This window comes from Schistocerca gregaria, chromosome X, assembly GCF_023897955.1.
Source record: "Schistocerca gregaria isolate iqSchGreg1 chromosome X, iqSchGreg1.2, whole genome shotgun sequence".
Classification (NCBI taxonomy): Eukaryota; Metazoa; Arthropoda; class Insecta; order Orthoptera; family Acrididae; genus Schistocerca; species Schistocerca gregaria.
Window position 1 is genome coordinate 629,885,703 of NC_064931.1, and position 110,209 is coordinate 629,995,911.

The following is a 110,209-nucleotide window of genomic DNA, read 5'->3' on the forward strand; positions in this document are numbered from 1 at the left end:
CGAACCAGGAAGCTCAGATACTGCGTCAGCGCCGCCGCAAAACCACAGCAGAGCTCCCCCACTGAGAGCAATACTTCCGTCGGTGATTCTGCGTCACGTGGCGCTACCCAGGTTCCTGAGGTTCCTGTCCCCCCCCCCCCCCCCCCTCCTGCGGCGCATTTCTTGCGTGCGTCCGCGCTCCTCGCCTCCATCAGCGAGATTGTATCGAGCATACCGCGGCAGATCCCGCTGCAGTCACGTCACCCGTCATGGCTGCCACCACATAAGTTCACAATAGCTGAGTCATTGCTCAGAATCGCAGTCAGTCTGGAATGCTAGAAGTATCCGCATACAGGCAGGAGAATTCCTGCATTTCATTACCGAGTAGATCGTGGACGCGTGTTTACTGAGACCCTTCTCATGCTGGTGTCGGACCTAGTTATACATCGGTAAAGAGTGTGCATGGAAACCGAAAGGTCGCAGGATCGGGTCCCGGTCGATCCACGGAAATTTTCAGTCTGCCTTTGATCTAGCGTTCAATTCTCAACTATGTGAGGAATCATTAGCGACGACGCGAGGTTGGGGTTCCGCGTATAACTGTAGGTTCTGTTTCTCCGGTTAGATAACTGGGGTGGATTAGGGACACGTAACGAAAAGTTTGGAGTAGGTGTTAAAATCCTTGGAGAAGAAATAAAAACTTTGAGGTTCGCCGATGACATTGTAATTTTGTCAGAGACAGCAAAGGACTTGGAAGAGCAGTTGAATGGAATGGACAGTGTCTTGAAAGGAGGGTATAAGATTAACATCAACAAAAGCAAAGCCAGGACAATGGAATGTAGTCGAATTAAGTCGGGTGATGCTGAGGGAGTTAGATTAGGAAATGAGACACTTAAAGTAGTAAAGGAGTTTTGCTATTTGGGGAGCAAAATAACTGATGATGGTCGAAGTAGAGAGGATATAAAATGTAGACTGTCAATGGCAAGGAAAGCGTTTCTGAAGAAGAGAAATTTGTTAACATCGAGTATCGATTTAAGTGACAGGAAGTCGTTTCTGAAAGTATTTGTATGAAGTGTAGACGTCTATGGAAGTGAAGCATGGACAATAAATAGTTTAGACAAGAAGAGAATAGAAGTTTTCGAAATGTGGTGCTAAAGAAGAATGCAGCAGATTACATGGGTTGATCACATAACTAATGAAGAGGTATTGAATAGAGTTGGGGAGAAGAGGAGTTTATGGCACAACTTGACTAGAAGAAGGGATTTGTTGGTAGGACATGTTCTGAGGCATCAAGGGATCACCAATTTAGTACTGGAGGGCAACGTGGAGGCTAAAAATCGTAGAGGGAGACCAAGAGATGAATACACTAAGCAGTTTCAGAAGGATGTAGGCTGCAGTAGATACTGGGAGATGAAGAAGCTTGCACAGGATAGAGTAGCATGGAGAGCTGCATCAAACCAGTCTCAGGACTGAAGACCACAACAACAACAACAACAAGTCACGGAAGTGACCTCCAATTGAAAGACTTTCACCCGTCCTTTAAGAAACACGGAATTATTGTTACCTCAAGCTGATTGTAAACGAGGGTGTCGTGAACTACGTTTGCTACTCACAGACTGACCGTCGACAGCGGGGAGGCAGTTTTCGTCTGCACTGCACTCATTCACCACTGAACACACCAACCAGCCCAGTGAGTAGTCGATGTCATTTCAGTGGCAGTTAGCGCCTCTATTGGCAAGGTCACATTCGTTGCCACCTAGATAGCACCTAGGGGACTGCTGGATGCACCACATTTTGAGGTGATTCTTTCCCTACGTTGCAACGTTCTTGTTGCCGACAACTTTAATACCAGGCATGAAGCCTGGAATTTATGTGACACCAACACCAGAGGGATGCGACTAGGTCTACACTGCTGAGCAGCATAATACAGCTGCCACCGGTCTGTATGGTGCCAGAATTCAATACCAGGACAGGTTAAATGGACCGTAGGTCAACATAACGCATCGATTACACTCTACCTCGTGTTCGTAAAGTAAAATCTTCTGATAAACAGTTGACAAGGTTGAACCAAGGGTAATGACGTGACTTTAAAAAGATTATATAACGTGACCTGACTAGGATGAATACGAATAACAGTGATTGAGAGCTGAACTCTGAAGCAAACTACCACAATGCGCTTAGACTGGACAACAACTGCTGCTGAAGTGGGTGCACAGTAAAGTAAGAGAAATTCGCTCTAAAGATTCCTTGTGCCGGTGCTACAAAATACTCACCATACACATGTAGAAAAGTCGAGACGCAGTGCCCTGCGCACCTCAGCAATGGGTCGAAGAGTGGACCTCCGTCTGCTTCTCTCGTTCGCATCCACCTTTGCGTCCACACTCCAAAAAAATGGTTCAAATGGCTCTGAGCACTATGGGACTCTACTGCTGTGGTCACCAGTCCCCTAGAGCTTAGAACTACTTAAACCTAACTAACATAAAGACATCACACACATCCATGCCCGAGGCAGGATTTGAACCTGCGACCGTAGCGGCGACCGTAGCGCCTAGAAATGCTCGGCCACTCCAGCCGGTCTCCACATTCCAAGTCCAAAACCAGATCTTCTCCTCGGTTCACGACCGAAATTCAACTGCACTCCTCTGCAGTTCTCTGCTCCTCACACTATACACAAATCTGCAAAAAGCTCCACATGGAGTTTGCGCCAAAAAGCTAAAGGCACCAGTTGAGAACTCGGAAAGCACTCCCACGCCAATTGTGCATCACTTCGTGTACTGTACAGCCTCCTCCCATAAGATGGGAAAAAACTGTTCCTCCAGTCCTAGCACATCTTGAGGCATTGAACAGTCATCCCCTGTGACGATTTCTGATGTCACGGATCACGTTCTAATCAACACACTTATTTTGCACCCGCAGGAAAATGCGCAGTCCTATGAGTCTAAATGACTTAAAACAAAACAACACAACATTCTCAGCCAACCCGTGTCTGGCTCGAGCAGAGTTTCCGCAAAATGTTTTTGCCAGCCTAGCTGATTGTATGTATTGTATGTTAACCGGGGACCTAGAAACGACAGAGAGGCTCCGTCCCCGCCGCAGCCGCAGTGGTCCACAACCCCACGACGACTACCGCAGTCTCCACTTCAGCCCTCCGCCGCCCCACACCGAACCCAGGGTTATTGTGCGGTTCGGCCCCGGTGATCCCCGGGGAACGTCTCACACCAGACGAGTGTAACCCGTATGTTTGTGTGGTAGAGTAATGGTGGTGTACGCGTACGTGGAGAACTTGTTTGCGCAGCAATCGCCAACATAGTGTAACTGAGGCGGAATAAAGGGAACCATCCCGCATTCGCCTAGGCAGATGGAAAACCGCCTAAAAACCATCCACAGACTGGCCGGTTCACCGGACCTCGACACAAATCCGCCGGGCGGATTCGTGACAGGGACCAGGCGCTTCTTCCCACCCGGAAAGCAGTACGTCAGACCGCACGGCCAACCGGGCGGGCTGAGCCTAGCTGATACCTATCTTACAAGAAGCTTCCCGGGAAACAGTATAAGGGCCCGACCGAAATGGCGGAATGCACTTTGCCTCAGCCGGGAACAATTGCTGCTACCTCCTTCCACAGCAACTCGGTGAAAGAAATTGTATAAACTGCTTTTTCCTCTGCCTTCAGGGACAATACACCATGGCCCTGCGTCGGGTTCTCTGCTCCGTATGGCCAGTGACCACCCATGGCTCAGGCTGAGTCCTCTGCAGCGCCTTTGACTGTTCTAGAGCACCAGCCCGGGTCCCCTTCTCTTTCTCTATAGCAGTAGCCTCCCGCGTTCCCTGAACTGGCACCATTAAATCTCACCTGCGACAGCCGTGGGTATCCAGCCAAAATAAGCGCTCGTCTCCTCCACATAAAATAATTTCATGCTTCTAGTTAGTATTGTATTCCCTCTCTGATAGACTCATTGACCATAGAGCATGTAATTATCAGTTCGACTGAGTAAATAAAGTGGAAAAACGGTGGCTCGAAAGGAGCTGCTGTCTTTCAATCTTCCTCCCATTCTTTTTCCCCCAACATTTCCCGACGAATCCAAGTCTCTGCCAGAGACTAAATGACAAACTGTGACGAGAGTCCTAAGCGCCTTCAGGCAGGCAGCCAGTAGACACCCCTCCGATTCTGCATGCATACTAGCAGGTTCAAGAGTAGCACCATAGGCTGCCTGCACGTGCCAGAGACTCTTGTCACAGTTTCACTCTGTACAACAAAGGTGGGCGGGTGGTACCGAGGATGTTGCCAAACTGGGAGTTCTTAAATCGACTCTTTGCCATTTCATTCACAGATATGTCAATGTCGCACCCCTACATGATCACACCACAGGAGGCCGCGAAACTGGAGGGCTGAAAAGACATAAGCACCATTACGTCAAAATTTCGTGGAATTGTTTTGAACAGTCTACATATACATACATACTCCGCAATCCACCATACGGTGCATGGCGGAGGGTACCTCGTACCACAACTAGCGTCTTCTCTCCGTGTTCCACTCCCAAACAGAACGAAGGAAAAATGACTGTGCCGGCCGCGGTGGTCTCGCGGTTCTAGGCGCGCAGTCCGGAACCGTGAAACTGCTACGGTCGCAGGTTCGAATCCTGCCTCGGGCATGGATGTGTGTGATGTCCTTAGGTTAGTTAGGTTTAAGTTGTTCTAAGTTCTAGGGGACTGATGACAACAGCAGTTGAGTCCCATAGTGCTCAGAGTCATTTTGAAAAATGACTGCCTATATGCCTCTGTACGAGCCCTAATCTCTCTTATCTTATGTTTGTGGTCTTTCTGCGAAATGTAACTTGGATGACAGTAAAATTGTACAGCAGTCAGCCTCAAATGCTTGTTCTCTAAATTTCCTCAGTAGCGATTCACGAAAAGAACGCCTCCTTTCCTCTAGAGACTCCCACCCGAGTTCCTGAAGCAGTCCTTAGTAGTTCCACTCTGCACAGCCGAAAAAAAGCTGTAGTCACACTGCAGTTCAATGAGGTGCGATCACTTTCAATGGGATTGCTGGCCCAAGATGTCCTTAAAGATTGGTTGGTTGATTTTGGGGGAGGGGACCAAACCACGAGGTTATCAGTCCCTTCGGATTAGGGATGGATGGGGAAGAAAGTCAGCTGTGCTATTTCGAAGGAACTATCCCAGAATTTGGCTGAAGCGATTTAGGGAATTCACGGAAAACATAAATCAGGGTGGCAGGACGCGAGTTTGAACCGGCGTCCTCACAAATGCGGGTCCAGTGTGCTAACCACTGCGCCACCTTGCTCGGTCTGTGCTTAGAGGAGGTTTGAATTGTCCAGGGGTCAGAAGTATCAAAGGTTTCCAAGAATGTCATTTTGTTGCTCATAACACTGTGTACTATTGTTTTCGACAGGGAAATGTGTGGGAATGAACGTGTCAAGGAAAGGACTGGTTCCATTGGTGCCACTCCATAAGGACGTTTGGAGTCGATTCTGAGCGGTGGAGTGTCTGAAATATTTTCCTCGGCCACCCATAAGGAAACCGCACGATTTCAGTGATGGGTGTCGCGGTTCTGATCTCAGTTGCAGACGCGGCAAAAGAAGCAGTGAAATTTGGGTAAGAAGGGGTGTGGCGACCGCGCCATATGTCAACCTCACGGTGGTTTTGGGAGGAATTGTGGTGCAACGTAGTGCCACCGTGACGTCATTAACCCACCTTACGCGAACTTCTGAGCTCGGATCATTTTTTCACGTGTCGACACCTTGCTATGTGAAGGGTTTCCAAGCCCGCTGGTGACGTCACAGCGCGTCACGCTTTTGCACCGTTGCAGACAACATATGACATACATTCCTGGAAATGGAAAAAAGAACACATTGACACCGGTGTGTCAGACCCACCATACTTGCTCCGGACACTGCGAGAGGGCTGTACAAGCAATGATCACACGCACGGCACAGCGGACACACCAAGAACCGCGGTGTTGGCCGTCGGATGGCGCTAGCTGCGCAGCATTTGTGCACCGCCGCCGTCAGTGTCAGCCAGTTTGCCGTGGCATACGGAGCTCCATCGCAGTCTTTAACACTAGTAGCATGCCGCGACAGCGTGGACGTGAACCGTATGTGCAGTTGACGGACTTTGAGCGAGGGCATATAGTGGGCATGCGGGAGGTCGGGTGGACGTACCGCCGAATTGCTCAACACGTGGGGCGTGAGGTCTCCACAGTACATCGATGTTGTCGCCAGTGGTCGGCGGAAGGTGCACGTTCCCGTCGACCTGGGACCGGACCGCAGCGACGCACGGATGCACGCCAAGACCGTAGGATCCTACGCAGTGCCGTAGGGGACCGCACCGCCACTTCCCAGCAAATTAGGGACACTGTTGCTCCTGGGGTATCGGCGAGGACCATTCGCAACCGTCTCCATGAAGCTGGGCTACAGTCCCGCATACCGTTAGGCCGTCTTCCGCTCACGCCCCAACATCGTGCAGCCCGCCTCCAGTGGTGTCGCGACAGGCGTGAATGGAGGGACGAATGGAGACGTGTCGTCTTCAGCGATGAGAGTCGCTTCTACCTTGGTGCCAATGATGGTCGTATGCGTGTTTGGCGCCGTGCAGGTGAGCGCCACAATCAGGACTGCATACGACCGAGGCACACAGGGCCAACACCCGGCATCATGGTGTGGGGAGCGATCTCCTACACTGGCCGTACACCTCTGGTGATCGTCGAGGGGACACTGAATAGTGCACGGTACATCCAAACCGTCATCGAACCCATCGTTGTACCATTCCTGGACCGGCAAGGGAACTTGCTGTTCCAACAGGACAATGCACGTCCGCATGTATCCCGTGTCACCCAACGTGCTCTAGAAGGTGTAAGTCAACTACCTTGGCCAGCAAGATCTCCGGATCTGTCCCCCATTGAGCATGTTTGGGACTGGATGAAGCGTCGTCTCACGCGGTCTGCACGTCCAGCACGAACGCTGGTCCAACTGAGGCGCCAGGTGGAAATGGCATGGCAAGCCGTTCCACAGGACTACATCGAGCATCTCTACGATCGTCTCCATGGGAGAATAGCAGCCTGCATTGCTGCGAAAGGTGGATATACACTGTACTAGTGCCGACATTGTGCATGCACTGTTGCCTGTGTCTATGTGCCTGTGGTTCTGTCAGTGTGATCATGTGATGTATCTGACCCCAGGAATGTGTCAATAAAGTTTCCCCTTCCTGGGACAATGAATTCACGGTGTTCTTATTTCAGTTTCCAGGAGTGTAGTTTTGAGCACATCACTTTTATGCAGGAAAATTGTACAGTTTACACTTCAAACATATGTATTGCAATTGAAGTATTTCATGGAGGCATGTTTGGCATGAATACAGCATGCTTACAACAATAATCAGGCCAGATAGTTTGTCAGCGTATTTAAATAAAAGTATAGATTTACCTACATTAGGGCCTATTAGCACTTGTGCATACTACATGAACGTTTTTGAATAAAATATGCTTTTTTATTTTCAAAGAGCTCAAGTCAGTTCATATTCTATTATGTTAAGCAACACAGAAAAACTGTTAGATGCACTCATTGCTATGTTGAGGTTGTTATATGCAAGACTTAGCCCTTCATTTTGAGTGCTCATCTTGTCTTGTTCATGAATTAGTCTTCCCTATTCAGACAGTTAACTGTCATGATATTAAATTGCAAAAAGGTTAAAGTAGGCAGCTGGCATTGACAGATGAAGTGTTTGGAAAGGGTTCGTATTATTGCCTCATATGTGAGACAGAAAAAAAGGATTCCCCAAGAAAGGAAATTTTGTATTTCCTATAGATGAATATCTTAACAGGGACTGGCATAGTAGCTTCAGTAAGAAGTATTATTTCAGTATATGTCTCCAGCAAGCGATATTGTGCTCGTATCACGCAGAGCAAATGTTTTATGGAAGCAGTTTTTTCGTTTTACAGTTCGATAAAATAGTTTATCATAGAGGAACTGGTAAGAAGGATGTATCCCATGCACTTGAAATATATTTCTTACATTGGAATATTAACAGCGCTACATTTCATATGACTGCTAAGGTGGAAACACAGGCGATCTAACATTATAGCCCCTTTCGAGTGCAAAACGTTGTAGCTTTAGGAGTGCGTGTGTTTCTATTCTCTCTTACCAATACCTTCTAGGTACCTATCATAGACTCTAGAACAATAGCTTGGTTGATTTACATAAGAATGCTTCGAACTCCATTTGTCTGGAGCTCCATCGTGCATAAAAATCATTCGTTTCTTGTTCTTCTTAACCATCAGCTATTACATCACGACACTTTGAAATCTGCTACTATACATCGATAATTAGTGCTAAGCTCCTCGACATGGATTCATCTCGAGAAATCGCATGCACTTGGATGGGTTAGGCCTCGGAAAGCTCCATTCACTCATGAGATGTGGAGTGTAGCAGTCTTCTTCTGGTAGATTGCAGATTGATTTGGTAACGGTGTTGCAGGGTGGGTCAGTCAATGACAGTGTGAGGTGGGTCTTTCACTCTCTAACTTTACCGTAAGGCAGCGAGAACGGTCTGTGACTCCCATACGCCGAGAGATCGATCGTAAATTAAGCACTATGCTCGAGGTGTTTGAAGTATGTGGAGCGCTGTCTGGTAAGCTTTGATGATTTATGTGTTCGAGAATTAACGCTGAATGGACGTACTACATAGTCATCTATCCACGTTCACAGTGATACTCTCAAAGGTCTCGTTCCGCTACGGTACTGAAATTGGGGAAACATGCTGTCATATCATTGGCCAATGTTGAAGTCACCGTCAAATTGTTAAAATTGGTCGCTCTATCAACTGTGATGTTTATTATTACAGTACATCGGCGATGTCTTTTCTATCTCTTCCGTGCATTGGCGCACTGTTGATTACCACATAATAATTGACTGACAGTGCTTGTTTGAGTTGGGGAATGAGTTTTGTGGATGAGTGGCACCTTCTGGGGGTTGCTAGCATTGAAATAGTGACCGCGTACATGAGTGCAAAATGAGGAATCAGTCGAAAGGGAATGCACAGACATCATCTGTTCTGTCACTGAGACAGATGAGTTTAAATGTAGAGGTCGTCTTTCACTTTCGGACATCACTTTGGAAACTCTCCACAATGCAGCCAAACTATTCTAGTTTCCTTATGCTGTAACTGTCTTTTATTTAAAATAATCTATCGTGTATCGCGTGTTATGGTAGCTGCAGTAACAAAATTATTTACACCGTGTGTTGTCTTGTTTTATGTGAGAGGCCGTGGGTCAGAGCGTCTTAATGTCAGTTTACTACGTCAGACAGACCTCTAAGTCATAGCAGAAAAACAAAATGTATGGCATTGCACAAAGCGTGTTAGAAAACAATGTTTCAAACAATGACACAGGGTCAGAGGGAGCATCTCTTGTGAGTTACAGCATAGTCTGTGGCATTGCACAAAGCGCGTTAGAAAACAATGTTTCAAACAACGACACAGGGTATAGGGAGCGTCTCTTGCGAGTTACAGTATAGTCTGTTGGATGCGGCCATCCTCCTGTAGAGTGGGTGATGAAACCTTACACTGCCGTCTGGAATGAATCAAAATCTGCATATTTAATAGGAACGGCCTGCATCGACAACAGCAGCAGTTTGACAGGTGAATTCGATGACAGACAGGATGTCCCGTTAGGAATGCTATTCTGGGAAGCATCACAACAACTCTCTCTCTCTGCGGCTGACCCATTTTGCATCTATGTGTCATCTTGTAAGCAATGGCGCCTAGGTGAGTTCTGTATTAGATGAAGTTAGTGGAGCTTTTATAATTCGTAATTTTTCTCTGTTGGATGGGGCAAAATAACGATGATAGCATGTTTGGGAGATAGATGTGAATGGACGCGGATCTGCATGGGATTGTAGTATCTGTATCTAGTTTGGAGGCGCACCACAATGCCCGCATTTCCATTGAACGGTCTAAACACGCTCCTGTTGCACTAACTCAGGTCGTTCTGTTTCTACATGGGTTGCAAAGTTGGCGCATATGTCTTTCTCTGACTTCTGCCCAGTTTCGACTTAAATTGGAACGATCACATGCGCGAAGCTGTAGAAATGGGAGCAGTTGCAAGATGCGTAGGGGGTTAACTAAAACCAGGTTGGAATTTTACTGTAGCAGACATGTTCGAGAAAGGTGTCTCGTTTCGAGATATGAGAGTGCCATAAATATGATTCACTTGTGGGTGTGATCCAACGCAGGTATGTGGTTGAATGGAAACACTTGATTCCAAATTATGGACATCATTTCTAGCAGATAGTGTATCACTAGAGATCTGAAAAGCTAGTGTACATTTTCTTACGACATTAATCAGCACATCATATACTGCTGTTTGTGTTCCTTCTCAATCAGTTATCGTAGAACCTATGATATGGTATTGAGTCTGAATATGTTACAAGTACTATAGAAATATCTAGCTGGGGAGGTGTGAGGGAGTCGCAAACACCGCTTACACACCACTTCCCTTAGCCGAATCACTGTCAACAAATGGTTCAAATGGCTCTGAGCACTATGGGACTGAACTTCTGAGGTCATTAGTCCCCTAGAACTTAGAACTACTTAAACCTAACTAATCTAAGGACATCACACACATCTATGCCCGAGGCAGAATTCGAACCTGCGACCGTAGCGGTCGCGCGGTTCCAGCCTGTAGCGCCTAGAACCACTAGGCCACTCCGGCCAGCCATTGTCAACATTCAGCGATTTTATGGCGGGGTTGCATCGTGGGCTACATGTAACTGGAGTGCTGGTCTGATAATATACACTCCAGCGATCACTGTCTCGGTATTTGTCTAGATATAAAAACCACCTCATTCAGAGGTAATGTCGTACATCAATTTGTAAAGTCAGTATAGCCTTTAACATGGATACTTGTGTGCACCTGTAGAACTATGACCGCTTGTGACAGTAACATACAGTAGTTGTTACGATCGAGTTTTTTTAACATGTGGCCGATTTTGTCTCTCTTTCTAGGACACGGTGGTAGCACTCACAAGAAAAATTTCCACCCATGGTTGTTTTTCTCTCAGTATAATTTCGTATCGCCAGCAATCAGTTATTGTCGAAGTATTGTACGTAGTAGTAGGGGGAGCGTGATATGCTCGAGTCATTCACATCATTTGTGCTGGGATATTGCAGCCTCTAAGGAAAGTTTGTGTGTGTTCAAAGCAGGAATGGTAACATGTGATGGACGGGGTACCACTTTAGGTCCTTGAGGAAGACTGCATTCGACGTTATTCTGCGCTAATTTCGTAGATAGGTTCCGTTAGGGCAAGAATTTCCGTGCATCAAGCTGAGACATCAAGAAAGCGAGCGTCAACTATTTCTGAGACTCCATACAATGCAGTTAAGCATGGTTAGACGAGTCTCTCATGTCACGCTAGGAACAATAAGCCCTGTGCAACTCTGTCATCAATGTCATAGACACATGCTGCCCAGAGGTGTCTCGGGTATGCGACTGGCGTGAGCGTGCCTTAGAGTTCTGTGATGTGAGTTTAACACTGACTGTATACCCGAAAACAGAAACAACTTTCACCTAGGTCTGGCGGGGGTTTGCGGCTGTGTCAGCCCCTGCCACTTGAGCCCTTGCGCTCCCGCTCGGTCGTGTCAGCAACGGTGCCTAGATGAACACATATTTCAAGAGGAAATTCTCAGGTACCAAGTATGAATGGGATGTCGCCGCCTCGTGCTTGAGGGTATCTGTGTGTGGTTTGACAGCTGGCGGCTGTGTCACTTCATAGGGCTGCAGGCCTCCTGTGTGATCTACTGGACAGGGGGTGACAGATGGTGTCTGTGTATGTTGTTTGCATTTCTGTTGCACTATTATGCAAGCAGATCTGTAGGCTGCGCTATGCATTATTTGGACATTTTGCGAGTACTCAGCGTGTCTACACATCAGTGTACTGCATTATTTAGGAGGAAAAAATGGCTCTGAGCACTATGGGACTCAACTGCTGTGGTCATTAGTCCCCTAGAACTTAGAACTACTTAAACCTAACTAACCTAAGGACATCACACACATCCATGCCCGAGGCAGGATTCGAACCTGCGACCGTAGCAGTCACACGGTTCCGGACTGCGCGCCTAGAACCGCGAGACCACCACGGCCGGCATTTAGGAGGAGTCTGCATGTCTGTACTGAAGTTGTTTTGGTAAATTAGGAGTTGTTTGTGTGTCTGTAGAGCGTTATTTAGGAGTAGTCTACAGGTCTGTAGGCTGTGTGGCGTGATCCCAAGGATATGTTTTGTATTAGTGTGATAAATATACTCCATCCCTAAGTAAATTATCCAAAATGTATAAAGTACTCTCCTCCGTTACTCTCTCCAGCAGCCAAGTGCAGGCTGAGTCACTTTCGTGCCATTTTCCCCCTCCAGACCACCATCTTGGTTTACATCACAGGAGGGATGACAGCACCGTCTGGTGGCAGTATTGTGTACTAGGCCACTTGGAGTCTAGATCTCGTGGTGGAGACACTGCCTGCAAAATAAAAGCTTATGTTCAGCACAGGGAGAATCGTTCTCCCACCATTTCCCCCCACCATCTTGGATTACGTCACGGAACAGACGACAGCGATCTCTGGTGGTGGTACTGTGTACTAGTTCATTTGGAGTGCAGACCTCATGGCAAACACAATGGATGGTTGTGCTGCCTCTAATTGTTTAAATAAAGACTGGTGCATGATTTCAGCAGCTGATGATGTTCCCCAGGGAAGCGTCCTGGGACCTCTACTGTTCCTGATCTATATAAATGACCTGGGTGACAATCTGAGCAGTTCTCTTAGGTTGTTCGCAGATGATGCTGTAATTTACCGTCTAGTAAGGTCATCCGAAGACCAGTATCAGCTGCAAAGCGATTTAGAAAAGATTGCTGTATGGTGTGTCAGGTGGCAGTTGACGCTAAATAACGAAAAGTGTGAGATGATCCACATGAGTTCGAAAAGAAATCCGTTGGAATTCGATTACTCGATAAATAGTACAATTCTCAAGGCTGTCAATTCAACTAAGTACCTGGGTGTTAAAATTACGAACAACTTCAGTTGGAAGGACCACATAGATAATATTGTCGGGAAGGCGAGCCAAAGGTTGCGTTTCATTGGCAGGACACTTAGAAGATGCAACAAGTCCACTAAAGAGACAGCTTACACTACACTCGTTCGTCCTCTGTTAGAATATTGCTGCGCGGTGTGGGATCCTTACCAGGTGGGATTGACGGAGGACATCGAGAGGGTGCAAAGAAGGGCAGCTCGTTTTGTATTATCGCATTATAGGGGAGAGAGTGTGGCAGATATGATACACGAGTTGGGATGGAAGTCATTACAGCATAGACGTTTTTCGTCGCGGCGAGAGCTTTTTACGAAATTTCAGTCACCAACTTTCTCTTCCGAATGCGAAAATATTTTGTTGAGCCCAACCTACATAGGTAGGAATGATCATCAAAATAAAATAAGAGAAATCAGAGCTCGAACAGAAAGGTTTAGGTGTTCGTTTTTCCCGCTCGCTGTTCGGGAGTGGAATAGTAGAGAGAGAGTATGATTGTGGTTCGATGAACCCTCTGCCAAGCACTTAAATGTGAATTGCAGAGTAGTCATGTAGATGTAGATGTAGATGATTAGCAAGCATTTTTGCAGAGTCTTTTAGAGGGATTATTATTTTGCCAATTTACGAGTTGTCTGGCTCTCTGGACTTAATGTATTGCATTATTTACAAGTGGTTTTCATGTCTGTAGGCTGTGCAATGCATTATTTTGACAGTTTACAGCTATCAGGCGTGTGTGTAGACCATTATACGTGAGTTATTTAGGAGTAGTTTGCAGGGCTGTATGCTGCGTGGCATGTCAGAGCGTGTGTTCTGTATCACTGTGATAAATATACTCCATCCCTAAATAAATTGTTCCAAAATAAATAAAATACACTCCTTCCTCTCTCCACCAGCCCAGAGCAGGCTGAGTCCCTTTGCCTCCAATCCCTAGGAAGAGGTGGTCGTCGGGTGACTTAGGTTATTGGAGGTAGCCCAAGTGATCTATCTTCCCACGATTTTCTTAGGTTAGTAGAGATAGCCCAATAGACCTGTCTTTACCACCAAAACTCAAGCTTAGCGCCAGTTCCTAGGAAGAGTTGGCGGTCGGGTGACTTATGTTAGTGGCGTAGCCCAAGTGACGTATCTTCCTGCGATTTTTCTTAGGTTGGTAGAGATAACTGTGGTGTGATGCATTATCCTGTTGGAATTTAAACCTTCCGCCATTTTTCTAGGAGGAGCGAGTTATGTTAGTGGAGGTAGCCCAATTGACCTATCTTCCCGCGATTTTTCTTAGGATAGTAGAGATAACTGTGGTGTGATGCATTATCCTGTTGGAAATTGAACTTCTCGCCATTTTTCTCGGGAAGGGAGGGGAGGGAACGGGTGTTAGGTTAGTGGAGGTTGCCCAATTGACCTATCTTGCCGCCAAAATCCGCCATCTTGGATGACGATCTTGGATACATCTGGCCAGAGATGCTGAGTGATATGGCGCATTGTCATTCATAAAAAGATCGTTGTTTGCTGCAAATTGTATTTGTCCCTCATCATGTCTGGTTGTTCTGGTTTCTTCCTTCACTGTATCCCATATAGTCTTTATTTTGTTATCTGATATGACTATCTTTTCCTTGTAATATATTTGCTTTGATGTCTGTATTACAGTCTTTAATATTTTGCAAGCCGGCCGCGGTGTTCTCGCGGTTCTAGGCACGCAGTCCGGAACCGTGCGACTGCTACGGTCGCAGGTTCGAATTCTGCCTCGGGCATGGATGTGTGTGATGTCCTTAGGTTAGTTAGGTTTAATTAGTTCTAAGTTCTAGGGGACTAATGACCACAGCAGTTGAGTACTATAGTGCTCAGAGCCATTTGAACCATTTGAATATTTTGCAGTATTTCTTGTGATGTGCTATAGCATTAACATCAGAACAGTTTCGGATTGACAGATACAGTGTTCTTTTTGTTTTACAAGATACCCCTATTCCTTGAGTAATCCATGGCTTCTTTGTAGACTTTGGTCTAACCTTGGTAAATTTTTGGGGAAAGCAGTGTTCGAATAAGGTAAGCACGTTATTAGCAAAAGTGTTACATTTTTCATTCATGCCATGGGCACTGTAAACATCAGTCCAGTGAAGTCTCTGAGGAGTGTCCTAAACTAATCAATTTGTGGCTTATTGATTACCCTTTCGAGCTCAGATTTAACATACACTCCTGGAAATGGAAAAAAGAACACATTGACACCGGTGTGTCAGACCCACCATACTTGCTCCGGACACTGCGAGAGGGCTGTACAAGCAATGATCACACGCACGGCACAGCGGACACACCAGGAACCGCGGTGTTGGCCGCGACAGCGTGGACGTGAACCGTATGTGCAGTTGACGGACTTTGAGCGAGGGCGTATAGTGGGCATGCGGGAGGCCGGGTGGACGTACCGCCCAATTGCTCAACACGTGGGGCGTGAGGTCTCCACAGTACATCGATGTTGTCGCCAGTGGTCGGCGGAAGGTGCACGTGCCCGTCGACCTGGGACCGGACCGCAGCGACGCACGGATGCACGCCAAGACCGTAGGATCCTACGCAGTGCCGTAGGGGACCGCACCGCCACTTCCCAGCAAATTAGGGACACTGTTGCTCCTGGGGTATCGGCGAGGACCATTCGCAACCGTCTCCATGAAGCTGGGCTACGGTCCCGTACACCGTTAGGCCGTCTTCCGCTCACGCCCCAACATCGTGCAGCCCGCCTCCTGTGGTGTCGCAACAGGCGTGAATGGAGGGACGAATGGAGACGTGTCGTCTTCAGCGATGAGAGTCGCTTCTGCCTTGGTGCCAATGATGGTCGTATGCGTGTTTGGCGCCGTGCAGGTGAGCACCACAATCAGGACTGCATACGACCGAGGCACACAGGGCCAACACCCGGCATCATGGTGTGGGGAGCGATCTCCTACACTGGCCGTACACCTCTGGTGCTCGTCGAGGGGACACTGAATAGTGCACGGTACATCCAAACCGTCATCGAACCCATCGTTCTACCATTCCTAGACCGGCAAGGGAACTTGCTGTTCCAACAGGACAATGCACGTCCGCATGTATCTCGTGCCACCCAACGTGCTCTAGAAGGTGTAAGTCAACTACCCTGGCCAGCAAGATCTCCGGATCTGTCCCCCATTGAGCATGTTTGGGACTGGATGAAGCGTCGTCTCACGCGGTCTGCACGTCCAGCACGAACGCTGGTCCAACTGAGGCGCCAGGTGGAAATGGCATGGCAAGCCGTTCCACAGGACTACATCGAGCATCTCTACGATCGTCTCCATGGGAGAATAGCAGCCTGCATTGCTGCGAAAGGTGGATATACACTGTACTAGTGCTGACATTGTGCATGCTCTGTTGCCTGTGTCTGTGTGCCTGTGGTTCTGTCAGTGTGATCATGTGATATATCTGACCCCAGGAATGTGTCAATAAAGTTTCCCCTTCCTGGGACAATGAATTCACGGTGTTCTTATTTCTCAATTTCCAGGAGCGTATTTTATATCCTGTTCAGTATTAACATTTAACAGAAGGAACTGCATGTCATGGTCTGAGAGGCCATTGATTATTGGTTTTGTAATATAATTTTGTTCATTGGACTTTTCTATAAAGATATTATCGATGGCTGTTTGTGAGCAATTGGCTACCCTAGTGGGGAACATTACAGTGGGATTAAGTTGAATGATTTTATTATTAACTCAAATAAGTTCTTATTGGGAGAATCTTTAAGGAACTCTTCATTAAAATCGCCAGCAACCACTATTTCTTTGTTTTTGTTTGTTAAATGGACCAGTAGTGCTTCAAGGTGGTTCACGAACAGATTAAAGTTACCTAAAGGTGCTCGATATACACTTAATATTATGAAGGATTTTTTGTGAAATTCTACTTCTGTTGCACATGCTTCCATATGCTGTTCTAGGCACAATTTATGAATGTCTATGTTCTTAAACTCATTACACTTCCTGATGAATGTGGCAACTCCTCCTTTCTCCATTTCTGGTCTACAAAAGTGAGATACTAACCTACAACTGCTTGAGGCTCACCAGCTCCTAACTGAAGAAACAGGTCAAATCTAATTTTCCACATTCACCACGAAGCTGGCAGACAAAGTTCTAGGCCTGTTCCTCCTGTTGCCTGCTGCTACTTCCCACCCCTCTTTACCCTTCTCCCTGCTTAACCTGTCAAGATCTCACTGGCTTTGTCTAACTCAGCCTGAAGGGCGGCAATTTTCTCCTACTGTTGTAGTATCTTCCTATCTCTACTACAAATCCTACAAAACCACTGATGAGTCTCACTTACTTCCCCTATTCCCATGCCACTACAGTCACCCACATGGAAAAAACAACAGCACCCATCACACCAAAGCCCCGACGTAACAGTTCTACGGCAAGTCAAGCACTTTTCACTCATGATAAACGTAATAGTTTATTAAGAATAAGTCAGTTAAATTACAGATAAACACGAAAATATCTTTCCACAAATTTGGCCTATACGCAACTGTGTGTAAACAAAAACAACAGTGCAAAGTTTCTGAAACAAGAACTTAAACTTTACGCTACTTTCCGTAAATGCTACTTAAATAATGAAGAGGTACGCTAAGTTAAATTGCTGGAGAGAGCAAGGAACAACTAAACAAAATTCTATAGATTTGCTGTAGCAAAACGTAATCAGAAATATGACGGTACGATATTTTCATGCTTTTCATGAAGACAGAGAACTACCAGTCTCTAAACTTACTTGCATCTGTGTTAAAGGATAACAGAGAGTGGACGGGGTGATTGATTGAGATGGAGCTGTGACGAGGTACGATTTAATGGTTGACTGATGATGCATTCTAGAGAGGGAGAAGTTGCTGCAGGTCAATTTACCCTCTGTTCTGACAGGATGCATCAGTCAAATGGCATAGACTGTGTTCTACTCGTATACAACCAAGTGTTCTGTATGTCGTTTAAAGCACTGTCTACTTGCGATCGTTAATGGTAAACCTGTCGGTGATCAGAGGACTTCCATCTCATGTGTGATGAAACGTGACGCGAACTTTGATTTATGCGATGTGCTCCATCCCCCCTGTCGCATCTTGAGTGTAAAATCGAGACTTCAGCGTGATAACTAAGTTAGCGATAGGTGCTTGTGAGGCAGTGCAGTCCCAGTGTACACATTTGCCTGACAGGTGTGCTGTTTACAGAGTTAGTGGCCGAATGACTTGTACTTTTCACATGTCGGACACTATTGCTATGCGTTTATCTGTTTTCTTGTAAGAGGTATTCGCCGTTACTAATAATCATTCTATATAGGCGTGATGCAGGCATAGTATGATTTCCGAACCGTGATCGGATGTGAACACTGGGCGCTATACGTCTCCGGAGAGCTATATTGTACTCGTATCACACAGAGCCAATGTTTTAAGGAAGTAGTTTTTTTCGTTTTATGGTTCGATAACATACTTTGTCGTAGAGAAACCGGGAAGAAGGATGTATATCCCGTGCTTGAAATATATTTCTTACATTAGAATATTAACAGCGCTACATTCGATATGACTGCTAAGGTGGAAACGCGAGCGATCTAACATTATGGCCCGTTTTAAGTGCAGAACGTTGAAGCCTTAGGAGTGCGTGTGTTTATATTTTCTCTTACCAGTATCTTCCAGGTACTGATCCTAGACTCCAGAACAATACTTTTGAGCTGATAACTTGGTTGGTTTACGTAAAAATGCGCCTAGCTCCATCCGTCTGGAACTCCATCGGGCATAAAAATCATCCGTTTCCTGTTCATCTTAACCGTCTGCTATAACATCACATTTTGGAATCCGTTACCATGTATCGATAAGGAGTGCTAACCTCCTCGATATGGGCGCATATCGAGAAATCTTATGCACTTGGATGGATGACGACACGGCAAGCTCCATTCATTCACGAGACTTGGAGTGTAGGAGCCTACTTCTGGTCGGTTGCAGATTAAATCGATGACGGTGCTGCAGGGCGGGTTGGTCAATGATAGTGTGAGGAGTGTCTTTCACTCTCTAATTTTACCATAAGACAGCGAGAATGCTCTGTGACAGAGCAGAGAGATAAAGCACTATGCTCGATGTGTTAGAAATATGTAGAGCGCTGTCTGATATACCTTGATGGTGTCTGTGTTCGAGAATTAGCAATGAATGGACGAACTGCACAGTCGTTCCCCATGATATTCGAAAAGTGGAGAAGGGATGGTTTAGCTATGATACTGAAATTGGGAAATATGCTGTCACATCATGGGTTGGTGTTGAAATTACTGTAAAATTGCTGAAACTGTTCACACTATCAACTGTGATCCTTAGTATTAGAGTACATCGGTGGTGTTTTTTCCATCCCACCCGTCCACTGGCACGCTGTTGGTTACGACATAATAATTGACTAACAGCACTTGTTTGAGTTGGAGAAGGAGTTTTGTGGGAGGGTGACACCTTCTGGGAATGGCTAGTACCGAAACAGTGATCGCGTTCATATCTGTGATATGAGGAATCAGTCGTATTGGAATGTAGAGCCATTAGCTATTCGGCCAGTGTGACAGATGAGTTCAAATGTAGTTTGGAAACCCACGCAAACGCTGTAAAACTCTTTCAATTTCCTTATCTTGTAAATGGCTTTTAGTTAACATCATCCAGTTTGTGCGGTGTGTTATGGTAACAGCAGTAACAATATGGTTTGCACCTTGCAACGTCTATAGGTGGCCCAATTGACCTATCTTCCCTCCAAAATCCAAACTTCCCGCCAGTGGGGCTTGTCAGGGGGTGTGTAGCACTTTCCAGCCACCTTGGGTAACGGTACTCGCTGACGTCAGAACAGTCATCTGGTAACGATTTTTGCAGTGTCTGCGAGGGTGAGTAGCTGGCAATTAGGTCTATGCTGGGCCGCAGGTAGAGAGCGGGTTCACATGCGTGCGGCCCCAAGGATGACTTTGTGCATATTTACGTAGACAGACATGTGATGTTAGTATAACACACACCCCTGCGCTGGCTCGTAGTGGCTGGCCCTGATAGGTGTGGTTTGAGGATTTAGTAGATGTTTTGTTGTTTGTTGTATTATTTTTTGAACAGATGTGCAGTGCATGATTTCGAAAGTTGACAATTAGCAAACGTGTTTGGGGAGTGCTTTAGATGGAGTCAACGCATGTTCGCCCTTGGATCGTCTGCACTCTGCAAATGGATCTTCGAACACGTGAGGTTGTGTCAGCAACGGCGCCTAGGTGATCATGTATTTAGAGAGGAATTTTTCAGGTGTCGAGTATGAAAGGGATGCTGCCGCCTCATGCTTGAGGGACCCAAATGGGCACCTGTGAATTGTCCTTCTGCCTTCTGCTTGGCAGCTGACGGCCACATCACTTCACGGGGGCTGCCACTAGCATCCTGTGTGGTCCAGTGGACAGGGGGCAGCTGGCGACATCTGTGTGTATCTGTTGCATTATTTAACGAGCGGGTCTGTAGGCTGTGCTATGCATTATTTGGAGAGTTTTCTAGTTGATTTCGTGTCTGCACATCAGTGTACTGCATTATTTAGGAGCAGTTTGCATATCTGTACTGAAATTATTTCGGTAACTTAGGAGTTGTTTGCGTGTCTGCAGAGCATTATTTAGAAGCTTACAGGTCTGTGGGCTGTGTGGCGTGACCCCAAGCAAATCAGAGCGCGTGTTTTGTATCAGTGTGATAAATATACTGCCTCAAATCCATCCCAAAATAAATAAATAAAGTACACTCCTTCCTCTCTCCAGAAGCCCAGCGCAGGCTGAGTCATTTTCCCCTCCAGACAGTCATCTTGGGTTATGTCACAGAATGGATGACAGCACCCTCTGGTGATAGTAGTGTGTACTAGGTCCATACATCGTGGCGACTAGACTGTGTCGTGTCCTGACACAGGTGGGAGAGGGGGAAAAAAGGGGTTACTGGTCGCTCTGCGCTCCCGAGCGGTATGGAGCAGAAGGACAATTCACAGTGAAGGCATTTGATTGTTTCCTTCTATCTGAGCCAACACTGGAACAGGCATTTACTAGAAATGAAGGTGGTGAGACTCGGTAGGGAACTCGTTGTGGAGACTCTTGGACAAACAGAGTTTCGAAATAGTTGTTTATTCCAGACAGGACTAACTAGTACACTGGAGGCTAGTTCTAGGGCTAGAAAAAGCATGAATAACACTGTCACAACAGAAGCCAGTGCAGAAGTCCCAGGAGTGGATGCTAACCACACTAGCAAACACTAGCAGCATCTTAAGGCAACAACTTAGTTGCAAAACAAAACATACTGAATGTTGAACTGTTCACTGAGGAACTCCAAGTGAGAGAGCAGACTTACACGGAGCTGGACCGAGGCTGGAGTCGACAGACGCGGATTCGGCGCGCAGATCGTCTGACTGAGAACTCCGCCAAAATGCGGAATTTAGGGGTTTTAAAGAGTCGCGTGGGGGCACTGTTTTTCCCACTTAAAGCCACCCAGCCAATCCCGTAGGTCTCTTGCAGGTGCCTGTCAATAACGGTTTAGTTAGGTCCGCTCTACTGCTCCTAAGGCGGGGATGTTAATGCAGTTGCGCTAACTAAGTCCGTATTTGGTATCAACATTGTTCAACTGAAAGCTAAACGTAACTGCTCTGCTAAATAAGGCTTGCAACATTATTGTTATATGTCATTTAGCCCCGCCGCTCGGGCTCCCCGGTGTAGCGACTGCTAGCTCAACAGTTTTTGGCGGTTTCGCTCTCTTTCTAACCCTTGTGAGCCTATTGGCGTTGCTGTTCTGGGGGTTGATTCCACAAATTCTGCAATCGAAGGCGACAACACGTAGTGAGATGAACAATAGAATGACGTTCTTGACAAGGTTTGTCTATGCTGAGAGCCCCCCCCCCCCCCTGGACGATTCAATTCTACTTTGAATACCTCGTGAGGCTGGAGCGCTAGTGAATATTCTCTGACTCTTTTGGAGTGTAGTGCGACCGCAATCTTTGTTCTGGTACACAGGGTGGATTCACATGGGATCTTTCAAAATTGTTCCACGAAATTTGAAAAATGGTTCAAATGGCTCTGAGCACTATAGGACTCAACTGCTGTGGTCATTAGTCCCCTAGAATTTAGAACTACTTAAACCTAACTAACCTAAGGACATCACACACATCCATGCCCTAGGCAGGATTCGAACCTGCGACCGTAGCAGTCGCACGGTTCCGGACTGCGCGCCTAGAACCGCGAGACCACCGAGGCCGGCACGAAATTTGAGCGTGATCCGAAGCAGTAAAGGGTGTTTAAGCTATTTTAACCCTCCTGTTTCCTTCCCCTTGTGGCGTGATCAAAGAGAGGGTTGCAACATTGACACATGTGAATAAAACGGCAAACGGTATCTCTAAAACTCCCACTTCGGTAACACCCTTGATGCCGCACGTTCACCATTGCTGAGCACTTTAAACATGTACCAAGATTGAGATTTCGCTACCCTTTTCAGTTGAATGTTGCACTGCTGCTGCTTTTTTAGTAGCTGCCTGCAGGCATTCAGAATCTAATGTATCGAAGGGGTTACCTTTCCTCTGGTGCTAGAGCAGAAGCGGAGCGCCACTCAGTCGAATTGGTGTCGAAATCTCTGTACTGGTACACTTTTAAAGTGCTCAATAAAGGTGGGCTGGTGGCACCTACTGTGCTGCCGAACTAGAGGGCTTTGGAGTGACCCTGCGCTGTTTTATTCGCGCATGTGTTAATGTTACACTCCCCGCCCCCGTGATCACGCTACAAGAGGGTACGAAACAGGAGGGCTGAATGAGTATAAACATCTTTTTCTGCTTCGAATCACGTCCAAATTTCGTCTAATGATTTTGGACGGTCCGGGTTGGTTCCATCCTGAATATCAGAGCAAAAATTGCGATCGCGCTACGCTCCAGAAGGGCAGATCACGTTTAATGGGACTACATTCCCACGATATCGTTAGAGAAGGGTTGAACCGTCCCGGGGGTGTCAGCAGTGACGAACGTTGCCCAGAACATCATCCTGTTGTTCATCACACAGCGCATTGTCGTATTTGACCACGAAATGTGTGGGAAGGAACGCTCCAAGGGTAGGGGTGGTTTCATTGACGCCCTTTAAACCCTCTCAGGCTTTTCCGTATCGATTCGGAGCAATTGTGTGTCTGAAACGTTTTCCTCGGCCACCCATTAGAAAACCGCATGATTTCAACGCTGGGCGGCGCCGTTCTGACCTTCGCTACAAAGGCGTCTAAAGAAGGGATGAAATGTGGGTAAGAGGGAGTGTGACGACCTTCCCATCGTCTGATACGTCCGCGGTGGCGTTGGGCAGAATTGTGGTGCAATTTGGTACCAATGTGACATCATTAACCCACCTAACACCTCACATAAACTTCTAAGCTCTGACCTTTTTTTCACACTTTTGTCACTGAGCAGGGCGCTATGTTTTGCTCCATTACAGAGAAAAGCTTTGAGCCAAATTTCAAACTTACGCTTCGCAGTGAGAGACGTTTACGGGGCCTCAATAAAGTGACCCTTTAATTGCGTTGCGCAGTGTAAATAGCACAGTAGACTGAATTTAATAAAAATGAACGCATTTATCTTTCAGACTACCCATGTTACAAGTAAAACATATTTCAATTAAACTACTAAAGAAAAATGCTAGTTTTAACTTAAAATTTGCTCATATAGTAGAATGAGTTGTCCAGAAGGAATGTTTTCACTTTAGGTTTAAAATTTACTTTGCTAAATTTTACGTATTTTATGCTGGTCCCCATATGAGTGAAAATTTTTGTAACTACGAATTGTACACTGGCCAAAGGCACTGACAGCTCTAGTGATGTTTAATGCAGGTTATTTTTGTTTGCTCTGGACATTACGATATTTTTGTGATAGTGATGGATTACTTATGGGAAATTTCTTTAGCGAATATGTGTGTCTGCTCGGTGTAGATGGCAAACTGCTGAATCTTACCTTCCGGACTGAGTGGTTTGTTAAGGCGTTCACTACATGTCGAGTCACTCTAACGTAAAAAAGCGGCACTTGTCAGCTTAGTAGTGGTACAGAGAGCTCAGAAGGTCACGCGCTTGCATCAAGTATTTCCGCAAACTGGCTTGTAACGATGTCGCAAGCGTGAGCTTGGGGTTCTACACTCCAGCCGTTTCACAAGACTTTGCAACCAACTTTTCCGCTCTAGCGCACTCGCTTTACGCTTTAGTAACCCGTATTCAGACGAATACCAGCGAAAGCAGCTCCAACTCGGCGAGCTCCACTAGGTTTCTCTGTTGAGAACCCATTGCACGAACAGTCCGATCAATGTAGTCCCCACAGATTCTCGATTGAATTTTAATCCGGTGTGTTCGGTGGTCAGGGGTGTACACTAAAATCATCCTGGGTGCTCTTCGAACAACGCGCATCGCATACACTGTAAGCTGTGAGAGTGTTACATTGTCCTGCTGATAGATGCCATCGTGCTGAGGGAAAACGCACTGCACACAGCGATGAACATGGACCTCAAGCATAGATACCTACTTGTGTTGATCCATTGTGCCGTCCAAAATGACGAGTTCACCCAGAGTGAACCACGAAAACATTCCCCAGACCATAACGCTCACTCCTCCGGTCTGGGCCGGCCGCAGTGGCCGAGCGGTTCTAGGCGCTTCAGTCTGAAACAGCGCGACCGCTACAGTCGCAGGTTCGAATTCTGCCTCGGGCATGGATGTGTGTGATGTCCTTAGGTTAGTTAGGTTTAAGTAGTTCTAAGTTCTAGGGGACTGATGACCTCAGATGTTAAGTCCCGTAGTGTTCGCTCGGTCTGGACCCTTTCGACGATTGTTGCAGAGTGTTTGGCACAAAACGTGATTCATCTGAAAAGGCCATCTGCCACCAATCAGTGCATGTCCGGTTGCAAATTCCAGCCTTCGTCGAAGATGAGCAGCAGTGCGTGAACTAGACTCCTGCTCTGGGGCCCCACACGCAGCAGCAGTCATTGAGGTGCTATTGGTCGCCCCTTGGTTCATCTGGGCGGTCGGTTGATCGATTGTTGAACGTCAATTCGCCCGTACACATCTCCCAATCGTCTATGGCCCGTGGTACGCCACAGTTGCCTCGGCGCCGGTTTTGGATAGCGCCATTGTACCATGCGCGGTATGCTTTAACCATGGCTGCAAGCGAATGGCTTACAAACTTAGCAATTTCTGAAGTTCTTCCACCCTTGGCCTGAGATCCAATAATCATGCGCTTTTGGATGTCAGATAAATCGTTCCGTCTCCACATTATGACTACGACTGCATGTTTTTCCGCCTCCCCCAAATCCCCCGAAACGTTTCATATACCCTCCACTGCTACTGCTGCCATCTGCTGTCGGTGAGTGGTCATTGCACTTTGACGTAGAACATAGCCGGTAGACACATTAACGTGGCTGTACAATGTATTTCCCAGCAACATGAAATAACTGGAAGGAAATACAGAAGAGAGCAGACACTTTAGCTACCTTTTCAGAGAAAAAAATGTACCATTCGAATTTAACTTGGTTGGCTGACCTTAGAATTTTATTGCTTCGATTTAACTTAAATGGCCGAAGACGCGTCTCTGTTTCATAGTAAACGAAAGTTTCTCTTATCTTTATTTGGCCTTAAAATTAACAAATGTATCCTTTGAAGCCATTAGTCATCCGTTAGACTATTCTGTGTGTAAATAAAGTATAATCTTCTGTGATACATATCCATTTTGTTCTTGTGGATGTTTTCTTATGTCGTTCACTCCCCTCCCGAGAGGTCGTTTTAGGCATTTCATGTATTTTGTATCCATATTCAATCTATTCGCCTGGCTACATGTCCTTCTCATCTCAGCTGCATTTTCACGCGTCATAATTACGCATTACTGTCCTGCCTGTGCCCCAATCCATTCTTACTGTCTCTATTGGCCATTTGCGCCTTACAAATTCGTATGTCTTATATTGGCGCTTTGCAGGAGGCCCAAGGGAAAACTGCAGAGTTGTCATTTTAAAATATCAAGCCATGAGTATTGAAAACGGACGTTAAAGATAGTTGCGATGTTATGCTCCGGCAAAGTGACGTAGTCAACCAGTGACTTTCAGGGTCTGTATGACGTGCAAGTCATTGCGTGCAAGATAAGTGACGCTGCAACTTTTAGTATCTGTGGTGAGAGCGGATATAAGTTCGGTACATCGCTGATCTGCGACAGAGTTTTGTTTTGGGGGGAAGTGTGTTGCATGTGCGTGATAGCGCGGCGGTGCTCTTAATGTAAAGGTTATGGAGTATGAAAATATTTAGTGTATTATTCAAGCAGATAACTGCCACTATGGAGAAATTATCTGGTGAAAGTTTAGTAGACTACATTATTAATAGTAATAAAGTAACAATTTTTAGCAAGACAACATGCCCTTTCTGCAAGGAGGTGGGTACTACATTAATTAAACATTGTTTTTTTCCATGTGGAATGTATGAGATTGTATGACCTGTAATTATTCTGTAAAATATAGAGAGACCATTCGTTGAAAACAAGTAACTATGCATCCTTTTACCCAGAAATTAAGAGCTGTAGGGCCTACTGACAGTGAAATGTTTTTATTAACGTTGTAAGTGGATTGCGTCCTACATAGTTGCTGTCAGTTTATTTGTTACATTACGTTAAGAATATAAGAAATTTAACTACCATGCACTAGGTTGTTCCAACTACGGCACACGAGTAATAGAAAATGAGGGGTAAAAAAAAAAAAAAACCTGTTGCCTTTTCTAGACAATTTGCCGTAAATATTGATGTAGTTCAGAGGTAGTTTTTTTTCCGCCCTCGCATCTGTGTGTGGCAGCTTTACAAGTTTTTATTTTAGTCTAGCAATATTTATAATGCAGTGTATGGATACCAAATTCTAGCGACGAGAAAGTACAAGATATGATTGAGGATATTCATGTAGAGATTACCTTCGGTGTAGAGTCGGCAGTGTATCGTGCATGATCACAAGTGTACAACAGACTGATAATGCAATAAACCTAAGGAAAAAAGTACTTTTTCAAGATTTCTGAAGAGATAGAAATGCCCTTGTTTCACGAACAATAATTAGAATTTTGCGATTTAGGCCATGGACATGTGGAGGAAATTCAAATGAATTGTTGATCAAGCTTAGAACAATGTGTAGTCTACACAATAATTTAAGATGCTAGAAATCCTGCTTGGTGTACAAACAGTGTAATAAAACATTTTTATGACACAGTGTGTGCTGCAGACAAATCAAAGTATAAAACATCTTGACAGAGGTTAAATGGAATGTCTTGGTCCACAAGAAAGACAATGCACAATACTGTTGCACTCCCTTTTAAAAAACCCTCCAAGATGTTCTGGTGAGGTATTGGCACAAACTTTCGTGTCAAAATGCTTGTAGCAGAAACAGTGCTTGAAAGTAGTAGTGGGGAAAACGGTACTTGGAATGCAAAAAAATCTGTCTTTGGATATTTTTTCATGTAGACAATGCCATTATCCAGTTGCTGTACCATTGCATATAGCAGTCAGTAGTAATAGCGTTAAAAAAAACATATGGAATTTCAAAAACTTAAGCAGCACCCATCCCATAGCACATTTGGAGGGTTTAGCATGTTCTATTCAGAATTTGTAATGAAATTAACTCCATTCATAACCACTGTTTACTGCAGATTGCTCGAACCAATTTTTTGTTTCCAGCAGTTGGAGAAGATAGGCCATCCATAAAAAGATGTGGTGGGGGCACAGTATTGATCCACCAATTGCTACTTCTATATCAATCACCTGCATTTGTCACACAGTATAAGTCTAGAAATAATTATGAGTTCTCATACTTCCCCAGCGATGACTTCAAAAATTGAAAATGTTTAGTGCAGTACAAATTAGTGCTCAGTCCCTCCAGTGGATCTATTTAAAGCAAAAATATTGAATGATGTAAAAGAACACCCAGTATACTCATTTGTAGTAGTAAAGCAATGACTACCGGACTGGCAACTGAGTGCTATCACACTAGCAACAAAACTGATATTTTATTATAGCGTCTGCCGTGCAGGATTAGCCGAGTGGTCTAGGGCGCTGCAGTCATGGACTGTGCGGAAGGTCCCAGCTGAGGTTAGAGTCCTCCCTCAGGCATGGGTGTGTGTGTTTGTCCTTAGGATACTTTAGGTTAAGTAGTGTGTAAGCTTAGTGACTGATGACCCTAGCAGTTAAGTCCCATAAGATTTCACACACTTTTGAACATTTTTTTTATATAGTGTCCATTTTACTGTTTTATTATTGTAGATTACTGCAGTTCTAACACAGACCATCCAGAAGTAGCTACTTATTGGTAGAGTATTGGTAATACAGCCACAGAGAACCCATGCCCCTTGGACACAATTATCTAGCCGAACAGTACAAACATGACACAAACATTGCTTGCTAGAAATGAAACATGGTATTTTTAAGTCGTGGTAGAGATCAAAGTGTAGCTACGTTTGTAGTTTTAACTTAAGTTCGTTTATTAAGGCTAGGAGTGTGTGTGTGTGTGTGTGTGTGTGTGTGTGTGTGTGTGTGTGTGTGTGTGTGTGTGTGTTTTAGAACTGATAGAAAGTTACACCCTACTCATGACAAACTGCAAAGTTTTAGTTTTACGAAATTGGAGGAGTTGTAGTCTGGTACGAAATGACAATCTCCAGATGAATGTGTACAAAATCAGTTATTCAGTTGCTAAAAAATCACCCTTGTTTATGATGTAGAATGTTGCAAAACCATGTTGCCACTTTTATGTTATAAAAGATAATATTGGGAAGCTGGTTGAGACAGCTTAGTGGGAAGTTGTGCATCATTTAGGTCTGTCAGAGCCTAGCAAATGATCTAGCAAAAACTCATATCTCAAAACATGCAAAGTCAGTAACGTGTTCCATTGCCTCATCTTTCATGAATAAACTACATGTCAATAGAATCGTCCGATCCCACTCTTCAGCTTTGACCCGTGACGTATGGGTGTTGTCTTGTGTGACATCATAATGGCGCTGTTTGTGAGTGTGGCATGTTTGTAGACGTCTTAATGTTGTGGTTGGTTGTGCTCTCTGGTGGTATGTTCAGGGTTTTCGTTTGTGTGGTGTAATGGGCTCAGTTTGCTTCTGCTCATTATCCAGAATTGTTCAAGTGTCGGCAGTGTTTGTAGTGTAATTTGTTTCAGTGAGTTAATGATTTTGTGTGAAGGTTAATTTAGTGTTGTTCACTGTGCATCATGTGGTAATTTTAGTAAAATTAATCGGTTGTTGTTTTTGTTCAGGAATGGATATGACTGATAAAATTAACAGTGCGCAGGTCAAGGGAAGTGTTCGATCCCAATGTGTGGCTATGTATGTTGATATTGGTATGTGGAGATGTTTTTGAGCTATATAAGCCAAGGAAAGTGTTTGATCCTAATTTTTGGGATCAGGAGCTGGTGTTGAGCTATATAGGTCAAGGGAACTGTCCGATTCCAGATGATATTGTTTTTCGTGGTGTTTGGGAGTTTTGTGAAGTCGGTTTTTTTTCCGTTGTTTTGTGCGTGGGTGTCTGTTTGTTTATATTTAGTTTGCCCCCCCCCCCCCCCGCCCAAAAACACCCCATTTCCCACACTTGTCCCATTAGTGTCTTTAGGCTTTTTGTGGAAAATGTGTGTGTTTGTTTTTTGATGTATTTTCGTCCTCATAATGTGTATGTACCGACTTTATATGCGCTGTATTGTAATCGTGGTTTATGGTCATTTCTGCCAGGTTTATGGTTGTTTCTGCCATATTTGTGACGCCATAGGTCAAAGCAGATGGGTGGGATCGGACGCTTCTGTACTTCCAAACTGAGAACAGTAAACTGCCAAAATATTGTATACAGTAATTTTCCTTCAACCATGCACTGTACAGTATACATATGTATGCTAAGAATACCCTAAGAGTCCACAGAACACCCTACAAGGCGGATTGAATAATTTTGAAAAGCTGATTATTAGATACCACCCAGAATCTATCAGAAATGTGTTGGGACATGCAGACTTTCACTAGCACTGAAAACTCCTTGAAAGGTGAATGTAGCATTTTATTGAACAATTATCCACATGTACAGATATACCCCAAGTAAGTTTTATAGGGCCATTGTTGATCATGTTGTGTATTAATGACTCGAGAAGGGATCATCATCGTCGTCGTCCAGTTGAAATATACTACTGGATTAAGGCTGCTACTTGACATTTCCACCCATTAGAGTCTTTTGTGATACACGTTCAATTTGCTGTTGCATGCTTTCTAATGTCCTCTAACCAACTTCCATTAATCATCTTCCTGGTCTTTCTGTATGAATCCAATGAATAACTTTTTTGGTCCATCTATTGTCCATTGCCTGTCTACATCTCACACACATCTCCATTTTATTTTCATTATGGTCATAATTATGTCCTCCAGTCTGTTTCCTGATCTATTAATTTTGTTTTCCTATCTCTCCTTTGATTATTGAGCAATCGTCCATTTTTGAGTTGCTTGCACAGCCCAAACTGGCAGTAAACACTCTAATAACCTAAGGTTCTAATTTCAAACACATTAGAGACATTCATGTACCATAAATTTAGTTTACCAAAATCTATACAGTCCATTTTTACTCTTCTGTTTATTTGTTTTGGTGTCCATCCAATTATTGTCTTAGAGTATCCTGAAAAGAAAAGCTCGACTGCTTCTATGTCCTTTGTTCTTAATTCAAACAAAACTATTATCATCCATTTTTAAGGTAACATTCAAACTTACGTGACAAGTTTACTCATTAGGGATTCATGTTCATCCATAGTAGTGGCAATACTCTACAATGTCATCGCCCATTTGTAGATGGTCAGATATGTTTCGTTCAGTGTTTTCCCAGTTTAAGAGCCTGAAAACTTTCTGTGAGGTCACTGAAAACAAATTTGGTGGTACAAGCTTCACTAGCCTGACCATTATTCCAATTCTGAATTTCCCACTAGCCTGATGATGTCTGACAGAAGCTGTAGCAGTAATGTATACATTTTTTTTTTTTAGTGTGCTAATATTTTTGAATCAGTACTTTGCTTGTCAAGCACTGCATGTACTGTTGTGTTGAAACTGAATCAAAAACTTCCTCAGTATCTGTGAATCCTAGTCAGTGGTAATTCATATCCCCTTTGCTTCATTCTGAATCCACTTCATAAGCCAGCTTCAACTTTCTGTACTTAACATCTTTTTTTCTGTATATCGGGGAAGGCACAGAGCATGAATTGATGCAGTTGGTCCGTAGGAATGTTCGCGCAATTTACAACAGTCATAATTCCTTTGATTTCTACCACAGGTCGTATGGAATCCCAACTGAGCATCCTCCATGGCATAATACTACCCCAGCCATCCTATGTTCATGACTTAGTGCAGGTTTCGAGCAGCTATTTTCTTGCATGACAATATATCTTGACATGACTGTTCACAGTGTGATAAGAAATGTGATTCCTCTGGACAGGTGACATATTTCCATTGCTTCACAATCTGACCTCGATGATCCAGTGTCCACTGCACCACACCAATCGGAACTGTCTGCTTTGTTCAATCAACATGTAATTACAAAGAGTTTGTCTGTTACAGAGCCCCATGTTCAAAAATGTGTGCTGAACGATGTGCTCAGAAACTTTAATGCGTGTACAACCATTGTACTATTTCATCAGATCTGCCACAGATTGCCTCTTAGCTTTCTTTACAGAACAAGGGAGCTTCTGGCCACTTTCTCTGCCAAGGCACAGATGTCCAACATCTGGTTCCTACTCCTAGTGTAACTGTCCGTCAACCATCTTCCCTAGATAAAATAGTAGCATATGAACAGCTGAGCAACTTTTCCTTTCTGAGATGCTTATTCCTAGGCACCAGCCCATAACAATCTGCCATTTGTCAAAGTCACTTATATCAGCAGATATCCCCATTTGCAAACTGTATCATTGCTAGAATGATTCCCTTTTCATCTCTATTCTGCTAACAAACTTTTCTTACTACATCATTTGGCTGCAATGCCACCAGAAGCCATTCAGTCCCACAGAGGACAATGTTCATAATGTTTTCGATCACCATTGTGTGTCAGCAGCAAGTTTTAGACAATAGTTCATAATTTATATATGAAACAAATACAATTGCTGGTTTATTGCAGAGGTAATTTGGGCTTCCATCCCAAAGGGGTTCCTGGAGGTCACCTTTGCTGCTGGTATTTCTCTTGGACAGTGCTGTGTGCTATATTTTTAACACTCATACTATGAGCAATTTTTATAGTAAAGCAGTTGTGACTTCACTAGTAAATCTTCTCGTCATGGGCTTCTTCTGTTGATGAGACTGGCAATACTGTTTTTAACAATGACATTGCAAGGTGAAGATGTTATAGATGTAATCAAAGTTCATGATGTAATGGTACTGCAATTAACAAATTATCTTTTATGACAGGTGAAATCGTTGATGGAATCCTTAAGTGAACCTTACTTTGCATTTGAACTGGATCAAACCCAAGGTGAGTTTCAAGAATGGATATTTTCTTACCTTATTTTCATTGCTTTTGTTGTTAAAATTACTGGATGTTGTGTTGGATTGTGTAGTTGTTAATATTAAAAATTGTTTGCACTGTTTTGGAAAGGATTTATTTACATGCAGCCTTTCAACTGAATAATAATAATACTTTATGCTGTGTGCATTTAATTGTTGTTTTCTGCATTGATCTGAAGTTAGTGCACAATGCTATTATTATTACACTTTTTAATATCAACATTGTTTCTAGCTTCAAAATTCATCAGGTACCTGTTTCTTGTAAACAACTTGATGATGTACCTGTTACTGTAACACTTTCTAAGAACTGCAACACGAGACAGGGATTAATTTTTCACTGTGACTTAACAATGCAGTCTGATAAAGCACTGTGTGAGCACTTTGAGAGGCAAGGGATCCACTGTGTACAACACGTCAAGGCCCCACTGACAACAAGGTAGACACCAGTGCAGTCAGCCTTTTTTTTTTTTTTTTTTTTTTTTTTTTTTTTTTTTTTTTTTTTTTTTTTTTTTTTTTTAATGATGAATTGCTACCAGGAAAGATAAAAAAATTACGAGGCGCATTTTTTAAGTAAGTATCGTTTTGAAATTAAAATAAGACGTGCTAAGATATCTCGATTTTATTTTTACATGAAAGCCTGTACCTTAATCTACGCACTGATGCCATTACAGTCTGATTCTTCCTTGTTTACGTTGTGTACTGAGTGTTTAAGATGCCTCCGATAATCGTTAATCCCGCCGACTGTGAAGTACGGGCTGTTATAAGATTTCTTAGTGCTAAAGGCCTAAAAGCGATAGATATTCATTGTGAGATCTGTGCAGTTTACGGAGAAAACATTATGAATGATGGCATGATAAGAAAGTGGGTGAGAACATTTAAAGATACGCGCACAAATGTGCATGATGAACAACGGAGTGGGTGACCTTCTGTCATTAATGAACATTAATGAAAGTTTGGTGCAGGAAGTGGACAATAAAGTGAGAGAGAACACTCTTTACGATTTCCTCCTTGCGGGATGACTATCCTAATGTTTCTTGTAGTGTTTTGTATGGCATTGTGGCCGAGCACTTGAATTACCGAAAATTGTGCCCACATTGGGATCTGAAAATGTTAAGATGTGCACAAAACCAAACGTTTAGACAGTGCATTGACTTTCCTTGAGCAATACCACAATTACAGTGATGATTTATTAAGCCAAACTGTTATGGGCAATGAAACATGGGTGGTCTATGTCACACCAGAATCAAAGTAACAGTCCATGGGAGTTGAGCAAGGGCATTGTTTTGCTGGAAGACAATGCTCGTCCGCATGTGGCGAATCAGCCCAAAGATCTCATAACATCTTTTCAATGGGAAACTCTAGATCATCCTCCATACAGTCCCAATTTTGCGCCCAGTGACTACTTTCTGTTCCTGCGCTTGAAGAAGGAGGGTATTCAAAAACTGGTACAATGTTATGACAAGTGCCTCAGTATTGACAAAAATTATGTAGAAAAGGTACAGGCTTCCATGTAAAAATAAAATTATTGAGATATCTTAGCATGTCTTCCCCCCCCCCCCCCCCCAAAAAAAAAAAAAAAGGTACTTACTTAAAAAACACGCCTCGTATGTTGCCACTGCAATATGGTGCTAATTTCTCCACTCTCAATGAGGCACTTTGAATGCCAGTGCTTCTGGCACATCTCTTCTTGCTGTACATACACCCTAATTTATGGAGACTGTGGCCAGGCACTTTATTAAACTTCGCTATGTGCACCACACCTGTCTGTGTCACCATCCCTGATCGTCGAAATGTGCTAACCTACTCGATGAATACAAAATCCAGGAGCTTACGGTCATAGATTTCCTCTTATTTGGAAGTCTCAGTGATATCTATGTCTCACTAATGTGGACAGGTCATTAGCAGTACATCTTGTACTACTTCCTCACTATCAACACCCAGTAGTTCGACAAATAAACTTGACCCGGTGGCATATAGGCCCTCCTCTCTAGCAGTTGCTGTTACACTGCCTTTGGCAACCACTTCCTCATGTTTACTGGTGACAAGGCTACTGCTCAGGAACCCTCTTCCTGGAAATCCACAAGAGAGACCTGACACCAGCCAGTGGTTCAAGGATCCATGGGCAGTGAGTCTCAGGGCTGCGGCTCTTCTTCCATTCTTACACCCACAGCAGACAAGCTCTCACAATAATTTTGGCCACTAAAAGAAGTGGAAAGAGGAGAAGGCTACTCTGGTGACCCCAGAGTTGCCAGATCATACTACACCATCAGACTCCGAACCCTTGTTTTTTGTTGGTTTTCGTCCTCAACATGATGATCCATTAGAAATGCGGTGGATACTACTGTCACCTGCCAGAGCTGCACCTACTAATTTCCTCTTGTTCTATGGTCTGTTTTTCTGCCCGAGAAACACAATTCACTGATGAATGTGTCCCAACTCTTCTACATTGCTGTATGTTCTGTCAGAACTGAACTGGCCCTGAGAGAGCATCTGGAAGAGTCTGTACAATGGCTTGCACAGATATTGTCAGTGAGCGGATTACTCCATAACTCGTTCGAAGCAGAGACAGTGTGAGTGCAAACAACCCCATTGATTACCATTTGTCTGCTTGTGTGTGTGTGTGTGTGTGTGTGTGTGTGTGTGTGTGTGTGTGTGATGACTCCTTACCCTCTCCCTTAAAACCCACATCCTTTTGTCTTTCCCTCTCCTTTCCTCTTTCCTGAAGAAGCAACCTTTGGTTGCGAAAGTTGAAATACTGTGTGTTTTTTCCATTGTGCCTATCTACCGGCGCTTTCCCGCGTGGTAAGTCTTGGAATCCTTGTTTATATATAATCACCGAGAGGAACGGCACAACATTCGTCAGGAACCACCTGAAGATGGCAGTGTGGTACGTCTGCCGAAATATTGTGGAGAAATTATGATGCTACCCAGTTGGATACCCGAGAACTGTTCAAATTTGAAATACGCTAGGAAAACTTCAGATCGCATATGATCTGGATTATTTGTCAATAATATTGGCAGATGGTTTGTGGGCAGTTGAACTGGTTCTTTGTTTTCTCTGTGAAAGTGGTTTTAATTCTCAGGTATAACATTTTAAACTATTTTTGGGGCAGGAACTGTGTGATTGGGGTTGGGGTGTCTCCCACCGCATGCTGGATCTGGGAGCCCTTGACATTACCTCATTTGCCAGCTGCCCTGGTCATCTTCTTTTACTCTGTTTTCATTACTTTCTAATGCACTGACCTCTTTTTTTTTTCTGCAGCATACTATTTTCTGTTCTAAGGGTGGCACTCCAATTAATATTTGGGGGGGGGGGGGGTTAAGTAATCACTGCTACTGTTTGGTTTTTTTTTCCTTTTTCCTCTCTCTCTCTTCTTCTTTTTTTTTACAGGAATTTTGAACTTATACGTGACATCTGTTAATTCTCAAGTCAACTATTGACAGTCATATAGTAGTGTTCGTAAAGTATGTATGAAAGCCTAGTGGGCTTCTTGAATGTGATGAATTAGTCACGTTAAAATTTTTGCCCTGCTTGATCTGTCATTCTCTCCATATGTGACACAAGTGTTCTGAGCCACCTATGCGGCCTTTGATTTTCCCTTAGATTGGAAAACAAGAATGCTTTATGGGAACCATCATGCTGCTCCACATGACATACTGTATTCTTTGGTCCACAAATAGCACAAGCTTTCATTAAAGCTGCTGAATTGAAGGCATATTTATGAGCATGACACTCCAAATGCAATTCAGTTGGGGAGGGGTCTCTTAAAATTGCAAGGAGACAGATTGTCTGGTCTGTACTTGACTACGAAAAGGAATTCCTAATACTACCAATCACCATGACTACCTGGAAGAAGCCCTCCGCCAGTTATGACTCCTCCACCTATAATCTCTACCAGAGCGATCCCATTCCAGAAGTCCAGCACCAACTCCAGTCCTTGTGCCTTCACTGAAAGAATATCAGCCCTCATTGACCAACATCTCCATCTAATTGCCTGTAATCTCGTCTCCCACATCAGACACCACCCAGTTCCTTCAGGCTCTACACCATCTCCAGCCCTTTACCTTCTGGATCCCTGCTTGTCACTGTTGACGCCCCCTCCCTATACAGCAGCATCCCTCATGCCCATGGTCTTGCTGCTGTTGAACATTACCTTTCCCAATGTCCTTCAGACACCACACCCACTGCTTCATTCCTCATACACCTTACAAACTTTATCCTAGCCCACAACTACTTCTCATTTGAAGGGAAGGTATATAAACAAATCTGCAGTACTGCCATCGGCACCTACATGTCACCCTTATATGCCACCGAGCGAGGTGGCGCAGTGGTTAAACACTAGACTCGCATTCGGGAGGACGACGGTTCAATCTCATGTCCGGCCATCCTAATTTAGGCTTTCCGTGATTTCCCTAAATCGCTTCAGGCAAATGCCAGGATGGTTCTTTTGAAAGGGCATGGCCGACTCCCTTCCCCATCCTTCCCTAATCCGATAAGACCGATGACCTCGCTGTCTGGTCTCCTTCCCCAAAGCAACCCAGCCCAACAACCCTTCTATGCCAACCTTTTTATGTGCCATCTAGAGAAGACCTTCCTAGCCTCCCAAAACACCAAACCCTGTCATCGTTTCCTCACAATCTTAACACCCTCTCTTCCATCCGCTTCACGTGATCCTCCTCAATCCAGTGTGCCACTCTTCTAGAGGTTGACCACCTCCTTTCTGATGGCTCCATCCACACTTCATGAGGGACATCTCACCTGAGATACTTCTCACCCCTCCTAAAGTGGTGCTCCATTGCCCACCCAATCTCCAAAACATCCTAGACCACTCCAGATCCCAACCTCTTGCCACCAGGATCATATCCCTGTGGAAGATCCAGGTGCAAAAACTGCCCAATCCACGCACCCAGCACTTCCTGTTCCAGTCCTGTCACAAGTTTATCCTACCACATCAGGGGCCAGAGCACTTGTGAAAGCAGCCATGTCATTTACCAGCTGTGCTGCAGTCATTGCACAGCTTTTTATATTGGTATGACTACCAACCAACTGTCCTTCAGGAGGAATGGCCATCGCCAAACTGTGGCCAAGAGCAAAGTAAACCACCCTGTGGCACAACATGCAGCTGAATGTAACACACTTGATTTCAATAGATGTGTCACTACCTGAGCCATCTGGATCCTTCCCACCACCACCACCACCACCACCACCAACTTTTTTGAACTGCGCAGAAGGGAGTTATCCTTACAACATATTCTTCGCTCCCGTAGTTATCCCACCCTCAACCTATGGCAACGTACTGTACCCGCACCATCCACCCAAGTTTCCAACTTCTCTGTCCTATCATCTCCTCCCCATTCTCCTCTTCCACCATGTTTAGTTGCAGCTCTCTGCCAGAGCATCTGCCTGTTTCTCCCCGCTTCTCTCCATTTTTGCTCCTTTGTTCCCCATCACCCTGCCTCACAACCTCCCGACACTGCATCTGTTGGCAGTCTAGTCCCTGCACACTCCACCGGATGGGTTTCATCCTCTCCCCATCCCAAACCCCCTCTCCCTTCCCCACCCGTTTGCTCCCTTCAACACCAACCAACCAACCAACCCACCCTTCACTACCCTGTTCAGATTTCTGCTTGAATACCATGGATAATTGCATTCCAGGCAGAGTTGCTGGAGCTGTCAGCCATGTGTGTGTCCTTGTGTGTGTGAATAGTGTGTGTCTCTGTTTTACTGATGAAGGCTGTGGTTGAAAGCTTTAGATAAGTGTCTTTTAGTTGTGCCTCTCTGCAACTTGACGTGTCTTCTTTATGGTATGTAGCAATCTGTCTTTTCCTCCATCGTTGATATTCCTACTTAGTTTCTAGTGTTTGATTTAATGCTACCAATAGACAGACTTGATTAGAAAGTACTAATCCTAGGTTTTGGAATGTGTATGTTACTTGTTCAGTGAGGAAAAGAGGACTGTTTAGGGATGGGAGGGCACAGGGGCAGGCCACTCAGACCCTAGGTGGAAATGGAACCACCTGTTGTGAGGACAAGGGGAGACAATCTGTATTGTAGAGAAGGCTATTGATGATGCTTTTCTGGAGGGGAGAAAACTACAGTACATGTAGTGGGTGCAAACCTTGGAGCTTTACATAATAAGGTTTGTAGTATACAGCAGCATATGAAGTTGCAGTCACATGTGCTGAGCTCAACTGGAGTGGTAGTAGCAAGCCACTGCGGCACATCAGTTGTGCTCCAGATTTGGAGTGAATAAGCTGTGCTACAGAAGTAAATGTTATGTGAATAGTTTACATATCTTTCATGATTTTTATTTTTCCCAGAGTTATTAATATATTTTATCCTCTGTTATATTTAAAAATTGTGTGTATAATGTCAGATTGTTCTTAGAATGTTTCAGAACAGAAAGAACTGAGGAAGAACCAGTGGCTTTGTGGGCATGGATATGTGAATTTGTTGCTATTTTGTATATTAAAGTTGTGTGGCTTTTTTTCATTAACTTTGTGTCAATTTTTATATGCATGGACAATTCTGAATCTGCTTCTGATCCCTCCGTTAGGATTAGTTACTATCTGACACTGAAATGATCAATGCTCTTGGGTATACAATGACATAGGCAAAAAGCAAGTTGTCTGAGAGCTTTGTTGTAATATGTGATGAATTGTAGGCTGTGAAGCACTTGTCTGTCTCAACATTATGAGTGCTCCGTCACAACTTTCCCTTTTACAAAAGTTCAGGCTTAATCTCACAGATATTGATTTTCCAAGCAAAAGTCAGGAAAACTACATGAAATTCTCACAGACTTGATGAGATTCTACTTCAAATAAGTTTTTAATTTGTTACACAAGGGAAGGTAATGTAGTGTGTTGTGTTGTATAATCTGTTGATCATTTGCAGCTGCTAATGTGCCCTTTCTGACCTTAGGCACCTTCAGTATTGCTGAGGGGTTCTTGGGCTGCTATGCCCATTTCCCATTGCTTAATTGCATGTCCACCCTGAATGTCAGAATTGGTGTCAAGACTATGATGGCATTGTTCTTAGTTAAAGATGGGTTTATTAATTAAATTCCATCTTCTTATAAATATAGCTCTATTTTAATACTTGTTCATCAGTTTCATGTTTTTACTGCTTATAGTAAAAACTTGCATTTTAACACTTCAGAGACCAAGCCCGAGCATAGCTCGGGCCACAACTTTGTGGTAAAAAACTGTCAAAGTATAAATAGGGCCACAATTTTCTCGACACACAAGCCACCTATCACTCGAAAACAGTTCTCGTTTCATATGAGAACAATGTGTGGACATCTTGCTAGCTGTCCCTTGACTGGTTCTTCAAATCTTAATTTGTTGAATTATTTCAAAAGAAACATTAGCATCTCTTAACAGCTGCTGTCGCAAATGACTAAGCCAATATGATTACATTGAAGTAATTTTGTGTGTGTTTTCATTATATTTCACAGTTTGCCGTAATTCTGCTACAAATACATCATGTTTGCTGTGTGAACAAGAAATTTTGTAAGCTCAAGAGAAAGAAATTGCTAAATAACTCGCCTCAGACTTTTTTCTTGGGAGGAATGTTGTACTTACCCTCATCATTATTTTAAAATCTATAATCTGTCAAGGAACTAAAGTAGATATGAAAAATAAATTGTAAAGCGTGTATGTGTTACTCTTAAGAGGCATCAATTACATGAGTATGTGGTGTGTGTTCTTTCGTTCATGTCTGGAAGAACAGACAGCATCTTTGGTCCTGCAGCCTTATATGATTATGATCCAAAGGAAATAAAGACATTAGGTGCTAGTGTGCAATGAAATACATCAATGAGGAAAGTTGAAAACTTCTGCAAGACCGGGACTCGAATCCAGATTTTTCTGCTTCTTGCAAACGGTTGCCCTTGATTGCCTCGGTCATTCAGACATTGTCCCTGACCAAATCAAATTTCTGACTTACCCATACACCACTGACACGGTGCCCCTGTCCATTATTCTCATTATTCGCAGCGATGTGCTGATTCCTGTAAGAGTTAAGAGCTTGCTTGTGCATCTGCACTGAAGGGATTGTTGGGCTGTTTATATATATATATATATATATATATATATATATATATATATATATATATATATATATATATATAATCCAGGTTTGAGTCCCAGTCCAGCACAAGTTTCAACTTTTCTCATTGATGTATTTCAATGCCCACTAGCAAGCAATGTCATTATTTTTTTTGGATCATAATCATAGTAATCGATGTATCGTCAGAAGTAATACATACTAAAAAAAGGATCAAGCTTCAGGATTTATTTTTCATATGTACGTCAGAGAAAATTGGTACCTCGAACAACTGTTATGGATTTGCAGATTCTTATTTATGCGCAATATTTGATAAACATATTCAGAAATGCAATAAATTCTCTTGAGGATGAAAATTAATCGTCTCTAGCAGTGATCATTAATGAATAAAATGCATTTCATGTTGAGAGAGTAATTGAAGAGAGCTGTAGCATATTTAGAAATAGTGTCAAAATCATTGAAACTCTTATGTGGTTCTTAATTTTGAACCTGACAGGCCAGAATAGTTACTAAACGTAACTATTAATGAAATTTAGTGATAACATTTTAATCTAGGTACAAGGTAGCAGTCTTACAATTTATTTTGCCTGACAACGATGACATTTTTAACAACAACGACAACAAAAGAAATAGATGACTCGAAGTAAAAAATCCCATCGATGGCATTGTCATGGAGATGGAGTTTTTTCTGTGCACAAATGTTTCCTATTGGAAAAACTACATAAACATGCGCCTAAAGGGATTTAGGGAAACAATGAGAAAGCTCAGTCTTGATTATAGGTCAGAGCTTAGAACTTTACTCCTCAAGTACTAGTGCAGTGTCAACTGCTGAACCACTTCACTCGGTTTTTGCCAGAAGTAAGTCAAGAACCAATTTCCTTAAGATAGATTCCACAGCTGTTATGATCTGGGTAAGATAATTATGGTTTCGACAGGACTGAGAACATTATGTCAAAAAATTAAATTTTTTCGTCTCGTAATGTAGTTTTGACCTTGAGATCCTTTTTAAGTGATACATGTACATCAAAACCCATTCTGCACACAGAGTTTTTAAAATTGCCATACATATACACTGATGAACAATTTGATATGCCAAGAAGGTGTCAAATACATCAGCTACCATACTTACACTAAATAGAACAAAGAATGTAACTTAACTTGTATTGAAGCACACCAAGTCATTTCTTTCATTTCTTGCTGTTCATCAATATGTTTTGATTCATACTTTGTTCTGTTTAATATGATTAATTGTAGCTGATCCAGTTGACAGCTTCTTGGTTTATAAACTTATTTGTCGATTTATACATTTGGTGAATTTCAAGGCTGTTTGTGTACAGAAAAGCTTTGAGGTGTGTGTATTTCACTTGAAAATGGCTTCTGATGTTGAAAATCACCAGTTGTGATGCCTCAGTTACTTTTAATTTTTGATTTTGCTTACTCATCTGTAGAGGCATCCATCCAGAATATTTTGGCTGAGAAAACACAACAGAGAATAGTTCCAAATTAGGTTGCCAGAGGAATGCATTTTGGAGTGTGCAGTGATGTTCTGGCAGTGCATGTGAAAATTGCAAGAATGACTGGTAGTAATTGGATGTGGATTAAGTGACTTCTCTGCTGACCCATAGTTTGAACATTTAATTATGTATGAGAGCAAGGATTGTGGGCACAAATGGTATGCAATTTCTTTGTAGTAAGTGAACCAGCCACTTAAAAGAAAGGCAGCGGCATAAATGAATCCACTAGAAATGTGAGCCAGTATGAAACTTTGTTCCACAATAACAATGTTCCTACTGGCAACATACTGAAACATAAATACTACATGTGGAATTTTAGAAAGCAATTCTGCTAATTTTTTTATACCTCACATTTGGCTCTATCTTGCCTCTTATTGCTTCCAAAAGACAGAGATACCTCTTGTAGAGGCATAATTTTAAGTTGCCACATCTGGTGACATATTCCTAGTAGGTAGCTGACAGTGCTTGATTAACAACAAATGGCTGTAAATTTCTTGTATGTGTTCTTAAGTTAGAAATCTTAAAATCATTGAACACATTTTTCACAAAAAAGTCTCACTTTATCTATTACATGTATTTTTCTGCAGATGGACCAGCCCTTCAGAATATTTTGGCTGAGAAAACTCAGCAGAGAACAGTCCCAAATGTGTTTATAAGAGGAATGCATGTTGGAGGGTGCAGTGATGTTCTGACTGCATACAGAACTGGAGCTTTGAGGGATATGCTTGATGGCACCTATGAAAAATGCGAGTATGACTTAGTGGTAATTGGAGGTGGATCAGGTGGCATCGCTGCAGCCAAGGTTTGTCAAAACTCATTTATCTTAATGCATTTTATCAGTACATTTATTTAAGACGTTTTATACAACATTAAACAATTGAAAAATTTTTTGTGTTGAGATCTTTGTGTTATAGCAAGAAAATCTTACGAATGTGTAATAAATTTTTTCGCCAGCTCTAATATCTTGCACACTCTCGGTGTCAGTGTGCTTGTGCATGTGCACGCACCACACGTCCTCAAGGGTTGGGGTAAAAGTCATTGCTGAACAGCATGCATACATCAAAATAGCCATTCTCCAAGGGGGAAATATGAGAGGATTTTTCACAGTGAATCGATAGAAGCACTTAGGTATAATGCCCTCCAATGCTGTGCAGTAGCACCATGGGTAGGAACGTTTCAGCAAGTATCTGTGGCAATGGTGATCAGCAGTACTCGGGTTGACCTGTGAGGATGCGGACTGACATGGAATATGCAGTCATTGAACAGCTCCTGGAAAAAGGCATATGATGAATGCTACTGGAGTTAGAGGGGTGTGGGGGGGGGGGGGTAAAATGCATTGAGAAACACATCATCCACAGGGTAGTGCAGGCAAAGCTGCAACTGCACAAAATCGCATCTCGGTGGGCAGTGCGTGAACTGATGGACATTCAGTGGTGGATGCAATATGCTCTGACCACCTAGTATGCCGGTAATAGGATAGCAGCCACTTCTTGTCATAAAGTTTCCATATGTAAATTTTGGATCAAGGTGTACGAACCAGGACTCAAATGACATCTACATCTACATCCATACTCCGCAAGCCACCTGACGGGGTGTGGCGAAGGGTACCCTGAGTACCTCTATCGGTTCTCCCTTCTATTCCAGTCTCATATTGTACGTGGAAAGGAGGATTGTCGGTATGCTTCTGTGTGGGCTCTAATGGTTCAAATGGCTCTGAGCACTATGGGACTCAACTGCTGTGGTCATCAGTCCCCTAGAACTTAGAACTACTTAAACCTAACTAACCTAAGGACATCACACACGGCCATGCCCGAGGCAGGATTCGAACCTGCGACCGTAGCAGTCTCACGGTTCCGGACTGCGCGCCTAGAACCGCGAGACCACCGCGGCCGGCGTGGGCTCTAATCTCTCTGATTTTATCCTCATGGTCTCTTCGCGAGATATACGTAGGAGGGAGCAATATACTGCTTGACTCTTCGGTGAAGGTATGTTCTCGAAACTTTAACAAAAGCCTGTACCGAGCTACTGAGCGTCTCTCCTGCAGAGTCTTCCACTGCAGTTTATTTATCATCTCCGTAACGCTTTCGCGATTACTAAATGATCCTGTAACGAAGCGCGCTGCTCTCCGTTGGATCTTCTCTCTCTCTTCTATCAACCCTATCTGGTGTGGATCCCACACTGCTGAGCAGTATTCAAGCAGTGGGCGCACAAGCGTACTGTAACCTACTTCCTTTGTTTTCGGATTGCATTTCCTTAGGATTCTTCCAATGAATCTCAGTCTGGCATCTGCTTTACCGACGATCAACTTTATATGATCATTCCATTTTAAATCACTCCTAATGCGTACTCCCAGATAATTTATGGAATTAACTGCTTCCAGTTGCTGACCTGCTATTTTGTAGCTAAATGATAAGGGACTTATCTTTCTATGTATTCGCATCACATTACACTTGTCTACATTGAGATTCAATTGCCATTCCGTGCACCATGCGTCAATTCGCTGCAGATCCTCCTGCATTTCAGTACAATTTTCCATTGTTGCAACCTCTCGATACACCACAGCATCATCTGCAAAAAGCCTCAGTGAACTTCCGATGTCATCCACCAGGTCATTTATGTATATTGTGAATAGCAACGGTCCTATGACACTCCCCTGCGGCACACCTGAAATCACTCTTACTTCGGAAGACTTCTCTCCAATGAGACTGACATGCTGCATTCTGTTATCTAGGAACTCCTCAATCCAATCACACAATTTATCTGATAGTCCGTATGCTCTTACTTTGTTCATTAAACGACTGTGGGGAACTGTGTCAAACGCCTTGCGGAAGTCAAGAAACACGGCATCTACCTGTGAACTCTTGTCTAAGGCCCTCTGAGTCTCGTGGACGAATAGCGCGAGCTGGGTTTAACACGACCGTCTTTTTCAAAACCCATGCTGATTCCTACAGAGTAGGTTTCTAGTCTCCAGAAAATGCATTATACTCGAACATTCCGTGGAAAGGCCAGATGCTGGATGACTAAGGCGGCACAAATTCTGTCATAATACTACCCTGTGAAATTGATGGTGATCATTGTGTCTGATGTCAGGGGTGTTATTGTATGCCAATTCATTCTACATGGCAGAACAGTAAGTGCAGACTGCTTCAGGGACTATCTGATGTGACAGTATGACTTGGCATTCAGGAGGAATATCCGGATAGTGGACAGTGCACTCCTATTGCACGACAACAAAAAAAACCACATAAGGCAGAGTGTGTATGGTGGCAACTGTGATGCTGGGGATGAGAAGAATTGGAGCACCAGCCATACTAGTCTAACCTTTCGATCAATGACTTTGATCTCATACGAAAGTTAGAGCAGCCAATAAGCACTAAGCAGTTTGGAGCAGCCAATAAGTACTAAGCAGTTTGTGACCCTATCACTCTTTTAAATACGTAGCATGTAGTTTTGTTTTTATGGTATGCTATCTCATAATTTCCTCCTAAATAACCACACATAATTTATTTATGTAAATAAATTCCTTTTATTTCCACAAGTAGAAGATTCAGTGACATTAGATGAAAGCAAACTTAAACATTAATGGCTTTTGTGTTGTCATCTTTGTCACATTACAGACATTCTCATTCATTAAGTGTTCCTTCCATAACTGCACTGTAATCTAAATGTAGTACGTTCACAGTTCCCCCTCCCCCCTCTGCCTCCACTAGTCAGAGAGTGTTAAATGGTGGTGGAGCTTGTGTGCAGCCAGGTGACAGAGCTCCACAAGCATGCAAGTGCAGAATTCTTGGGAGTCCCTAATTAAAAAAATGTATAGTTGCAACATTTCTCTTGACAACATGTCGTGTGCTACCCAGTAGTTTAGTTTAGTAACATGGTGTTGAGGATGCTGCATGCACAAACAGATCCACAGATGACAAAACCAGTAATTCACATTTTAAATTGTATGTAATCTTGCTTGACAGTAAACCATTTTTAATAACACAATTTACTATAATGTCTGGAGCAGTAAGATCTGTGATTTAATTTGAAAGGAGCACAGGTATTTCAAATATTTAATAAGTGTCAAGAGTGCCAGTGCTGAATTCTACAAGCCTATATAATTTCCACTAATGTATTGTAGAATTTAAAAATGGTTGTGTGGACCCAAATGATATCTTTTTAATTTACGATTATCAAAACTGTAATAAAAAAGTATTGTTACAGTGGCCACTAAAGATGGTTTAAAATGAAACAAAATGTGTCTGGTCACTATAAGACTTTTATTACAGTTGCTAAAGACAGCAATTAACCTATACAGCTTGTACAATAACTCATTTATTGAAACTGGCCCCAATTGTTTTATGCCACGTTATGCAAAACACAGCTTGTTCTTTATCTTAAGGAGATACTGAAGTAATTAATGTCATGTGATTGGGCTAAAGACATATTAGCAACACAACTCTGTACTTTGTCCTGAATAAGGAGACATAGTCAGGAAAGAAAGTAGTGTAAGTTGTACTAAAAGAAAGTGTGATATTACCATTTTAGCCACACTAATATATGTAAAAATATGAAACACATTGGATATCCAAAGTAATTTTAAATGGTTCTGGGTATCGAAACAAAATTTATAATCAATGATACTGCACAAAGGGGCAGTGCTGATAATACTTACTTTTGTGACTGCTTGAAATACAATCAAATAAAATAAGACTGATTCTTTCAAGCAATATTTGCTGTCATTCATGCATGAATTGTATGTGTAGATTTTGTAGGAATCCCTTAGCAGTGCAAAAAAAGAAATTTAATATCTCACTGTTTTTATATTTTTGTTCTCAGTTGGGTTAAGCTTATGTGAACTAGGGGTTTGTTTTGTTGAGTGATAGGTTATTTATTGTATATAGATGTGAGCAGTCACAAGTGTTCAGTTCATAACAAATTATTAAAAAATTATCTATCATTCAAAATCGAAAGTTTCTCAAAATATGAAGTCCTTACAAAAAGCCTGGGTATCAAATGAAAGTATCTCACACAGGAGAAATCTGTCTGTTTCTTACACAGATGGTACTGGATAAGCTTCAGAACTATTTCATCTTTCAAGGAGACCACATGTGAATCAGATTTTTTGAAATGTTATTACTTATGGAGTTCATAACTCAAATATCAGTCTTCCAGAAAAGTTTCATATGAGTCACAGAAATTATTCAGAAAATTATCTTTGTTTCCTGAGTGCATTTAACTTACTAAATACAGAACAGATTTTTTGATGGGCCACATGGCTCTGGTAGAATGTTAGCCTGGCATGTGAGTGGCCCTGCTTCAATTCTCAACCAATGGAAAGTTTTAAACAAAAGTACATGTTCTATGAGCATTTTCATGAAGTATAAAATACGTGAAGATGACAAAAATTAATAATTGTTTTTTTATTTATAAAATCTTTATTCATATTCTTTTATAAATGATCATTAATTAAGGTTTTATATTTGCAATGGAAATTGGAATATTGTGAACCGTATGTAATTAGAAAGAAGAATACATGCATTTCTTATAAAACATGACAATTAGGTGTATGGCAATTAGCATATATTTGAAGAATCTTTTATTTAAGTCATGTAGGTACTCGAACTTAACTGAAGGAGGGGATACCGAAACAAGTCTCAAACTGGTGATCCAACGATTATCGGTCTCGTGTGCTCAGATTTTTTTTTATTTCTTTTAATATTTTTTAATTTTTTTAAATTTTTTTTTTTATTGCATTGAAGTACATTGGGGGATTGGTGTTTGGGTTCTGAACTTCACTTTCCATAAATACAGTAGGACCTTGATAATCAAGGACGCAGATCTGTCAATGCCGGATTCTGAATTTTGCTGGATCATCAAGGCCATTTTTAAAAACCTGGTTTAAGAAAAATAGTTTTAACATACAAAAACAAGTAACTATTATTTATGGAACACAACGGGAGAGATTACAATGCAGAAATTGTTACTTCTCTGTAAAAGCAGAATTAAATTAAGTCTAATACTGGAGTGCACTATTAAATCAGTATAGTGCTCATAGTTTTATTTAAGTTCAGTGTAAGTAAATGATTTATGTAGCCCAGTTACAAAATAAAATATTGATCATCGATTTGAAAAGATCGATGAGAAGCTTATTAATAAAAGCTATTACCAAGAATTTGGTGCAGCGTAATTGGAATCAGTGTCTCTAGGAGTAGCACACACATGACATTGTCAAGGGCATGAAATACATCGGGTTGGTAGCTAAGACTGATGATTTACCTGAAATTTTGTTTTGAGCCCTCTGGAACATTACAGAATGCTAACTTGTTTCTTAGATTGAGCTATTTTCTGACTAAGATTATTTTTTGTGATGTGCAGATTCATAACTACAGAAGCATTGTATTGTTGGTCACTCTCGGCGAATTACACAAAAGCGCTTTAGGCTTCTGAAGCCTCAGCCAAAGAGAAGGGAACAGTGGGTGTTGGTACTTCGTCACTCCAGTTTCTGGTGCCATTTGTGGGTTGAAAACACTTTGTAATACCTCATCATCAGTCAGCTCTTCTTTGATAGCTAAATCTTCCAATTTTGATTCACTTGCCAACTTCTGCCTAAACTGCACACAGTTCATTAGTGGATGCTAAATTCAGCCCTCATACAATTTCGGAGCGATTTCTTTTCAATTTGTCATTTACATCATTTTCCATCTCAGCTGTTTCAACCAATTATGCCATAGTTTTCACCTGGCCTAACAATGCAACTTCTTATCTTGGTATAAATGTAATTGCTCGGTGAGGCAGAAACTTTTTACAGACCAGGCACCGCTCCGAATAGTTTCAATTTTTGTTGAAGGTGTCTGACTGTACTACCAACAGCACTGAGCTAAAATTACAGGAAAATTTAAGATGTGTGCCAGACTATCGGGTATGCCACATTATCAAATGCTGAATTATTGCAGTCTTACTGCATACAAAATTACAAAAATTCAATTGTTGTGTGGTCTGCTTGCTAGTATTAAACTTCACAGAGGGGGTATGGTGGTCGTGGCGGCGGCAGTTGGAAATGTAATTTGTGTGTGTGTGTGTGTGTGTGTGTGTGTGCCTATAATGATGTCAGCTCAACACGTACATCATGAATGGAAACTTGGGTTAACACGTAACACTAGGTGCTTTCTTCAAATCGAGGCAGGTTTTTAGTTTTTTAATATATTAACCAATGATTGCTGACGCACTGCAATGTTGAAGGTTCTTGAATGGAAAGCCATTATGTGTAATTTATCTGGTAGGTGATGGGTATAGAATATTATAAATTGTAAACGTATTATTGGTAGTGTGTTTTACAATCTTCATCTCTTAGGTAAAATTAGTTGTATGGAATGAAATAACTGAATCCACTTACGTTTAGAAACAAATAAAATCGGAAAGTTTGAAAAGTTGTCTCGTTACTGGTTGTGATTTGATGTTAATGTAATCAAGCTGTGCAGATGACTGTCCAGTGGCTACCATAAGAATGGTTGTTGAAATAATAAAATACAGTACATCCATAGGTAAGTGAAAATAGGCAACACTCGTTCATTTCTAAATCCCACAAAACTTTAGAGCATTGTGATGCAGTGGTAAGACACAGTGGGTTTCCTAAATCACTTTAGGCAAATGCAGGGATGGTCCCTTTTACAATCTCCAATTATCCCAAGATTGCTCAACCCTAATTCTCCATCCTTCAAAGAAAACTGAAACATGTATAGTTTAACCATTTGTGAGTTAAGTATATTAACTGCATATATTTTACTAATAAAAGTGGTAATACACTTAAATTCAGAGTAATTTCATCAACAAACTGTTGTTGTCACAAAAATTTTACTGCTAGACAGCCTGTGATTCCACCTGTTTAGCTGCAAAATAAAATGACAGTTTTCTTCACACAAATACTATCTGTCCTATCTGTATCGCAAAAAAACACCTCTACACCCCTGCAGTATCTTCAAAGAGAATGTGAACCTTGTTTTTTAAAGGTTACATAGTGAAGACAGACAGAATGTGTAGGGAGACATGGATGAGAGAGTAATGAGATGACGACTCAGTGAAATGTTTGTATGAAAGTTGATATTTGCTTAAAATATTTGTTCATAGTAAGAGCTCCTCTGACTCTTGATTGTGAATGACCTATTCTTTGGCTCGATACATTCCCACTGATTGAAATTTTATATCTGTGATAACTGATTTCATTGCTCCATATTATGTACCACAATTTTAGAATGTTGTCTGTCAACAGGAGGCTGCAGCGCTTGGACGGAAAGTAGCAGTATGCGATTTTGTCAAACCTTCACCCATGGGAACAACATGGGGTCTTGGAGGTACATGTGTTAATGTGGGTTGTATCCCCAAAAAACTTATGCATAGAGCAGCCCTTCTTGGACATGATATAAAAGACGGCCAAGCATTTGGTTGGAGTGTGTCTACAGACAGTGAGTTGGTCATTTTATACCATTTTTCTTCATTTGAAATCCATGTTGCATGGAGCATTCTGGAGGTGGCCGTTATCCTGTAGTGGATATCAAGTGGGTGGTGGTGGTGGTGGTTTTTATTTTTTATTTTTATTCAATTGTAGTAAGGAAAGTGAGATCTGAACTGTTTTCTATTAATTGCTACATAACTAGTGTCATGTTGTTGATTCTCGCTGTAATAAAGGAGAGTTTAATGATGATAGATAGAGGAAGCAGTGGTAGAGGTGTGAAGCAGACATTTTTTTGTGCCAATGGGGAAAGGGGAGGTGTCAGCATCACAAAAAATGTGTATTAGATCATAAAGAAAATGTTTGATAAGGTGCATAAAGTATTGAGTTAAGCATTGCTTCACATTTCAGTGTGCTGATAATTTCACAGTGCAACACCTGTTGAAACTGAAGCATTTAGTTCACAAAATCAACTGATACATTTTCACAGATTACACTTTTTAGCCCAAAACCACATACAATCTTTCTCAGTGTGTTCCTTCAGCTCACCAGTGGTCAGATCCATGCTTGAGTATATGTTAATTCTATGCAGGAACAATTGTACTCTCTGTTAGTAGCCATACTTATTCTGAAAAAATTTTCCTCTCCAGCAACCTTGTCATTTGTGATAAACATGCGTGAGTGCTTAGTCACTTCAGCACACAGCCAGCTTTGCCACTGAAATTATCCAAGCATCATGTTTCACAAGCATATTTCCTGTGCATTCTAAGACACCTCCAGAACTTCTGGTTAATTGCAGAAGGTGTAAAAGTTTTGTCACAGAAATGTATTTTGGCCCCTAGTGTATCAACAAAGTTCTGTGCTGCTTCCCATAGAAACTCGCCATAAAAATTGTTCTGTCACTACATACACAATCTGCTTATCAGTAAACAGCATTGTCTGAGAAGCTCCTGTTTAATTACTTCTGCCTTATTTGTCACATGTCAAAGAAACAAGATTTCATCTTGGTACATTGTCAGCTCATATGGAAACTTGTTCCGCAGACACTGTAATCAGAGAAGTGCCAGTAAGAGCTGGCTCATCCTCATACCACAGTGTGAGCGTGTGGCTAGCTAGTTGTGTGCTAGTAATCCCTTTTAGAGAGAAAGTAAAGGACTAAAGCTACTGATGGTAACCGGCTCTCACCAAGTCAAATTTTATTACCCACTGTAGTAATGTGGATGTTTATGCATCTTGTTGGCTCACACCAATTTTTTTTTTAATTTACAAAGAATCCTTTATGGATGGAAAAACTGCAATGAAAGTAAGCATCCAAATACATGTACCTTGCATATAATTTTCTATAGAAGATTAGAGTAAGCAAATAATGCTTTCAAATGAAATTCCCACTATATTTAATTTGTGTTTCATGTTTAAATTATTTACGTATTATACACAAGAAACTAGTTCATTCGTGATATTACTATTCCATTTAAAAGAAGTTACACTATCTGGTACTGAGTACTAATAATTCAAAGACTTGCCTATGGATTTAACTGTGTAAGCTTATCAATGTGGAATTAATGTCCTTCATTCTGGTAAAAAGTTCCTCAAACAGTTAAAGTGACCCTAACATAAACATGAAGTCAATGAAATTTGGACCAAGGAAAATTGTTATTTGAACCTGTAATAATGTTGTTACACTTATCGTGCAACTGCTTGTTTCTGTATAGGTCTTAGTTCTAACTGCAGTTGTTTCCATGCCAACGGCAAAGGGAAGTGAATATATATTTAACATCACATCTATTTTGTGAAAGCCCTGGAAATGGAATCTTGAAATATGACTAGATTGTTTTAATGTTTCTGTACCTTTCAAAACATTGATCTGCTCATATTATTAAAGATGACGACTGGGAGCAAATAATGCTCTGGACATAAGCACATTTTGCTGTTTAGAATATACACTAAGAATAACATCTTAGTAGCAAGTTAAAATAATGTGCTGAAGGGCATTCACAAAAATTTAAGACTTCCAAATCTGATTTCGATTTGATATACAGTTTCAACATGTCTCATAAACGTTAAGAAAATAAGTTTTTATTTAAAACAGGTCTACTCCACAAAAGGAGATCACTGTTGTTTGAAATTGAAATATTAACTGTGACACCAGATTCAAAATATCAAGTGTTCCATAGTATCATTGGTACAGGCCATTCATGTCCGTCGCTAAATCTTACTCTTTAAAATTCAGAGATACCTTTCAGATCATTCCTGGGCTAGGACAGTTTATTTAACAGAAATATGGTAAATCTTTATAGCAGCTTTGCAGGCATTTCTGAAAGGCTTTTTCCGGAAACATTTCAGTCCATATCTACAAATAAATTCTCTTTTCAGGAGCAACTGTACTCATTGCTTCTCCCACACTGACACTCATTTCATATAAATTCTCTTGGTGGAGAATGTAGTGTGTTGCTGAGATCTCTTGTGGAATATCTCTTGCAAAAAAAAGATAAAAAAAAAGAGAAAAATCTTACCTATTCACAGTAGTCACTCTGTCCCTAGAAAAGAGGGCCTTTCATTGTACACCCCACATTTTCCATACTATTACACACAAAGAATATTTGCCCCTGTTTACAAAACTCTTTCCATTTGCATTTCTTTTGATAAGCTCGGGTACCTTTCGTTGTGTATGGCTCGCATACAGCACCCCGCACGTAACACATTGTGTGTGTGTGTTGCAGGGTAGGTTGTGCTGAGAAATAATTGTTAACGTAAAAATTTCATATGTTGCGCTGTTTTTGAATTCGATTAGCGTTGAAGGTAGCGAATCAGGCTGTTGCATATGCATATTAAAGTGGCTTGCCAGGTACAGCTAGTGTCAGTTGGTCTCACAGTGTAGATGTCAGTGCACGAGAAAGCTCAGCCTTCAGCTCAGATTTGCTCCTTACTACTATCTGTTGTCCAATTTTTGAATCACTCTCTTGTTTGTTTTTTAGGAAACCAATGAAAGAACAAGTTTGGTAACATCATTTCTGGTGGGCCACTTGAATTTTTGTATGTAATGGTGTGATAGCTTAACTTCAGTGCTAATTAACTCTGAAATGGTGCAAAGTATAGAATTTTTTTCCTAACAATTATTTCTCAGCACAACCTACCCTGTAACACCCTTACAAGCTTTTACTGTTTGTGACCACCCTCTATTCATTACAACACTTACTTGTAACCGTTTCAAATACTAGGGTGCTTCTCACTTGAATAAACAAATAAGAACAAATCTTTGCAGTTATGTGGTAGCCCCATAGCAGCATTTGAGGCTCTTAAAATTCCTCTGAAATAAGTAGGGTTTGTGTCCCCACAACACCATTTTTTATGTTTTATTGTTTGTTGACGTGTTGCAAGCATAACATGAAATAGCAAAGGTATGCTGAACATAAAACACTTTGCTACTGACAGATTTATGACACACAGTCATTTACTGCCAAGATGTTTGAGCATATGCTATTAATGAGAGCATGTTGCTTTCAGTGCACATGAAGGGGCAGCCAGGTACAGTGTTCAGCTCACTGTACCCAGAAGTGGCACAAGCGGTGGCATACTACAGGCGTAAATGGCTGGCTTTAAGGGTGTCAACATCTCAGCAAAACAGTCTGTATTAGGTGACAACTGTGTGAAACATCGCTTTTTGAACACAGCCCACCTAAAGAATGACAAATTTCTGTGGATGCTGTTACAGAGGCCCTCTCTTATGATTACAGACTGTATAGGCTTGCCTCTGCTAAAGTGAAATGAATGGTATCAGATGGGACAGAGATACTTAATTTATGGTCATCTCAGTACAGATCAGTATGTGCAGATCCTGAAAATATTATGGTGCCAAGTGTGAGGATCCTCCATGCCAGTGGAGTAATCCAGTTCCAGAAGAACTACTCACTGGTTCATACAAGTTGAATCATTCGGCAGTGATTTTCATGTCAGGCTGCCATCGACCCGATTGGCTGGCATTTTAGAGTACCGGACTTCACTCCAATTGAAAATTTGTTGGCACAAATGAAGCATCACGAGAACTTAAGAGTGGCCACATGCACACCTGACCAACTGTGGGACCTATTGTTGGATACATGGGAGTCTTGTGGATGATATGATTTATTTCCAGAGGCGGGCCACCTCTGTGCCTCATTGGATGAGGTAGATAATTGATGCCAATGGTGGGTGGACCTCATTACCGATGTGAAACTTCCCTTGTCTCACATTACTCCACTTCGTATTACACATTTGATATAATTGTACATTTCTTAACTGGAAATCCACATTAAGTCATTGCCTTTTATATTTTATTCATTGATTTTCTGCTGCTTGACACTTAATAATTGTGTAAAATTTACAAAGTGCAAGCAAGTAATTTGGAATCAAAATAGAAATTATGTCCTAATATAAAAAGTCAGAGAAAACACTTAATATCAACTACTATAAAAACAGGTAAACCCTAAAATAATAATATTCTCTTCCTTTCTGCATCTGAAACATTTTCTGCGTTTGTTATGTAAAAGAAGTGCCAGTAGGGCATACAAAAGCTCTTTCATGTTAACATTCTTCTGTAGTTCAAGGATAGCATTCCAATCACTGTTCCCATTTCTCTCTGTTAATCTTCAGAATATGCATTCAGTGTATCCTCCTTCAGACTGCACATTTGAAGCATTGGCCTCAACTGAACATGTACCAGACTGTGAATGACTGAAAGATTGTTTTCTGTGTTTGCCTTGTTCCATTTCTTTGAATTGTTGTTGATAGCATTTTCCATTGTTGTTGCTTTCAAGTAGGCTGTAATAAATGGAGAGGCTACTATTTGACCTGGGTTATTTGGCGACCAAATCCTATTTCTTGGGGATAGTGCATTTTAGAGTCCCATGTGTTCCACGCAAGAGACTGCATTTTATGCGTGAAGTGGTGTGATACACATGATGTGGACACAGTTTTCTCTTGTTACATCTAAGACACAGGTTGATAATATGCCCATCAGCTATTAGCACAACAGTATCACCACCAGATGGCTTCACAAACTCCATAGAAATTTTAAACTACTTAAAAGTAAACCTACCCAACAGATACACTGTGATTTTGATCACTTTTGAATATGTTTTAGTTGTAAGGTACCTCTTATTTGCAGGTAAGAGCGCATTTTACTTTATTTCCAGTTTTGTTATTCCACATAAGTCAAGTGAGTGTATCAGTGCGCACAGAGTAAGGAGCCTCCGCCACACACTGACTGGCTAGCAGAGGCAATTGGCAATCTGGCGCTTTCAGAGCCAGTGGATGAGGTGCTGATGCAGAACCTGCTCATGATATCAGCAAAGAGATTTATAGGGAAAGTACATTTATTCTGGCACAAATCAAGTAGTTATTAATGAATATTTGTTAACAAAACTTGTCTTTTACTACTTAGATAGTGAAGTGTCAAATAGAGAAACAATTAATATTTCTTAAGTATTTGCTTCCACTGTTTAAATATATCGGCAGTTCAGTGGTATTTAATTTTAGAGGGCAATGACATTCCACCTACTGAATATCTGTACTCCATGCATTTCTAGTGGTCAACAATCGGACCAGGGAAAAAGCAATAAATCATATGCTTCGGGGAAGTCTTCAATATTCCAGGCAACATGTGATAAAAATGAAAGCCAACATTCAATATGAGATCAAAAGTATTTGGGCACCTGTTAGTGGAGATTACTATGGAGTGTGTCCACCTTTTACCTTTATGATGGCATCAACTCTGCTAGAGACACTTTCAGTAAGAGTGGCAGCTGACTTTTCCTCCAGAGAAACAAGAAAAAGTAGTGAATTTGATTCATTGGGTTCATATCATAGCTCTGGGCATGCTAGATCATTTCAGAAAAGTTATTGTCCCCAAAACATTGCTTCGCTAAGGCAGGGTGCATTGTCATGCTGATGCAGCCATTGCCCTGAGCTGTTCCTCTGCTGTGCGTGGTACACAATGTTGTAAAACATATTCATAGCTTTCTGCATTTAGAATTTGCTCAAGAACAGTAAGGGGACCATACCCTAACCTGGGAAAACATGCCATAGCATAACACTTTCTCCTTCATACTACACTGTTGGTAACACACATGATAGCAGGTAACATTCTCTAAGCACTCACCAAACCAAAACCCTTCCATCAGATTTCCACAGAATATAGCACAATCCATCACCCCAAATCACTCATTTTCAGTTGTACACTATCCAATGGTATTGCTTAGCATTGATATAGAAATGTGTGGCCTTTGAGGAGCTGATCAACCATTGTACCCCATTCTTTTTAACTCATTACTCAGTCATTGTGCTATCTGGCCTGGTGGTAGCTCTTTGGAATTAAAGAGTGATTCCTTTTGCTGATTTCATGCAATTTTTACAACCACTTTCCACAACTATAAACGATCAAAGTCTGTCAGTAAATGAAGTCTGCTGGTCTTGGTTTAGATTTGGTTGTTTAATCACATTTTCACTTCACAATCACATCATGAACAGTCAACATGGGCAGCTTTAGAATGTTTCAAATGTCCTTGATGGATTCATTACTCAGATGACATCCAGTGACTAGTTAATGTTCGTACTCTTTAAGCTGTCCTGACCTCACCCATTCTGCTGTTGTGGCTTCTCTACCGATGACAAAATACTTCTTACCTCTTTATAGTGGAGGGTCCACCTCTTGTGACATGTAGTGGTCAATTCCGTGTTACGTAGAGGTGTCAAGTTACTTTTGATCTAATAGTGTACAGGTATGCACAGAAGTATGCTGGCATCTATTGTAATTTCTCAGGTGCAGGAATTACTATTGGGAATGGTTGCTATTTAAATAGCTGGAATGGCTGCCATTTTAATAGCCACCTCCCCCCCCCCCCCCCCTCTCTCTCCCTCTCCCTCCCTCTCTCTCTCTCTCTCTCACACACACACACACACACACACACACACACACACACACACACACACTCTTTTAAAGTTACTCGCTCTCATCAGTCCATACATGTAGGCTAATCTCAGGAACTGTTATAGGGATTTTGATCCAGTTTTGACTAATACATACTCTGAAAAAGATGCTATTTTCACCTAGTGAATTGTTGCTTTAGTGGTAGAGCAGGTGGCTGGGAACCAAAAAGTTATGGAAGTTATGGGATCAAATCCCACGTATATCACTTTTTTTCACTTTGCCGTTTAACTTAGCATTCATCTTTCAGTGATGTGGGGATAAAATACAATGATAATTTCAAGCTGCCAATTTCCAGTCCCTCAGATTAGCAGTCACAATTCACACACTTAATTTACTGCAAATTCTTCATACAACAGGCACTGTTTTACGGAACTTGGAAGTATCTGTTATGTGAGACTTACAATTTGAAATAAGGAAATATGTTTAAACAATAGTTTCCTTTGCATCATCAGACAAAAATGTAGTGTTCTATTTTTTTATACTTTGAGTAAAATGTTTTCCAATAAACTACTTCAGCAACTTTGCTTCATTTATATACAGTACATTCTTTCAGCAGTGCAGATGATGACTCAGCTTTCTGCCTCCATTGAACTGAACCTGGAGGTGGACATAATTCTTTGCATGGAAGGGTGAAGAAGTCTGCCATTAAGACTTCATAATAAAGGATTAAGACAATGAGTCTCAACAATGCATCAAAGTGTGTACTAAGCATCACAAAAGGAGTGCTGTAACATGAGATAAACATGTACACCTTGCATGGGTTTTCTTATTTTTTCTTTTATTGGTGCCATCTTGGCCAGCCTCCTAATACATATTGAATCACTCACACCCACATAAGCCCACGATTCACATTCAGTATATACATTGGTTGTAAGCATATTACTTACATTATGATATGCTCCCATCATTGTCCTGAGATGTCATTCCAAATGCAAATTCAATATGGAACTCATAACATTTATACTTTCAAACAACTTTCCTGCCATGTGCTGCTTACATCGTGTAAGTTATATGAAAGTGATGATGATATTCACTGAAATTTATTCGTAACTCTGCACAATGGCATGCAGACAAAATATGCTATACCACACAACTCGTCTGGCCGTACATACTTAGACCTACCCATACAAAGCCAGGCCAGGTCACTATTATGGCTATATTTAGCCATTTGAACCAGTATGAAATCCCAACATGTAGGGAGCCACTTAATCTGTATATGACAATCATTGCAAACTAAAATAAGTAATGTTTCTAGTTAAAATAAGTAACTGACCCATGTGCCAGTAACTTTTGAAATATCACTTGCATCCCAAGCAGGAACGATTCAATTTTGTCTCCAGTATGAATTTTGTAGCACTGTGCTGAGCAAACCCATAGTACCTCATTAGTGAATTATCATTTACATGTGCAACTGTTAGGAACTCGATATTTACAGGTTGATCATTGCTTCAGTAAAGTTGTAGACACCAACAGAACCCCTGCTCCCATGAGCTCACAACTCTGCTGTGAGCATGTGATTGTGGAATGCTTGACTCTTGTCTTTAGCTGTACCGTTTCCCTTTTCATGTTACAAATTTAATCTCTTGATGTTGTGTATATTGCCCCTGCCAGAAATGGCTGGGTACAGACGTGGTGAATCTGGGAACTCTGAGCAGAGAACAGATAAACATTACCAGTGCACTGGAACCACAGAATCTGGGTACTCTTCAGCAACCATTATTAGCAATTGTGGTGGAACACTGTGTGTCACAGGGAGTGGGCATCTTGGCTTAATTATCCAGTTCACAAGTAAGATATAAATATCTTTAAAAAAATCTCAACCTTTATGTGGGCTGGTTGCTGGGGACTGAATGGCCCCATCAGTCTCTAAGAAATTCTGACAGATATGACCCTAAATCGTTGCCCTCCCTAGAAACATCTTGGGAGGAATGTAGGGCTTCAAAATGGCAGGATCCATATTCGCCACATTACTTAGTGGGCAGCAGAACTGATGGATACTCCTTTCTGGAAACAAAGCCTCTGTTTTTTGTTGAGCACCTCGAGAATAAGTTTGGAGAAGTGACAGCGCTGTCCAAAATGCGTAATGGGATGGCTTTGATTCAGGCGGCATCCCCAAACCAATCCCAGGCATTGCATGCCTGTGACAAGCTGGGTGATATTCCTGATTCGTTCACTCCCCATAAAAGCCTCAATGTGGTCCAGGGAATTATTTTTCATCGCAACCTCCTGCTGCAGTCAGATAAGCTTCGTGCCAATTTAGAATGGTTTCATCCAGCACGTTTACAGGGGACACAAAGACAATAGGGTTGCTACCAGTGCCTTCATCTTGGCCTTTGAGAGTGATTCATTACCTGATAAGGTCAAAGTGATGGTGTACGGATGTGACATCAAACCCTATGTCCCTCCCCCAATGAGGTGCTTTTTAAGTGCTGCAAATTGGGGCACATGTCGTCCCGGTGCAATTCCAGCACCACATGTAGAGACTGCAGACGCTCACTGCATCTGAATACTCCATGTGTGCCTCCTCCCACCTGTGTGAACTGTGAAAAGCATCACTCCCCTGCTTGCTGGACTGCCCCATACTTCAAAAGGAGCGGAAAATTATGGAGTACAAGACGTTGGAAAGGCTGCTTACCGCGAGGCTAAACTCAAATATGAAAGACTAAACACTGTTCCCATGCTATCTTCTTATGCTGCCGCCACAACAGCGTCACCATCAATGATGCCATTATGCTCGTCATCAAAGGTTACTTCAGTGGGGCCCCCAGGGCTGCCCATCTTCCTCCTCCCTCCAGTTAGCTGGGGGCATGTCTTTTTGTGTTGCTCCCAAAGCTTCTACTTTAGGAGCATTGCCCCCCACCCCCGCTCCCAAAAAAAAAAGTATCTGGGACATCGGTCCCTCCCCGCCAGGCAGAGAAGCAGCAGCCTCCTCTAGCTCCTCTGAAGCAGAAGGGGTCCCTTGGGACTCTAACTTTCCATGGTCTCCCCACCCTCCTCTCCCCCACTGGTCCATCAGACACCAGCAAGTGGCTGAAAGAGCCACCGGCTGCTGGTCGAAGGGCTTCAAGGTCTTCCTCTGTCACTCCTCCCAGCAAGCCCCTAAGGAGCGGCAAGAGGGAAAAACTTCAAAGTAGTAGTCCTATAAGAAAATAAAGCATCCAGTGTCCTCTGCAGCAGCACTCCCCCATGGCTCTGCATCCAAGGATGAGGTGGAGATTCTGGTGTCCCCTGTGGACCTAGATCTCACTGACACCTCGGATGCAATGTTACTAGATGCCAACACTTAACAAGTGGTGACAGGTGATGCTGAGGCCTAATTTGCCTCCTTGGTCATTCCATGCCTCCCAAGTGGACTGCGGCATATTTTTTTTCCATCTGGCTGAGTTATGTCAACTTTTAAGCAGTTAATCAGTACACTTGCTTCCTGTATTGTCCTTCAGGTGACCTGGTTTCCTGCAATGTGGAACCCCGCCCTTAATCACTATCGGGGGTACTACAAAAACCATCCTGACTGTGACAGGCTGTCAGGTTGAGTATGCATCTTCATCCTTACCCCGACCTTTGCCTCGTAAATACAGGTGGCCCCACACATTTCAGTGTGGCACTTGACGCATATTCGGCCATTGATCTCTGTTTGCAGTCCTGGCCTTCTCCCATCTATCCACTGCAGAGTATATGAGGACTTGTGTGGTAGTGACCACTTTCCACTCTTCCTGTCCCTACCCAGTGTCCCTCATCTCGACACTTGCCCAGGTGGGTTCTTCCCAAGGCTGACTGGGACACCGTCAGATCCACTACCAACATTGAGTATCTGCTGAATGCCACCATCGATGAAGTGGTCCATCTCGTCACTAATACCATTGTTGCCACAGCTGAATCGGCAATCCCTTCTTCCTCCAGTTTGCCCTGGCGGAAGTCAGTGCCTTGGTGGTCGCCGGAAATCACTGCAGCAATTGGAGACCGTAGGTGGGCCCTCCTACGTCATAAGCACCACCCCTCCCTGGAGAACCTTATTGCCTTCAAACAGCTCAGTGCCCAGGTTTGCCTTCTAATCAAATGAAGGAAATAGGAGTTTTGGGAACACTAAGTCTCCACCATTGGAACACAAACTACTTCTCCCAGGTTTGGACCAAGCTCCACTGACTTTATAGCTGTCAGAACTCGGCAGGTGTACCTGGAATTTCCAAAAATAAAGCTGTATCTACCGATCCAGACGTAATTCCAGAGCATCTTGCTGAACGTTATGCTTGCATCTCTGCGTCGGAAAATTACCATCCCACCTTTCGTCTCCTGAAACAGAGGGTGGAGTGACAAACACCTCGCTTTTACTCCATGCCACCCTGAGCCTTATAATGCTCCCTACAGTAAGTGGGAATTTCTCAGTGCCTGTGACAACTGTCCTGACACATCCCGACCCAGATCGCATCCTTTCGCAAATGCTGCAACATCAGTCAACGGATTCCCAATGCTGCCCCCTTGCTGTCTTCAACTGTATTTGGAGTTAGGGCGAATTCCCATCACAATGGTGAGAAAGTATCATCGTTCCAGTGCTAAAGCCCAGGAAGAACCCACTAGATGTTGACAGCTATTGTCCCATCAGCCTTACCAATGTTCTGTGCCAGCTGCTTGAACGTATGGTGAGCCGGAGGTTGTGTTGGCACCTTGAGTCTCGGGACATTCTGGCTCTGTCCCACAGCGGTTTTTGACAAGGACGCTTTACTATCGACAACTGGGTGTACCTGGAATCTGCCATTCAATCAGACTTTTCCTGCCAGCAACATCTTATTGCCATCTTTTTCGACCTTACAAAGGCCTATGGCACCACTTGGGGACACCATATCCTCGCTACTCTGCACGAGTGGACTCTCCGGGGTCCACTCCCGATTTTTATACAGAACTTTTTGTTGCACCGCACTTTCAGATTTCGCCTCGGTGCTTCCCACAGTGCACCCGATATACAAGAGAGTGGGGTCCCGCAGGGCTCTGTCCTGAGTGTCCCACTCTTTTTAATTGACTTCAATGGTCTTGCATTTGCAGTAGGATAGTCAGTCTCTCCCCTCCTATACACTGACAATTTTTGTGTTTTGTTCTGCTCCTCTTCTACTGTTGCATCTGAAAGCCGGCCATAGGAAAGTGCAATACCATCCACCCCCATCCACAACTTTATCTCGATGACCAACTACTAGATATAGTGGAGACTTACTGCTTTTTGGGACTGGTCTTAGGCACCTACTTAACTTGGTTTCCCCATCTTCGTCAGCTTAAGGATAAGTGTTGGTGGCACCTTAATCTTATTTGCTGCCTGAGCCACACAGACTGGGGTGCTGATCGTCCTACACTATTGAAGTTGTACCAAGTCCTCGTACAGTCCGGTATTGATTATGGAAGCATGGTGTATGGTTCAGCGTCGCCCTTCGCACTGGGTCTGCTGGACCGTATCTACCACTGTGGAGTTCGCCTCATAATGGGAACCTTCTGATCGAGCCCCATGAACAGCCTCCTTGTGCAAGCTGGTGTTCCTCCATTACGGCTCCAGTGGCAACTATTGCTCACAAATTATACCGCCCACATACATAGTTCACCTCGCTATCCAAATTGCCGTCTCCTTTTCCTGAACATGGCGATCCATCTCCCACAATGGGGCCCCAGAATTGGTAATACCTTCGCAGTCTGTGTCTGATCACTTCTTAACGAATTTGACATGTTCCCCTTATTACATTTCCTGCAGGCCCACTTCTATACACCTCCATGGTCTATACCTTGGCCACAGCTTCGGCTAGACCAGTTGCAAGGCCCCAAAGGCTCAGTTCCACATGAGGCCACCCGCCGGCAATTTCTCTCTCTTCTCGGCAAGTTTGAGGGCTCAGAAATAATCTACGCAGATGGATCAGTGGTACACAGTCTTGTTGGCTTTGCTTATGCTCACGTTGGCCATACTGAACAGCGCTCCTTGCCGGATGGCTGCAGTGTTTCCACTGCAGCGTTGGTTGCCATCTATCGCGCTTTTGGTCGTATCCGCTCCTGCTCCATTGAGTCCTTCATCATTTGTAGTGACTCCTTAAGCAGCCTACAATCTCTTGACCAGTGCTTCCCTCAACATCCTTTAGTACTGTTAATCAAAGAGTCTATGCCCTCTGCAACAGTGGATGCTCAGTGATCTTCATTTGGACCCCCGGACATGTCAGGTTAATGGGTAATGAACTTGCTGACTGCCTGGCCAAACAGGCCACCAGTAAACCATCTGTGGAGATTAGCCTGCCAGAGACTGACTTGTGATCGGTCTTCTGCCACAAAGTTTTCGCGATGCGGGATACTGAATGGCGCACCCTGAGTACACCAGATAAACTTCGTGCTATCAAGGAGACAACGAATGTGTGGTGGTCATCCATGCGAGCCACTCACAGGGAATCTGTTGTCCTTTTGCCAGTTCCGCATTGGCCATACATGGCTAACACATGGCTACCTCCTCCATCATGAGGACCCACTTCGGTGTCGCTGTGGCTCCCACATGACTGTCATCCACATCTTGGTGGACTGGCCAATTTTAGCCACTCTGTGGCAGACTTTCAGCCTTCTCAGCATGCTACCTTCAGTGTTGGGAGACACCGCATCAACAGCAGATTTAGTTTTACGTTTTATTCATGAGGTTTTTTTTATATCTAAGGGTGGCCATTTGGCTGCATCTCCAAGGCCTCCACCCTCCTTCCATTTTAACTCTGTCACCCTTTCTTTGCATTTGTTTGTCCTGGTGTTCATCTTTTCCCTAAATGTATTCATCTCACCTTGTCTCTTTGGGATGGACATTTTAGTGTGTTGGAGAGTGGCTGACTCATCCTCTTTTATTCTTGTGATCAGTCAGCCCAGACCATCTGCTCTATGGTTTTAATATACCTTTTTCTACTTTTCCTTGTGGTGTATGCCCCCCCCCCTTTTTTTCTTTTTTTTTTTATTTTCTTTTTTTTTTTTTTTTTGGTCATTCCAGACGTTTTCTTTTTAAGTGTGGTTCCCCATTTCTTCTTCCTCTTTTGCTTTCTCACGTGTAATTTGGGTGTTATTTTACCTTCAGGCTTGTTTGGGTCAGGAAAAAGGGAATGATGACACTGAAGTCTGGTCCCTTTACACCCCATCCATCCATCCATCCATCAAGCTGAGCTTGTGGTGTGTGATTCTAAAGGGGAGGGGGGACCTGTGGGACATCTGTTCCACCAGTTGTTCTTGTTGTTGTAGACTTGACAAGGTTTACAAAACTCTGCCTGAGTGTGCATGTATTTGACTTTTTCTACTCAGATACCGTGATATGTAAAACCAAAATTAAATACATCTACATGATTACTCTGCAATTCACATTTAAGTGCTTGGAAGAGGGTTCATCGAACCCCAATCATACTCTCTCTCTACCATTCCACTCCCGAACAGCGCGCGAGAAAAACAAACACCTAAACCTTTCTGTTAGAGCTCTGATTTCTCTTATTTTATTTTGATGATCATTCCTACGTATGTAGGTTGGGCTCAACAAAATATTTTGGCATTCGGAAGAGAGTTTTTTTTACTCTTTCAATGTCCTCCGTCAATCCCACCTGGTAAGGATCCCACACCGTGCAGAAATATTGTAACAGAGGATGAACGAGTGTAGTGTAAGCTGTCTCTTTAGTGGACTTGTTGCATCTTCTAAGTGTCCTGCCAATGAAACGCAACCTTTGGCTCGCCTTCCCCACAATATTATCTGTGGACTACAGGCTCATTTACTACAGCAAGACAGGATTGTTATCAAGAGCAAACTTTTTGAAAGGTCTTGAGAACCATAACAGGATACTAATGGTCTTGAATGCTCTTAAAGATAGATAATGAATCATTTGGAAAAATGTCCCAATTTTAGATCTAGGGAAGTTTTGAGGGACCTACTGGGAATTTATGTGAAGGCAATGAAATAGAATAATGATGTCTCAGTGGGCTATCACCTGCCTTAAAAATAACATACAAAGAGAATATTTCAATTTTAGCATAGGTGTTGTAACATGAAAAAGATTTTGTGTATGTCCCAACATCAGAATTGGAGGGGGAGTGAGAATGAAAATGAATATCAGATGTGAACATCCTCATGAAAATGGAAAAAAAATTGAGAATTGGAAAAACAGCAGGTGGTGATCTTACTTTTTGCAAGTCTATGTTATACATTAAAGGGTGATTTATATGTTTTAAGATAGACTCTACATCTTGAACCCCATTCATTGTTAAAAAATTGACACAATTGAATTTGAAGGCAAAGCAACCCATGAAAAATATGGATGAGCTGCAGATGTCATACACATCCCCTCCCATTTTTGCCAGTTACTCTATTACCATCCATTGTGGATGGAAACCAATAAAATGTGCTTCCCTCTCAATGTCGTCCAAGTAGGATTTTCTTCTATATCATTATTTTCTGTGAATAAACTGTTTCCATATTAAGTTTGAGCAGAGATTCTGATAGAGCTACTAAAATTGCTGCCATTTAAAGCCATGTATCAAGTGTACAGAACTGCTGCTGTTTTGAGCATGCAGGAAACCGCATTTGCGACTCGACAGCCGTGCAGTCACAATTCACATTCAGTACACAATTAAGCCAGTAGCAGCACTCGTAGCAAGCAGTCATTGCACTAACAGTATCTTGATTTGCACACCCATAAAGCGTTTACCTTCATGGGACTCGGGCAAGGGAAATTTGCTCATGTAAAGCAGTGTAGTCCCCAGTGTTTACCATATTGTTTTTTATCTTGAAGTTGACTGTTACAAAGGTAAAATTTCCACAAATATTACTTATGCCTACACATCTACCTTCAAAGCAATGCCCACAGTTGCCAGTGAGGTATTTAGGAGACCTTCCCTAGTAAATCAAATACTAACATCATGTGAAATTGTTCAGATGGCTCTGAGCACTATGGGACTTAACATCAGAAGTCATCAGTCCCCTAGAACTTAGAAAGGTCGTGCGGTTCCAGACTGAAGCACCTAGAACCACTCGGCCACATAGACTGGCTAACATCATGTGAAGAAAAATCATCTGGTGCAGAATCACATCAAATAACAACAGTGTGTCCAGTGTCCATCTCAATCCACACCTCCTTCTCAGATACAAGAAATCCTTGTAGGTAGAGGTAACCGCGCACTGGGCAAACAAGACTCAAAAACAATAAAGAGAAATTTCTTGCATTGGACAAGGATAATTCTTAAATGGAGCTCAATGTGCATACCAGAGAATCAGAAAGCCTGTGGTAATGGACGTAAATAGCTCTGCTTAGGAAGACCGTTACATGATGATTGTGTTTGCTATTAATGAGCTCCGCCGCTCTGCCTACAGATGGGCCATTCAAACAGACCAACTGCCTTGCCAATGGTGTCATTTGGATGTGGTACGGGGGCAGGGTGGTCCACACACCACTCTCATGGTTGTTGTTGGTGTTACAGACCCTTGAGCCGCTCATTCTCATTTAAGTAGCTCCTCATTTGGCATCATGAGACTGGGTGGACCCCGATGGAGTCTTCCCACTGAGGAAAAACTCCTGACATTACCAGGAATTGAATCCAGGTCCTTTGAATGACAGTCATCTGCACTGACCACTTGGCTGTAGAAAAGGACTTACGCAGTACATAAACATTTTCTGCAGCAAGTTCAAACATTAATTCAATTTTACATGAACTTAAGGGCTATACACAGAACACAAGTGTTGCCTGTCAGGATACTAGACAAAGACTAGGTCCAACAATTTCCAAAGGCTGAATTCAAGTTTCAGTTGATTTGTATTGTAGAAAATATCCATTTGTTGTCCGTGCATGATGTTTGCATTGAAGCTATTCATGAACTGTCTTTTTACAAATGTTTCCCAAGGCTGGTATGTACTTCAGTTCGCCTTTTACAATCTGAAGTAATCACTCATAGCATGAACATGCTGCTCGTGTCAAGACTAACTGTAGACTGTCTCATGAACTGTGCCAACTATTTTGCACCTCCCTGCTGGGGGTACTTCTGTGGTTCGTAGATCTATTTCACCAGTCATTTATAACATTAAATAGAATCTCTAATTAAGCTTTCCATATGAATTTAGAGTGACTGAAATTATTAGAAAGCTGTGAATGTGGATAAGGTTCTCAGTATTGTAAAAAAACCTTGTAAAACATTTATTAAACATTCAGTGCAGATAATCAGTTATGTGCCTTGGAACTAAGCCTAGTATGTGAATTGCTGCTCCGACATGACCTGGCTTGAATTTCGTGCTAGTATGACAAAACTGGACAGAAATGTGCCATAAGCGCCACCCAGTCTGTGCCATAACAACGGTGCAATAAAGGTGTCCAACAGAAAAAAGTTACTCGGAACATCCAAGACACTATTCAACAGATAAAAAACCAAGGCAAAGTGGTGTTACTCTACTGGGTACCAGGATACAGGGGAGCGACACAGTCAATGACTAGGCCAAGGATACTTCTGTGAAGAAGTAAGACCGCACACTGTAACATTCCTGAGCATGCTATAACCTGGCTGGTGAGTAGGAGGATTATGTATCATTTAAAAAAAAGAAGCTGCTGGAAGTTAAATTGACAACCTGACCGTGTTGAAGCTCTTGCCAGCTACACTACTGAAAGGAAGTGGATCCTAGGTCGAGGATAGGACAGTGCCCACGGACACACAGTTTTCTCCACTGCAATGATCATATCTTGTGTGAAAGTTGTGAAGTATCGTGTTCTGTGCAACATACTTCAACTATGTGTTTTGTCTGATTATGAGAGGGAACCCTCTGTTTCTGGGTTTGCCCTGTATTTTAGATGATAAATGGAAAAGTGTAGCACCTATTTTAAAATTTTGGGAAGCATCAGGCTTAGGCTTCCATATAGTGTTAAGATTAAGACTGAGATTTTTAATGTGCTTTAGAATTATCTGGCTTTTGCCATTATTTATTTATTTATTTATTTATTTATTTATTTTATTACTCACCGTCCACCACATCTAGCTGTGTAAAAAAATTATAATACATTCATGCAGCTAATGCTTGTTTAATTAAGTGTAATTTTATGTCAAGACTGTTTTATTTTTATGAAACAGAGGAGAGATGGGCTTTAGTAATCCAGTTGTTATGTTCAGTATTTATGTATTCAACTACTCACCTATTCTGGTAACAATGAGGTGAATATTTTTAGTGTAGTGCAGTTTACACCTCCCCAAAGGACTGAACAATTTTCATTTTACTAGCATAAGTAGGTTGTTCAATTAAAATTTTTTGCTCAGGACTATCCACATACCTCAATGTCAGAAGTTTGTTATTGCACATTAATCTTGCCTATCATTACTCGTAGCATGTTTTCTTACTCACTGTTGGCTTCCCAACAGGGGATGGGAATGCTGTGGAATGACTCCCAACACCTTTGACACCAGCAGGAAGGGAGTAGTAGTGGGACTATTTTCCATGCAGCTCTGGCCCAAAGTTACTGCCCTCTGCATCTTTATTAGTATTGACTGCCACACAGTCGCGAAATAACAACAACAACAACAACAAAACCGTGGAGGCCCGGGAAAAGAATAGGCCTTCGGTATGTTCTGCCAGTCATAAAAGGAGACGAAAAGAACAAACCACTAATAGAGCTAAACCCCCCCCCCCCCCCTTTTAGTGTGATTAGCTGGTTCAGGACAGAACTAATGGAGCCTCGGACGAGCGCTGTCACGGTCGGGGACGACGCTTGAACCCTATGCCCGTCCACAATGGTAACGACACCGCTAGCCACACGGAAAATGGTTTAAATCCAAATAGAGGTGTTTTGCTTCCTGCAACCACTCTAGAAGGAAAACAGACAGAGCATGAGGTGGTCAGATGAAGTTTAGACACCTCATGTTCTGTTATTACCAAGCAACAAACTTAGGAACCAACACAACTGGATACAGATCACAAGTATACACAGAATTTATTACCAGATACTCAGAATTAAAATTTTTAACAGAACGACGACTAGCTGATCAGATCCTTGTAATAATAAAAATAACGGGATACCCCGGTCAGAATTAGAAAACATCAAACAACAAGTACAACAAATACAGGAACAAAATAATGTGCAGTCAGAAGAAGAAGAAAATTTAGTAATGGACTCAAACATCCTAGAGCGAACAAACAAAGAACACCACGCATCAATTAAACAATCAATGAAATCTTAAACAGCCACCAGCACAAGCACAAATAGAACATGAAGTGACACACATGTTAGATATAGAAGAAAAATTTCAGCTAACATATATAGAATACAAAGACACAAATACAGACATTAGACCATTCTTGCATAGACCACCAAATAACCCCAAGTCGAAACAACAACAATTATTATCAACACAATTATACACAAGAAAATAAATGAAAATACACCTACTGGTTTATATAGGAGCACTCAGTACACTAAATATACACACTAGGCAGAGATCAGAACAAACCCACACACAGAAGAAACCCACAAAACCAGCATGGCAATACAGGCTGCAGATCAGAATAGAAAAACTGAGAAAAGACATCGGACAGCTAACAAAATTTATAAGAAATGAAATATCAGACAAAGAACGAAAAAGGTTAGGTAAAATCTCACAACAAGAAGCGATAGAGCAATTAGATGAAAAGAAGCAGAAATTACAAGCATTGGCCAAACGACGTAGAAGATACAAAAAAGTGAAAATAGAAGGAAACAAAACCAGACATTCAACACAAACCAAAAGAAATTTTATCAGACAATAGATAACACACACATTAAAATAGACAACCCACCAAATATAACACGCATTGAACACTTCTGGAGCAACATACGGTCAAACCCGGTACAACATACCAGGCATGCACGGTGGCTACAAGCAGAAACAGACACATACAAGATGATACCACAAATGCATGAAGTGATAATTTTGCAACATGAAGTCACCTGAGCAATTAATTCTACGCACAATTGGAAAGCCCCTGGAAAAGACAAAATAGCAAATTTCTGGCTAAAGAAGTTCACCTCAACACATTCACATCTAACTAAATTATTTAACGGTTACATTGCAGACCCATAAACATTCCCTGATACTTACACATGGAATAACTTATCTGAAACCTAAAGATCAAGCAGACACAGCAAATCCAGCAAAATATCACCCCATAACATACCTACCAACAATATACAAAATATTAACTTCAGTCATTACACAGAAATTAATGACACATACAACACAGAACAAAATTATAAATAAAGAACAAAAAGGCTGTTGTAAAGGAGCACAAGGATGTAAAGAGCAACTGATAATAGATGCAGAGATGACATATCAAGCTAAAACTAAACAAAGGTCACTACACTATGCATACATTGATTACCAAAAAGCTTTTGATAGTGTACCCCACTCATGGTTACTACAAATATTGGAAGTATACACAGTAGATCCTAAATTGATACAGTTCCTAAACATAGTAATGTTAAACTGGAAAACCACACTTAATATCCAAACAAATTCAAATAATATCACATCACAGCCAATACAGATTAAGCGTAGAATATACCAAGAAGACTCATAAAGTCCTTTCTGGTTCTGCCTTGCTCTGAACCCACTATCCAACTTGCTAAATAATACAAATTATGGATACAATATTACTGGAACATACCAACACAAAATCACACATTTGCTATACATGGATGATCTAAAACTACTGGCAGCAACAAATCAACAACTCAACCAAGTACTAAAGATAACATAAGTATTCAGCAATGATATAAATATGGCTTTTGGAACAGATAAACGTAAGAAAAATAGCATAGTCAAGGGAAAACACACTGAACAAGATGATTACATATTGGATAACCACAGCGACTGCATGGAAGCAATGGAAAAAACAGATCCCCGACAACTAAATTTATATGGTTCTTCTGTTTAACAAAGTTTACTGGATCAAGCAGCATACCAATAATACAGTATTTTATCATCTTATGGTCACTGTAGCTCATAAGATCAGTGCTAAACCAAATGATGATTTAGCCCTCCTTTTGTATCCAGATAAGAAGTCACCTTTCCTAGACTCATCTGTTTGCCTGGTGGCACGAAGTAAATAGTTATGGTATAGGATTGGTGTTGTCATAAACTTATTGTTGTCAGCAATGCCTCGTAAATCGTACAAGCATCTCTTTACTGGATTTTCTGATTTACAGTCTGTTGTGCCTAAATTAACTTTAGCTTCACAAAATATGATTGGATGTCTGTTTGTAGTTGTTTTAGGCTGAAATCAAAGTTGTGTAGTTATGTTGCTATTTCTTTTGTCCAGTAGTATGTGTCCTAGCATGGTCTTTATGTGTAGGGACTTCAGAAAGTAAGTTACGCATATCGTCTCGCACCAAGGCCATTGCACAAGAAGAGTGGCACGTTGCCAGAAGAGAGTACATATTCCAGGTTTCCTGCTGACAGTTCTGCTGTGGTACAAATAAACTGGTGCATCTCAGTGTGTGAGTGAAATAGCATTGCAAATGGAAATGTGCTCCAAAGTATGTGGAACAGTAAAATTCTTGTGGGCAAAACATCTAAATTGCATGCTGATTCACTGAAAATGCTGGCAGTGTATGAACCATATGCCATGTCAAGTACAGCAGTGGTGAAAGGGTGTCAACAATTTGTTCATGACAGCAGAGATGTGGGTAATGTTGATCAGAAGGTCTAAACTTGCACCATGTGATTTCCATATTTCTGGTGATTTCCATCTTTCTGGCAAACTGAAAGAACATTTGGAGGGAAATAAATTTTCCAATGATGAGAACAATGAGACAACAGCTCTCAAGTGGCTTAGTGACAATGAAGTGGGCTTGTATTGTGGAGGAAATGAATGTTCTAAGCATTTTTTACAGAGATTTGGTGAATAGGTTGAAAAATAGTGTCGTGTATCTGTGTCACTTTGAAGTGAAGTGCAGCATTCAGTAAAAGTTACTTGGCCTCTCATAATAATGTCTAAATTACTTTTTGAAGTCCCTCACAATTGCGCTGAGTGTTTTGTGACAGAAATGTAAGTAACCTAATAGTGGTGGTGGTGACTGAAAAATATCTGCCTATGCTTTAACAATTGTGCTGTTCAGTAATCTATTCCCTCTGCCTCCCCCACTCATGTCCCTGTCTTAATCCATAAACTTGAACATGCTGGAGGCTATACCAGAATATTGTGCCGTTGATGGTCACGAATGGAGAGGGGGGGAAAAAAATCCAGCTGTCTGAAAATTTTATACCAGTTGCGCCACAAGCCTGTAGGCCTGTGAGGTTTGTTTTAAAATGGTTTTAAACATCTGTGGTTTTTCCCCTTTGTAAAAATGTTTTGCAATAAAATGTATTAAGTGTAAGCTTTCTAAGGAAATGGAGAAATTAATCAACTTGACTTACATTTATGTTCTTAATTATATCTAGATTTTGAAACTTAGACTGCGGTCTTTGTCATAATTTTCTGTCTATATTCCGGAGCAGCAATAACTTGTGGCTAGGAGAATCAGATTAGTTCTCCTACCACTCGTCTTCCCTTTGTTCCAAGTGCCAAAGTGAAGCCTTTGTTGTAGTGTGGCTTGGTTTGTGATAAGTGCACACTGTTGTCAGTCCCATTTCCACAACAGATGCTATCCAAGAATCATTGTAGAAAGTAAAGACTACTAAATGAACCCCTATTGTTAACAGTATTAATGTGGCAACACTGTGCTGGGTTCAAGCTGCTGACAGCATGGCTGGGCAATAGTTCGCCAGGGTCAACTCGATGAGCACGGTCCAAGGGCTTCCAGCATGTGACAACTGAAGTGTGAAATGAGAACACTAGTTGGGGAAGTCTGAAAAAAAGGTAGAGAGGGTTACTTCTATACTTGCCCCTCCAGCTGCCAGTTGTGCTGTTCTTCAGTATAGTGTTAACCATCTACAACAGAAGACATTGTCAGAATTTATGAAGTCAGGTATTTACTCTGACGTAGATGGGCCTGAAAAATGGAAATTTGGACCATGGAGAATATTTGAACTGTTGTACCTAAACAAATGTACATTTCAGCTATTTGTTTCATTTTTAACTGCAAATTTTTTTAAAGCAGTAAACATCAGACTGAATATTCAACCTACTAGCCTGTGATGATACATCCCACTAAAAGAGATGAAGCATTCATTAATCAGAAAATGATACCGTAAACCAGCGTCTAGTCTGAAAGTGGGAATAGCAAGAAAATAATTACAGCTATAAAAGCCTGCATTGTATCAGTTTGCATTGTGGCTATAGTGTATTAAGGTTCTTAATACCCAGTGTTAAAATACATTAGTCTCTAATGGAAATCATTTAAAACTTTTCTATGGCCAGGAATAAGTGCATTCATTTACAATGTTGTTGAACTCTGTAATTTTACATATGTGAGGTTTATTGGTTAATAAGTTTGGCCCTGGATATGGAAACATGTTTTATCTCATCAAAACAGCTGTTAATCAATCACATTTCCTTTGAGTAACAATTATTTTCATGAACTAGTAGAAGAAATGTATCATTACAGAGGCTCTAATTACTTTTAAAATTTTATGACTTCAGTGGTATGTGTTGTTTTTGCAGTAACCCACGATTGGGGAAAACTCGTGGAAGAAGTCCAGAACTACATCAAGTCTCTGAATTTTAACTATCGAAAAGAATTAAGAACTAATAAAATCACATATCATAATGCGTTTGCTGAATTTGAGGATGCTCATCGTATCAAGGTAAAATTGCTTATTTTCACTTTGCATCTTATTTCCTGTACTTCATGAATCTACCTTAATATTGTTGTGAAACTTTGAATATAGAAAGAAACATATCCAGAATTTTATATAAATCACTTATCCATATAGCTTAGTATCTTCATATGTTTTGTATAAGGTTCACTCTGAAAGTTGAGAAACTGTTATGTGACTGTTCATCTTTAGAAACCGTATGTGAAAAAAGAAACTCACCCTGGTGTTCTAAATGCTATTCCATCCATTAAAACCAATTGATGTAGGCTTTGTGGTTGACTGCTTTTGGGAGACCCTTTTAGTAGACATCATAAACAAATAACGTTGTTCCTGAACACTCAATGACAGCCAGAGATGGGTTCTTTCACTGTTGAGGCAGGAGGAAATTGCATGCACCCAAATAATGTGTTTGGAATGTTGGAAGAAGTGTCTTGACCTGAGGCTCCTCAAACAGGAACTTCATTTACAGCATGTGGTGCACTAGTGTGCTGTCATGGTGGCATTTAAGACTGATTATGCCTCTCAGCGTTCAGTCTGGAGCATAGCCCCCTTATAAAATTCCTCCAGGATCCCCTATTCAGTGCTAACATTGGTCCCTCTTCTGATGTTAAACCTATTACTTCAAAATCATTCTTAACCAAATCTAGGTACCTTCTCCTTGGTCTGCCCCGACTCCTCCTACCCTTTACTGCTGAACCCATGAGTCTCTTGGGTAACCTTGCTTCTCCCATGCGTGTAACATGACCCCACCATCTAAGCCTGTTCATCCTGACTGCTGCATCTATAGAGTTCTTTCCCAGTTTTTCTTTGATTTCCTCATTGTGGACACCCTCCTGCCATTCTTCCCATCTACTAGTACCTGCAATCATCGTAGCTACTTTCATAACCGTAACCTCAACCTTGTTGATAAGGTAACCTGAATCCACCCAGCTTTCGCTCCCATACAACAAAGTTGGTCGAAAGATTGAATGGTGCACAGATAACTTAGTCTTGGTACTGACTTCTCTTCTTGCAGAAGAGAGTAGATCGTAGCTGAGCGCTCACTGCATTAGCTTTGCTACACCTCGCTTCCAGTTCTTTCACTATGTTGCCATCCTGTGAGAATATGCATCCTAAGTACTTGAAACCGTCCACCTGTTCTAACTTTGTTCCTCCTATTTGGCACTCAATCCGTTTATATTTCTTTCCCACTGACATTACTTTAGTTTTGGAGATGCTAATCTTCATACCATAGTTCTTACATTTCTGATCTACCTCTGAAATATTACTTCGCAAACTTTCAATCGAATCTGCCATCACAACTAAGTCATCCGCATATGCAAGACTGCGTATTTTGTGTTCACATATCTTAATCTCACCCAGCCAGTCTATTGTTTTCAACATATGATCCATAAATAATATGAACAACAGTGAAGACAGGTTGCAGCCTTGTCTTAACCCTGAAACTACTCTGAACCATGAACTCAATTGACTGTCAACTCTAACTGCTGCCTGACTATCCATGTAAAGACCTTTAATTGCTTGCAAAAGTTTGCCTCCTATTCCATAATTTCGTAGAACAGACAATAACTTCCTCCTAGGAACCCGGTCATATGCCTTTTCTAGATCTATAAAGCATAGATACAATTCCCTGTTCCACTCATAACACTTCTCCATTATTTGCCGTAAGCTAAAGATCTGGTCCTGACAACCTCTAAGAGGCCTAAACCTGCACGGATTTTCATCCAATTGGTCCTCGACTAATACTCGCACTTTCCTTTCAACAATACCTGAGAAGATTTTACCCACAACGCTGATTAGAGATACCCCTGTAGTTATTACAATCTTCTCTGTTTCCATGTTTAAAGATTGGTGTGATTACTGCTTTTGTCCAGTCTGATAGAACCTGTCCCGACTCCCAGGCCATTTCAATTATCCTGTGTAGCCATTTAAGACTCGACATTCCACTGTATTTGATGAGTTCCGACTTAATTTCATCCACCCTAGCTGCTTTATTGCATTGCAATCTATTGACCATTTTCTCCACTTACTCAAGTGTGATGCTATTTCCATCATCATTCCTGTCCCATTCTACCTCGAAATGTGAAACATTACTGATCGTATTTTCACCTACAATCAGCAGTTCTTCAAAATATTCCCACCATCTGCCCAAGGCATCCACAGGATTCACCAGCAGTTTTCCTGACCTGTCCAAAATACTTGTCATTTCCTTCTTACCTCCCTTTCCAAGACTGCTAATTACACTTCAGAATGGTTTTCCGGCAGCGTGACCCATAGTCTCCAACCTGTTTTCAAAGTCTTCCCAAGATTTCATCTTGGATGCTGCAATTATCTGTTTGGCTTTGTTTCTTTCTTCAACATAACTTTCTCTGTCTACCTGAGTTCTAGTATGTAGCCATTTTTGATACGCCTTCTTTTTCCTTTTACAGGCTGCCTTGACTGTGTCATTCCACCAAGCTGTTTGCTTCATCCTACTTTTACACACTATTGTTCTGAGACATTCTTTAGCCACTTCTAGTACTGTGTCCCTGTACCTTGTCCATTCCTTTTCCAATGACTCTAATTGACTACATTCAACTAACTGGTACCTTTCTGAGATCGCTGTTATGTACTTGTGCCTGATTTACTTATCCTGAAGTTTCTCCACTCTTATGCTCCTACATATGGACCTGACCTCCTGCACTTTCGGCCTCACAATCCCAATTTCACTGCATATTAAATAATGATCAGTGTCATCAAAGAATCTCCTGAATACATGTGTGTCCCTCACAGCCTTCCTGAACTCCTGATCTGTTATTATATAGTCAATGACAGATCTGGTTCCCCTGCCTTCCCAAGTATACCGGTGAATGTTCTTATGTTTAAAAAAAGGAGTTTGTGATTACTAAGCCCATACTGGCACAGAAATCCAAGCGTTGTTTCCCGTTCCTGTTGGCCTCCATATCCTCTCCAAATTTACCCATAACCTTTTCATACCCTTCTGTTCGATTTCCAATCCTGGCGTTAAAATCACCCATCAGCAGAACACTGTCCTTGTCCTTTACTCTAACAACTACATCACTGAGTGCCTCATAAAAAGTATCCACCTTATCTTGATCTGTCCCTTCACAATGAGAATATACTGACACAATCCCAATTTTCTTGCTAGACACTGTCAAATCTATCCACATCAGTCATTCGTTTACATACTTTATTGCAACTACGCTGGGTTCCATTTCTTTCCTGATGTAAAGCCCTACACCTCATTGTGCTATTCCTGCTTTGACTCCTGACAGGTAGACCTTGTATTCTCCCACTTCCTCTCCTTTCTCACCCCTTACCCGAATGTCACTAACAGCTAAAACGTCCAGCCCCATCTTACTTGCAGTCTCTGCCAGCTCTACCTTCTTCCCAGAGTAGCCCCCGATGATATTAATAGCTCCCCATCTCATTACTATTTCTTTTCAAAGTCATATCGTAGGAGTCCCTGGTTTGTCAGTTAGAGGTGGGACTCCGTCACCTCCAAAGGTCCGAGGCGTTTTGCTCTGATTGTTGCCAGCATCATATTTAAAGTACCAGGGAAGCAGGTTGCTAGCCTTACTTGCCCGGAGTCCCGTTGTGTTTTATCCCTAACGGTTGAGGGACTAACCGGTGGATTTGGTAGTCTTTGCTGTATGAGCACAAAGGTGACCACTCCTCAGAATATGTCAGAGATGCCCAGCCTTATTCCAAAGTAACTGGTATCCCGGCTGTCGGGACCACTTACTTGGCCACTCAAACGTTGCCTGTGGTTCATGAGCTAGGACATGACGACAGGAACCCATACCATGAACCACTCTATTCCTTAAAGACTTTAATTAAAAAAGAGCCATCTTCACTCATACCGGCTTAAACCTCATGGATGTGCACTTTCTTAATGATTTTTGGAGGTATGTTAAGTGCCGATGCCTGACATGACTGTGTTATCTGTGAACAAAGCCAGCGTTGTCGTGAGTGGAGCACTGTATAAACATCAGGAACATAAGCCAGAAAGTTAGTGCCCAAAGCAGCTACGTGAGATTTAACTGAGCTCTTGTAACATAATATACTGTACTGGGTGTGACCGTTCACCTAGAACCAAGCTTTGCTAGCAGAGACCCGGTAGTCACATGTCTGGTGGCACCTGACTGTCTCTAACTGTAATGCTTCCACTGTCATTCTTGACCACTGGTGGGGATATTAAACCCCTCCATCTGAAATAGAAGCATAGGGTCAGTGAGTCAGGAAAGTCGAGAGATAGCACTGTCTATAAGTGGATTTGAGACTATTGACTAAAGGCTTATCCTGGCAAAAGACCCGGTAAAGGGCTGTGGGGGCAGTGGAGGTGTCAACATGTCCACAGCATGAGTGTTCCTTTGCCAACAGGGAGCATTTCCATCACCTTGATTTCTGAACTATAAACCTTCACCCACTTGTGTGTGAGTAAGGATGCAGACGTGCAGGTAATTCCTCAGTGCAGGAGACGCAGGGAGAAGCTGAGAGTTCTTTTTGGAGGCACTTCATTGTTTGATCTGGGGGTCTAAGCCAGAGGTAAGGGCACAGGTGCCGATTGCAATTGGCTGTAGTCAAAGCTGATAGCAGTGTTGGGTCAGACAAATGTGCATGGCCCTCAATGTCAAACAGCTTGCAGTCTCTGTGGCATACGATTACCTCTTGAGTCCACCCTGGACACTGACTGAATGTGCACTACTGGCCATTAAAGTTACTACACCAAGAAGAAATGCAGATGATAAACGGGTATTCATTGGTCAAATATATTATACTAGAACTAACACGTGATTACATTTTCACGCAATTTGGGTGCATAGATCCTGAGAAATCAGTACCCAGAACAACCACCTCTGGCCGTAATAACTTCCTGGACATTGAGTCAAACAGAGCTTGGATGGCGTGTACAAGTACAGCTGCCCATGTATCTTCAACACAATACCACAGTTCATCAAGAGTAGTGACTGTCGTATTGTGACGAGCCAGTTGCTTGGCCCCCAATTACCAGACATTTTCAATTGGTGAGAGATCTGGAGAATGTGTTGGCCAGGGCAGCGGTCTAACATTTTCTGTATCCAGAAAGGCCCGTACAGGACCTGCAACATGCGGTCTTGCATTATCCTGCTGAAATGTAGGATTTCGCAGGGATCGAATGGGGGGTAGAGCCATGGGCCGTAACACATCTGAAATGTAACGTCCACTGTTCAAAGTGCCGTCAATGGGAACAAGAGGTGACAGAGACGTGTAACCAATGGCACTCCCATACCACCACGCCGGGCGATACGCCAGTATGGCGATGACGAATACACGCTTCCAACCTGCGTTCACCGCAATGTCGCCAAACACGGATGCGACCATAATGATGCTGTAAACAGAACCTGGATTCATCTGAAAAAATGACGTTTTGCCATTCGTGCACCCAGGTTCATCGTTGAGCACACCATCGCAGGCGCTCCTGTCTGTGATGCAGCGTCAAGGGTAACCTCAGCCATGGTCTCCGAGCTGATAGTCCATGCTGCTGCAAACATCATCGAACTGTTCGTGCAGATGGTTGTTGTCTTGAAAACGTCCCTATCTGTTGACTCGGGGATCGAGGCGTGGCTGCACAATCTGTTACAGCCATGCGGATAAGATGCCTGTCATCTCAACTGCTAGTGATAAGAGGCTGTTGGGATCCGGCACGGCGTTCCGTATCACCCTCCTGAACCCACAGATTCCTTATTCTGCTAACAGTCAGTGGATCTCGACCAAAGCGAGCAGCAATGTCGCGATACAATAAACCGCAATCGCGGTAGGCTACAATCTGACCTTTATCAAAGTTGGAAACGTGATGGTATGCATTTCTCCTGCTTACACAAGGCATCACGACGACGTTTCACCAGGCAACGCTGGTCAACTGCTGTTTGTGTATGAGAAATCGGTTGGAAACTTTCCTCATGTCAGCACGTTGTAGGTGTCACCACCGGTGCCAGCCTTGTGTGAATGCTCTGAACAGCTAATCATTTGCAAATAACAGCATCTTCTTCCTGTCTGTTAAATTTCGCTTCTGTAGCATTGTCATCTTTGTGGTGTAGCAATTTTAATGGCCAGTAGTGTATAAAACCAGACATAAGAGCCTCATGTCTATGTGGGTCACACTGCAAGGGGCACAGGAAGTGTAACGGCATGCGATGTCTGTGTCCATGCAGGATTTAGCTGGATTGACCCCGTTAACAGTGATGGACCTACACGTCGCGAGGAAACCGTGCAAGTCATCCTATGTCGACGACATTTGCAAGGCCTTCTGCATCTGTGTTATGAGGGTACAGACTGTCCTCAGCCTTTGCCTTTGAGGTGGAGTGATAGAGGTGGTGATCAAATGGTTGACACTGTTGCATTGACAAAAGGCCTTGAATTGAATCTATGTAGATTAGGACCCATTGTCAGGCACCAGGCACTAGATGCCCACTCAATAGCAAAAATCCTCTCAAGGGCATGATTGTATATTGGTGTTGGTGAAAGGCATGCACAACACAAATGGGAAGATACGGAGTGTGTCCACCACTATCAACCACATAGTGCCCTGAAATGGCCTCACTAAATAGACATAGACTCTCTCCCAAAGGTGGTAAGGGTAGAACCACAGTGAAAAATGTTCAGGCGGGGATGCTTGATTGAGGGAGCAGGCATGGGGGGAGTGAATGTGCATTTAATATCAGCATCAATGCTGGGCTAGTAAATGTTGGATGTGCCCCACCTCAAAAACCTCCCCCCCCCCCCCCCCCCTTTCAAATCAATGATTCCATGTACAAAGCTTTACATTCTGGCATCTGAAATTGCACTGGGATGGGAGGCCCTGCAACTCAGCAGCCCAAGCTGCGTAAGACTTCCTGTGTTGTTTGTCACACTGATTAAACTGGAACCTAGCAGCAAGGCACATCTGATTTGGATAACAGTGCAGAGAGGTCACTGGGAGACAGTTCACTAGGCTCTGAAAGTGGTTGCAGTTTCTAAATAATTGCGTATAAACAAATACAGGAAGACGAAAGCAAAGCACTGTGCCAGCTACTAGAAATGCTATAACAAATTAATACAGTTCAGAATGGGGGAGGTAGACGTCCCAACTCTCTGCAGACTTGTATAACACTGTGAACAGTGGTGGTGATCTAGTTATGGCCTATCGATTAATGTGGGAGTTGTAGCTGACAAACAAGCTGCAGGAGAACGACCTGCTGTTCTTTGTGTTGTTGCTCTTGAGGCACAACTGTTGCTGTTGGAGTGACAGCTGTTGCTGCAAAAGTTTTATAAACTCAAGATCCATAACACAAGAGCTGGAAGTGAACACATTGCCGTAGACACAATAGGCTAAGAATTTGTTGCCATTAAAGTGCCCACGTGTAATACAAACTTGTGATCCTGTGAACAAAGCCAAGGTTGTTGTGAGCATAGCACTGTATAAACAACAAGAATGTAAACCAAGAATCCACATCCAAAGCAAGGTCAAAATCCGAATAGCAGCTGGGTGAGATTTAACCCAGCTCATGCGGTGTCCTACACTACACTACACTACACTACACTACACTGGGCTGTGGCCACTCACATGGAACCGAGCTGCTATTGGCCAAGACCATGTGACTTGGTCGCGCCTCTGATGGCACCTGACTAGGTCTAACTGTAGTGCCTCCACTCCACCATTGAAAATGTCCACTGCCAGGGATATTAAACTGTGTACCTTTTATCTGCTGCATTTTTTAAATATTCGTGGTGGGAAACATGAATGATTGATTTTTGAACTTTATGGTCAGTACCACCATAAAAATTAATGATAGTGTATACATTTACTTCACACAGTCTCAATCTGTTCAATGTGTCGAACACATGTCTGTACAGTTTTAATTTACTTTTACTGATGATCTGCATGTGCATTGACAACCAATCACCAGTGTTGGACTGCCGTTAAACTATGTCACATTTGTAACAGTGATCAGTAAATGTCTTGTCACATAATTTTGATACTGAAGGGATGTTTACAGTGAAATAGTTAATGCCAAAGTTTGTCAATTGCTTCTTGATTGCATACTTTTCATAATTGTAGCCATCCTGTGTCTGCAACGAGATTAAGAAATGTATAAATTATTTCTTGCTGAGGGTATAAAAGACTAATAATTTCTCCCTAAAAAAGTGTACATTCAAAATTTGTACCATAAAAGTTCTTACTCTTTCATGTATCAGTGGTTTTAGTTATGTAATTGGGATTGGAATACTGAAAGTACTTCTTGATGAATCTTTTACTCTGTTTTAAAACATCATACTAGATTAAAACTGTTTGTCAGACTGGGACTCAAACCCAGTATCACACATTTCGAGGACAATTCTCTTACTGAGCTATCGAGGCATGGCTCATGACTTATCCTCAGAACTTTACTTCTGCTAATTTTGCTACTACCTATCTCCTGCTTTCCACACTTTTGAGAAGCAATGAGGAAGAGTGTTAGAGGTGAAGCTGTAAAGACAGGTCTTAAGTTGTGACTATGTACACAGCTGTTAAGTATGTAGCCCATGAAAATACAAGGTTTTGGGCTTGAGTCCTGATCTGTCCACAATTTTAATCTGCCAGGAAGTAATTGAAAGTATTGTTATTAATAAATTGTGTCTAGTTTTCTACTATACTAAGATGTTACTATAAAATGAAGTAATGATTTAATTTGATATTTATCATTTGTGGTATAAAGAAGCATTGGAATTAATATTGCTGGTTCTGAAAAGTGATATTAATGGACACCTATTTGTGTAAAAATTGTTATAACCAAAACAGCTTTATTTTATAAACAGTGGAATCAATAAACATATCTGCTCATCATAAAATGGATATATTATTCAGCACACAAGGTACCAAGACAACATAGGATGTGTGCATGCAGAGTAAAAGGAAGAAGAGTGAAAGATCATAAGCAGTGTTATCATGTTCCATTTATTGTTTATTTGCCTCTTTACTGCTAAACATCTACTATGCAGTAATAGTTGCCTGTATTCATTCCACTGTTTTGTATTACACCTAGGCTTTCTCAGGATCTTTAAAACAAAGTGGTGGTAAATTTGATTTCAGATGCGAAATATTAAAAACGAAGTCTCAACTCTCACTGCTCAAAATTTTGTAATAGCTGTCGGTGGCCGTCCACATTATCCTAATATTCCTGGTGCGAAGGAGTATGCTATAACATCTGATGATATTTTTTCTTTGAACTACAATCCTGGAAAGACAGTAATAGTTGGTGCCTCGTACATCGCACTCGAGTGTGCTGGCTTTTTAAGCGGATTGGGTCTGGATGTAACTGTTCTGGTGAGAATACATAATTCCTTTTCTACTAGAAACTCATTTAGTAACAACTAGTAATTTACTTTTAACTATGTAAAAACTTAAAATTTCAAAGTATATTTTCTGTTGTGTGAGCTTCTTTTATATGCAGGTATTTGAGTGACGAAAAAGTAAATTAAGGGTTAACTTCAGCATTGTGTCAGAAATATCCAAAACAACTCATTTTCGTACACAGGTACGGTCCATACTGCTGAGAGGCTTTGATCAACAAATGGCTGAAATGATTGGGAGCCACATGGAATCCCAAGGAGTAAAATTTATCAGGGGGTGTGTCCCTACTGCCATTGAAAAGATTGAAGACGGTGCTCCACCAGTTTTAAAGGTATCACAGTGTTCCACATTTGTTTGATCTTTTATAAGGTAGTGTCATCAGGAAATAGCATTTTATTGACTTTGTAAGAGGTTCTTCCTTAGTGTGTGTAAAAGAGCAAGGTGGGATCATCCTACTTATTCTTGTACCACTTGCAATGCCATTACAATTGTCCCTTTTTCTGATCTCATTTTTGGTAGTGGTGCATGTATATATTTAGTTATTTTATATAATTTCTTATTCTCACTACACATTGCATTGTGCCTCATTCAACATTTTCAGTTGAAGCTGTGAAGCCCTCCCAGATTAAGTTCAGCAACAGCTCAACAAGCACAACTGCCATTAAAAATATATCTTGTGTCCCCTTTTCTCCTCTCCATGCCCCCCCCCCCCCCCTCCTCCTCTCCCATTTGTTTTGCCCAGCATTAGTGCTTTCTGTATTATATAGAAAAGCGTTTGAATGGAAACAGTCTTATTTGCTGAAAACTGGTAGAGTAATTATTGTCATGGGGGCAGTTGGAAGTAAGGAGACCAATGTACAGGTAGTTAAAGAACTGTGATAGTGGAGATGGGGGCTAAGAAACTTGTAAGAATAACAGAAGTTGGAGATTCCCAGAACAGAACAAATAGGAAGATAGGTATTTGTACAAGGGAGTGGAAACAGATAAAAGAATCACATAATTGTTATGATGTGAAAGTGCACAGGTTCCATTTTTGTCTGCTTTTCATTGTCATCACATTCCAAAATTATTTCCATCTTTGGATCAGCAATGCCTAATTCGAATGTACTACGTCCAAAGAATTCATTTCTCTCTGTTCACTAGTTTCACTGTAACTTATTGGAACATGATATTTATTTCACCACACATTTGTGCCTCTCCATGTACAAATCGTTATTCTTTACAGGTTCATGCAGTAGAAGGTGAAAAACGAGAATCTGTTGAGATAGTGTGCAATACTGTTCTGTTTGCAACTGGACGGAATGCATGCACTAGCAACATGGGCTTAGATAAGATTGGAATAGCACTGAATAAGTCGTGAGTATTTATAGCAATTTCCGTAACAGATAATGCCAAACTTTCAGCAGTAATAGCTAGAGATGATGTGCCGAGTTCCCTCTTGTTGTCTGAGCTTTGATTTTGACAAGATTTTTGAAGTATAATTAGTGATTGTAAAGCTATTTACATTATTTTGTATTCTGGCATAACATGTTTTGTGTATATTTTGCAGGAACGGAAAAATTGTAGTTGATGAGTATGAACGCACATCAGTCAACAATATATTTGCAATAGGAGATGTAATTGATGGAAAACCAGAGTTAACACCAGTAGCCATTCAAGCTGGGAAGTTATTGAGTAAGGTATGTTTGTTGTACTTGACAGCTCAGATGCGAACAAACAGTTTAAATGTAGGTCATTATGGTGTAGAGTACTTTTTTTTAAGTCGTCAGTCTTCTGCCTGGTTTGATGCGGCCTGCCACAAATTTATCTCCTGTGCCAACCTCTTCTTCCCAGAGTAGCACTTGCAAGCTGCAATGTCCTCAATTACTTGCTGGATACATTCCAATCTCTGTCTTCCTTTACAGTTATTCACCCCTCTAGAGCTCCTTCTAGTACCATGGAAGTTATTCCCTGATGTCTTTAACATATGTCCTATCATCCTGTCCCTTCTCCTTGTCAGTGTTTCACACATATTCCTTTCCTCCCCAACTCTGCAGAGACTCTCCTCATTCCTTACCTTATCAGTCCACCTGATTTTCAGCATTCATCTGTAGCACCACCTCTCAAACACTTTGATTCTCTTTTGTTCTGGTTTTCCCACAGTCCATGTTTCATATCCATACAACGCTGTTCTCCAAATATAGATTCTCAGAAATTTCTTCCTTAAATCAAGTCCTATGTTTGATGTTAGTAGACTTCTCTTGGCCAGGAATGTCCTCCTTGCCCATGTTATTCTGCTTTTGATGTCCTCCTTGCTCTATCTGTCATTGATTATTTTGCTGCCTGGTTGGCAGAATTCCTTAACTTCATCCACTCCATGACCACCAATCCTGATGTTAAGCTTCAAGCTGTTATCATTTCTGTTACTTCTCATTACTTTCATCTTTCTTCGACTTACTCTCAATCCTTATTCTGTTCTCACTAGACTATTCATTCCATTCAGCAGGTCCTGTAATTCTTCTTCACCTTCACTCAGGATAGCATTGTCAACAGCAAATCATATCATTGATATCCTTTCACCTAGAATTTTGATTCCACTCCTGAACGTCCCTTTTATTGCCATCATTGCTTCTTCAGCGTACAGATTGAACAGTAGGGGCAAAAGACTACTCCCTGTCTCTCACTCTTTTCAAACCGAGCACTTCATTCTAGGTCATCCACGCGCAAGTCGCCGAAGTGGCGTCAAATTGAAAGACTTGCACCAGGCGAACGGTCTACCCGACGGGAGGCCCTCGTCACACGACATTTCATTTTTCACTCTTATTATTCCCTTTTGGCTCTTGTACATACTGTATATTACCCGTCTCTCACCATAGCTTACCCCTATTTTCTCAGAATTTTGAACTTCTTGCGCAGTTTTACAATATTAAACGCTTTTTCCATGTTGACAGATCCTGTGAACGTGTCTTCATTTTCCTTTTGTCATGCTTCCATTATCAACCACATCATCAGAATTGCTTCTCTTGCGTCTTTACCTTTCCTAAAGCCAAACTAATCATCTTAGACATGCTCAATTTTCTTTTCCATTCTTCTGTATATTATTCTTTTAAGCAACTTGGATGCTTGAGTTGTTAAGCTGATTGTGCGATAATTTTCACACTTTTCAACTCTTGCAGTCTTCGGAAATGTGTGGATGATATTTTTCCACAAGTCAGATGGTGTTTCGCCAGAGTCATACATTCTACACACCAACTGGAATAGTCTTTTTGTTGCCACTTTCCCCAACGATTTTAAGAATTCTGATGGAATGCTATCTTTCCCTTCTGGCTTATTTGATATTAAGTTCTCCAGAGCTCGCTTAAATTCTGATTCTAATACTGGATCCCCCATCTCTTCTAACTCAACTCCTGTTTCTTCTTCTGTCACGTTAAACAAACCTTCCCCCTCATGGATGTGTTCACTGTATTCTTTCCATATAACCACTCTTCCCTCTGCATTTAACAGTGGAATTCCCATTGCACTTTAATGTTACCACTCTTGCTTTTAATTTCACTGAAGGTTGTTTAGACTTATGTTGAGTCAGTCCTTCCGACAATCATTTCTTTTTCGATTTCATAACATTTTTCATGAAGTAGTTTCATATTAGCTTCCCTGCACTTCCTATTTATTTAATTCCTCAGTGACTTATTTCTGTATTCCTGAATTTAGCTGAACATTTTTGTACTTCCTACTTTCCTCCCTCATCTGAAGTATTTCTTCTGTTGTTGTGGTTTCTTTGTAGTTACCTTCTTTGTATCTGTTTTCCTTTCCAGCTTCTGTGATTGCCCTTTTTAGAGATGTCCAATCCTCTTCAACTGTACTGCCTACTGAGCTATTCCTCATTGTTTATAGCCTTAGAGAACTTAAAGCGTATCTTGTCATTCCTTAGCACTTCCGTATCCAACTATGTTGTATATTGATTCTTCCTGACTAATCTCTTAAACTTCTGCCTACTCTTCATCACTACTACCTACTCTTCTTCAGTGCTACATTGTGATCGGAGTCTGAATCTGCTCCTGGGTACGCTTTGCAATCCAGTATCTGATTTTGGAATCTCTGCCTGACCATGATGTAATCTAACTGAAATCTTCCCATATAACCCAGCCTTTTCCAAATATACCTCCTCTCCTTGTGATAATTGAAGTACCATATTACTGCCTTAATGTTGCAATCACATTGCTATGCATTGACATTTGTTGTAGTGTAGTAAGAAAATGTCTTATCTGATGAAAATGATGTGTTAAATTACATTGCTCAACTCCAGTGAAGTAAACCTATTTCTGTGAAGTGTTAGGTCATATAAGTTTCAGATCTTTAGAAAACAGTGGTAGGTAAGATACATTCAGTTATGCAGGTGCTAATGTTCAAATGAAAATTTGAGAACGAACATTGTGTGGCCATTTTACAATCAGTATTTGACATACAGGAACTAATTAACTGGGTGTTAGGCTTAGTATGACAAGTGGTGCAGTATAAAGGTCCAAAATATTTTGTCATTTACACTGATATGTCACTATTTGGTAGACTAGAAATATTTTGATTTGAACAGTATATGTTTCTGTGAACATTTGCTTAGTCAGCACAGCTTTTAAGACGTTTGTTTCATAGGTTTTGTGTGCTGGAGATAAAACATTTTCCACTTTTTGGTTCAACTGTCTCCTTGTGCACTTTGCAGACATTAACCATTAAAAACGGAAAAAAAGGTACTATCATTAATTCTCTTACTGCTGTAACTATATCTACACAAAGTGTACAGAAAGGAACAGGGTTCGTATCCCTATTGGGTCATCCTGAATTAAGTTTTCCGTGCATGTCCAAAGCCAACACACGTCAGCTGATCTGATCATCTAGGTGTCAGCCAATTACCAACCCCCATCCAACAGCACAAGTTTTTAATTTCTAATCACCATATTGGAGAAGCATTCACTTCAGACAGTCCATTCTATTCAAATACATTATAAACAGATGTTTTTAACTGTTTCCAGCTTCTGTCAAAACATTTATAAAGGAAGCAGTCTGTGCATTGTGACATATTACTTTCTGTATGGAGGTTTGAGACCTGCAGAAGCTAAACATCAAATTCTTCAGTTATGAATTGCAGTTATTGATCTTTATGGCACGGGAAAACTGGTAGAATTTATATTATTTAATGACAAAGATAACCACTCACTGAATACTGGAGATGAAGAATTGTAGACAGGTAGACAAACAAGACTGAAAAAGATTACAGTGTATCCCCTATGTTACATTTTTGTGCAGTCCAGACTTAAAAAACACAGAATTGACAAAAATGCAGAATCAAGGACAATGTTAAAATCCAACAGAATACAAGCAAAAACACATGTAATTAGCATATATGATTAAAAACCACAATCATCTCCAATACTTTGTATAAAGTCTAAGTGAAGGAAATTAAATGTACAGTAAAACATTTATACAATAATTTGTGGAAATGTATTTCATCAGTTATTAAAAAATGAGATATATAACAGCAAGTACAACTTCTCAAAAAATTGAAATTCGTATCTGGGTATGAGGTAAACGAGCATATTTTCCAAAATGCTAAAATCACAAATTATATTTTGCAAAAACAGACATAGTGTCTGATGGTATAACCGCAATCAGTGGTTTTACAATGTTACTTATAATCCATCTCGATTGCATAAAATGTTTATTCACATGACCGGTTTAGAGACCTCTAAACCATCTTCAGATCTGCAATTTCAGTTACAGGAGTAACCCGTCCACACACAGCAACCTTCACATCCTGTGTCAATTGTGCCTAAATATCTACAAACAGTGCTTCTCTATCAAGTCTCAGGGAGGGATTGCTGGCAAGAGAGAGTTTTTCCTTCAAAAGTATGTGTGATGTTTTATGAACAGCTACAGTCAGTTTGTCACCCTTGTACCAATGCTACATCTGAGCAAGCACATCATTCATCTTTCCCGAAGTCTTGCCCTGGAGTCCGCAGTCGCAACTACTAGGATGTCGTCTGCATATGCAACAGCATGTTCCAGTAGCATGTGCCCTGTTTAACAGTTGTATTAGGTGTTCAGTCGTAAGATCCCAGAACAATGGACTACTTATGGAGCCTTGAGGAAAGCCCTTGGTAACCTTTTGGAGTATCTTGCTCTGCTGTGCAATCTGCTAGATACTACATCTGCTACACTGATCTACAAAGCTCTCATACAGACATTCGGGGACACAGAGGTCTTGGAGGTGTGTAAATATCCCAGGCACACCAAAGATTATTGAATGTGCATGCAATGTGAATCATGAGCGTGATTGCGTACTTGGCTGTTGAATTTTTTAAACTATCAAGAGCTCTATTACCTGCATCATATATATACAGTTCCCTTGTCTGGATCCATATTGACACTCATGTAGACCAAAGAGCTCCCTGTGCAGTTGCAACTGGTCACAGAGCAGATGCTCCCAAACTTTGGCCAAGACATTTAACAAGAAATAGGTCTATAGCTTTTTGGTGATGCCAGGTCTTTATCCTTTCCCTTTTTAATCCTGATGTGCTAGCTGCCTTCCATATCACCAGACTCCGACCTATTCGTGACACTTCATTTAGTAATGCTGTCAAATATTGCACTGTCAGTGGACCTACTATCCGTATGACCTTGGGGAAATGCCATCCGGGCCAGGTACTTTTGCAGTTTCGAACTTGGAAATTGTGATAGCACTTTCTTCTTGAGCAAAAGGTGTCACCCAACATCTGATTGTCATATTTATTATCTAGTCCACTTGTTGTGGATGTATTTCAGCATCTTGTTAGTGTTTCATCATATAGTAGGGCTGTTCGCAGATTTTCTGCTAACTCCTTCGATCCAGCTGTCATTAAGCCATCCTCTTTACGAATTGTGTACATGAGAGTAGGTTCCTTAACCTTTACAGTCAGTAGCTTATACGGTCTTCCCCATATGTCAAATTGCAGTTGCCTTCGTAGAAACTTCTCCCAGCATGTTCTTTAAATTTCCTGAAGCAATGTTTTGTAGTGCATCTTAATTTCCATGTATTAATGGAGCCTCACAGTGTGCTCAGATTGCCCCAAAGCATGTCTATAAGCTTTTCATCTTAATCTTACCCTTCTCCTCAGCATGGCAAGTTTTGGGCTCTAAGGGATTGTAGCCTGACTTTTTATGATTTTCTTAGGGATATAAATGTCCTGTGCTCTTTGCAAGAGTTCAGTTAGTAGCTGCTCACTCAAGTTGACATGTACCAGAAGTGGCTGAGATGAATATCTGCAACACAGGCAACTAAGCCCTCTCAATCCATTTTCCTGATATTTAACCCAGTCATGCTTTCCTGTGCTTGGGTCCCTCTATTATTGACAGTTTTCCATTAGGTGACAATTGCATTATACCTGATTGTCGCTCAAATGTGCTCAGCTGGTTTTCTGAATTTAAAACAGTGAGGTCCAGTTCCTGTACTGCATTCTGTGTTATCTTACCCTGTTTGTCTGTTGCCTATGTGCCACTGAGAGGATTTTGCATTCGCATCTATTTTCACAAGGAGAGAAGCACCTTGTCCATATAGAGCTAGCACCTCGTGTTTATCTACACAAGGTACAATGGGATGAGAATACTGCATGTATAGACTTACTACAATCCACTTCGTCTGCATGTTCTTTACTTCTGCTGTGACCATGTGCTTGTCACACATTTGTCCCCCCTTAGTCACAGTTGATTTCCTACTTGTAATCACAGTGGCAGACATTTCCTACTGGTAATCACAATGGCAGACATTGCCTCATCATGGCCAGTAACTCTTAACATATCCACAGATAAATGTAGGAGCGTATTGTTTCTGCAGTATGGTTCTTGCAGACAGATTATATCAACACTCAGCTCGTCAGTTAGCTTTTGTATTTCAGTTGTAGCCAGTCTACTTCACGCACCATTTATCTCTAGTATCTTCATCCTTTTATGTGTTTAGAGTGTCAAAGAAAACACATCCATGTGCTTTTACAAAATCCACATATAAATGCTCAATGTCATAGTTAATTTCTTCTTGTGAACACCTCCGAAGGAGGTCAAATAATGGTTTACTCTGTTGACGAATTATATACTCTCAAAAGAATCGTATGTAATGCCCCAGTTATAGGAGATGTATTATTAGAGTTGGGCATCTCAAAGATAAATCTAATACATCTGAGAGCAACCTGCAGTACACTGGAATCTGCCAAATGACTTAACTTGACAGTAATTTGTAAACTGAAAATTTTGTCTGTGTGTTATTGTATATCATTTTCAGTGGGGCTTTTAATGTTAGAAACATGTTTTATATTGATGGAAAGACCTGATTTTCACTGCACTTCACTGTTTAGCAATTCTTATACTCATCAATATTACCACAGGCACCACACTCCACTTCATATGGAAATAGTGGAGGAAGCTGCATAGGTCTCTGCTGCTACTGCAGATGTGGTATTGATGTCATTGTGATCATCACCTTTTTTTATTGTACCCTTTGGCAGGAGCTCCATGTAGATACAGTATCAAGTTGGACAGCTGACAAGTCTGGAAGCTTTCCGTTGCAGGCGTTGCTGTGTGAGGAACATATCTTCTGTCAGCAGGCCCTACAGCTTGGATTGATGCAGGTGTTCCTGATAGTCTCTCCTCAAACAATGTTCACGAATTTCATCTGGTGTGATTTTGCATGTGGTGACAAAATGCATTCTAGTCTTACGAACAGGTCACTATGAGTTATACTGTCTGTGTTTAAACTTCCTGAGTGTTCAGCAGCTTCACTTGTACAAAAGTTCGTTTATCATGTAACGCATCTTTGTCTGCATTATCACCCACTTAAGAGACTGTCTTCTATGTTTCTTTGCAAGTACTCTCTCTTCTGTCGTATAACATCATCTATGAAACTCGTGAAGCCAAGATGAAGCTTTTCAATAAATTCTGTAGTGATTGCTGCTGCAATGTTGTCAAAATGTGAAACTCCTCTCCCTGGCAGTATAATCCCAAGTTGCTGACACCAAGCTGTGGATGGTGCCAATTCCTGGCTGCTGTCAATCCATTTGCTGTGCAACATGTCTTACATTACTTGCATTACATAGATTTGATATGAAGTTCACCACTCTAGGATTGCTTGTATTTTAGATGGATCCATAGTCTGTTATAGCTGTTTCATCTTCTAGCAGCATTGGGTAAGTTGCACAGTCTTTTCCCAGGTCTCTCACATTTTTTGTTCCTGTTACAACAAAGGATGTAGACAAGTTTCTCTTTGGTCTCTGTCCACCTCACAAGACACAGCTTCAGTGCCCAGACAGAGACGCAAACACTCGCCCACCACAGCAGCCTCAGCCTGACGGTACACAGCAGCCCATAGCCAGGTGGAAAGAGGTTGGGGGGAGGGGGGGGGGGGGGGGGAGGTGAGGCATCTGCACTGTCACGACACTTCGCAAGATGATGAGTACTTCAACAATGAAAACCAACTTTAAACCAGAGAGCTTTTCATCAGTACAATATTCTTGTTGAACTCATTATGGTATTTTTCCTGTCTCGTATTCCACCATACCAGGTGGAACAGTTTTGTCATACAACTTTATTTGTTGAATTATTATATTTGCTATTGACTGTATTGTTAATTACAATATCCATAATTGCCATTTTGACCTTAGGCCATTTTAAAGTGGTTACAGGTGCTGAAAACATAGCTGTAATTATTATTAATAAAAGTGTGAGAACATGGCTCTTTTCAACCTGGAACACACACTTGTTATGCTGACTATTGCTGCTTTTTTGGCATCTGTAATTGCTTGAAAATAATCTAAGGTTGAAATTGCAATATTGGGTAATGTAATAAACAGTGGTGTATATGAAATCATTTTAAAAAAGTTTTGTCGCGGTATGTTCCCTCAAGGATCTAAATAAATTTGAGGGAATGTAGTCTACTCCAGGTGCCTTGTTTCAACTTCAGTCTTCCAGTGGTCTGTCAAATTCTTCTTGCAGTATTATGTCTCCCATCTCCGCCCTCTTCCCTTTCCATAATATTGGCTTAAAGTTCATTTCATTTGTGTAACCCTTCTATCTATTCCTTCTATCAATCAGGCTTCCTTTCTTTGCTTAGTATTTGCTTGGCACCTTCCCATAGTCATCCATGTTTGTACATTATTTTTCACTTCTCCTCCAACCATTCCGGCTTTGTCATTTTACAGTTTCTGTCAATATAATGATTTACACATCTGTGTTCCCTTTTACCTGCTTTACTCACTTTGTTCTTTTAATATATTTTCTCCTTTGTTATCCAGTGATTTCTAATACCCATTTCCTTTTTGTCTGTTTGATCATCTGTTGCTTCCACAATTTCATCTCTCAAGGCCATCCATTTGTATTCCGTTGTACTCCTATCCCCCCATTACAGTTATTAATCACATAAAGCTCTCTTTGAACCTCTAAATAACCTGTGGTTCATTTAATTTATGTTTATCCTTTGTTCTCAGTTTCCCACCTTCATGTAATTTTTGTAATTTTAATCCACAGTTAATTACTACTAAATTATGGCCAGAGTCCATATCTGCCCCTAGAAATGTTTTGTGGTTTAAAATGTGGTTTATAAATTTGTCCTATCATTACATAATTCACCTGAAACCTTCCAGTACTCAGTTTCCTCCACATATATGAACTTTCAGGATTCTGAATCCAGTGTTGCAGAGAGGTAAATTATGCTCTGTGCAAAATTCTGCCAGGCGGCTTACCCTTTCATGCCCCCCCCCCCCCCTCCCCCCTCCAGCCTATGTTACAATTTTCTTTCTTTTCCTTTCACTACTATTGACTTCCGATCACCCATCACAACTAAATTTTCATTTCCCTTAACTATCTGAATAATTTCTTTTATCTCGTAGTACATTATTTCAATCTCATCATAGCAGGCATATAAACCTTCACTGCTGTGATGATTGATTCATTTCTATATGGGCTACAATAATGTGTTCATTATAGTGTTCATAAGAGCTCACTTATTACTTTCTTATTTATTATAAGCCATAGTCCTGCACTACCCCCCTCTGATTTTGTTTCGGTAACCCAGTATTAACCTGTCCAGAAATACTTTTCTTCATACCACCTTACTTCACTAGTTCCCATGTTAATATACTTTTCTCTTTTTTAATTCTGTAACTTTTGTGTTTTATTAATGTAGAACACCAAACTTGTTTTTCCTGATGACAACTTCGAGTAGTCTATGACAGGATAACCAAATGAAGGGACTGTTCTAAATATGGAATTTTTTACCCATGGAAATACCATCACCATTAAGCTGTACAGTAGAGCTCTGCATGCCTTCAGGATATATAATTGCTCTAGTTTTCCCTTGCTTTCAGGTGTTCACAGTACGCACATAGCAAGTCCGCATCAGCTTGTGTGAAAAGGCCAGATTATTTAATCAGTGAGGTTATAGCCACTGCAGCTACTAAGAAGGCTGCTGCTGTATTTAGAAACGATGTTAGTCTGCCACTCTTAGATATTCGTGCAATGGATTTTGCAGCTACTCTACCGCTATTTATATCTAGGAGGCATGCAAGCTGCCGTATTGTGTCAGTGTCCAGGTTTTTTGAGATGATCACTGTCAGTGAGGTTAAAAAATATCCCTCAGAGCTCTGAATCAGTTTCTCTCTATTCCCAGAAATCTCTTCACTCAAACACATGAATAAATCTTGCACATAAATGGCCTGTTTCTTCCAGATATTGACAATATTGAGGTTAATTTCAGCAACACACACACACACACACACACACACACACACACACACACACACACACACACACACACACACACACACAATTTCTATTTTTATGCATGGTTGGGTTTGTGGAAGGGCCTGCCATGAGACAGGTAACCAGAAAAACTGGTATGAATATAGTAATAAGAACCAGTATCATCACTACCTTTTTTTCTTATCATTGGTGAGTTTCTTGACATACTGTACTAGTGGTAATTGTGCCAAAAAAAACAGCAGGTCCTTCTTGAGCACCATACTGCCTTGTTATTTAACATTGTTTTGTCTTTTTCAGAGATTGTTCAGCGGAGAAATGACAAAGATGGACTACACATTTGTCCCAACAACAGTATTTACTCCACTGGAATATGGTTGTGTGGGTTTCTCAGAAGAACGTGCTATTGATGAGTATGACAAAGAAAATATTGAAGTGTATCACACTCACTTCAATGCAGTAGAAAATGCCCTATCAAATAGGGATGAAGGCAAACCATACATAAAAATAATATGCTTGAAGAGTGATGAGGTAATTTTACAGTTTAGTTTCTGGATTTAAAGTTTTTAGTTCCACTGCAAGGAAATTCATTTGAGAAACAGACACACACATTTAAAAGTGAAAAACTGTTCCCAGCCTTTGACACTATTAACTTCGTCCTCATGGAGAAAAGGAGGATAGATTGTATTGGGTTAGAAAGAATAGCCAGGTCACTTTCACCTTAGGATAAAAGGAACCGTAGTGACCTGTTCCTACTTCCTTATCATTCCTTCTCAAGGAAAGATTTGATACTTCTGGAAGAAAGGAATATTTTTTTCTTTGTTAAATATGTCTATCAAAAGTACTGAACTGAATTTATGCCTACTGGAGCAAAGTTACTAGTACATTCATAGTAATTAATGTGAATATCTCACTGTGTTTATTTAGTCACAATAGTCTGTGATTTGATGCAAGGATACCTATCTAGAACAGAATGTTCAAAAAAAATCTTTAAAAGTTGAAGGAGTCATTCAAATACATGCTGGATAGTTTTCCGTAGTACAAAGTACCTAAGCAGATGCGTTCATTGTTTACAATCTATATCTAATATATTTAATACTTGTACTAAGATTTACATAAAATAATGGAAAGGCAACCACTTGCCTGGTGCATAGTGCACAGAAACATGTAATAGGAAACCATTAACACTAGCTATCAAGCTTTTGCTCTTTTTCTCGTAAGAGTGCGCACATATACAGCCCCAAACACTTACATGCTCGCAGTAGCAGCAAGACTGATTATCATTGTTGCTTATCAAAAGCAGGTGCCTTGGTTGATGGTGTGGGGAGGTAGTAGGAAAGGATGCACGAGGCAGGTAGGGATTAGCAGGGTAGCATGAGGCAGGCTTATAGCCAGATGACTCAGTGGCTGCACAAGACAAAAAGAGTTCAGAGGGTAGAGCAAATAAGTGAAAGGGAAAGGGGGAGGGTGATGTAGGAAAGGAGGGGAATGGTTATGGTGATGAGTGAGTCAGGGAGGGTTGGGTGTGTTTGGGGGAGGGGGAGACAGAGGCAATATGTGATCTGGATGGGGAAGGAGGAGTGATGTAGAGAAAAGAGAGAAGAATAAAATAAGTTGAGGCAATGGGAGAAAAAGTTGTGGAGATTTAGGCCAAGGGAACTGAGATAGTGCAGGAAATGCTGGAGAGACAAGTCCCACCTGCATAGTTCAGAGAAACTTTTGGTGGATGGGAGTACCCAAATGGCCTGTCTAGTGAAGTGGCTGCTGTAGTTATAACTTGGTTTTGTGCTGTGCAGCATGTTTGACAACTGGATGGTCAAGTTTGCAGTTTGACACAGTTTGATGGTGCCCATTCATTTCATAGGAGTGAAAAGTTGTTGCGCCCACTTAGAATGCTGTACAGTAATTGCAGCATAACTGGTACATAACATGGCTGTTTTCACACATGGCCTTGCCTTTTATTGAGTGTCTGTGACTGGACTGTGGTAGGAGGGGGTGGTGGATGGATGTGTGGGACAGGCCTTGCATTTGGTATGATCATGAGGAAGTGACTCTTGGGGGTGCAGAATTAGGAGCAGGATTTTAGTTGGGAAGAACAAAGAAACTCTGTAAGTTGGGTGGGTGACAGAACAGGACTTTGGGTTATGTGGGTAAGATACCCCTCATTTCGGGTCACGATGAGTCATCAAAGTCCTGATGAAGGATGTGGTTGAGCTTTCCAAGGCCAGGGTGATAATGGGTGATTAGAGGGGTGCGAGTTGGTGGCTGGTTAACAGGATTACTGGTGCCATATGAGAAGATGGCATAGGAGATCTGTTTATGGATGAGCAGGATAGGATATTGTCTGCCAATACAGCCTTGGGTAATGTTATCAGCATATTTTGACAGCTTCAGCTTTCCACTGCAGATGCAGCGTGCATCTGTGGTTAGGCTGTTTGGAAGAGACTTTCTGCTGGGAACAAGTGGCAGCTATCAGGGTACTGTTGATGGTTGGTGCACTTGATATGAATAGACATATTTATAGAACCATCTGAGAGGTGGAGAAGGATGAGGTGAAGTGGGTTTGGAAGTCAGTGTTAAGGTTATGGAGGAAGGAGCAAAGGTTGTCCCTGCCATAAGTCCATATCACAAAAATTTAATCATTGAATCTGAACCAGACAATAAGTTTTAGGTGTTGACTGGAAAGGAAGGTTTCCTCCAGGTGGCCCATAAATAAGTTGGCGTAGGATGGAATCGTCTGAGTGCCCATGGCAGCACCACAGATTTGTTTACAGATTTGACTTTGAAAGTGAAATAATTGTGGGCCCGGATGTAGTTGGCTAGGAGTATTAGGAAAGATGTTGTGGGTTTGGCAACAGGAGGACTTGGGGAAAGATAGTGTTCCAGGCCAGCAAGACAGTGGGCATTCAGGAATGTTGGTGTATAAGAACATCGCATCCAAAGTGACCAACAAGGAGTCTGATGATAACGAGGCAGAAACTACCGAAATGTGGTGAAAGAAGTGAAGAGTATCTTGAATGTTGAATGGGAAGTTAAAGCGAGTGGCTTGTAGGTGTTGGTCAACAAAGGCAGAGGTTCATTCAGTGGGAGCATTGCACCCAGCTGCAATGGGACAAACAGTGGGAAGACCCGTGGATTTGAGGAGTTTAGGGAGTAGGTAAAAGGTACGAGTGCAGGGGGTTGTTGGTGTGAGGAGGGAGATGGATTCAGGTGCCAGGTTTTGGGATGGACTTACATCTTTGAAGAGCTGCTGGAGATCTTTTTGTACTTCTGGGATGGGATCGTGGTTGTAAGGTGTGTATGCAAAGGTTCAGAAAGCTGACGGAGACCCTCCGCCACATGGGCTCCAGCACTGTGGTCACTAATTGTAGTGACTTTTTGTGTAGGAAGTATGATAAGGTCTGGGTTGGTTTTCAGCTTATGGATAGCTGTGTCTTCCACATGAGTGATGTTGAACTCACTGAGAAGTGATGTAGAAAAGAAAGGTGAGACAAGGTTAGAAGTGAGGAATTCTTGAAAGATGAGGGAATGACTGGGTGAAAATGAGGAGGATCATGGTTGCAGGGAGGTTGGAACTTTTTAAAAAAAGTTTTGATTGGCTGTTGTCAGTGGGATGTGTGACGAAGAAATTTTTCCACGGCAGAGAAGGGATAAAGGAAAGTAGTTCTTTTACAGGTCCAGCGTGGGTAAATTCAAGTTTTTGGCTAAAGAGGAGTCCTTTAGAAAGTACTGAGACTTCTGTAGGGTCAGAGTTTTGGCAGAAAGATTGACAACAGTGTTACAGGATGTGTGTTAGGAAGTTGTCTGTTGGATGGAGGAAATTTTTTGTGATATGAAAGATGAAGTAAGTCAGCAAGGAATGGTTGGGGAGGTTTTAGGTGTTGGGGAGGGGGATTGGATCATAGTTGGATGGCCAGAAGACAAAAGGAGTAGCTGAAAAAAGGTAATGTCTGTGGAACGTAATATATTTCTATGTTTATGACAGTATGAAAATGACTGAAACATTACTGCAGACTGTTGACAAACTTGAAAATTTATTGTGGCAACCCTCTTGTGACAGTGTGTTCGCTGTATCAGCGCCCTAGTCGTATACAGTACCCTTAACATGTAGCAAACTTGATGACCTTTTCTAACACCTTCTCACTGTTCTTACTTATCCATCAATGACCTTAATGTGATCGGCACACTAAAGGCTGTTCTGGATGGGAACAACTAAAGAATAGTAGGCTACATCAATAAACAATTGTGCATATCTGTGTTTACTTTTTATTTTGAGAAAACAAATTAGGAAAATAACATACTACTCTTTTGATATTACAAGCCAACAATACACCAGAGAAAATGTTTATACTGAATGACCGATTTATTTCAAAATGATTGTTCTTGGTTATACCTGCTTGTAATGGAATAATTTTTTAATGTATTTTTTGTTTGTATTTGCAGAATCGAATTATTGGCTTCCACATATTGGGACCAAATGCTGGTGAAATTACCCAGGGCTTCGGACTTGGTTTAAAACTTGGTGCAAAGCTGAAAGATTTACATAATCTTGTGGGGATTCACCCAACGTGTGCTGAAGTAAATTTTTATTTTTACTTTACATTAACTTTGCAATTCAGATATAGTTTTGTAGTGTTGGAAAGCAGCTGAAAGTGTTTCATGGCTCTTAAATGGTATGCAGTAGTTTACACAGATGTGTACTAAGACAGCATTGCTCGATGTTGTGATTGCTTGATGGTACACAAAAAGGCAAATGTAAATAATGAATGTTAAAATGAAATAGTAGGATGAAGAAAAGCTGACAAACGTTTATCTGTAGACTTCCACTAATAAAGGTGCATCATATGACTGAGGTTCTACAGTTAAAGTAAGCAATGACTATGATCTGTTAAATTGTGGGAGATGTATGAAGAGAGAAAATAAGTGAAAGCTATAGTAGAAGGGTGACTAATGTACTACACAGTGCAAAGTGTGAGAGGGAATACTAGTAAAGCAACAACTGAAATTAAATACCCAGTTGAATGAAAATGTAAAGAAATCATACTGCTGTCAGTGCCTTCGACCTCCTTTTCTACTCGTAGTTGCCCATTGCTCAAAGTTCACAAATTCAGCAATAGGCTAAAAACCATTTTTGCCAGGCTTTTGCTAGGCTTTTGCTGTCCTTCCAGTAAACTGGTTGATTACAGCAGTACCAAAATCGTGTAATTTTCTGCACTACTAACACATTTGCTCTATTGCTTGGATTTTTTCATGAATTTTTTCTGCTCTTAAACAGACAAATCATTACCACCCACAAACTGAAGATTGTTCATATAAGATCTGTACATGGCATTATATGTTTCAGTTAAGTGATTTAAGAACTGCTTCTAAGGCCACAGGAAATAGCCTCAGTGTGATGGAGTCAACTAGTTGCACTCCTCCTCATCCCCCCACCTCCACCCCAACACTAAAATATCTATGCCCTTGGCATAATCTAAAATTCTATACAAAAGTTAGAATAGTGTTGAAAGCAGAAAGGATCGAAAATACTGTGACACCAACAGTTTGATTGCAAATAAAAATTATGTTTTATTTATAAGTAAGAAATATTTCTTCTTCAGTTGGGCACATTATTTAAAGATGATAAATCAGTGGATTAGAAGTGTTATGCTTGTCATGTTTGCACTTTTATTTCCTTGAAATATAATGCCACCAATAGCATTTTTATCCTGTATCACATTGTAGAATCCTCTAATACCTTGAAGCACATTCTCAGCAGCATGGCACGTTTCACAGTGTGGAATTTCATAACTTTGTGAACTGTCAATAGATGCAGGCAGGTACAAATGGAGGTTAAAATACCATTTCTTGCCAAGAACATATTGTCAAGCAACTAAATCCTACTATCATCAGCCACTAAAAAGTTCATCCAAGAATAACCACTTGACAGCAGAACGAACATCATGCCTTATCTGCATGATGTTCAGTGGTGTCTGCAAGATATTTGTCTGCAGAGCGTACAGCTGCATTAGTACTTCTAGTTTCCTCATAAACTGTGTATCAACAGTCCAGTGCTGTTGATGTGTATGCAAGACAGTCAAAAATGTGTCCCTGTTCACAGAAGTTCAGAGATTGCGGGTCTATTTTTATGGGATAAGCAGCTTAGAAATTTGGCCTTGAATAAATTGAGTGCTGTGCTCTTAACTGGATAATGTTGCTTCAGTTTGCACAATAATTTTCTTCAAGCATTCATCTGGAAGAGAAGGTTGTATTCAATACAGTTTTAAGAAATTTATGGAAAGAGACCAGTCTTGTAATAGAGTGGTCCTGAAATGGGGTGGCATTAAGTTTTATAGGTGTATGGAGCATCACATTTTTATTTTTGGTTGCAAGCATTCTGTAACAGCCACAGCTATATGGATGAGGTTCTACAACTTGCATGTGACTTTCTAGAAGTGTTAGTAGTCCATATTTAACATTTTTTTGACCAATAATTCCTGTCCACTGAGGAAGAAACAAATTGCAGTAAGTCAGGTGCCAGCACAAAATCTTTCTGACCTTCACATAACTCTTTCATATGAGTGGAGTTGATTGTCATCAGTTCAACAACAACATAAAATAGTATGTGCAACATCATTGCCAAGCATGTGTGGCAGTTAACAGTAATCATATACCCCTTTTTTCAGAAGAATTATCCAGTTTTGTTAATTGTTTAAAATTTGTGACTTTGTTTACAAAACTTCCCTGAGTATATGTTTTGGACACTAGTGTATACACTCATAGGTAGCAAACCGCACCTAGTACACATCCACTGCGGCACTCGGGTCGACAGCACAGTTTCAACACCTAAGGGTGGTCTTATGAGAGCCCGAAACCAGTCATGATAATAAAACAAGTTTACAACTGAAGTAGTCTTTTCAACCTCTAGTCTTTTGATTAAGTTTTACTTTGTTCTGTAACTTTTACACCATCTTGGTCAGGAACTAAATCCTCATTCCTAATCATGCTTAACTTTTGGGCACAGCTGTAATTCTAGCTGTAGTCTTAGATATTCCTCAAGAATGCATAAATGTAGTTATAATTTTTTGTTTCTACAGTGTACTTCATGACAAATTCATGAGAGTCAGTAACTGTCACAATGTACCTAAATCTAGCTAGTAACTTTGAACTGATTTCATCATATTGTAGCTTATTCTGCTCCTTACATGTGGTTCTTGTTGCAGTACCCAATTTTAAATCCAGCTGGTTCCCTAATGAGGTCATTTTGTAGACAATTGCGGAAGCTACACAACAAGCACATCTCTCCCTATTAAAAAGAAATGATTTCTGTCATTTTCAGATGATCCTTATGCAAGTGTTGGATGCTTTACCTACTACTTTTGGCAATATTTGATGAATGTGTTTATTCTTGCAGTATAGTATGGTCCTTTATATTTTGTTATAAAAACTGTGCTAAGAAGGATTTGAAGGCCATGAATGTGATCGTTCTGTTGCTCATAATGGTGTTCTGATGGACAAGAAGCAACTCCTATGTAGTACAAATAGCTTTGCATATAAAATGGAAAATTTGACTGAAACATTGTTAAAATTACTAAGATATGAAAAGTTCGCAGGACAGCTTCTGTAAAGTTTGGAAGGTAGGAGACAAGGTACTGGCAGAAATGGAGCTGTGAGGACTGGGCATGAGTCGTGATTGGGTAGCTCAGATGGTAGAGCACTTGCCCACAAAAGGCAAAGGTCCAGAGTTTGAGTCCTGGTCCGGCACACAGTTTTAATTCACCAGGAAGTTTCAGATAAGCACACACTCCGCCACAGAGTGAAAATCTCATTATATGAAAAGGTTCTCTACACAGGTCACATTGAGTGACCTGCCCTTCCTTTTCAACCTTCCCCATTCTGCTCTCTGAAGAACGAATATCATTTCTCGTATTAAAATCTTAAGTTTCTTCATCCTCCAAAACTTATGATACTTTTTTTGTTCTATTTGATTCTGTTTCAATTCTATGGGTCATTTAATTTGAATTTGTATTACAGACTACTTTTTTCAACAATGTGTGTAGTTCTTATTTTTATGCCTTGCTGTCCTGTTTTAGTAAATATTTTGAACTGATTGAAAGCTAAGCTATCTTGCATAATCTTTTGATTATTTTAGTATGTCTACCTTGTTTAATTAAAAACCAAAGTTAGTCTCTACAATCTCTAGTTCCTGCTCAGTATGATGGCAGTAGTATAAGCATAAATATGAAAAATGGATCCCCCCCCCAATTGAAACATGAGGTGGAAAAATAATATAAAAAATGTGATGCTGATGAAATCAAGTGGAGATAAATGCCATGACAGGAGAGACAGTGCAGAGTCCAGTCATTCGATGCCAACTGTGAGCAAACATTACCTAAGCCAGTGATAGGTAAATGTGAAAGGTCAATTGTGTGAAGAACTCTTGGAAACTATCCACAGAGTATAAAACAAATGATGATATGTGTACAATTAGCAGTAGGCTTACATTGACTATGTTTTCTGGGCCAAGAAATAGTGGATTACCAGAAAATATTTCTGACTTTATAGTGACCTGCATACACTATAGATCTGAAGCTTTTTTTTTTTATTGTAGTTTCGATAATGAGTTTCTAGCTTTCAGGTACATGGACTGTCCATTTCATTACCCAGAAATACAATAAAATGTGTTTTCATAAAACCTTGGTATGGAACCTTAATCAATGACAGTCTCAATGTCATGAAATATATTGATAAAGAATGATTTAAAATGGTTCTAAAACTAAGTGGTTCTTTAGTACAGTATTAAAATTTGCATAAGAAAATGAGCAAATGAGGTAGCAGGATGATATTTATTAAACAAAAAATTGGTTTATACTGAGCCTGTAAAATCAGCTGGGAGGAGAGGATGGATTTTAATAGTTTGTTGCAAGACCATCTGGAGGTGGTGTTTACTGCATTACGCAATTGAAAAGTGCATTTGTGCATTCTTATTACTAAAAGAATGTAAAAGAAATAATTGTTGGATTTTAATAATTAGTTGAATGTTATTGTAAATTTACTTAGTTTTCATTTTTAAAGGCTGATGAAAACATAAGTTGACTATCATTTTTCCTCTCCACTAGTTTCCTTGAAAAAAATTAAAATGACATGTTCAGGTATAAATGATGATATAGGTTTGTGACTGAAGTATGACAATATTGGCAGAATTTTTGAATTGTTAGGATTGTGAAACCTTTACCACTAAATTACTATATGTCACTCTTTTTAATAATTTGTGCAGTATTGTCACTTTTTTAATTTTTCTGTTACTTTCTGTCTACCAGGTTGCTACAACACTGTCAATCACCAAATCATCTGGGAAGAGTGTCGACAAGACCTCATGCTGAAGTTAAAGATGCTGCCACATAGTAATGTGACTGTTAAATACAGTCACTTAACCTTGTGGCAGCATTTTCTCTGAAGAATTTCCCATGGGCTAAATGATGAGAATGATGGCATTGTCATAAACCTCACTGGTGGACATTGCTTGATGAATATCATTAAGGGAACCCACAGGATGTTCTTCTAGAAGACAATATAATAAAGTATTAAATATGGTTCAGTAGTCATAATGAAAGCTTGTATAATTTCTTGAAATTACTTGTTAAAAAAGTTTATTAAATTGTGCCTTGACATTTTTTGCACTTTCTGTAAGAAGACTGTAAAAATAGGAAGTATGAAATGCAGAGACCTCATGGCTGTGAAAATAGTAGGATTAACACAAACTGATGCAAAAATTTGTGGAACTTCCATTTAAATCATAGGTATAGATTAGAATTGGCACTTCAAAGATTGTTACCTAATGTAATTTCTCATTTTGCTGTGGCTACTTTAATTTTGATGTGTTACATTGAATACTTTACTTAAACATTGTTATTATTTTATATGTTCAGATGAAATAAAAAGTTCTGAGACTATAATTGATGACACCATCATTTTTATATATATGGTGACTTTCCTATGGGTATGGAAATGTTACATGCAGAAAGATAAACTACAGACAAAGACATACTTTAAAATCCCACATGGCTGCTACTGACCGCGTGAGCACTGCTCTCTGCGACTCGCTATTATAGCTGACAGTGTGTTCCAGCTGGTGCCCCTGGGCACTGTAGACGCTAAACATACAAACAGGAAGAAATTGCAGACTTGAACCTACTATCATATTCTGGGTGTATCTTGATGTCTTCAATCAGTACTTTTTTAGGATATTGAAAAATACTGAAAGTGAAATTCCAGACTCTGGCTTAGATCTTACTGCTCATATAAAAAATGTAAGCTGTTGCACCATTAAAAATGGGAAGCAAGTACACACTAAGGACATTGTGAAAATAGTGAATTCATATAAGTGATCAGAGTACACGCATCTATGGCATGTCCTCCACAATCCTAAAGAAAATTATTCTGCCACAGTAATCAACAAATGTTTATCCTTCAGTTTCTTCCCAGAATCCCTGAAACTGCCATAGACAGTATTGGTCTATAAAAAAGGTGACCCATGTGACGTATCCAGTTTTAGCCAAATTTCAATAAACACCATTTTAGCTTAAGTTATGGAGTCTGTAATGGAACAGTAGATATTTTGCAAAGGAAAGGCAACAGTTACAGCCGGACTGGAATTAATTGCAAAGATAAGGCAGTGGTTTGAAGAAAAAGAAAGTGTGGCAAAGACATTCTGTGACATCAGCAAAGCATTTGACTGCATCTTGTACAAAATAGTGTCTATTATACTAAATTGTCATGGTACTGAAGGTGGTTTCTTGCAACTTTTCAATCTTATCTTGAAAAACCACAGGCAGGTAGTGTCAGGTAATGGATCACTCTCCCAGGAACGAAAATTGGAGCATGGTTTACGCCAAGAATCTGTCATAGAACCTCTCCTGTTCCTGTATGTCAATGATAGTCGTTGTAATAATCACAGCTTGCAGTCTGCAAACCTTTTTGCCAAAGGAAAAACTGCTGCACAAGCTCTATTAGCAATAGAGGTGTGTGTGTGTGTGTGTGTGTGTGTGTGTGTGTGTGTGTGTGTGTGTGTGTGAGTGAGAGAGAGAGAGAGAGAGAGAGAGAGAGAGAGAGATATTTGAAACTTTCCCAGCATACATACTGTTCTACAAAATTTAGGAAGAACTGACGGATGTTTGTAACTTCCTCCCACAATACTTCAGTTCGGCACAGAGTCTACTGGCCATCTTCAGGTGATACTGGTGAAAACACATTGAGCTATGGTATTTAGGGCCCCACCGGCACGTGCGTGGTGGATTCACTTGGCATTGTGCATGCGCTGCTTGAGCGCATTCGATTCTGCTGCACCGCGTGCCCTCTGTAGTGAAAACTCACCGCATCAATATCAATCCGATTGTCTTCCCACCATTCCATCACAGAACTATGCTGGCTGCGGTAGACGTGAAATTTTTCAATGACTGGATTCCATGCTGAATTCAATAGAAAACTGCCGTCTTTATTAATAAGAGATTCACTGTCAGGCAGTCGTATTTCCAACGATTCATTAATATTAGAACTCCAAAAGTTTGATGTATGGACCACAATTTTTGTCTCGCTGTAAAATTCATTATGACCAGTAGAAATACAGTGTTTGGTGGGGGCAGACTGAAGGCGGTGAATATTTTGCTGATGTTCTACAATGGGATCCTGCACAATACGCTTCGTTTGCCATATATAAGATTTGCTGCATTCGCATGGAATCATGTAAATATCTGCCTTGCACAGCTCTAGGTCATCTTTAACAAATCCCAACAGCGATGAAATTTTTGCAGGAGGGCGAAAGATTTCTTTCACTTTATATTTTCCTAGTATTCTGCATGTTTGCGCTGAAATATTACCAATATATGGTAAATAGGCAGTCATTATAAGGCCTCTACCTCTTCTTTGCCCTGTAGTTTACAGGTCTGCAGTGCTCTCTCCACTTTCTGGGACAAATACCTATTCTTCAGAAATACAGTCTGCAGGTGCTCCAGTTCTGTTTGCAAAATATCGGTGTCAGAGATGAAGCGGGCTCGGTGATTCAAGGTCTTAAAAACACCCATCGTTTGTGCTGGATGGTGGAAACTAGTGGCTTGCAAGTAAAGGTCTGTGAGCGTGGGCTTTCTGTATACTGAATGACCAAGTGTGTCATCACACTTAGGTCACACCAAGACATCTAAAATGTGAGAGAAAGGATTTGTTTCAGTGGGCGTGTCGAAGGACATGTATTATCTTCATTTAGGATCGGCAGCAAGACTGTCTATGTTGTCTTGGGACTGGGTTGATGGTGTGACATTGGCCAAAGCAAAGTGGAGCCATGTCAAGGCTAGGACGAGGCAAATGCCCAAGTTTGACCGACTTTCGCCTCATATGCTGGACGAAGTTCCTACTCAACGATCCGTTATTAACTTTATGGGGAAACCTATAGATGACGCGACCGTGTCTGCATTAGCAAGAGGTCTCAATTTTGCTCCTACGCCATTTCACCACCAGTAGTGCGACTTTGTCAGTTCCATCGAAGAAGCTGTGCACCATCTTGCTATGCATGAAGCTGAGGAAGTGCGCCGGGAGTCTTGTGTGTTGACAAGAGCTACACTGCCAAAGAGCAACATTTTGCCCATGGAGAGGGCAGCCCTCTGGAACTTGCAAGCGGACTCGGATACAGTGGTACTTAAATCGGACAAAGGTAATGCTGTTGCTTTAATGCTATGGGAGGACTATATTAAAAAGATCAAGGTTTTATTAAGCAACTCGACATATCACAAAATCAATTAGGATCCTACTGCCTGAGTGGCGCAGAAAACATCAGAACTTCTGACTAACAGTTCCTTACCGAAGGAGGTAAATAAGAAACTGACACCAAATAGTTCAGTTCCACATAGGCTGTATGAATTGCCTAAGATCCACAAGGATAACATGCCATTATGTCCAATTGTGAGTAGTATTGGAGCAGCAATATTTCAGCGCAAATAGTCAAATTACTAAGAAAATGTGAACTGAAAGCAATCTTACACCCTCCTGCAAAAATTTCGTCATTGTAGGGATCTGTCAAAGATGACTAGAACCGTACAAGGCAGGTGTTTACAGGATTCCATGGGAATGTGGCAAATCTTATTTAGGGGAAATGATGCGTATTGTGCAGGATCGCATTATAGAACATCAGCAGCATACTTGCCTCCTTCAGCCTTGTAAGTCTGTCATTAACGAACACTGTATTTCCACTGCCCATGTAATTAATTACAGTGACACAAAAATTGTGGCCCATACGTTTAACTTTTGTAGTTATATTATGAATCCACGGAAACATGACTGTCTGACAGTGAGTCTCTTATTAATCAAGGCGGTGGTTTTCAATTGATTTCAGCATGGAATCCAGTCATTGAAAAACTTCGTGTCCACTATAGCCGGCGTAGTTCTGTGATGGAACCGTGGGAACACTATCGAACTGATATCGATGTGGCGCGTTTTGACCACGGAGGGTGTGCGACGCAGCAGAATCGAACGCACTCAAGTAGCACATGCACAACACTAAGTGAATCCACCACGCATGTGCTGGCAGGACCTTAAATACCAGAGCTCAGTGCGTTTTCGCCAGAATCGCCTGAAGTTGGCCAGAAGACTCTGCACCAAAATATTGTGACGGTAAGTTACAAACATCTGACAGTTCTCCCGAAATTTTTTGGAGCGGTTTGTGTGTCTATATGTATAAGGCAATGTCCTGACTGACTCATCGTTGCCCAGCCCAAACCTCTAATAATGGAAATTTGATATTTGGAGAGAGTATTGATTGAATACTGTAGGTGTCATTTAAAAGGGGATTTTTCGAAATTCTGCCCCTAAGGCAGTGAAATAGGGGATGAAAGTTTTTTTTTTTTTTTTTTTTTTTTTTTTTTTTTTTTTTTTTTGCAAATATGTTGCCATTAACGTAATTTTGAAGCTAGACCTGCGAAAATTGTCATTTGGTTTCTTGGGCAGAAGTAAAGAAAAACATGTCTCAGAATTTTTGGAATTTTTTTAAAAATAAATCATTATTGAAGAATTACTAAAGTATTGTTAAAGCTACTATAGGATGAAAATTTTTAAGAAAATATTTAATTATATTTAAAAAAATTTAAAACTAATTCTATGGAAACTGGTATTTCAGTTCTTGGTTATATGTAAAGAAGTATGTGTTCAGGGATGAAAGCTGCAGTGGAAACAGCTTCACAAAAAGCATGGTTAATGAAAACCTCTGGCTCCAGTTACCAGCATTGCTTTTTAGTCAGAAGTACATTCAGAAAAGACCATGCTTCTATGGTCTTAATTATTGTGAAATTTTTAGAAGATGTTGCAATTTGTAAATGACATAAGAATGTGAGTAAAGAAAAAAAAAAAATATAAATCTGTGCAGACTCACAGTCTACGCGAGGAAAACAGTGAATGAAGAAAAACACATCGTCTGATAAGAGGCCTCGGCAACAGTGAGTGCCAGGATAATATAGAGGCTGTCAAACTGCTGAGCTATGCTTCGTGATTGGCAGCTGACTGTCAATGAATGAGCACACTATGTATGTGCACTCAGAGCTCTCCTCTGTTCTGAAGATACTAAAGTGTAAAGTAACTGGCCAGTTCCTTATAACAATGTACTGTGTGCTATTTTAGTCACATCAGTTATGGGGGTTTAGGAATGATGGCCATTTTTAGTCAGTATGTGTTTTTATGCATCATCTGGGTGAAAGAAAGCCAAGGGTCTTTCAGCATAAGACAATAAATACATGACACCCACAACAAAACAGATGTAGAAGCACCAAGCTGTCAACTATCTGGAATACAAGAAAGTTTCCAAAGCTGCCCTAAAAATTTTCAACAAATTGCCTT

At 41.4% G+C, this 110,209-nt stretch overlaps 1 protein-coding gene across 1 annotated transcript; it reads left to right on the forward strand.

The window, feature by feature from the left end:
* Positions 1-26,135: 26,135 nt before the first annotated feature.
* LOC126299444 (thioredoxin reductase 1, cytoplasmic-like) lies at positions 26,136-105,291 on the forward strand. The gene is made up of 12 exons (XM_049991347.1): positions 26,136-26,434; positions 32,452-32,515; positions 42,717-42,931; positions 50,381-50,573; positions 74,102-74,244; positions 83,348-83,581; positions 83,793-83,939; positions 84,834-84,964; positions 85,158-85,287; positions 95,657-95,887; positions 99,800-99,934; positions 104,656-105,291. The coding sequence occupies exons 1-12, from the start codon at positions 26,297-26,299 to the stop codon at positions 104,716-104,718; spliced, it is 1,824 nt and encodes a 607-aa protein (XP_049847304.1). The 5' UTR covers positions 26,136-26,296; the 3' UTR covers positions 104,719-105,291.
* Positions 105,292-110,209: the final 4,918 nt, after the last annotated feature.

Excerpts from the sequence above, each read along its gene's own strand:
- LOC126299444 (XM_049991347.1), top strand. The coding sequence starts at position 26,297 with ATGAAAATATTTAGTGTATTATTCAAGCAGATAACTGCCACTATGGAG. Across the intron at positions 26,435-32,451 it reads CATGCCCTTTCTGCAAGGAG|GTGAAATCGTTGATGGAATC; the intron begins GTGGGTACTACA and ends CTTTTATGACAG. Across the intron at positions 83,940-84,833 it reads GTGCTCCACCAGTTTTAAAG|GTTCATGCAGTAGAAGGTGA; the intron begins GTATCACAGTGT and ends TATTCTTTACAG.